This window comes from Phyllobates terribilis, unplaced genomic scaffold (assembly GCF_046119375.1).
Source record: "Phyllobates terribilis strain yellow unplaced genomic scaffold, ASM4611937v1 Scaffold_1__5_contigs__length_1240528914, whole genome shotgun sequence".
NCBI classification, from domain to species: Eukaryota; Metazoa; Chordata; class Amphibia; order Anura; family Dendrobatidae; genus Phyllobates; species Phyllobates terribilis.
Window position 1 is genome coordinate 820,656,907 of NW_027362761.1, and position 144,179 is coordinate 820,801,085.

At 45.8% G+C, this 144,179-nt stretch overlaps 1 protein-coding gene across 1 annotated transcript; it reads right to left on the minus strand.

Moving 5' to 3' along the window:
- Positions 1–8,896: 8,896 nt before the first annotated feature.
- BTC (betacellulin) lies at positions 8,897–85,052 on the minus strand. The gene is made up of 6 exons (XM_073637725.1): positions 84,744–85,052; positions 33,356–33,454; positions 27,168–27,285; positions 26,145–26,291; positions 17,313–17,413; positions 8,897–15,493 (listed from the first exon to the last, which is right to left on the minus strand). The coding sequence occupies exons 1-5, from the start codon at positions 85,000–85,002 to the stop codon at positions 17,314–17,316; spliced, it is 723 nt and encodes a 240-aa protein (XP_073493826.1). The 5' UTR covers positions 85,003–85,052; the 3' UTR covers positions 8,897–15,493; position 17,313.
- Positions 85,053–144,179: the final 59,127 nt, after the last annotated feature.

Genomic DNA, 144,179 nt, shown 5'->3' on the forward strand with positions numbered 1-144,179 from the left:
CGATGCAAACAATTCAGTCTGAAAACAAAAATGTAATTTGGAACTTACAGCCTTCTGCCCAGGCAGGAAAATTGTCCTCTGCTAACATCAGATAATTCTCTAATAGTTATTAGAGAAATTAGACATAAATGGGTAGAGATTCTTCCAAAACAATACAATACTGGTGAAAATGCCACTGTGGATGAACAACTTGTTTCATTCTGAGGTAGGAGCCTGTTCACACAATATATACCGAGTAAGCCAGCAAAGTACAGCATCAAGATATGAACACTGTGACAGCAGCAGTTCATACGCTCTAAATGCTTCGGTATATACAGGAAATGTGAGTCAGATTTCACATATGGACTAAGAGGACAAAATGTTACCTGTGACAACTTTTTTACATAGAACCAACTGGGGCAGATGTTTCTAAAACAAAAACTCACAATGGTGGGCACTGTAAGAAAAAGCAAGCCTGCACTGCCGCAAGGTACCGTTGTTAAAAGAGATGTTCAGGCTATGTGCCCACGATGCAGAAATGAAGCCGAAAATTTCTGCAGCATTTCTGCATCTCCCTGGCAGAAAAAACGCATGCAGATTGACCATGCAGATTGTGCATGCGTTTTTCCTGCAGAATACATGCGGACTGACAAGCACTTTCCAGGTGATTTTAGCATCACTTGGAAAGTGCTTGACAACTAGGTCACACTATATAAATCCATGCAAACGGCATGGATTTATACAGTGTGACCATAAAAATAAAAAAATAAAGCTATACTCACCCCCGATCCCCCGTCGCGTGAGCTGTCGCGCTCCTTCCTGGTTCCTTCCTGGCTTGCCGGCATCTCGCGAGACAGCCTGCGGTCACATGACCGCGACGTCATCTCAGGTCCTGGAAGATAAGCGCTGCAGGGGCCGCCGGACAGGTGAATATAAACTTTATTTTTTATTTTATTCTTTTTTTCACAGGTACAATGGTACCCAGGTCTGGATGAGAGTCGTCTCTCCTCCAGAACTGGGTACCATCCGCACATTGAAACGCATATTATCCGTTTGTACAAATGTACAGACACGGATTCTATGCGTCTCAATGCAAGTCAATGGCGGCGCTTCCGCAAAATTAATGAACATGCTGCGGATTTATGAGCGCTGCGGAAAAATCCGCAGCATGTGCATTGACATTGCAGAATGCCATTGGGGACCATGGGGTGCGGATTACCATGCGTTTTTGATGCGTTTCCGCTGTGGAAATTCCGCAGCGGAAACGCATGAAAAACGCATCGTGTGCACGCAGCCTCATGGTTCAACGTTTTACTTTACTGGAGATACAACGATGGTTTCTTACATTCCCCAAAAAAACAAGCAAGTCATTCTGATGAACACGATGCCCCAAGACAATGAGGAAAGTAGTCGAGATGACAAAAAGCCGCAGATGATATTAGATCATAATTCCCCCCAAGGGGCAGTTGATGCATGATATCAACTAATAGCTATGTACACAAGCAAACGTAAAACCAATCGCTGGCCAGTGGTTTTATTTTACAACATTCTTGATGTATCTGCCTACAATGCATGTTTTATGTCATGAAATAAACCCTGATTGGAACGCCAATAAACTGCATAAACAATGACTCTTTCTGGAAGAATTAGGAAAGTCACTTGTTATGCCATCTATTATTAAAAAGAAAAGTAAAACCCCGAAGTGAAGGAGCAGCAGCCATAGTAAAGCGTATCCAGCAGCATACTCAACAACACGAACCCACGGCCTCCACTAACACTGGAAAAAGCCAAGAAAAGGAAGATGCAACATGTAAAGCACATGTGAGTTATTTCTGTGCAGAGTGTAAGAATGCCTGAATATAGCAATAAGTGAACCTGTACAACCCTTTGCTTTACTTTCTTTAGAAAACTGAAGTTTTATTTTTTTTTTCATTTGTTTTTGACCAACCATGTTCACATACAGTTAAACAATTCAACTGGTATTCAAATAATCTGCTTAGAGTAGCTAAATGTCAAAATTAACAGACTTTAATAGATCCGGTCATATTGACCAGAACAGTACAAGAGTATAGCAAATACGAACAGAACAGCAGGGTTAAATATTATCTGATTATCATCATGAATATTCATTAAAGGGAATCTGTCACCCCCTGGGACGTAACTGACCTATTAATATGGGCATACAGGTGATAGAAATGTAAATCTATTCATACCTATAGGCCTCATATTAATAGTTTTGATGTTTTGAAATCTTATATTATGACTTTATGGTAATGATGGCTCAAGGCCCCGGGCCCATAAGGAATCCCTACCTCCTCTATTTATTATCATAGTACCCCTTTCCCCTGCATATCAGTGTATTTTTGCAGCGCTGTAATCTCGCGCCTGTGCATTGAAATCTCTCCATGATCCTCCCTCCCTCCCACAACTCTCCATGACTCCCCCACGTATTCCCTGGACTATGCAATTATTAATAATAAAAAAAATCCGACGACATCCAACTTGGTCCCACGTCTTCTACCTATTTTTTCACAGGCGTGAGTGTGTATGCATTTTTTTCTTTTAACTTACTGGATTAGTAATGAGTTTTCCATTAATAACCTATGGGCTTGATGTCAGGTGACATTACAAAGCTGATATCAACCAAAAAACAATTACCCCGATTGCCATTGCACCAGGGCAATCGGGTAGAGCTGAGGTTAAGCACCAGAATTGCCACATCTAATGGATGTGCCATTTCTGGGGCGGCTGAGGGCTGGTGTTATTAGTCTGGGAGGGGGACAATATCCATGGCCCCTTTCCAAACTATTAAGATCAACCCGCAGCTGTCTGTTTAGCCTTTGCTGGTTATTAAAAATAGGGTGGACCCCACGTCATATTTTGGGGGGTCCCCCTTTTTTATAACCAGCAAAGGCTACGCAGACAGCTGTGAGCTGATATTAATAGACAGGGAACCTTTATGGATATTGGCCCCTTCCCAGAATAATAACACCAGCCCCCAGTTGTCTGCTTTCTCTCGGCTGGGTATTAAAAATAGGGGCGACCCCATGTATTTTTTTTCATTTATTTATTTATTTAGTAACAAGTACCGTAAAATACACACGCAATGTAACCTTAGTTTACAGCCACATGGCAGCTCGAGTGCTGGACTGATGAGTGTCAGAGTGCTAAGTGCCAGACTCGCAGTCGCTCATTAGTCTGGCTGCCCTTGTGTGAACTGAGGTGGCATCAGTAAGGTCACCTCAGTTCATAGCGGCTGGTTCTCAAGCTGCATAGTACGAGTGCCATATTCATGGAGCTTCCCAGGCTAATAATATCAGCTCACAGATGACTGTTGTTAGAGAGGGAGGACCAGACTACACAGTAAGACAGCTGTCAAAGGGGAACGTATAGACTTCACAGTCTGCTATTATACTTGGGGGTGGGTGCAGAATACACAGCCGAATGGCTGTTATTAGGCAAAATCCAGAATACACAGCCAGACTGCTATTAAAGGGGGAGGTCGACACGTCACAGACAAGCAGATGATAAAGGGGCAGGTCCAGACTATAAAATCAGCCTGTGATACAATACTGGTGGAGCATGGCTTGAATCCAAAGGTTGGAGGAGCACAAATGGGGCACTGCAAGTGGTACTTGAAGTTCTTGGAAGTAGCAAAAGGAATAGTAGGAACAATCCTACTAGAGGAGTGGGAACAGTCTGGATAAGACAATTCTCAGTAACTGGAGACTAGAACTAGACTAAAGGTTAGACAAAATACTCAAACTATAAGTGAGAGTTCCTTGTGGCTTTAATTAGGCCCAAACAGAAAGCAAGATAGCTTCCACATGTTCTTTCTAAAGGGAGATTGCAGAAACACAATAGCAGTCTCCAGTGGTAAGGAGTGGAAATGCATCTCAATTTATCAAAGTGAATAATAGCAGCCGCTAGTGTTCAATTCGCAGAAGAGCAACAAGAATCCTGACAGCCTGGTGAGGCGAGGTCCAGACTACACAGTCAACTACCTTTGTAAGGGATTTGGCTATTTATTGACTTATTATAGCATTATTTCATTTTACTAATGCTAATGATTTTTAAGGTAATTCTTCATATATATTGAGCTATACAACTGCTATATAGACATCTAATTAGCATCAATATTATGTCAAGTGAAGAAGACCTGCAATATGAGTAGGTTTCAGGCAAGAATTTTTGCCAGTTCCTCTATGACTTTCATGTGACACCTACTAAATGATTACCGTATTTTTCGGACTATAAGACGCACAGGACCATAAGACGCACCTAGGTTTTAGAGGAGGAAAATAAAAAAAAAAATGTAAAGCATAAAATGTGGTCATGATGCACTTTTAAGGGGGAGGGGGTCTTCTGCTGACACTGGTATAGGGATAATATCCCCCAATTCTGACAATATCCCCTATCCTGGTATATATCCCCCCCCCTTACTTTTATACGTGGTCCCCATCCCCATCCTGGTATGCCAGGCATCCCTCCATCCTAGTATGCATGGAACCCCTCCTTCCTGGTATGCATGGCACCCCTCATCCCTATCCTGGTATGCATGGCACCCCTAATCCCTATCCTGGTATGCATGGCACCCCTAATCCCTATCCTGGTATGCATGGCACCCCTAATCCCTATCCTGGTATGCATGGCACCCCTAATCCCTATCCTGGTATGCATGGCACCCCTAATCCCTATCCTGATATGCATGGCACCCCTAATCCCCATCCTGGTATGCATGGCACCCCTCATCCCCATCCTGGTATGCAAGGCACCCCTCATCCCTGTCCTGGTATGCATGACACCCCTCATACCCGTCCTGGTATGCATGGCGCCCCTAATCCCCATCCTGGTATGTATGGCACCCCTAATCCCCATCCTGATATGCATGGCACCCCTCATCCCTATCATGGTATGCATGGCACCCCTCATCCCTGTCCTGGTATGTATGGCAGGTTTTAGAGGAGGAAAATAAAAAAAAATTTAAAGCATAAAATGTGTTCATGATGCACTTTTAAGGGGGAGGGGGTCTTCTGCTGACACTGGTATAGGGATAATATCGCCCAATTCTGACAATATCCCCTATCCTGGTATATATCCCCCCCCCCTTCCTTTTATACGTGGTCCCCATCCCCATCCTGGTATGCCTGGCATCCCTCCATCCTAGTATGCATGGAACCCCTCCATCCTGGTATGCATGGCACCCCTCATCCCTATCCTGGTATGCATGGCACCCCTAATCCCTATCCTGGTATGCATGGCACCCCTAATCCCTATCCTGGTATGCATGGCACCCCTAATCCCTATCCTGGTATGCATGGCACCCCTAATCCCCATCCTGGTATGCATGGCACGCCTCATCCCCAACCTGGTATGCATGGCACCCCTCATCCCTGTCCTGGTATGCATGGCACCCCTCATCCCTGTCCTGGTATGCATGGCACCCCTCATACCCGTCCTGGTATGCATGGCGCCCCTAATCCCCATCCTGGTATGTATGGCACCCCTCATCCCTGTCCTGGTATGTATGGCACCCCTAATCCCTATCCTGGTATGCATGGCACCCCTCATCCCTATCATGGTATGCATGGCACCCCTAATCCCTATCCTGGTATGCATGGCACCCCTCATCCTTATCCTGGTATGTATGGCCCCCTCATCTTTATCTTGTTATGCATGGCCCCCTCATCTTTATCCTGTTATGTATGGCCCCATCAGCGTTACCCTGGTATGTATGGCCCCCTCATCCTTATCCTAGTATGCATGGTCCCCCTAATCCCCATCAGGCTGCACATAAAAAAAAATAAACACTCATACTCACCTTTCTTCTCTCCTCCAGCGCTGTGTCCTGTCTGCCTGCACTGACGTCACTGCCATGCGCGGCTCACAAGGAGAGATCAGCTGCCGGAAGTCACTGCTCCCCACGCCGGAACTGTGTGCGCGGGGAGCAGTGACTTCACTCTCCTTCATAGCCGGCACACAGTGTAGCTGCGCTGCGGCTCCTGCTGCTGCCGGGCTATTGCGTGTGCCCGCTTATTAAAGGGCATGAATATTCACCCCCTCCCCACACCCATGGGCGTGGAGAGAGGTTGAATATTCATGCCCTTTAACAGCGGGCACAGGCGATTCCGGCAGCAGCAGCAGCTGCAGCGTGGCTACACTGTGTGCTGCTATTAAGGAGCATGAATATTCAGTGCTCCCCACGCCCCATGGGTGTGGGGAGCAGTGAATATTCATTTTCTTTAGCAGCGGGGACAGTGTAGGCTGCAGTGGGCGGCTGCTGCTTCCTGTGCCCCGCTCCTCCACCGCTACCGCTCCCCCCACACCCCATATATATACACCCCCCCCCCCAACATTCGGACTATAAGACCCACCCCACATTCTCCTCCAAAATTTTGGAGGAAAAAAGTGCGTCTTATAGTCCGAAAAATACAGTAGTCAGGGCAATTTGAAAGCAACATCATAAGTCTAAGAAAATAATTTGAGGAATGTCAAGCATGAAGCAGAGTATAATGTATAATCATACCAATCACTGTTGTACAGAATATAAAAAGACTTACACGTTTTCACTTTTTAATATATAACTAATAACAGAAATGTCCTAAAAGAGGTTATATGAGGTTAGAATTTTTTTTTTTCCAAAAACCGCACCCCTCAGGATATGTTAAAGGAGTGTCCTTTGGTTTGAACAATGCCATTGTGCAAAACCACATAGTGGTGCACCTAGGGGGAGGGTCCTACGAATCAGATCATCACCCTAAACAACCTTCTGGTTTTCACTCCTTTATTTTTTTATTACGTGATGTACTGCTGACATATTAAATTGTATCTGCATCCTTAAAAATATGGATACAATTCAATGTAGTAGCAGTGTTATAGGATGCTGCTAATGGCATTGCATCCTCTCTATGATGACGCCAACATAATTCTGTGGTCAACTGGTGGGAGAATACCTAGAAGATAGCACAGCAAAAGAACATCAGATGCCAGGGGGTTCTTTTTTCACTTCTTTAATTCAAGGGGGCATAGTGGCTTATTTTATAGAGGTGGGGGACATAGTGGCTTATTTTATACAGGTGGGGGCATAGTGGCTTATTTTATACAGGTGGGGGCATAGTGGCTTATTTTATAGAGGTGGGGACATAGTGGCTTATTTTTATACAGGTGGGGGATATAGAGGCTTATTTTTACACAGGTGGGGGCATAGTGGCTTATTTTATTAAGGTGGGGGATATAGAGGCTTATGTTTATACAGGTGGGGGCATAGTGGCTTATTTTATACAGGTGGGGGCATAGTGGCTTATTTTTATACAGGTGGGGGCACAGTGGCTTATTTTATTAAGGTGGGGGATATAGAGGCTTGTTTATACAGGTGGGGGCATAGTGGCTTATTTTATACAGGTGGGGGCATAGTGGCTTATTTTATACAGGTGGGGGCATAGTGGCTTATTTTATACAGGTGGGGGCATAGTGGCTTATTTTATACAGGTGGGGGCATAGTGGCTTATTTTATACAGGTGGGGGCATAGTGGCTTATTTTATACAGGTGGGGGCATAGTGGCTTATTTTATTAAAGTGGGGGATATAGAGGCTTATGTTTATACAGGTGGGGGGCATATTGGTTTATTTTTAAATAGGTGAGGGGATAGTGGCTTATTTTTATACAAGTGGGGGGCACAGTGGCTTATTTTATACAGGGGGGGCATAGTTGCTTACATACAACATGAGCCCCCCCCCCTCATACCGTATGAGCTTCACACAATCCCCTCCAATCCCTTATTCCATACACATGAACCCAAAAAACAAAACAACACATATTCACCTTGCTCCTGTTCCTTCGGTGCTCTGTCTCTGCTCTCTCAGATGGACTGACTCTCCGCAGTCACAGCTGACGTGATGAAATGACGTCATCGTGACTGCTGGCTTACACGCTGATTGATGGAAGATGGAGCCAGCAGCGCCATCCTCCACCAATGTATTCACCACTGTCGGCATCCAGAGGATGTGGAGAGTATTGACAGCGAGCGGAGTCGGAAGATGGACGGGGGGCAGGCACATTGAGGTCCATGGGCCACTGTTTCAGCCCTTTATCTGCCTCGGTCCACGGACTGGAACAGCCAGCGGGTTGGATGTGGCCTGTACTTTGCCCAGGTCTGACTTACAATCATAATAATTTATTATGGTTTTCCAATGTGTCCGTAAAAAAATATTGTCTGTCTGTGGTTTATTGATAAGCTGTCCAGAAAAAATAAAAATTCAAGTTGGCAATGCTGCTGGGACCCCACCGATCCTGAGGATAAGCGTTTCAGAGCTGTCATAGTGCTCATCCCCTTAGCTGTTATCAAGTATATGAATCCTGCTGTAGTTCCTTCCACAGGAGTCCAGAAAAATTACCAAGGGAATGTAGCACTGAAGCAGTACAGTGGCCTCTTCATTCTCAGGATTTTTGTTAGATGCCTATAGAATATAAAGTCATAGATTCTCATCCTTTAACATTCCATATAAGATTGGAATAACCCATTACCCATACTTTGCAATGTTATCATTAAAGGCCCACATTTGACATAAAAAAACACTGCTTGTAAAGGGGTTATCCCATAAAGATAACCCCTTCCCATATGTCCCTCTATGAGCCAGTGTAGAACTGATAAATACTATTGATTCCAACTCTAATGTACCTGGCCCACTTATGTAATGCATGACCACAACTCCAAAATGAAATAACACCTGAATCATGGCATGAAATTAATAAGGCAATACATTTTTTTGCATTATTCTTCAGTACAATCGTTTTGTTTTTTAATTGGAATTCTTCAATGTATATCATCATGTTTACCACCAGGTGGCACTATGTTACCAAGTTTTTTAGTATGACGACGCATGCAGCAAATGAAAAACACAGTGAGTCCAATATTACTTTTATTAATAAAACATTTATTAAAATACTTTAGTTTTCATCTACAAAAATAGTTCATGATGATACAACAATAACTACAGGAGTGATCGCATCAAGAGTATACACCTCCATATATGTTGTTAATAATTATTCTGATATAATCGGAGACTTCTTGAAAATGTGACGAAAAGGTAGAAAACTAAAGATATGTGTAAAGGTGATGCGTGATCAATAGTTAAGGAAGCAATCTGTGACCTCTTCTAAAATATTTCTCAAGTACATGGTCCTGTCAGATCCCGGTCACTTTTGGCCAGAAACATGGAAGTCTCTTTTGTGCATACAAAGTAATACAAAGAGGGTAGTGGATTTTTGGATTTGTCTGTTTTAGAAAACCCCTTGTTAGAGCCCTGATGAGGCTCTAAGTAAAAAGATGCATTGAATTGTACTTATTCCATAGTACATTGGGGGCTACCAGCAGCTCAACCACCTGAAATCACCATAAGAAGGGGACACATCTTTTTGGGCAGGAATTAAGCAGATGCAATGTCGCCCTACACTAATTGATGATACAAAATATTCATTGAATCTAATTGCCAGCAGGCACTTTGGCTGTTATTATGGCACGGATGAGGGCCACTAGACGGTCATGTTGTAAAAGTATTTAATAAATATGGTGCTGATGTCAACAGGTATTTCAATTTCCCCACATAGTGTGTGCTGAAGAATGTTTCAGTTTAGTTGCAATGTCTGTAGTGATCAGGGGCAAATACCCCAAAACACGTCTTTGCAAATTCAGTTTCTGCTTCAGCTTCTTTAATGGGTCCATATTGACTTTTAGGATTGCTACCTCCACTAGGTGGCACTAGAGTTCCTGTCCTTTTCCTCTCTGAAGTAGCTTTGTTCAAACAAATACAGATGGCAATGGCACCATCTACAGGTCATTTCAGGTAAAGCACAATAATGAAATACTGTAGGAACTTGGGACATTTGAACGTTCACTCTAACATATTCTGGACAAACACATTAACATACAATAAGATCCATTTTTCTAATCTTCATTATATAACTACTTGCATTTTACAGAGTTAATCTCATTTTTAGGGTCTACAAATGGGCAGACAGATAACAGCCATATGTTTATATTATACACAGATGGCGATGTCTGGAGCAACTGTGGGTCTTCTGACTTTAATTCAACAGCTTCATATATGCCTATGAGGTAGAGATAGGCAGAAGGATTTGCAGGACTCCGGTCTATTAGACTCTGGCCGCTGGACGGAAGGCTCTGGTATCTCTTACCTTCTAGACTAGCCAGGCTGGCGTGACATCATCATTGCGGTAAGACGCACACATGACATCAAAAGCTGCACCAGAGATCCGGGAAGATAAGAGAATACAGAAGCCACCCATTCAGCGGGCAGAGACTACTGACCGGGCCGATGGATTAGAATCCCAGGAATCCCATCTCTACTATCAGGCTAACTTCGGAGATAAGAAGACCCATAGTCAGTCCACAAATCATGGTCTGAAGCATGAATGAAGAAATCAGGATTACAGAAATAAGGAGGCACAGGTATGTTGTTACTCCATTCTCTATGACATATAAAAAAGGGACAGTATACTTCCATGTGCAGCCACTTCTTCCAATCTGAGATTAGTGCAATTCCCAATAGATAAGTCACAACATTTCTAAGGTAGGAAAACCTATTTCATTTTCTGGCAGATATATCATTTCCATGTTATACAGTCAGACTACTTGAGAAGATTTCTGCCAGTGTTTCTGGCATAAGGCTGAACTGAAATATCATACTAATGGAAAACTGCCTGGTGCATGGGAAATTCTTTAATTTTTATATTTTAACAAATGAGCTGAATTGGGTCTAAACTAGGCTACATCTGTTTTCGTCAAAAGGGCCAGAGGTACAAGTCAGTACTTTTCCTGGAAGCATACCTGTAACGTGTCCATAGATGCTCTTGCTCCAGCATATGACTGTTATATGTTGGGCGCTATGCATCGGCATACTTTTTTCCCCACTGTATAGAGGAAGGTGTATTATCTTCTTATGTGTAGGGATGCCTTAAAATATTAGAGTTATACAATGGAAGCCTATGGCTGCCGAATGCATATATAGTGGGATACAACAGAGAAAATGAAGTTTGCTGGTATCCAATGTTGATGATGTTTTTTTTGGCATAGACATTTAATAACACTACAAATCCATTCACACAGTGGTCTCTTAAGATTTACTAGGTGCTACAATATCAGATATTCACCGATATAATATATAAAGCTTTCTTGGAAAGGTAGAGACCAAAACTAGGGGAGAACATTCCATAACTAGTGATGACAATGGATAGATATCGCATTCAAGCCTATGCCAGGCATTGTGTACTGACAATACACACTGTATGGCGAAGTGTAAGGCTTCTATCACTCCAACGAATGTGCTGAATCAATGAAAAATGGCACAGTATACCGTGCCTGCCACGTGAATACATGGCTAATATATACTGTTCATCCTAATATTTTATATACCGACCCCAAAAATGTACAGAATATTAATACGTGACTACTATACATAGATATGAAAACAATAAAATAGCATCTATGAATTATCATATCATTTCACATCAACGTGTGATACATTTTTATACAGTTGTAAAATGACCTTCCCTTTATTGCATTTTGGTAACAAGAAAGCAAGTGACAGCTAAGGCTAAGTACAGTTGTAATCAGAATTATTCAACCCCATCACAACAAGCATCTTTAATACTTAGTAGGGAACTTTTGGCTGTTATGACCTGTTGCAAACATGATTAATCATTAGACAACACCTTCGGATATCATTCCTGAGGGACAATAGCTCATCCCTCATGGGAAATGGACTCCAGTTCACTAATATTCTTGCATTATAACGAGAGTGGTCCAAAAAGGTATGAGAAGAGATCATTGTCTTGCATACAGAAGAAAGCGATGGCAGACAAATTGAATGTTCCTAGAGACACAGATGGAAGCAGAATTCACATGGTCGAAGTTAAAAGTACACTGGCTACGCTACCTGGTCGTGGCAGAAAGACAAACCTATCATCAGCTGTCACCAGAATTCTGAGAAGGCAGGTAGTCCAAAACCATTGTGTGACTGCAGAAGACCTACAGCTAGATTAAGTGGCAGCAGACACTGGGATTTCAGTTTGCACAGTAAGTAGCATACTAATTCAAACTCAAAGACGTACACTTCTACTGATCCAAAAGCAAAACAAAAGGTTGGCTCCAATGTGCTCCTAACTCTATAAATAAGCCACATATGTTTTGGGATTCTGTTCTGTAGAGAGATTAAACAAAACTGGAACTTTTCAGGCCCACAGATCTGCAGTACGATTGGAAGAGTAAGAATGAAGGAAGTGCTGAAAAGAACACCCTGCCTACAGTGAAGCATGGTGGTGTCTCGATGATGATTTGGGACTGCTTTGCTTATTCTAGCATCAGAAACCTGTAGCAAGTGGAGATAGAGAGAAACATGGATTCATTCAAGTATCAGGAAATCCTAGGCAAAAACATCATGCCTTGTGTAGGAAGCTGTAGCTTGAGCGTCATTGGACCTTACAACAAAACAATGAACCCAAGTATACCTCGATGTCCACCAAGGCTTAGTTTCTGAAAAATTCCTGGAAGATTCTGGAGTGGCCATCACAGCTTCCTTACTAGAACCCATAAAAAAAATTGCCCATTTGAAAGGCTGTTTGAAGCTGGTTGGCTATGCAACATGTTTGCAGCAGGTCAACGCAGCAAGAGGGGCTCTATTAAGTCCTTGACACTTGTCATGAAGGGTTTGTATAACTCTGTAAGTAGTGCTGAATTTGGAGAAACCACTTCTTATATCAGCTGTGTTGAGCAACTTAAAGAATAGGTTTTTATTTGCTTCTTGCAAACAGAAAGTTTGTAAATATTGCTAATAAACCTCATTTGCAATGGGGGTTGAATCATTTTGATTGTAACTAATTATGGAGATAGCACTATTATACAGTAACTGAGGACTAGGTATGTGGTACTTCACTATGGATGTCTATTTACAACTGAGTCTCGGCTAACTCCATGTTCACTAAATAGTAAAAAACTGCATTTTTAGTTAACCTCTAACATGTGTCTATTAGCAGCTATAGTTCGTTGATTGACTGTAAAAAGGTTCTGAACAAAATGAGAATTATTAATGCCAACCACAAGACGCTGGGTCATTGTCCACAAAATAGCAGGACCTCAACAGTTATATTCAGCACTGACATATTAATAAATTGCAAGATGCCCCAGACGGGGGATGGTAGATGACACGATTATAAGAGCATTTCAAGATGACTGTGCTTCCTATGAACCATAGGCAGCACCACTAGTCTAACGCTAAACCACCCCAATAGATCACACTGACCCCTATTGCTATCACATTAGCAGACATTAATCTTGAATGAAGTGCCGGATAGAGGAATGTGGCCTCAGCCACGTAAGCCGACAGATCCTTTCTATCTTTTGGCATCGTCTGTTCTGCTTTTGGAATTATTGATGTACTTATGGCACATTTGTAACAGTGAGATCATATGCTTGATACCAAGGCCAAATCCTCTCATTCATGGACAGCAATATTTTATCATCTGTCTTAGTCTTTGTCACAACTTTAATATGCAAATTGCCTCTTCAGAGAAAAAGAGGACTTGAACTCTATAGCGCCACCTATTGGAAGCAGCAATCCTACAAGTCACAATCAACCCTTTAACAAGTCGTGCAATATGACTTAGGATAAAAGCCAAATCAGAATCTCAATTTGCAGACACGGTGATTCGGGCTGTTGGCCCTCATCAGTGCAAAGTATGAGAACTGATTTGGCTAGATGAGAGGCTCTGGACTGAGGTCTAAGGGGTAACGTTTCTCCTTGTGGAGAGTGACACACCAGCTCTGGCACGTCAACTTTAACACTTTCATTATCCCTTTCGCAATAGCTACAATAGCAACATATACATAACTTGTGCAGTACCTTCTAAATATTACTAGCCAAATATAAAAATAAGGTATTGGTCAAAATATAATTGAATGTTATTAAAATATGTTTTCTATGTACACATTCCCATCGTTATTCTTCATTAGTCTTCTATCCCATGAGAAGAATTTAAAGGGTTATTCCCCGAATCGCCTTATTTTACACAAGTAAATGCATACGACTAAGCCTAACATGAAGATGCTTTCTTGTACCTTTTTATCTCCATCTGCCCCTCCTTGCATCCAGCTCCACTTAGCTGAATGGGTGGTACTACTCTTATCTGATAAAACTACATTTCCCAGCAGCACTTGCTTCTCCCCAATGCTGCAGATCCCTTCCCCCTCTCATATTTGCTCCTTACTAGCCCCACCTCTCTGAGTTATCATCAAGCTAATCTAAGTGTAGAATTCACCTTATGCGTCTGTGCACTCTCTTCTCCTGTATAGTATCCTGCTCTACCTGATCAATTTTATCCTCGGCCATCTACATCAGTATAGCTGCCGATGTGGTTTTACATCATTAGCTGGTTCTAGCAGAGCTCAACTGTCCTGCACTCCTCCACAACGGCAGTGCAGAGTTGAGATGTGATGTGAAACTGAAAATGCTGAATATTGATGCAGATGACAGAAGATAATCCACTGCCATATAGATCAACAATGCAGCAATTGGGGTTTCACATCACTCGTCTCTCAGCAGGCAACAATCAGATCTTAACTCATTTCAGTCCTTGTATATATCCCCATCCTGCAGTATATTTCTCCTTTCAACCCCTTGATACAGAGCACCATCCTGAAGTGTATCTCTCCATTCAATCCTTTTATAGAGTCCAATCCTGTAGTATATCTCTCCTTTCAGTTCCATTCTGCAATACATCACACTTTTCAGCCCCTGTATACAGAGCCCCATCCTGCAATACATTTCTTATCTCAGCCCTTCTGTATACAGCTCTATCCTGCAGTACATCGCTTCTTAGATACCGGCACACATGCACACCACGGCTTCCTGATTTGAGCGCTCTGCACTGTATTGAAGCTCCATTTTAGATACATCCCACAGCTCAGCTATGCTGGCAGGAAGCCAGCGGAGACAGGCTGCACTGTGCATGATCGACCAGGGCCACTTGAACTACAGGATTGTTCCAATGGCAACTGGCGGGTAAATAGATCCTAGAAGGGCATCCTTTTGGGGGGTGGGAATTTGCAAATAGGGACAAATCTAAAAATTAGCTACATTGGCACAACTGAATAAATATATATGTACATTATTATAAGATTACAATGTGATTTTGGGAATAACCCTTTAACTAATTCGATATATCCTAAGCCATTTTGTAATCTTAAAACTTGCTGTGGCATTTTCAGTACACGACAATCTATCTGATCGATGAGTAGGCTTGGTAATACTGCATCAGAAGACTGCAGAAAATACTGAAAACAGATTGCATGGTGTCAAATGGTACACAACAGTGGTGCTACAGTTCCAATGTTTTCAACGTGCTGTCTGATTTTCTTCATCGTTACCCAGTGGGTCAGCTTATTCTTTTCGGTAACAGCAGCATGAAACCTGCCTGCAGGTAGTGTAGCTTCATTGTAACCTATGTAAACACATAAAATCAGTTATTAACTAGTAAGGAAAAATGGAAATTCATTTTATCTGACTCATGATGTGAATATTGCCATCTGCTCCATGCTTATACTATGTATCGGTATGTAAATATGTTTTTTAACCTCTTAACAACCCAGGATTTTTTTGTTTTTACACTTTTACTTTTTCCTCCCCTTCTTCCAAGATCCATAACTATTTTATTTTTCCATCAACATAGCTGTATGAGGACTTATTGATTGTGGGATACCTTTTAGTTTTGAACGACATTATTCATTTTATCATTTAATGAAAACCCGGAATTTTATTCCTAATGCGAGAAAAATTTGTGTCAACATTTTCTGGACGTCTTTTTTATTTTCCGTCGAAGGAGATGAGTGAAGGCTTGCTTTTTACGTGCTGAGCTTTTGACATTTTTATTAATACCATTTTGGGGCACATACATCTTTTTGATCATTTTTTATTGTATTTTTGTGGATAAGTGCAGCCACCACATAAGGCTATGTGCCCACGATGCAGAAATGCTCAGGATTTTTTCCTGAGCGTTTCTGCATCTCCCTGGCAGAAAAAACGCATGCGGATTGTACATGTGGATTGTACATGTGGATTGTACATGCGGATTGTACATGTGGATTGTACATGCGTTTTTCCTGCCAGGGACAAGCGGATGTGAAGCATTTTTCACATACATTTCCGCATGCGGGTTGTCAAGCGATTTTAGCATCACTTGGAAAGTGCTTGACAACTTGGTCACACTATATACTGTAAATCCATGCAAACGGCATGGATTTATATAGTGTGACCCGAGAGAATGGTAAAAAATAAAAAATATATCTATACTTACCTTCCGATGTCCTTTTGATGTCCAAATGTATGGTTTAGATTTTAATAGATTGGACACAAAGATTCCAAATATGTTTCATTTTTGTAATTTCCTTATTTTTAATGGGGAAAAGGGTGATTATTTTAATTTTTAGATTTTTTTTTAATTTTTAAACCATTTTTTTTATTTTTACTGTATTTTTTAGTCCCTGTAGGAAAACTGAAAATGCAATAATTCCCTCATTTATACCACAATACCCCTATAATGCTGTATATGGGAAAATCATAGCTTTCCTGTAGAGCCCAGAGTGTAGTGCGTAATTTATTTCATTTGTATGTTAAACACTCCAAAAATAAAATTGAAACAGCAAAATTGCCATTTTTCATTCGCCACAATTCCCCCCAAAAATGCAAGAAAAGTGATCAAAACATCTTACAAACCCCAAAATAGTATAAATAAAAACTACAGTTCACTGGGCAAAAAACAAGCCCTCAAGTACCTCCATCGACAGAAAAAGAAGAACGGGTCTCAAAAAGTTCTGACATTTTTTTATCCACTAAAATATATAAATATAAAAAAAGTTTTCCATCACTGTAACCATACTTACTTGGCGAAACATATTGCCAGGTCATTTTTACAACACAATAAATGCCAATCAAGACCTAAAATACAATGGAGCAATTGCATATTTTTTATCTTTTCACCCGACATTCTTTTTCAGTAAATTATATGGTAAACTTAAAGGGGTCATTCAAAACTACAACTCAAACTGCAAAAAAAGAAGCCTTCATATCATGTTGATTGGAAAATAAAAAAAATATGTCTCCTGAAAGAAGAGGAGGAAAAATTAAAGCGCAAAAACGAAAAATTGGCCTGTTATGAAAGGAATAAATAAGGGAAAGAACATTAAGCTAAATCTGTTCTATGTAGAACAATCCACAACCCTACATTTATCTGATGGAAGGAAAAATAAAGATCCTTTACTTACCTTAGACAAAGTGTGTTTCTTCCATTTTTCCCGTGGCCTCATTACTGAGGCTTTCCATTTCCTTTCCCTTCATTTTTCTTCTGTGTGCTTTTCTGCAGTGACTGTAAAAAGGATGGATTAGATGAAAAGAGAGCTTCAGCCACAATGCTTTATTCTTATCGATATATACAGTACAGACCAAAAGTTTGGACACACCTTCTCATTTAAAGATTTTTCTGTATTTTCATGACTATGAAAATTGTACATTCACACTGAAGGCATCAAAACTATGAATTAACACATGTGGAATTATATACTTAATAAAAAAGTGTGAAACAACTGAAAATATGTCTTATATTCTAGGTTCTTCAAAGTAGCCACCTTTTGCTTGATTGTTTTTGCAACTGCACTTGGGGACACATTCAAAGTTTGCCCATTTTTTCGACTGACTGACCTTCATTTCTTAAAGTAATGATGGACACTTGTTTTTCTTTACTTAGCTGCTTTTTTCTTGCCATAATACAAATTCTAACTGTCTATTTAGTAGGACTATCAGCTGTGTATCCACCAGACTTCTGCACAACAGAACTGATGGTCCCAACCCCATTTATAAGGCAAGGAAACCCACTTATTAAACCTGACAGGGCACACCTGTGAAGTGAAAACCATTTCCGGTGACTATGTAGCACCCTGAGGATTCGGCTGCTACAGGGGTATTGCACCTCAACCCAGAGGTGTGATATTCCACTCCCGGGTAAGGATGGAGTGTGGATCTGAGCTCGGTAGGCTGCATGCACTACATACATCCCATTTCCGGGGAACAGACCGACGGTACTCCCACTTAGAAATGTGCAGGTACGACCGAGTCTGTTCCTGGCTGGAGTGGGAGGGGGGTGGTACATCCCATGTAGTGTAGGGGCAGATAGGGGGAGCAGCCTGGGTAAAGTTAGGAGCTCATTGGGTGCTGGTCACCTGAGCTCACACATAGAGGGTGTATATAAGGTGGGCACCAACAAAGATCAGGGTCAGACGCAGAGAGTCAGATGCAGAGGATCAGATACAGAGAGTCAGCTGCAGAAAACAAGTCAGGAGCAGAGGAGAGAAGAAAGACAAAGACCCAGAGTGAGAGAGGAGAAAAGAGAGAGACCCAGAGCACAGAAGAGAAGGACTCTGAGATCCTAACTAAAAGCACCGGGTGAAGAGTCGGCATCAGGGTACCGGAACCCAAGCTGGTGGGGGTAAAAACATTCCCCAGCCAGAGACCGGAGACCGTGGGCAGCGTTTGCCACGGTCACCCATCACATCCACCCCGAAGGCACACCACATGAAGGGTCAGGGAACCCAGGGCCAAGGGTGTCCCAACAGAAGGCCCGAGGGAGCTGGACCTAGGTGGATTACTGGTGGGGACGGCCAGAGAACGGGACAGAAAGAGAGCTCAGGGCCACGCTCCGGACTTGTTTGGGGGTTGGCTGGATCCAGGACCTGGTGGACGCAGCACGGCTCGGGTGGTCACTAGCAGCTGGAGTGACCAGTACAACATCTGCAGTGAGTAAACACCCTTAACTGCACAACCCGACTCTGTCTTCACTGCCGTCTGCACTACACCACCACAACCCCCATCCTCTGCGCCTGTCCCCTCTGAGGCTATACCCCTCCCGTTGGGGGTTATCTCACCAAGCTGCGCACCCACCATCAGCCTCAGCGGACCCTGCTGCAGCGGCGGCCACAGTGACCGCATCACAACGGGTGGCGTAGTCGACACAAAAGAACTCTTAATAACATCTGTAGGACTGCCACATAACACTGAGCTTGACGCCCTGGGCACGGACCGGGTCACAGCCACTCGGAAGACTACAACCCCCCATCTGATCCGGTGCCGGGTATTCCCCTCAAAAAGGAATATGTCCCAGGGGGCGCGTCAACTTTGGCGTAGTCGGCAGGATTACGTGCCCGCAACACCCGGGTACTGCGTGCCTGAAGAAAAGTGCAAGTTTACCTCAGAAAGGAGTCTCCCGCCGGTTCCGGAGGGTCCACGCCATCGGACTCCATCACCAGTCGTTTCCCGCCGATTGTCCGCCATTTCCAGCTTGTTCCCGCCATCTGCAGAGTTTCCCGCCACTGGGCGACGCTTCCCGCCAAAACCGCAGATTTCCCGCCTTGGAAGAGCAGCGGACGCCATTATGGGCGTGCCAAAGGAGGGCAGGAGGCCACCTCCCATCGTGGGCCGGGACAGAAAATGGCGCCAAAGGTGGAAGCCGCCCCCACCAACAGAGACTGTGATGCTAGAGGTGTCTGTCAGCGTGAAAGAACTACCCCTGGAGCTGACAGTCACCGAGTTGCCCCGGGACCGCCCTCGAAGTGGGAGGAGACGAAAGAAAAGAACGAAGATGGGTGCCGCCTGGAGCAGTCTGGAGAGAGCGCACCCGGAGGCAAGAAGCCTAGAGCTGAGTCCAGAAGAAGCTCACCCGGAGATGGCGAGAGAGCAGAGCAGCACCGGCCCGCTGGCCAGGAGCCTGCTGGAAGAAGAGCAGAGCAGCACCGACCCGTTGGTCAGGAGCCTGCTGGACACCACGACCCCACTAGGCCTAGTGGAGGTCCTTGCACAGCTCCCCCGAGACCGGGAGTGTGCACAGACTGCCCTGGAGGGCCTCGCACGGAGGATGGCCCGGGTACAGCGCGAGACATTGGCGGAGTGGAGCCGGGAGATAGCTCAGCAAACTAAGACCCGGAGCACGCCAGCCGAGACGAGGAAGCAGACCGCCTCTGAGGATGGCGCGGGAGGACCCAAGGCCGGAGACGGCGCCGAGGAGGGAGCCGAACGCATGGAGGCAGGTAAAGGGGACGCCTCTACCCCAAGCCGTGACACCGCTTACCTGCCCCAGCTCCCCGTCGCAGAGCCCGAAAGTCCCCCTGCTATGCCCGAAAACGCCATGTCACCGATGCAGACTAGGCCCCAACCGGAAGCCGCCGCCGCGACCCCTGTGACGTCACACGCCTCGACCCCGAGCGTGACCAAGCAGGAAGTACCACCAGCCTGGTCGCAGGGCCTAGAATTCCCGGGCGTCGCATCACCAACAGCGCCCCCTACCTCCGCGGAGCCTCCGGCCTGGTCGCAAGGCCAGGTAGCCCAGGGCGCCGCCGTATTAACGGTGCCCTTCACCTTCCAGGTGCCCCAGGCCTGGCCGCAAGGCCTGGGCAACCCGGGCGCCACCACCACCGCGCCCGCACCCGTAAAACCAAGGGTGCCGCGTCTGGGAGAGGACTTGTTTGCCCAGCACACGTGGCCGGACGGGCAGCCTTTCATCTGGCCCCAGAAGTATTACGAACTGGAGCACCAGAGGAGGGTTGGGGCCATGTGTGCACCCCTGATTCCGGCTCCGAAGCCCGTAATAAGGATCTCGCCCCCGCTAGCGGAAGCACAGTTTGAGTGGGACCCCACCGGAGAAGATCTTATGGGGTTCACTCAAGAGAGTCGGGCAGCTGCAGCGGAGCGTGCTGAGTGCTGCCGCCAACAGCTCGAGGAGTTTGCGAAGGAGCGGAGAGAGAGGCAGGTCCGGGAACAGCAAGCTCAAGTGAGGAGCGCGGAGCAAAAGAGCCGGACCAGGAGGGACCCCCGTGCAGCGCATTGTCCCCGCACCATCGGGACAGTGATAAAGTTTAACCAGCAGCATGGGTGGGGCTTCATTAGAGATAACAACACCCACGGCGACGTCTTTGTCACGCGCAGAGACGTGGAGTCCCATCTGCCGGAGGGGCACAGAGGTCGTGACCTCTACATCGGAGACGAGGTCACCTTTACCCGGCACAAGTGTGCCAAAGGACCTTACGCCCTCCACGTACACCGCCTGACGGAGGAGGAGTTGCAGTGCGGGGAGGAGGAGCAAGAGGACCCGGACGGGTCTGAAGTAACAACCAGCTGTAAGCAAAGAGCAGGAGGAAGACGCCGTTGAGTGCGGCAGAGAAGTGATGTAAATAGTTACCCGACCGGGTACCAAAGAAACTGTTGATACATATATATATAGTCCCCGTTGGGACCAGCTGAGTGAACTGTTTACCCGTTAACCCCTTCATCCTACAGGCTGAGGACTGTGAGCAGCCATTCCCTTCCCTCTACCTGGCCGAGGACTGAGAGCGGCCAATTTCCCCTGTATATAGTTGCGCTTCCTAAAGAGCCCCCTACCGGTTTTATAGGAAAACCAGTTTTTCTAAGAGACTGTCGCACTTTTCCCGGACACACGGTGCACAGTGTCCGGAGGAGGAACCTGAAACAAGAGACGACGAGAATGTTTATATGAAAAGTTTTATATATATAATGTTTTATATGTTGTTTAATATGTTTATGAAAAAAAAAAATGTATGTTTTTGGTGATATTTATGTCTTACAGCCCGAGGACGTGCTGTGATTTACCAGGGGGGAATGTAGCACCCTGAGGATTCGGCTGCTACAGGGGTATTGCACCTCAACCCAGAGGTGTGATATTCCACTCCCGGGTAAGGATGGAGTGTGGATCTGAGCTCGGTAGGCTGCATGCACTACATACATCCCATTTCCGGGGAACAGACCGACGGTACTCCCACTTAGAAATGTGCAGGTACGACCGAGTCTGTTCCTGGCTGGAGTGGGAGGGGGGTGGTACATCCCATGTAGTGTAGGGGCAGATAGGGGGAGCAGCCTGGGTAAAGTTAGGAGCTCATTGGGTGCTGGTCACCTGAGCTCACACATAGAGGGTGTATATAAGGTGGGCACCAACAAAGATCAGGGTCAGACGCAGAGAGTCAGATGCAGAGGATCAGATACAGAGAGTCAGCTGCAGAAAACAAGTCAGGAGCAGAGGAGAGAAGAAAGACAAAGACCCAGAGTGAGAGAGGAGAAAAGAGAGAGACCCAGAGCACAGAAGAGAAGGACTCTGAGATCCTAACTAAAAGCACCGGGTGAAGAGTCAGCATCAGGGTACCGGAACCCAAGCTGGTGGGGGTAAAAACATTCCCCAGCCAGAGACCGGAGACCGTGGGCAGCGTTTGCCACGGTCACCCATCACATCCACCCCGAAGGCACACCACATGAAGGGTCAGGGAACCCAGGGCCAAGGGTGTCCCAACAGAAGGCCCGAGGGAGCTGGACCTAGGTGGATTACTGGTGGGGACGGCCAGAGAACGGGACAGAAAGAGAGCTCAGGGCCACGCTCCGGACTTGTTTGGGGGTTGGCTGGATCCAGGACCTGGTGGACGCAGCACGGCTCGGGTGGTCACTAGCAGCTGGAGTGACCAGTACAACATCTGCAGTGAGTAAACACCCTTAACTGCACAACCCGACTCTGTCTTCACTGCCGTCTGCACTACACCACCACAACCCCCATCCTCTGCGCCTGTCCCCTCTGAGGCTATACCCCTCCCGTTGGGGGTTATCTCACCAAGCTGCGCACCCACCATCAGCCTCAGCGGACCCTGCTGCAGCGGCGGCCACAGTGACCGCATCACAACGGGTGGCGTAGTCGACACAAAAGAACTCTTAATAACATCTGTAGGACTGCCACATAACACTGAGCTTGACGCCCTGGGCACGGACCGGGTCACAGCCACTCGGAAGACTACAACCCCCCATCTGATCCGGTGCCGGGTATTCCCCTCAAAAAGGAATATGTCCCAGGGGGCGCGTCAACTACCTCTTGAAGCTCATCAAGAGAATGCCAAGAGTGTGCAAAGCAGTCATCAAAGCAAAAGGTGGCTACTTTGAAGAACCTAGAATATAAGACATATTTTCAGTTGTTTCACACTTTTTTGTTAAGTATATAATTCCACATGTGTTAATTCATAGTTTTGATGCCTTCAGTGTGAATGTACAATTTTCAAAGTTATGAAAATACAGAAAAATCTTTAAATGAGGTGTGTCCAAACTTTTGGTCTGTACTGTATGACATCACACTGAATCTTAAGTTGCCCATACACGCTCAATACTTGTCAGCACATTACTGGCATGGCCGACAGCTATGGCTCTTGAATTCCCTATATATACACTGCTCAAAAAAATAAAGGGAACACTCAAATACCACATCCTAGATCTGAAAGAATGAAATATTCTCATTGAATACTTTGTTCTGTAGAAAGTTGAATGTGCTGACAACAAAATCACACAAAAATCATCAATGGAAATCTAATTTATTAACCAATGGAGGCCTGGATTTGGAGTCACCCCCAAAATTAAAGTGGAAAAAACACACTACAGGCTGAGCCAACTTTGATGTAATGTCCTTAAAACATGTCAAAATGAGGCTCAGTATTGTGTGTGGCCTCCACGTGCCTGTATGACCTCCCTACAATGCCTGGGCATGCTCCTGATGAGGTTGCGGATGGTCTCCTGTAGGATCTCCTCCCAGACCTCGACTAAACCATCCGCCAACTCCTGGACAGTCTGTGGTGCAACGTGACGTTGGTGGATGGAGCGAGACATGATGTCCCAGATGTGCTCAATCGGATTTAGGTCTGGTGAACAGGCGGGACAGTTCATAGCTTCAATGCCTTCATCTTGCAGGAACTGCTGACACACTCCAGCCACATGAGGTCTAGCATTGTCCTGCATTATGAGGAACCCAGGGCCAACCGCACCAGCATATAATCTCACAAGGGGTCTGAGGATCTCATCTCAGTCCCTAATGGCAGTCAGGCTAGCTCTGGCGAGCACATGGAGGGCTGTGCGGCCCTCCAAAGAAATGCCACCCCACACCATTACTGACCCACTGCCAAACCGGTCATGCTGAAGGATGTCGCAGGCAGTAGATCGCTCTCCACTGCGTCTCCAGACTCTGTCACGTCTGTCACATGTGCTCAGTGTGAACCTGCTTTCATCTGTGAAGAGCACTGGGCGCCAGTGGTGACTTTGCCAATCCTGGTGTTCTGTGGCAAATGCCAAGTGTCCTGCACGGTGTTGGGCTGTGAGCAAAACCCCCATCTGTGGACGTCGGGCCCTCATACCACCCTCATGGAGTGGGTTTCTAACCGTTTGTGCAGACACATGCACATATGTGGCCGGCTGGAGGTCATTTTGCAGGGTTCTGGCAGTGCTCCTCCTGTTCCTCCTTGCACAAAGGAGGAGGTAACGGTCCTGCTGCTGGGTTGTTGCCCTCCTATGGCTCCCTCCACATCTCCTGGTATCTGCTCCATGCTCTGGACACTGTGCTGACAGACACAGCTACCTTTCTTGCCACAGCTCGCACTGATGTGCCATCCTGGATGAACTGCACCACCTGAGCAACTTCTGTGGGCTGTACTGTAGACACCGCCTCATGCTACTGTACCTCCTAGAGGTGAGAGCAATGGCAAAATGAAAAAGTGACCAAAACAACAGCCAAAAAGGATGAGAACAGAGAAATGGTCTGTGGTCACCACCTGCAGAACCACTCCTTTATAGGGGGTATCTTGCTAATTGCCTATCATTTCTACCAGTTGTCTGTTCCATTTGCACAACAGCAGGAGAAATTGATTCACAATCAGTGTTGCTTCATAACTGGACAGGTAGATTTCACAGAAGTGTGATTGACTTGGAGTTACATTGTGTTAAGTGTTCCCTTTATTTTTTTGAGCAGTGTATATACAGTATATATATATGATCGCTTTGTTCAGCTGAGCATGCATGTGTTCTCAATGGCGACAGTGAAGTAAGTTGCAGCCAGTGTGTGGCATTAATGTACCCTAACAAAATAAAGCAGAACATTACGGTACACTTCTTTTAAAGGGGTTGTCCACTATTAGGACAACCCCTTCTTAAACTAAATGTTCAGTCCCGATAAAATAATAAAACCTATACTCACCTCCCATGCCGGCTCCGTTCCAGTGGTGTCAGCACTCGCGGAACCGGGGCTGTGATGCGGTGGAATGACACGTGATGCCCGGCGCACAATCAGCGCTGGCGTCACTATCCCCACCTTCGTACGAACTGAACATAAAGAGGAAGCAGGGGCAGCAGCTGATCCCGGACGTACTCTTCATGTCCCGTTTGTCCGAAGGTGGGGACAGTGACGCCAACACTGATTGGGCGCTGGGCATCACGTGTCATTCCACAGCATCACAGCCCTGGGACCACGATGGCCGATACCGCTGGAACGGAGTCGGCATGGGAGGAGAGTATAGGCTTTATTATTTTATCGGGGCCGAACATTTAGTTTAAGAAGGGGTTGTCCTAGTAGTGAACAACCCCTTTAAGAAAAATGCACCGCAATGTTCTGCTTTATTTAAAGTGGATCTGTCACAGTATTTAACAACACAAACTTCATAGATTATTAAACGCATTTCTTTGGTCAGATGAGGCTGATGTACTTATTTTGAAAATCTTTGTCAGAATGGCTGTATAAGCCTCAAATTAAAATGAGCAAGAGATGGCACTCATGAAATGCTTATTAAAATATCAGGCATGAAAACTTTCACAAAGGATTATACAGGCATTCTGACCTGGATTTTCAAAGTAAGTACATCAGTTTTAACAGGGTTAAGAGATCTATTTATTAATATATGAAGTTTGAAATGTGAAAATCTGGTGACAAATCCCCTTCAGCATCTGGCACCCTCTGAAGAATTTCCCTTGTCCCGTATGAGGGGTCTTTTCCCTGCAGCCCAGTGAAGAAACATTTCCTGGTCTTTGTACATTTTCCTTTTCATTGAGTGTTCTGACACATTGATGGATTTTTTGAAACGTATAAAAGTTCATATGCAACAGATCATTATATGAAACGTTGTGTGCGAGTATGCCTCCATTGTATCAGAATAATCAGCTGGGTGCACTGTCAATGAATGGAGAATACATGAACAATTCCCTGCTTCCCCTCACACCATACATGATAAAACAGAGTACAAATATCTTACTGTGAGAAAATGCAGATAGAAACAATGACGATAATGAGAGCCACCATAGCAAGAATCAAGCCGATCACAACAAGTTGCCCCCTGTCTTCTTTCAAGTAAAATAGGTCCAGCCTTTCACATCTTGACCCAGTATAGCCCTCTTCACATCTAGAGAAGAGAAAATAGATGACTGCTGGTATTGATAATAACACAGACCTGGTTTTCTGTGCTGTGCTCCTCACTAAAAGCTCCCTCCAACCTGCAAATAGAGACACCACTCAATCCAGACATTTCTTCTTCCTATGTGCAGGATGGAAAGCTGGTGTCCTGAACTCTTTACTTACAGAAGCAACAGACACCATTATCTCAGATACCATGCACTATTATCCAGAATAGCCATATGATAATTAGCAAGGAACATGAGCTGTCACTTGCTCATTATCATAATTCACAATACAATAATGCGGTAATATCAGTGCAATATCAGTTTATGATAACAAACACCAACTATGGGTTGTCCTGCTTCATTTTTTTCTAGTTCATAGGCTGGTAGACTAATAAAATACCAAATTGATCTCTTAATCACCCTGCCCAGGTCCAGTGATGCCTCTCGACCGCTGTTCCAGTCTTAGTTGATCAGCTGCAAAACTGGCCTCGTAACCGCTGCTGCTAATCATTAGGCTCAGTAGCTAATAGTGTCTATACCGACACAGCAGCTGAGCCCAGTAATTGGCTGCAGCGGTTATGTTATGTCACCGATGCAGATGATGAACAAAGACCGGAGCAGATGTGGAGAAACCTCACTGGACCTGGGGAAAACATCAGGTTACCTTATAGGTCTTCCAGCCTATGGCCTACAGAATATGGAAAAAAGACAACCTCATGGAGGTGAAATATAACCCTGTTCATAGGGCCTATAGCTGTACATGCTGTTACAATATTAAGACTATATATGCTTTTACAATGCTGTGTAATAGATATTGAAAAGTCATATTTAAGACATACATTCAAGGTCAAATCTTCATAAAGAAGAACACTACTTACATACAGGCTGGCTCTTTCAAAACCATTACAAAACGGCACTTCCCTTTTACACAGTAATGTCTATACGACTTTGGACATCGGGAAAAATGGCTTCTCGATCTTGCTGGCTCAGAAATTCCTGCAAGTAACAGTGAAAACCCCATCAGCCTCCAGGTAGAAACAATAATCGGTCACATACTGGATCTTTTTTTTTTTTTTCCGGAAAAACTCCACCTCTTTTGCTGACTGCTAACTTGTCATTCACAAGGGGGGAGAGAGCGAAGTCAAAAAGGAAAAATTAAAAGAGACATTGGGGGGTTGACACTGTTGGGTGAAGATGGCTGATACCAATGACACTGTTTGGAGGCACTGCAGCTGGCTCTGTTTATGCCTCTGGATGTGTGCATCTGCATGGGCACATCTTTGCAAGGGGAAAATTGAGGTTGGCAATGAAGGTGAGAATTTATAAGTAACTGTGTCTGTCATTATTAATGGGGGACACAATACAATACTATATATCGGATGACAAAGCCCACACACCCATTACTTCCTTTTCACAAAGAGCTATTGAGGCAGCTATGTACATTTTAAGAAATAACATACCCGTACCATGAATATTTTAAGGAAAATTATACCTCCCCGTCCTATGCACTTAACTCACCCATACACAGATCACAGGAATAATTAAGCCTACAACACAGAGTAGCCGCACCTACATCCTACTGGTCCCTGTACAGACTAGACAATCCCTAACCGCACCACTAAGAAAAACACCCCCTCGGACCTGGCTCCCTATAAAGCTGGGGTTTCGCGTACCTCCTGAGGAAACAGGAGGGAGGTCGTCACACACAGCTAACCAGGAGATGGAAAGTGCGCAGAGGAATACGAGGACCCAGGATGAAGAAACTTAAAACACATGCACAAAGGGGAAAAAAGGAGAATAATAAATTAAACAATTATAACCTCCCACCAAAGAAAAAAAAGCACTGGGGAGGAAAACAATCAAACACTCAGCAGAAATACAAGCGCTGTTTGCTTAGCAAGGAAAATCCCTTAGCTGAAGAGCTGGAACTCCTTCGCACTAAACCACTTAGAAGTATAGCCAGCAAGGAAGTGTAGTGAAGGAAAAATATATATAGCCCAACCCAGACTACGATAGTGCAAACCAAAATGGAACAATGGGTTTTCTGAAGAGGAGCAAACACAGAAAGGAAAAATAAATGCAATAGGAACCATCAGCATTATGACCGGGAAGAAAAAGGCAATAGCTCAGCCGACAGGAGAACTGATCACGAAGCAAGGGGTCACCAGGTCGAATTCCAAAATCGAGCCATGACATAAGTGCCGTTATAAGGTAAGAGAACTCCTTAGAGATTCCCTCTAAATTACAGAAGAACACATATTATAACATATATAAAGATGACATGAAAAACTTCATGTAGTCAAAAAATCATCTCTCCGTGACTCAAAAGCCCGATCTCCCACTGCTCAGTGTCTCGGCCCGGACAAAACAATGTCTGGCCATTTCAATGACGGCTATGGTAATGACATCAATTCTGTAAGGAGTTGTTCTTTCCTATAATGTGCAGTTATGTGAGTCATGGAAGAACACACTTTATTATAATATTAGTCTCTTCTCCCAGCACAGATGCTCTGTAGATGCTCCTCACGTAAAATAGTTTATGGTACCAGCAGTCGTTTAGTTACATAAAACACAATTTACTGTATGTGAAGGTTTATTTTTACATGTAAATTATGTAATATACAGCACATTATAAAGCCAATGCAACATACTGAAGCAGTACTGCACGGTAGATCAGTGGTTAGCACAGCCGCTTTGCAAATCCCACCAAGGACAACATCAGCAAGGAGTTTGTACGTTCTCCCCGTGTTTGCGTGGTTTTCCTCCGGGATCTCCGTTTCCTCCCACACTCCAAAGACATGATAGGGAAAGATTGTGAGCCCCAATGGGGACAGTGATGATGAGGTCTATAAAGCGCTATGGAATATGATCGTGCTATACAAGTAAAATTAAAAATGCTTTTTTGGATGCAGATGTGTGACATGAGAATAATGAAAATGTAGATTTCCAACAATGAAGTAATAATAATAATTACTGAGTCACAAAATAAACAATTTAAAGCAGCATTAATATTTGTATGTCACTATGCTGTTACCGATATGATAACTTCCTGAGTTTCTTTCTTAAGCCAATATTGACAATATAAAATACTTTTTCTTTGAGACGTTTTTCTTCACTTTTGGTGTCACATCGTATAAGTGACATTTCCTAAGACGGTCAGATTGCAGTGGAGGGAGAAATGCTGCATAGTGAACGAGTGGAATTCCACTTGGGCACCAATCCGGAAAACATCTCTTCGCATATGGGCAAAGTCTACAAAACGTCTCTTTGGGCTGGCTGCTTCATAAACCTTTTGGTTGGCGTTACATCAAATGATGAGTCAGTGGGAAATCCCTGCATAAAACTGTGACTCTATCCTCACAGGCTTGTTTGGGCTTCACCAAATCCTTAGCATACTCCAAGAGTTAGTATTTCCATCAACTCACTTTCTTCTGTCACCACTATAAGGACAGTTTTTATTATATCTGATATTATTATATTCTTTTCTATTTTTTTTTCTTGCATAAATAATTCTTAATGCACCACTGCAGCATTTTTTTTTTAATTTCAGCGCTGGAGTGGTGCTACTAATCTTAGATCCCTGACCCTAGTATTAGAATTACCAGCTGCCGTCTTCAGCTCTTCCCTGCGCCGCTCCGCTCCCACGCCGCCATCTTGTGACCACAACTTGTGACTGACCGGAAGTCAGAGGTGACTGTCACAACCTCTCAGTTTAAGTCTATGAGGGCCTCGTTCTGGCCTCATTCTGGCTCTCGTAGACTTACATTGAGTTGTGACCTCTGTCTCGGCTAGCAACCACTGGAGCGATCCGGCAGGTCACAAACTGCAGGAGGCCGACCGGAGAGGTGCCAATAACAGATGAAGACGGCTGCTGGTAAATATGAGACTAGGGGCAGGGACCTTACATTAGTAGCACCACTCCAACACTGAAATAAAAAAAACAGCTGGAGTGGTGCTTTAATGCTTTTTTTTAAGACAGGAGCTGCAATTCTTTTATTGATACATTAGAAAGAAAGCTGGAAATAACATTCTTTACTGAAGTTTCTTATCATACCAATAAGAGACATGACAGTAAGGCTATATCCATAAACTTCTCCAGCGGTTCCCGTTATCTGCATGGGGTTGGTAGAAGTCCACGCATTTGCTGCAGAAATAGCGCAAATTGTCTTTTCAGAGAGGAAGAGGACTAAAACTCTAGTGCCACCAATAGGAAGTAGCAATTCTAAAAGTCAATATTGACTCTCTAACGAGTCTTGCCAGATGATTTAGGATTAAAGCCACAACCAAAATCTTAATTTGCAGACACTGTGTTTCGGGGTACTGCCCCTCGTCAGTGCAATGTGTGAGATCTGATTTGGCTGGGTGAGAGAATTTGGCTTTAATCCTGAGTCATGTGACAAGGCTAGTTAGAGAGTCGATATTGATTTTTAGGATTGCTACTTCCTCTAGGTGGCTGCAGAAATAACCAAATTCACATGTACAGAATGGATCTAATAGCAATACCTAGCTGATCAATGTATTAGCGACATCAGCACTATCATTATGGCAGGTCAAGTAACTGCACAATGTGAGTAAATAGCTGTACAAAACCCTATTCATGTACAGCAGAAAAAAAATGTGCACACTGCAGATTTTATTATAAGAAATCCTACAACAGGCAAACAGTGCAGTTGTAGCATTTTCTTTGCTGCCTTACAAGTGGCTTATGGCAGTGCTTTTCTGTTGTCATATTGGTATTACTAGCATAGACTTCAACTACGGCCTATTAGAGAGCAGTAAGTAATCTCCGAAATAGCAGAACTCAGGTAAGCAACATGGAGAGACATTTAAAGGGAACCTGTTATGTGCAAAAGCGCTATGTACCTGAAGATTTGCAGGTAAACAGTGTTAAAATGAAAGCATGACTACAGTGAGAATATAAACATATATAGGGGTGTGTACAGAGAGATTACAGTCATAGGTCACAATACAGTGACAGGCGGCTGTAATCACTCTCCAGTAGATTCATTGACAGCTCGCCCTGTAGTGTGAATGCAAAGCGAGCTGTCAATCAATGTGCAGGTTGGTGATTCCAGCCGCCCCTCACCGTCTAGTGACGATGACTGTAATCGCTCTGCGCATCACCCCTATGACTAAAAGCAAGCAGCTTCCAGGAAGATATATGTTCATTTTCTCCCAGTAGCCGTACTTTCAGTAAGGTGGCGAGGCAGCATTTTAATGCTATTTACCTGAAGATTAACCCTATATCTCCATGTGAATAGCATTTTCCCCTATGATGGACTCCCTGTAATAAATAATAAGCCTTAAAGTGATTTTTCAACTTAAGAAAAATGGTCTCCAAATGTTTTTATACGTGTATAAAAACAAAGGATGAGGCACTCACCCTCCCCAGGTTCAGTGATGTAAACCTCAGTGATTGGCTGCAGCGATTATACGCACTGTAAACATGACGTCACTGCTGCCAAAAGAGTGAAACGGGACAACCAAAACCCAGAGATTGGAGCAGCGTCGAAGAGACAGCACTGGACACAGCGATGGTGAGTACCTTCTCTGTTTGTTATTGTATAAGTATAAAAGCTTTTGGGGATCACTCTTAACGTGGAAACCTATTTAAAGGCAATGGACACACTTGTACTACTTTTTCAATTGTTCATTTGCCTCCAATAAGCAAAATTAGGCAACTTTTAAATTGGTCTACGTTAAAAATTTCGACCTATTTTGAGGTGTTGTAACTCCTTCATCTAGCTGGCTATTCTGCTGAAACTGACATCAATCCCACAACACGCTGATCATGACTCTGTCAGCAACCTCTGCTTCCCCCTTCCCTCACTGTTCGGGTAGGATCACAAGACCAATTTCTCCATACACAAGAAAAAACGGATTATTCTGATCAGAGTGGAATCAGTTTTTCTCATACGGAGAAAAAAAAAATAAACAGTTTCTCCAACTTGTCCTTGCTGTCAGTCTGTGAAAATCGGACAGCAGTCGGATGTGATCCGAGTGGGGTCCGATTTTTTTCATGGAACCACAGACTTGCCAGATATACAGCAAGAGAGTATAAAACCTAACTTTTAATAGATATAGTTAAAACTCAAAAATACACACAAAACCATAACATATATATAACACCATAAAAAAAACACAAAAAGCCCTCCCAACACATTTCTGCCTCAATAGCGAGGCCTCATCAAGGGAGTGTACTTGTAAACGGAGGGACTCCGAGAAGTCCAAAGAGTATACAGTGTATCCAGAAATAAATAAATTAGAAGAGGTCCTGCAGTGGCACCTTCAAATAGTGGGACCGATGAGGCCTCAGTATTGAGGCACAACGCATTGGGAGGGCTTTTTGTCGTGTTATGTAAATAGGTTATATTTGGGCACTGCCCTTGTAAGGGTGGGAGACATACAGGGCATGACAGGGAAAATAGGAACATTATTATTAATCTGTCTCCTAACTATTATCTCCAAGCCAAGGACCTCACCGGAACTAAACGACTACAATTGAATTGGGAGAGATTGTAACTTTTTTATACTAACACTGGCACTATGAACACTTTAGTAATAGGGTTATGTATATACCTTTGTTTTGTGTATATTTTTGAGTTTTAACTATATCTATTAAAAGTTAGGTTTTATACTCTTTTGCTGTATATTTCTATATTATTTGATGAGCATTATTTGACCATCCTGACTGGATGTTCATTTTGCCGGCTACCCATAGACTTGCATTGCCGATTTTGATCCATCCCCTTAGTCCAAAATCCACGGATAACACTTGTTCAAGAAAATCACTTGTGTGCACGAGGAGTAGAGAGGTAGGAGATTGTGTGCAAAAGCTCAGTGTGTAAAAAGGAGAAAGCATCCATATTATTATGGAGGGCAGATCACAAAGGCTGCAGAGAAAAGATGAAACAAAGGGAAGGACAATCACATGGCATAAAACAGCAGTATTTTTTATGCATATTCAACATTTTACAAATGTTACCCTCCTTAGGAATAGATTGTTCAAAAAAACATTGACTTTAAAACACCAAGAAATTTCTAGTACATTGTTCTGATAAATTACCTGAGCAATTGTCTATGTACTCGGGGCATGGAAAACTTCTTGTTGCCGGTTGTGTAGTTGAGTTTCCATCAGAACTCACCCATGGGAAAACGATAAAGCCTTGAAAGAAGAAGAAAAACAAAAAGAACGTATGGTGTTTTACTCCAAGTCTCAGCTTCATGCTTCTTCATTTTGTACATAGGTTTACAATTTATTTATTCTATTATACAAAGTAACAGAATAAGGCCAAACCACACAGAACGAAATTCTCGGACTCCCCAGAAATGGCGACGTACAGCTACCAGGGACACATTTCTGTCTATACAAGTTTTTCCTCCACTGTTGCATTATAGCGTATTTCCATTATTGTAGTGTATAGTATGACCCTTCTCATCACACGTTACCGGATGAAGGGTGTACACTGAATTACTTACACAGAAAGCAAAACTAACTGATGTCCACTCATGTGACACGGCGTTCTATTTTTGTGGCTGTGCTAGGTAGTGAGTTTGGCAGCTGTTTCATGCATCAGTTTCTAAAAGTAACTCAGTAATTACGCTGGATCTCTCCCACAGACTGACAGAAGGATGGCAGCATTATTTACTGTATGTCAGCTCCCATTTGGCCTAAGGACTGTAATTTCTTAATTTGATTTTATTCTACAGATTAAAAAAATATGGACTATATAAGAACAATCATATAAATAGGAAAAATATATATTTTTGTACTGTGTTAGCCAGTAGATAGAAAACTATTTAGATTTGAGAGTCCTCAGTGGTTGATACCTTTTAACTGAAAAGATGGTAACAAGTTGCAAGCTTTCGAGACTCCGCAGGTCTCTTCATCAGGCATAAAATAACACAAAATCTGAAGAGTCACATATTTATACACAATAGGCCACAGAAATAATGCAATAGATGAGACAGGTGACGTAAAGCAGAGCTATTACTATTAAAGAGAGATAAACAGTTCTGGCTGTAAATATTTTAGTAGTTCATAGATAAGGAGTGTGAAAGTTTTATTGTCCTGTGACTGAGGTCTGGTCCAGGGTTGTGATGACCCCGCAGTTCTGAAGACCACATTCCTTAGTTGATGTAGAATGACATAAATCCATGCGACACATTCATTCCTGCTCTGAAGGAAATAAATCACAGAAACTAAGGACAGACAAATTGGTTATCTAAAATCAGTCTGCGGTGCCAAAAAATCTTAAAGAAGCCCTAAATCTTTGTTGTGCATGTAGTGTAGTGTGAGTGTAATAATATACTCACTAACTGCCGTTCTGCTCCACTTCTCAGTGATGTCACCTCTCCGCAGACCCTCTGAATGACCCAGTAGTGGCTTCTCTAATGTAATCCTATAGATCATTAGAATAAAACTCCATAGACTTACATTGCTAAAGAGACATCTGGCTCACGCATAGAGTACAGAGTGATCCGGAGAGTCTGAGGAGCGGTGACGTCACTGAGAAGAGGAGAAGAGGAGCACTGGATCCCGGAGAAAGCAGCAATGGGTGAGTACATTAATACACTCACACTACATTACATGCACATATGCTCAAGATTTAATGGAAAAAAAAAGATTCATGGGAGGGCTTCTCTAATTTTGACAGGTTGGTTAACCCAAATCATACATTTAAATGTTACAAGCTAAAAGCCTTGAAAATTAAAGAGGTTGTCTAATAAACAACTATCCTCAGGAAAGGTGACAAATGTTTTGTCACTGGTGGTCTGACCACTGAAATCCTCACTGATCACAAGTACAGGGGTGCCAGAGTAGCCATGTGAATAAAAAGGTATTGCGCATGTGCAACAGCTGCTCCTTTCATTGTCTAAGAGTAGTTTTTGCACATGCCCACCAGGGCTGTAGAGTTGTAAAGCCAAATAACCGCCTCGGACTCCTCAATTTCCCTGACTCCCGACTCCACAGCACGGCCTCACTACTGAGCATGTACATAAATTGCAGCACTGATTCATGTCAACTAAAAGCCGAGATCCTTACATCAGGAACAGAACAGACATTTATAGGACACTTCATAACTTTCCTAAATTCTTCTGAAAAACTTTACAGCACATCCTGCATTGTACTACTGAACCCAATTTATTATATATTTTAGGAGTCAGTCCATTATATACCTACTCCAACTCCGACTCCAACGCCACCAAAATGGGCACCGACTCCATGACTCCGCAGCCTTGATCACTGGAACTTTATTTATTAATTTGTACCCTGTATGTCATCAATTTTATAAAGAGGTGTAAGTAGATTTTGTTTTTGTATAAAACACTTATTTGCTCAAACCACAATAAATCTTTATAAGGATTGTACAGCATTAGAAAAATAAGGCTGCTTTCTTACAAAAAACAGTGCCATGCCTATGTACAGGTTGTGTGTGGTATTGCAGCTTATCCCCATTGAGCTGAACTGCAATACCACACACAACCAGTAGACCAGTGTGGCGCTGTTTTTTAGAAAAAATAAGCCATGTTTTTCGAATCATGGTCATCCTCTTCTAGTTGATTTCTGAATGCTACAACAATAACTGAAAATGTTCACATTTTATAATAGGGCGAGACTTCCCATAATGAATAGATAATTGTAATGTACATTTATCTTGGCAGCTGCAATTGCCTCAAGCATTTCTGCATGAGAAAAAGGTCAACACACCATGGTTTCGGCTTTGCTGTCCATTACACAACTAAATGCATTTTATATGAAAAGCTACTTCTCTATAATATGATAACTGGCTTTATATATAAAAGAAGGCCTCAATGGTTTTAACTGGAGAATGGCAGTCATGGATAATTGGTTTTCTTTGGACACATTTGGTATGTAAGAAAAGGTTCCTAAAAACTATGACCAAAATAAAAATAGTATCTACATGTGCCAATATCATTCTGCCCCCCTCTGCTGACGCTAAAACAACCCCACCCCACTGATTGTACTCTCATAACAAGTTTGGGGAATATTAACAAAGTAGTAAGAATTAACCCTTTCCTTTTTTTGGACAGCTCTGGAGATATGATGGGTAGACAGAGTTGGATAATTTCTATTTTTGTTTTCTACTCAATTAGCAGTTCACCATGCACTATGTTAGCTTTCTTGAAAGATGCCAAAAAAAGTGTTTTACACTTTTTTTTACTACTTTTGCACAATATGAGACATAGGGGTTTGTGTCTTAATTTAAGCATTAGTTGTACTTTCAATAAACTTAATGTAAAGTTTTATTTTCCAGGAAGGGACAAAAGCGATTCTATGATACCCTCTATACATTAGCCACATATGTACTACAGAGGCCAAGCACACCACTGCAATAGAGATATATGATCAGTACAAAATTAACCTAAAACATAATGGTTCTTATAAAATGCAGGCCTATGGAGTCGGTAAGCCAAACCTCTAACTCCTCAATTTCCCTGACTCCGACTCCACACCTCCGACTCCACAGCCCTGCCTCACTATTGAGCAAGTACATAAAGTGCAGCACAGATTCATCTCAACTAAAAGTCTAGTCCCTTAGATCAGGAACAGAAGAGACATTTATAGGACATTTCATAACTTTCCAAAATTCTTATGAAAAACTTTACAGCATATACTGCATTGAGCTACTGTACCCAACTACGACTCCACCAAAATGGACACTGACTCCGACTCCATGACTCCGACTCAACAGCCTTGATAAAATGTAGTGCATTTTATGGACCTGGGAATGCCACAAGTCCTCTGCAGTTGTCCTGTGGTATCTGGTACCAAGAAATAATTAGAGCATCTAGGTCCAGTAAGATGCTAGGTGGGATCTCCATGGATCGGACTTGTTACTCCAGAGCATTTCACGGATGTTCAATCAGATTGAGATCTGAAGAATCTGGAGGCTAAGTCAACACCCTTAACTTTTGTCTTGTTCCTCAAAATATTCCCGAAAAATGATTTGCAGTGTGACAGATACATTATCCTAGTAAGAGACCACTGCCATTATGAAATACAAGCTATAAGTCACATAACAATCAGAAATGGTTAGTCCTCATGTACACACACAGGACAAAGTTATTGAAAGCACAGTTACCCTTTAAATCATGTCGAAAAACATATCTGCTTCCAAGATCTAAATTGTGTTATATATGTAGCACCCTGAGGATTCGGCTGCTACAGGGGTATTGCACCTCAACCCAGAGGTGTGATATTCCACTCCCGGGTAAGGAAGGAGTGTGGAACTGAGCTCAGATAGACTGCATGCACTACATACATCCCATTCCAGAGGAGCAGGCCGACGGTACTCCCACTTAGAAATGTGCAGGTACAACCGAGCCTGTTCCTGGCTGGAGTGGGAGGGGGGTGGTACATCCCATGTAGTGTAGGGGCAGATAGGGGGAGCAGTCTGGGTAGTGATAGGAGCTCATTGGGTGCTGGTCACCTGAGCTCACACATAGAGGGATATATAAGGAGGGCACCAACTTAGATCAGGGTCAGACGCTGAGAACAAGTCAGTTGGAGAGAGAGAAGGAAACAGCAGCCCTGGAGAGAGAGAGAGGAGAAAGAAAGAGAAAGACCCAGAGGGGGAAGACTGAAGGGACCCAAGAACCCAAATTAGAGCACCGGGTGAGGAGTCAGCAAGAGGGTACCGGAACCCAAGCTGGTGGGGGTAAAGACATTCCCCAGCCAGAGACCGGAGACCGTGGGCAGTGTCTGTCACGGTCACCCACTACATTCACCCTGAAGGCAAACCACATGAAGGGTCAGGGAACCCAGGGCCAAGGGTGTCCCAAAAGAAGGCCCGAGGGAGCTGGACCTAGGTGAATCACTGGTGGGGACGGCTGAAGAAAGGACAGAGGGAGAGCTCAGGGCCACGCTCTGGACTTGTTTGGGGGTTGGCTGGATCCAGGACCTGGTGGACGCAGCACGGCTCGGGTGGTCACTAGCAGCTGGAGTGACCGGAACATCAGCAGTAAGTAAACACCCTTAACTGCACAACCCGAGTCTGTCTTCATTGCCGGCTGCACCGCACCACCACAACCCCCATCCTCTGCGCCTGTCCCCTCTGAGGCTATACCCCTCCCGTTGGGGGTTATCCCACCAAGCTGCACATCCACCATCAGCCTCAGCGGACCCTGCTGCAGCGGCGGCCACAGTGACCGCATCACAACGGGTGGCGTAGTTGACACAAAAGAACTTTAATAACATCTGTAGGACTGCCACCTAACACTTAGCTTGACGCCCTGGGCACGGGACCGGGTCACAGCCGCTCGGAGACTACAACCCCCCATCTGATCCGGTGCCGGGTATTCCCCTCAAAAAGGAATATGTCCCAGGGGGCGCGTCAACTTTGGCGTAGTCGGCAGGATTACGTGCCCGCAACACCCGGGTACTGCGTGCCTGAAGAAAAGTGCAAGTTTACCTCAGAAAGAAGTCTCCCGCCGGTTCCGGAGGGTCCACGCCATCGGACTCCATCACCAGTCGTTTCCCGTCGATTGTCCGCCATTTCCAGCTTGTTCCCGCCATCTGCAGAGTTTCCCGCCACTGGGAAGCGATTTCCGCCAAAACCGCAGATTTCCCGCCTTGGAAGAGCAGCGGACGCCATTATGGGCGTGCCAAAGGAGGGCAAGAGGCCACCTCCCATCGTGGGCCGGGACAGAAAATGGCGCCAAAAGTGGAAACCGCCCCCACCAACAGAGACTGTGATGCTGGAGGTGTCTGTCAGCGTGAAAGAACTCCCCCTGGAGCTGACAGTCACCGAGTTGCCCCGGGACCGCCCTCGAAGTGGGAGGAGACGGAAGAGAAGAGAAAAGATGGGTGTCGCTTGGAGCAGTCTGGAGCGAGCGCACCCGGAGGCAGGAAGCCTAGAAAGGAGCAGCAGAAAAGCTCACCCGGAGATGGAAAGAGAGCAGAACAGCACCGGCCCGCTGGCCAGGAGTCTGCTAGAGACCGAGGAAGGAGGGCAGAGCAGCACCGGCCCGCTGGCCAGGAGCCTGCCGGAAGCAGAGCAGAGCAGCACCGACCCGATGGTCAGGAGCCTGCTGGAGTCCACAACCCCGCTAGGTCTAGCGGAGATCCTAGCGCAGCTCCCCCGAGACCGGGAGTGTGCACAAACTGCCCTGGAGGGCCTCGCAAGGAGGATGGCCCGGGTACAGCGGGAGATACTGGCGGAGTGGAGCCGGGAGATGGCTCAGCACGCAGAGACCAGTCAACGGAGCACGCTACCCTGGAAGAGGAAGCAGACCGCCTCTGAGGATGGCGCGGGAGGACCCAAGGCCGGAGACGGCGCCGAGGAGGGAGCCGAGCGCATGGAGGCAGGTAAAGGGGACGCCTATACCCCAAGCCGTGACACCGCTTATCTGCCCCAGCTCCCCGTCGCAGAGCCCGAAAGTCCCCCTGCTGTGCCCGTAGCCGCCAGGTCACCGCCATGGACTAGGCCCCGACCGGAAGCCGCCGCAGCGACCCCTGTGACGTCACGCGCCCCGACCCGGAGCGTGACAAAGCAGGAAGTACCACCAGCCTGGTCGCAAGGCCTAGTACCTCCGGGCGCCGCACCACCAACAGCGCCCCCTACCTCCGCGGAGCCTCCGGCCTGGCCGCAAGGCCAGGTAGCCCAGGGCGCCGCCGTCCTAACGGTGCCCTTCACCTTCCAGGTGCCCCAGGCCTGGCCGCAAGGCCTGGGCAACCCGGGCGCCACCACCACCGCGCCCGCGCCCGCAATACCTAGGGTGCCACACCTGGGGGAGGACCTCTTCGGCCAGCTCACATGGCCGGACGGGCGGCCCTTCATCTGGCCCGAAGGGTACCCTGAGCTGGAGCGGCAGCAAAGACTAGGGCCCTTGTGTGAGCCCCTAATCCCGGCTCCGAAGCCCGTGGCTCGGGTCTCGCCTCCTCTAGCAGAAGCCCAATTCGTGTGGGACCCCACGGGAGAAGATTTGATGGGGTTCACCGGAGAAACTCGGGCAGCCGCAGCTGAACGTACAGAGTGTTGCCGTCAACAGCTGGCAGAGTTTAAGAGAGAACGGGAGGAGAGGCGGGTCAGAGAACAACAGGCCCAAATCCAGAGCGCGGAGCAGAAGAGCCGGACTAGGAGGAACCCCCGTGCAGCGCATTGTCCCCGCACCATCGGGACAGTGATAAAGTTCAACCCGCAGCATGGGTGGGGCTTTATTCGGGACCGTAACAACCGCGGTGACGTTTTTGTGACGCGCAGAGACGTCGAGTCCCACCTGCCGGAAGGTCACAAAGGCCGTGACCTCTACGTCGGAGACGAGGTCACTTTCACCCGGCACAAGTGTGCCAAAGGACCTTACGCCCTCCACGTACACCGCCTGACGGAGGAGGAGTTGCGGTGCGAGGAGGAGGAGCAAGAGGACCCGGACGGGTCTGAAGTAACAACCAGCTATAAGCAAAGAGCAGGAGGAAGACGCCGTTGAGTGCGGCAGAGCAGGTGTTGTAAATAGTTACCCAATCAGGGTATAAAGGAACTGGAACTGTTGTTGCTGCTAAAATAGTCCCCGTTGGGACCAGTGAACTGTTTTACCCGTTAACCCCTTCATCCTACAGGCTGAGGACTGTGAGCAGCCATTCCCTTCCCTCTACCTGGCCGAGGACTGAGAGCGGCCAACTTCCAACTTCCCCTGTATATAGTTGCGCGTCCTAAAGCGCCCCCTACCGGTTTTATAGGAAAACCAGTTTTTCTGAGAGACTGTCGTACTTTTCCCGGACACACGTTGCACAGTGTCCGGAGGAGGAACCTGAAACCAGAGACCAGAGAAGTCTACGAGAATGTTTTATATGAAAAGTTTTATATGATGTTTTATATGTTTATGTTTATAAAAATATGTATGTTTTTGGTGTTTTATGTCTTACAGCCCGAGGACGTGCTGTGATTTACCAGGGGGGAATGTAGCACCCTGAGGATTCGGCTGCTACAGGGGTATTGCACCTCAACCCAGAGGTGTGATATTCCACTCCCGGGTAAGGAAGGAGTGTGGAACTGAGCTCAGATAGACTGCATGCACTACATACATCCCATTCCAGAGGAGCAGGCCGACGGTACTCCCACTTAGAAATGTGCAGGTACAACCGAGCCTGTTCCTGGCTGGAGTGGGAGGGGGGTGGTACATCCCATGTAGTGTAGGGGCAGATAGGGGGAGCAGTCTGGGTAGTGATAGGAGCTCATTGGGTGCTGGTCACCTGAGCTCACACATAGAGGGATATATAAGGAGGGCACCAACTTAGATCAGGGTCAGACGCTGAGAACAAGTCAGTTGGAGAGAGAGAAGGAAACAGCAGCCCTGGAGAGAGAGGAGAAAGAAAGAGAAAGACCCAGAGGGGGAAGACTGAAGGGACCCAAGAACCCAAATTAGAGCACCGGGTGAGGAGTCAGCAAGAGGGTACCGGAACCCAAGCTGGTGGGGGTAAAGACATTCCCCAGCCAGAGACCGGAGACCGTGGGCAGTGTCTGTCACGGTCACCCACTACATTCACCCTGAAGGCAAACCACATGAAGGGTCAGGGAACCCAGGGCCAAGGGTGTCCCAAAAGAAGGCCCGAGGGAGCTGGACCTAGGTGAATCACTGGTGGGGACGGCTGAAGAAAGGACAGAGGGAGAGCTCAGGGCCACGCTCTGGACTTGTTTGGGGGTTGGCTGGATCCAGGACCTGGTGGACGCAGCACGGCTCGGGTGGTCACTAGCAGCTGGAGTGACCGGAACATCAGCAGTAAGTAAACACCCTTAACTGCACAACCCGAGTCTGTCTTCATTGCCGGCTGCACCGCACCACCACAACCCCCATCCTCTGCGCCTGTCCCCTCTGAGGCTATACCCCTCCCGTTGGGGGTTATCCCACCAAGCTGCACATCCACCATCAGCCTCAGCGGACCCTGCTGCAGCGGCGGCCACAGTGACCGCATCACAACGGGTGGCGTAGTTGACACAAAAGAACTTTAATAACATCTGTAGGACTGCCACCTAACACTTAGCTTGACGCCCTGGGCACGGGACCGGGTCACAGCCGCTCGGAGACTACAACCCCCCATCTGATCCGGTGCCGGGTATTCCCCTCAAAAAGGAATATGTCCCAGGGGGCGCGTCATATACTATGTAAAAGATCATTATCTCCCTATCCATTCTTTAACTATATGATAGAATGCAGGTGTACATAAGAACTATAACAGCGCACAAGGAAATAAATCAAAAATGTTGACCCTTTATGCAGTAAAGCTACTCTCTATATATTGAATTTCTTAGCCATAATCTGATTAGTATATACTGTAGTTATCACACATTTAGTTTTTTTCATTGGATTCCCTCCAACCTTCCTTTTTGGCTCAAGAGTGAAAAGTCACAGTCATTAGTAATGACAAGTGCTGCATTTGATGTATCACAGGGCGCATTTTGGCATCATCGTCCCACCTCACCCTAGCTTTACCAGCTGGCTCACATTCTTATTGTCACAGCCTCCCATTACGATCAGAATAAAAAATCTGCATTTTGCAGTTACAACTTTAATTCAACAGGTCCTGAAATGCTCATAATTCTCCAGCAATTACAGTATGACGGTATAGACCTCACAGCTGAGTCTTTTCAGCAGAGACAGATGTATCATAATCATATCAGATTATCTCACCCATGCAGTCATACTATCCAGACTGGAGCTGCAATAACACCCAGAGCACAAGACGAATATACGTACAGTGATTTCTACACACCCTTGTATTTTCCAATGACATATTAGATAAAATGCCCACAGGATTTGAAGGCTAACCCTCCAGACTGAGGAAAGTAGATGTTATGTCGTCTGTACTTCAGGATTTTATGCCGTCCTTTAGAAAAACATTATACCAAAATGCTTAAATTAATGATGCTTTTAATTATAGAGATTTTTTCTTATTTCTTAATCTGGCACAATTTTGGTTTTGTAGATTATAGCAGGAAAATCCCTAGTGAGCACCAACAGCCTGGACTGCTCTATCACCCAATAAAAAGCTTCATCTATGGTGGGCAAAATAATACACTCCTGATTCTACAAGTTTTCCCACCTACAAATAATGGAGGGGTCTGTAATTTTTTTCGTACGCACACTTCCACTTTGAGAGACAGAATCTAATAATAATAACCAGAAAATCACATTGTATGATTTTTACATAATTAAATTGCATTTTATTGCATGAAATGAGTATTTTATCATCAACATTAACAGAAATAAACACTTGAAATAGATCACTCTGTTTGTAATGACTCTATATAATATATGAGTTTCACTTTCTGTACTGAAGAACTGAAATATATTAACTTTTTGATGATATTCTAATTTTGTGAGATGCACCTATAGTGTATGTAAACTTCTGTTTCAATTGTGTATATGTATATATATACAGTACAGACCAAAACTTTGGACACACCTTCTCATTTAAAGATTTTTCTGTATGTTCATGAGTATGAAAATTGTACATTCACACTGAAGGCATCAAAACTATGAATTAACACATGTGGAATTATATACTTAACAAAAAAGTGTGAAACAACTGAAAATGTGTCTTATATTCTAGGTTCTTCAGAGTAGCCACCTTTTGCTTTGATGACTGCTTTGCACACTCTTGGCATTCTCTTGATGAGCTTCAAGAGGTAGTCACCGGAAATGGTTTTCACTTCACAGGTGTGCCCTGTCAGGTTTAATAAGTGGGATTTCTTGCCTTATAAATGGGGTTGGGACCATCAGTTCTGTTGTGCAGAAGTCTGGTGGATACACAGCTGATAGTCCTACTGAATAGACTGTTAGAATTTGTATTATAGCAAGAAAAAAGCAGCTAAGTAAAGAAAAATGAGTGGCCATCATTACTTTAAGAAATGAAGGTCAGTCAGTGCGAAAAATTGGGAAAACTTTGAAAGTGTCCCCAAGTGCAGTTGCAAAAACCATCTAGCGCTACAAAGAAACTGGCTCACATTAGGACCGCCCCAGGAAAGGAAGACCAAGAGTCACCTCTGCTTCTGAGGATAAGTTTATCCGAGTCGCCAGCCTCAGAAATCGCAGGTTAACAGCAGCTCAGATTAGAGACCAGGTCAATGCCACACAGAGTTCTAGCAGCAGACACATCTCTTCAACAACTGTTAAGAGGAGACTTTGTGCAGCAGGCCTTCATGGTAAAATAGCTGCTAGGAAACCACTGCTAAGGGCAGGCAACAAGCAGAAGAGACTTGTTTGGGCTAAAGAACACAATGGACATTAGACCAGTGGAAATCTGTGCTTTGGTCTGATGAGTCCAAATTTGAGATCTTTGGTTCCAACCACCGTGTCTTTGTGCGACGCAGAAAAGGTGAACGGATGGACTCTACATGCCTGGTTCGCACCGTGAAGCATGGAGGAGGAGGTGTGATGGTGTGGGGGTGCTTTGCTGGTGACACTGTTGGGGATTTATTCAAAATTGAAGGCATACTGAACCAGCATGGCTACCACAGCATCTTGCAGGGGCATGCTATTCCATCCGGTTTGCGTTTAGTTGGACCATCATTTATTTTTCAACAGGACAATGACCCCAAACACACCTCCAGGCTGTGTAAGGGCTATTTGACCAAGAAGGAGAGTGATGGGGTGCTACGCCAGATGACCTGACATCCACAGTCACCAGACCTGAACCCAATCGAGATGGTTTGGGGTGAGCTGGACTGTAGAGTGAAGGCAAAAGGGCCAGCAAGTCCTAAGCATCTCTGGGAACTCCTTCAAGATTGTTGGAAGACCATTTCCGGTGACTACCTCTTGAAGCTCATCAAGAGAATGCCAAGAGTGTGCAAAGCAGTCATCAAAGCAAAAGGCGGCTACTTTGAAGAACCTAGAATATAAGACATATTTTCAGTTGTTTCACACTTTTTTGTTAAGTATATAATTCCACATGTGTTAATTCATAGTTTTGATGCCTTCAGTGTGAATGTACAATTTTCATAGTCATGAAAATACAGAAAAATCTTTAAATGAGAAGGTGTGTCCAAACTTTTGGTCTGTACTGTATATTGCAGGGATTGTACTCACTTAGGTGCGGTGGAAGGCAAACAGGAGGCATGTTCCTTTTAGCAACGTCTCTGGTTAGCCAGAGCAGTGGTTACACAGGCTGGTAGGCATCCAGTACACGGCCGAGTCTGGAGACCACTACACGCAGGAGGCCTTTCTCCCTCCAGACATACAGACCATGTGCCAAACAACACCCTTCATTAAATAGGCTGTTAATCACACCCAGAGGTGAGGTATGTGGGTAGCTGGACCGGCCCATTCTCTCCTAGCAACCCGCAACCCGGCTCCCAGGTGCACCAAACGATCCTCTTAGTGCTTATGTGCACTAGAGAAAACACTCCGGGTTACATCACAGAGACCAGCCATCTCTGTGACACATACCTCCCATCGACTACGCGACCATTAGCCACCTTACAATATATATATACCTCCCATCGATTACGCGACCATTAGCCACCTTACTATATATATATATATATATATATATATATATATATATATATATATATATATATGCAGTGGTTGCCAAAAGTATTGGCACCCCTGCAATTCAGTCAGATAATACTCAGTTTCTTCCTGAAAATGATTGCAATCACAAATTATTTGGTATTATTATCTTTATTTAATTTGTCTTCAATGAAAAAACACAAAAAGAATTGTCCTAAAGCCAAACTGGATACAATTCCACACCAAACCTAAAAAAGGGGGTGGACAAAAGTATTGGCACTGTTTGAAAAATCATGTGATGTTTCTCTAATTCGTGTAATTAACAGCACCTGTAACTTACCTGTGGCACCTAACAGGTGTTGGCAATAACTAAATCACACTTGCAGCCAGTTAACATGGATTAAAGTTGACTCAACCTCTGTCCTGCATCCTTGTGTGTATCACATTGAGCATGGAGAAAAGAAAGAAGACCAAAGAACCGTCTGAGGACTTGAGAAACCAAATTGTGAGGAAGCATGAGCAATCTCAAGGCTACAAGTCCATCTGCAAAGACCTGAATGTTCCTGTGTCTTCCGTGCGCAGTGTCATCAAGAAGTTTAAAGCCCATGGCACTGTGGCTAACCTCCCTAGATGTGGACGGAAAAGAAAAATTGACGAGAGATTTCAACGCAAGATTGTGCGGATGGTGGATAAAGAACCTCGACTAACTTCCAAACAAGTTCAAGCTGCCCTGCAGTTCGAGGGTACAACAGTGTCAACCCGTACTATCCGTCGGCGTCTGAATGAAAAGGGACTGTATGGTAGGATACCCAGGAAGACCCCACTTCTTACCCCGAGACATAAAAAAGCCAGGCTGGAGTTTGCCAAAACTTACCTGAGAAAGCCTAAAACATTTTGGAAGAATGTTCTCTGGTCAGATGAGACAAAAGTAGAGCTTTTTGGCAAAAAGCATCAACATAGAGTGTACAGGAAAAAAAAAAGAGGCATTCAAAAAATGAAAGAAAAGAACACGGTCCCTACAGTCAAACATGGCGGAGGTTCCCTGATGTTTTGGGGTTGCTTTACTGCCTCTGGCACTGGACTGCTTGACCGTGTGAATGGCATTATGAAGTCTGAAGACTACCAACAAATTTTGCAGCATAAAGTAGGGCCCAGTGTGAGAAAGCTGGGTCTCCCTCAGAGGTCATGGGTCTTCCAGCAGGACAATGACCCAAAACACACTTCCAAAAGCACTATAAAATGGTTTGAGAGAAAGCACTGGAGACTTCTAAGGTGGCCAGCAATGAGTCCAGACCTGAATCCCATAGAACACCTGTGGAGAGATCTCAAAATGGCAGTTTGGAGAAGGCACCCTTCAAATATCAGGGACCTGGAGCAGTTTGCCAAAGAAGAATGGTCTACAATTCCAGCAGAGCATTGTAAGAAACTCATTGATGGTTACCGGAAGCGGTTGTTCGCAGTTATTTTGGCTAAAGGTTGTGCAACCAAGTATTAGGCTGAGGGTGCCAATACTTTTGTCTGGCCCATTTTTGGAGTTTTGTGTGAAATGATCAATGATTTGATTTTTGCTTCATTCTCTTTTGTGTTTTTTCCTTGCAAGCAAATTAAATGAAGATAATAATAGTAAAGAATTTGTGATTGCAATCATTTTCAGGAAGAAACTGAGTATTATCTGACAGAATTGCAGGGGTGCAAATACTTTTGGCCACCACTGTATATACATATATATTTGTCTGCTGCACTCTATGAACTGCTTGACAGCCGAAACGTTGCTTTTTTGCACACATAGCAAATTAAGAGTTTGTTTACCTTTTTGATATTTCTACAGTGTGCTGTCTGCTTTTTTACACATATATATATATATATATATATATATGTATATATATATACTGTATATAGTGCAAAAAAGTAAATAAAAAGTAATGCAAAGTAAAAAATCCCCAATGCATTACATTTTATTACATGCATGCAACAAAAAATCTTCAAATAACCTGGAAAATTCATTCAACAGGGTGTTTGGAATGAAACTATGCAAATTGCCTCTTCAGAGAAGTAGAGGACTAGTACTAGGTAGAGGTACTAGGTAGAGGACTAGTGCCACCTATTGGAAGCAGCAATCGTAAATTCAATATCGACGCTTTAACGAGCCTCGCCATATGACTTAGGATAAAAACCAAACCAGAATCTCAATTTGCAGACACGGTGTTTTGGGGTATTGCCCCTCGTCAGTGCAAAGTATAAGATCAAATCTGGCTAGGTGAGAGGCTTACGACTGGGATCTAATTGGTAACATTTCTCCTTGTGGAGAGTGACAAGCCAGGACTGGCATGTCAGAGTGAGGAGACTTATATGCACTGCATGCTCCTCTGGGAAATTAAATATACAAATTGTCTCTTCAGGCAGAGTTCTAGTTTTCTTCCTCTCTGAAGAGGCAATTTGAATATTTAATTTCCCACAGGAACATGAATGGCATCTCCTCATTCTGACATGCCAGGCCCGGTTTGTCACTCTCCACAAAGAGAAACGTTACCCATTGGAATGAAACTATAACACCCATTTACAAGTGGTTACAGTATCATATACCTGATATTAGTGTTTGACGACCTTAAATTATTCTCCCTTTACGTAATATTACATTGAGTTTACAGAACAGAATCCGCTCATTGTGGTAAATATGGAAAAAACATTCAACAAGCTGGTATACAACAAGAACATGCAGCCAAATGTACACCGGCCTCTCACCATGGAGTCATAACATCAGCTTGCTTTGTTTCTGCTTTTTGGCACTTCTGCGCTGTCAGGACATTCTGATCAATGGGTAATGAGCTTATTGTTAGGAAGCTTACTTGATTTGTGTCTCCATGTTCTGAGAACCATAAATGTATTTTTTTCTATCCATGTAAATGTGTGAGGGCTTGGATTTGGGAGGAACAAGCTGACATTTTACAGATGACTTTTCGTACCTCTTTTTATACCAAAATTTTTGGAAGGTCTGAACCAAGAACAGCAACTTTGGCATTTCTTTTAAGCTGATGATTGTGTGAGATAAATAACATAATATTTTAAGATTTCAGATTGTTATGACTGCAGCAATGCCAAATATTTCACTTTTTTGTTTTGCATTTTTTATTTAACAAATGATTTAAAATATCTTTTGTGGATATTTTTAAATATTTTATTATCTTTAGCTGTTATTTTTAATTTTCACTTCCGTACTTCTGCGTTGCAGTGTACTGCCCTGTCACTATTCTCCTAACATGACAACCCATCAGCACACTACAATTACATTGCGTGGGGTCTATGGGGGACCTCCCCTGTCTAACCGCTTAGATGCCGTGGTCAGTGTTGACCAGTGTATCCACAGGGTGTATGAAGCAAGCTCTCTTACTAAGTCTGCTCCTCACAACTCCTTCTGACTTCCATGGTAAATATACTGCAGATATTGGGAAGGAGCTAAGAAGGCCAAATTGACTCAGGGTATGTGCCCACGATGCGCAATTGAAGCGGAAATTTCCGCTTCATTTCCACATGTCCTTTTTCCTGGAAAACGCATGCGGAATTTGACATGCGTTTTTCACGCGTAATTCGCGCGTTTTGCACATGCGGAATTGCCTTGCGTTTTCTACTGCATTGTAGATGTCAATTCCGCATGCGTAAACGCACAAATAATTGACATGCTGCGGAATTTTCCACACATCAAAAACGCTGCGGCATTAGAATTGCGGAATGCCATAGGGGACCATGGGAGAAGGCTAACATGAGTATAACATGCGTTTAAGCTGCGCAAATTTCCGCACAAAATACGCATGAAATAAGCAACGTGGGCACATACCCTTAAGATTAATTGCACAGCGACATGACATTTGTTTTAATAAAATCAAAATAAATACAGATAATGAGAGTACACATATGTTTTCTGTCCCTTTTTGGACTTTTAGTAAGCCTACAACATAGAGAATGTAAGAAAAAAACTCTGATTACTTAGTGCGCCATCTGCACCTATAAAAGCCATCTCTATAAAGTGTGATTAAAAAAAGACTAAAATTATTTAGGAAAATATTAAAAAGTGATTAGATTACGCGCTGAGAGTGAGGCAACGTGTTATGAGAAGCAATTTGTGAGGTGCCGGCAACTAATTCAACGGTGATGTATTTGTCACATATGCAAACCTCCAGTTTGAGATTTGGTTGCAATAAATATATCACTTTACCGTGATTTACCATCTCTCTCTGAACTTAGTCGAAAATGAGACCCTGTCGTGTACCCACTGGAAATTCTCTCTCCAACAGTATGAATGTGAGAAAGGCATCATGTTACAGTGCTGTATAGATGATGCCAGTATATACACTCTTTGTGTTTTCATTGTAGTTTTAGGCAAATTTTCACTGACCAATGTAGACTTTTGTGACTCTTTGGAAGTGTTACAGGACTATACGCCAATACCTAGCGTCTAGGGCTTAGCAATTTAGCATAATATCCCCACATATGTCTGTGGTGGAGCAACTTTAAAGCCTTTATGGGCTTTGTATATTAGATGTAAGGGTGGCTCTCTAGAGTTAATGTGAATGGATTCCAAGGACCCGGTTCATCGGCCACATCAGTAACCTGTGGCCACTGAATGAAAGCCCTGAAAACTGCCTCTATCCACAGCTCCTCTTTTGATGTCATTGTTGCAGCGTGCACACAGGTGACGTTGCAACAAGCTGCCCAATCAAAAAAAAAAGAGTCGAGAATGTCATCAGATAAGAGTAGTTTTTCAGTGATCCCACCCAGCGTCCACAGATTACAGATAGGGCCAGCGTCGGACTGGAGTGCCTTGAGCCCACCAGAGAAAATAATTCCTGGGGCCCACTATGTAGCTACATAGAAATAATACAAGTCCACCGATTGTGTGGTAAAACATGCTAATATTGTGGTGTAACATAAAAACACAATGGTTCACACTTTTCAAAAATGGCGAAATTTGAGTCAAATCTTGTGTACTCACTTAAACTCCATAATTCCATATTTATCAAAATTCGTCCCTATTGATAAATTTGGAGCAAATTATTTAAGCACAACATTGTAAACAAGGTAGCTAGCACACTTCTCAATGTTAAAAAAGAGCTGGTGTCCAGTGTGTCGAATGTTGCATAGTTACAGTTAGGTCCATATATATTTGGACAGAGACAACATTTTTCTAATTTTGGTTCTAGACATTACCACAATGAATTTTAAACAAAACAATTCAGATGCAGTTGAAGTTCAGACTTTCAGCTTTCATTTGAGGGTATCCACATTAAAATTGGATGAAGGGTTTAGGAGTTTCAGCTTCTTAACATGTGCCACCCTGTTTTTAAAGGGACCAAAAGTAATTGGACAATTGACTCCAAGGCTATTTCATGGACAGGTGTGGGCAATCCCTTGGTTACGTCATTCTCAATTAAGCAGATAAAAGGCCTGGAGTTGATTTGAGGTGTGGTGCTTGCATTTGGAAGGTTTTGCTGTGAAGTAAACTTGCGGTCAAAGGAGCTCTCCATGCAGGTGAAACAAGCCATCCTTAAGCTGCAAAAACAGAAAAAACCCATCCGAGAAATTGCTACAATATTAGGAGTGGCAAAATCTACAGTTTGATACATCCTGAGAAAGAAAGAAAGCACTGGTGAACTCATCAATGCAAAAAGACCTGGGCGCCCACGGAAGACAACAGTGGTGGATGATCGCAGAATAATCTCCATGGTGAAGAGAAACCTCTTCACAACAGCCAACCAAGTGAACAACACTCTCCAGGAGGTAGGCGTATCAATATCCAAATCTACCATAAAGAGAAGACTGCATGAAAGTAAATACAGAGGGTTCACTACACGGTGCAAGCCACTCATAAGCATCAAGAATGAAAAGGCTAGACTGAACTTTGCTAAAAAAACATCTAAAAAAGCCAGCACAGTTCAGGAAGAACATTCTTTGGACAGAAGAAACCAAGATCAACCTCTACCAGAATGATGGAAAGAGAAGAGTATGCCGAAGGCATGGTACAGCTCATGATCCAAAGCATACCACATCATCTGTAAAACACGGCAGAGGCAGTGTGATGGCTTGGGCATGCATGGCTGCCAGTGGCACTGGGTCACTAGTGTTTATTGATGATGTGACACAGGACAGAAGCATCCGAATGAATTCTGATGTATTCAGAGCGATACTGTGTGCTCAGATCCAGCCGAATGCAGCCAAACTGATTGGTCGTCGTTTCATACTACAGATGGACAATGACCCAAAACATAAAGCCAAAGCAACCCAGGAGTTTATTAAAGCAAAGAAGTGGAATATTCTTGAATGGCCAAGTCAGTCACCTGATCTCAACCCAATTGAGCATACATTTCACTTGTTAAAGACTAAACTTCAGACAGAAAGGCCCACAAACAGACAGCAACTGAAAACCACCACAGTGAAGGCCTGGCAGAGCATCAAAAAGGAGGAAACACAGCGTCTGGTGATGTCCATGAGTTCAAGACTTCAGGCAGTCATTGCCAACAAAGAGTTTTCAACCAAGTACTAGAAATGAACATTTTATTTACAATTATTTAATATGTCCAATTACTTTTGGTCCCTTTAAAAACAGGGTGGCACATGTTAAGGAGCTGAAACTCCTAAACCCTTCATATAATTTTAATGTGGATACCCTCAAATGAAAGCTGAAAGTCTGAACTTCAACTGCATCTGAATTGTTTTGTTTAAAATTCATTGTGGCAATGTCTAGAACCAAAATTAGAAAAATGTTGTCTCTGTCCAAATATATATGGACCTAACTGTATATAATTTTGCACAAATTGCAACTTTTTATGCATGTAAAAAAGGTTCTAATATAAATGCATTTGTTCTGAGCCTTTTTCAAGACAGCCAGTGTCGGGATAAGGGCGCTCCTCTCTCCCCACACAAATACATAAAATCAATTCAAAACATTAATCCCTTGGCCCAGATGAAAGTACAGTGCCCGTACGTCCACAGCAGGGTCCGCATGTGTGGAGTTGGCTCAGGAGTGGAGCCCACTTCACACGCAACATATGGCAACTGCGTTATATAGCAGGCATGTGCCTGTATGCAGGGCTGCCACTAGGAATGTTGGGGCCCCATACTGGTAAAATTTTGGGGCCCCCTTGACACTCCACCCAGGCTCCACCCCAATTACACAGCAAGACATAGCCCCCTCACAGCGCCAGAAACCCCCCCAGCAGGCTCCCCCAGTCCTCATACACCGCCCGCTGCTGCCGTATGTGATTAATATCAAGTATAAGATATAGGAATTCATTATAAATCTACTTAATTCCAATGGAAATCCCCACACTAATTTATTTTTACAACATGATCCCATTTAACTCTAATAGAGGGTAATTATATGTCAATGCTCACATTTTTAAGTATAAATTAATCTTTTACTGCACACACAAAAAGCAGAAATACAAACAATTAAAAACGTAAACCCAATAAAAAAATCAGTCAGTGTGGTCCAAGATAAGTATATTCAGGTTCTTATTGAAACTTGATAATAATGTCTATACCCAATGCATAGTCAGTACATCATTAATACAATTGGGTGTTTATACACTGCTCAAAAAAATAAAGGGAACACTCAAATAACACATCCTAGATCTGAATGAATGAAATATTCTCATTGAATACTTTGTTCTGTACAAAGTTGAATGTGCTGACAACAAAATCACACAAAAATCATCAATGGAAATCAAATTTATTAACAAATGGAGGCCTGGATTTGGAGTCACCCCCAAAATGAAAGTGGAAAAACACACTACAGGCTGATCCAACTTTGATGTAATGTCCTTAAAACAAGTCAAAATGAGGCTCAGTATTGTGTGTGGCCTCCACGTGCCTGTATGACCTCCCTACAACGCCTGGGCATGCTCCTGGTGAGGTTTCGGACGGTCTCCTGTGGGATCTCCTCCCGGACCTGGACTAAAGCATCCGCCAACTCCTGGACAGTCTTTGGTGCAACGTGACGTTGGTGGATGGAGCGAGACATGATGTCCCAGATGTGCTCAATCGGATTCAGGTCTGGGGAACAGACGGGCCAGTCCATAGCTTCAATACCTTCATCTTGCATGAACTGCTGACACACTCCAGCCACATGAGGTCTGGCATTGTCCTGCATTAGTAGGAACCCAGGGCCAACCGCACCAGCATATGGTCTCACAAGGGGTCTGAGGATCTCATCTCGGTACCTAATGGCAGTCAGGCTACCTCTGGCGAGCACATGGAGGGCTGTGCAGCCCTCCAAAGAAATGCCACCTCACACTATTACTGACCCACTGCCAAACCGGTCATGCTGAAGGATGTTGCAGGCAGCAGATCGCTCTCCACTGCGTCTCCAGACTCTGTCACGTCTGTCAAATGTGCTCAGTGTGAACCTGCTTTCATCTGTGAAGAGCACAGGGCGCCAGTGGCGACTTTGCCAATCTTGGTGATCTGTGGCAAATGCCAAGCGTCTTGCACGGTGTTGGGCTATGAGAACAACCCCCATCTGTGGACGTCGGGACCTCATACCACCCTCATGGAGTCGGTTTCTAACCGTTTGTGCAGACACATGCACATTTGTGGCCGAATGGAAGTCATTTTGCAGGGCTCTGGAAGTGCTCCTCCTGTTCATCCTTGCACAAAGGCAAAGGTAGCGGTCCTGCTTCTGGGTTGTTGCCCTCCTACGGCCCCCTCTGCGTCTCCTTGTGTACTGGCCTGTCTCCTGGTAGCACCTCCAGCCTCTGGACACTACGCTGACAGACACAGCATACCTTCTTGCCACAGCTCGCATTGATGTGCCATCCTGGATGAGCTGCACTACCTGAGCAACTTCTGTGGAGTCCGTTACATGCTACCATGAGTTATATTCTTTTGTTTAAGTGTTCCCTTTATTTTTTTGAGCAGTATATATATATATATATATATATATATATATATATACACATATACAGCTCAAGCTAAAATTAAGAGAACACTGCAAAATTTTAAGTTTCTCTGTTTTTTTCTCTTTATAGGTATATTTTTGAGTAAAATGTACATTGTTGTTTTATTCTATAAACTACTGACATGTCTCCGAAATTCAAAACTAAAAATTTTGTATTTATTTACAGCAAATGATAAAGCGCCAAAATACTAAAAAAGAAACAGTGCTTTCAGACCTCAAATTACTCATGTTTTAACTCAGGAACAGTTCAGAAATCAATATTTGGTGGACTAACCATGATTTTTAATCACAGTTTTCATGCGTATTGGCATGCTTTCCAATAGAAAACTGTTCAGTGGTCTCTTAATTTTTGCCAGAGCTGTATATATATATATATATATATATATATATGTATGTGTGTGTGTGCGTGTGTCCCTATAGTTAGATTTCCTTTGGGTGTTAGAAAAATACATAGTTTTGGATGATTACTATTTTCCCTTCATTGTCCGCGCCGTTGCATCCAAATAACCTGTTCACAAAATCAAAATATGTCATTGGGTTGGAAGGGGTTATACAGACAGTTTTGATGACATCACAAAGCACTAAATGTCATAGACATCATATGACATCACAATTGGTATAGAATATACAAAGTGTAACACCTGAGCCATCTTGTTTCATTAGGACAGCTTGAAAGAAACAAGTCCAGGTAGGGAAGTCTTCACTTACGTCCTCACTCATACATTGTATAGATGGGAAGTTTGTAGTGGGATTCAGAACTGCATCATTAACCTAAAAATCTCAGCAAATGGCGCTAGATCATGTGTCCTGTGCTGTGATTCTTATGATTCTATGATTTAAAAAAATGTTATTGATCAGATTCCCAGGAAAATCTGCACATTTCAGTTTTTAAGGCAGTGTGAGCCCGGCCTAACAGGGGTTACCAATCTGGACAACCCCTTCCCTAAATGAGAACTTGCTGGTCGATCAACTGATCATCTGTCAGAGGTATTGAAGACCCTCAGCAATTGGCTGGTTTTGCCCTCTGACACCCATGTGCTTTAATAAAAGAATATAGAAAGGAGTGGGCCAGTTGAGACAACTCCATTTGGTTGCATTTTTGAGTAGCTTTGCCATTAATGCTGTCAAAACATAGCGTTTTCACAACATACATTTAATTGCAGACTGGTACAGTTCTCCATTGTCAGCTGTCTTGGTCGTGTTGGATCAGGGTGACCAGGAACTGACGGTTTATCATGATCAGGAATTGCAGTATGGCATCCTGAGTTTTCCTTTAGTTCATAGAGCAGTAGGGGACGCGGATTAGAATAAAAGGGTGGAAATGTTTAGGTTATAACGTGCGTCATGACTCAACTAAAAATGAGGCTGGTGGTTATTTGCAGCCTGTGATTTTGTTTTATTAATTCAACTCTTCCTTGATGTTGGAAACGAGATACATAACACAGCAGTGCAGTAATTATGACATCACAGGGCACATGACATCACAGGGGACATGACATCACAGGGCACATGACATCATAGATATGACATGACATCACAATTGGTACAAAATGTGTAACGTTCTAATCCTGAACCATCTTGTGTCCCAGAGGCAGCAGCTTGATGAAGACAAGTCTATGTAGGTAGCTGTTCACTGAACACTAAGGCCCCATTCACACATTGTGTAGCTGTGGGGAGTTTGTGGTGTAGTTTAGAACTGCACCATTTACCCGTAAAAAATCTCAGCAAACATCTGAGTTAATCAGTTAATCCTCTTTTTTGTAATGATAGGTGTTATGTCTCCATCTAGTTCAGATGAGCAGTTGTAATGAAGCACAGACAGATGACAGTGGCACAGTAGGATGGCCGAGCAGAAACAACGGAGAACATAGTAGCTTGACCAGAACTGGAACCACAGGAAATCATGAGCAGAATTGAAGCAACGGCAGCTGATGTAATAGAGTTATAGACTTTGATCAGATTTTGATCAGAGTGGCATTAGTTTTTCTCGGACATGGTGATGGGAAGAAAAAGTTTCTCACCTTCTCCCTTCTGTCTGTTGGTGAAAATGAGATGTCATCAAAGTGCGGTCAAATTTTTTCACGGACCCTTAGACTTGCATTGCCATTAGCATATTTTGCGGACTATTAGATGCACCGGATCATAAGACGCGCAAATTTTGGCGTGGAAAATATTTTTTTTTAAATAAAATGGTGGCGCCTCTAATAGTCCAAATAACGGTAGGTTACTGGGAGGGGTGGCGGCGGCGGTGGAGCAGGGTCACAGGAGGCAGGGTCGCTGCTTCAGTGGGCCGGCGGCGGCAGGAGTGGGGCGAAGCTGCAGGCCCTGGGCTCTCATAAGATGTCGGTGCCGGTAAGCAGAGTCCCCTTTCCTATCGATTGACCTGCAGGGGACTTTGGGAAAATGGACGCTGGAGGCGACGCATGCGCAGATTGAGATCTCGTGAAATGCATGTGTCTCCTCCAGCGTCCATTTTCCAAAAGCCCACTGCAGGGCAATCAAACGGAAAAGGGACTCAGCTCACCGGCGCCGACATCTTATGAGAGCCCAGGGCCCGCAGCATCGCCCCACTCCTGCCGCCGCAGGCCCCCTAAAGCAGCGACACTGCCTCCAGTGACCCGGCTTCACCGCACCCACCACTCGGTAAGCTACCTTCAGATATTGTATATTAGATTGTAAGCTCCAAGGACAGGGTGTACATTATTATGCTTGCCCTCAGGAGTAGCCTGTATATTATATATTAGATTGTAAGCTCCTAGGACAGGGTGTACATTATTCTGTATGCCCTCAGGAGCAGCCTGTATATTATGTAATAAATTGTAAGCTCCTAGGACAGGGTGTACATTATTCAGCATGTCCTCAGGAGCAGTCTGTATATTATATATTAGATTGTAAGCTCCTAGGACAGGGTGTACATTATTCTGTATGCCCTCAGGAGCATCCTGTATATTATATATTATATTGTAAGCTCCTAGGACAGGGTGTACATTATTCTGTATGCTCTCATTAGCAGTCTGTATTTTGTATATTAGATTGTAAGCTCCTAAGACAGGGTGTATACATTATTCTGTATGCCCACAGGAGCATCCTGTATATTATATATTAGATTGTAAGCTCCTAGGACAGGGTGTACATTATTCTGTATGCTCTTAGGGGCAGCCTGTATATTATATATTAGATTGTAAGCTCCTAGGACAGGGTGTGCATAATTCTGCATGCCCTCATGAGCAGTCTGTATATTGTATAGTAGATTGTAAGCTCCTAGGACAGTGTGTACATTATTCTGTATGCCCTCAGGAGCAGCCTGTATATTATATATTAGATTGTAAACTCCTAGGACAGGGTGTACATTATTCTGTATGCCCTCAGGGGCAGCCTGTATATTATACATTATATTGTAAGCTCCTAGGACAGGGTGTACATTTTTCTACATGCCCTCAGGGGCAGCCTGTATATTATATATTAGATTGTAAGCTCCTAGGACAGGGTGTATATTATTCTGTATGCTCTCAGGGGCAGCCTGTATATTGTATATTAGATTGTAAGCTCCTAGGACAGGGTGTGCATTATTCTGCATGCTCTCAGGAGCAGTCTGTATATTGTATATTAGATTGTAAACTCCTAGGACAGGGTGTATATTATTCTGTATGCTCTCAGGGGCAGCCTGTATATTGTATATTAGATTGTAAGCTCCTAGGACAGGGTGTACATTATTCTGTATGCCCCCAGGAGCAGTCTGTATATTATATATTAGATTGTAAGCTCCTAGGACAGGGTGTACATTATTCTGTATGCCCTCAGGGGCAGTCTGTATATTATATATTAGATTGTAAGGTCCTAGGTGTTACGGATCCGGGTGGTGGAACCTCTGTGCCGCGGTGCAAGGAGGGACCCAGAGGGGCGTGACTAAGTATCAACCCAGACCGACCCTGGTCGTACGGCGGCTAACGACTCCGTGACCAGGGAGGGACCGAGCAGAGGGACCAGGTGCTACTCTGGGGACGACCTTGTAAGAGAGCAGGTGGCTCCCACGGGTCAGCAGACTAGGACTGACCGGAATAGCGGATGGACACAACAGGCAGGCAGAAGTCTCTGGTTAGTTGACGGGTGGTCACGGCAAGTGACGGCAGGAGTCTCTAGGTGGTCACGGCAAGTGCACCCAGGCGACCGGGCTGGCAGGCACGGCAGATAACAGGCAGGTAACAGGCAAGTGCTCCCGGGTGGGTGGGCTGGCAGGCACAGCAGGTAACAGGCAGGTAACAGGCAAGTGCTCCCAGGTGAGCGGGCTGGCAGGCACGGCAGGAAACAGGCAGGTAACAGGCAAGTGCTCCCAGGTGAGCGGGCTGGCAGGCACGGCAGGTAACAGGCAAGTGCTCCCAGGTGAGCGGGCTGGCAGGCACGGCAGGTAACAGGCAGGAAACAGGCTGGCAGGCAAGACTGGTAGTCAGGCTAGCAGCGGGACCTGAGGGCTGGAGCAGAGGTCAGAAACACTGTGCAACAACGTTTGCTGGGGCACCTCCATTTTGGAGGAGGTGCCTTATATATGGGAGGACCCTCGGCTATTGGCCGGGGACTCCTTAGGACGGCGCGCGCGGCCCCTTTAAGAGAGAGGGAGCGCGCGCGCCCTAAGCACAGTGCCCGGGAAGCTGCGCGCGCCGGCAGCAGCAGGAAGAGGAGCGCAGGAGGACGCCACGCGGGGAGGTGAGAAGGACGGCGTCTCTTCCTGGCAGGGGGCAGAGACGCCGATGCTACAGTACCCACCCCCCCCTTTACGTCCCCTCTTTTTTAGGCCAGAAAGAAATTTTTCAAGGAGAAGCGGGGCATGGATGTTCTCCCTGGGTTCCCAAGTTCTCTCCTCTGGGCCAAACCCCTTCCAATCCACCAGAAAAAAGGTTTTTCCTCTCACCCTCTTGGTGGCCAGAATATTCTCTACCTCAAACACGTCCTCAGCAGAAACCGGAGCAGGGGAAGAACCTGGATTATTGGAAAAAGAGTTAAAGACAACTGGTTTGAGGAGAGATACGTGGAAGGAGTTGGGAATCCGTAAGGTGGCTGGGAGTTTTAACTTGTAGGCCACTGGATTGATTTGCTTAAGGACTTCAAATGGACCGATGAACCGGGGGCCCAACTTGTAGGAGGGTATTTTGAGCCGAACATGTTTGGAGGAGAGCCAAACCTTGTCTCCCGGACGAAATTGAGGCGGATCCAGACGTCTCTTGTCAGCATGTCTCTTCATCCGCTCAGCAGACCGAAGAAGTGCGGACCTAGTACTCTCCCAAATGGTGGAAAATTCGCCGACCAGAGACTCCGCGGCAGGGTTGTCCACAGAAGCGGAGACAGGAAACGGAATCCGGGGATGTTGACCATAAACTATAAAGAACGGAGACTTGGAAGATGATTCGCTCTCATGATTGTTGTAGGAGAATTCGGCCCATGGCAGGAGATCCACCCAATCAGTATGGTGAGCATTAACAAAGTGCCGGAGGTAGCTGGTAAGGATCTGGTTGATCCGCTCCACTTGACCATTGGACTGTGGATGATAAGCGGAGGAGAAATCCAGGGTGACATCCAGCAGCTTACACGTAGCTCGCCAGAAACGAGAGGTGAACTGAACCCCTCGATCCGACACGATGTGGAGGGGTAGGCCATGGAGACGGAAGATGTGGAGGAAGAAGTCCTTGGCTAGCACTGATGCAGACGGGAGACCAGGCAGAGGGATGAAGTGAGCCATTTTAGAAAAGCGGTCGGCGACCACCCAAATGACTGTACAACCGGCAGAGACAGGGAGATCTGTGATAAAGTCCATAGCAATGTGTTGCCACGGAGCATCAGGTACGGGAAGAGGCAGGAGACGACCGGCTGGTAGATGTCTGGGAACTTAGTTGCGGGCACAGGACGAACAGGCTGAAACGAAGTCTACCACATCCTTGCACAGGGTAGGCCACCAGTAATGCCGGGCGAAGAGCAAGAAGGTCTTCTTTTGGCCAGCATGGCCGGCTAGTTTAGATGAATGACCCCAGCAAAGAACCTTCACACGATCCGGTACTGTTACAAACGTCTTACCGGGTGGAAGACGAGTCAGATCCAAGGGGGCCACATTCATCACTTTGGAGGGGTCAATGATGTGCATAGGCTCCTCCTCTTGATCGGAGGACAAGAAGGAACAGGACAAGGCGTCGGCTTTGACATTCTTGTCCGCCGGGCGGAAGTGTATGACGAAGTCGAAGCGGGCGAAGAACAAAGACCACCGGGCCTGGCGCGGGTTGAGTCTTTGGGCATTCTGGAGATATGCCAGGTTTTTGTGATCCGTATAGATGATCACCGGGTATAGAGCCCCTTCAAGCAGGTAACGCCACTCCTCCAGCTCCAATTTAACGGATAACAGTTCTCAGTCTCCTATAGAGTAGTTGCGCTCCGAGGAGGAGAAGAGTTTGGAGAAGAAGCCGCAGGTTACCATTCTCCCGGAAGAAGACTTTTGGGTGAGCACCGCTCCGGCTCTGGAGGAGGAAGCATCAACCTCCAGGTAGAACTGTTTGTTGCAATCCGGATGGTGCAGCACTGGGGCAGAGGAGAAGGCTTGCTTTAAGGAAAGGAAGGCCTCCTCAGCATCGGGTGACCATTCCTTGGGATTTGCTCCCTTACGGGTGTGCGCAGATATGGGAGCAGTCCGAGAAGAGAAGTGCGGGATGAAGAGACGATAGTAGTTGGCGAAGCCCAGGAATCGCTGAATCGCCTTCAACCCCACCGGACGGGGCCACTTTAGGACAGCAGAGAGCTTCTCAGGATCCATTCGTAGGCCTGTCTGGGAGATAACGTAGCCCAGGAATGGAAGAGAGGTCTGCTCGAAGAGGCACTTCTCGTATTTTGCATAGAGGTGGTTCTGCCTGAGCCTAAGCAGGACCTGATGAACATCCCTCTGGTGTGTGGGAAGATCCGGAGAGAAGACCAAGATATCGTCCAGGTATACCACCACGCAGGAGTAAAGAAGATCACGGAAGATGTCGCTGACCAATTCTTGGAAGACAGCGGGAGCATTGCAGAGACCGAAGGGCATCACACGGTATTCATAGTGACCGTCCCGGGTATTGAATGCCGTCTTCCACTCATCTCCTTGACGGATTCAGACCAGGTTATACGCTCCATGTAGATCCAGCTTGGAAAAGATCCTGGCGCCCTTAAGGCGATCAAACAACTCGGAGATGAGCGGCAGGGGATATTTGTTTTTTACCGTGATCTGATTGAGTCCTCTATAATCAATACAGGGGCGTAGCGAACCATCCTTCTTTTTAACAAAGAAGAATGCGGCTCCAGCCGGGGAGGTAGATTTCCGGATGAATCCCCTAGCCAGATTCTCCTCAATGTACTAAGACATGGCCCGGGTTTCGGCCGCTGACAACGGGTAAATACGCCCACGGGGTGGAGTGGCGCCAGGTACCAGGTCGATCGGGCAATCATATGGCCTATGAGGTGGCAGTGTCTCTGCTTCCTTTTTATTGAAGACATCCGCGTAGGACCAGTAAGGAGCCGGTAGACCGGGTAAATTAGCTGGGGTAGGTGGAGGACGAGTCGGGCGAACCGGAATCAGGCAGGTCCTATGGCAGTCCTGCCCCCAGCGGAGTACTTCACCGGATTGCCAGTTCAGCACGGGTTCATGTGTCTGGAGCCAGGGTAGACCTGGCAATAGGGAGTGAGAGAGTCCGGACAGCACATGGAAGGAGATTTTCTCCGAGTGCAGCATTCCCACCTGCAGGGTTAGGGGCTCAGTGACGAGCAGGATGGTCACCGAAAGAAGTCTTCCATCCACGGAGGCGATGGACAATGGTTCAGCCAGAGGTTTGGTGGGAATTCGGTATCTCTCTACCAGGGACTGGGAAATGAGGTTTCCAGCAGCTCCAGAATCCAGATGAGCAATTTCAAAGAGACGGTTCTCTCCCCAAGAGATAGAGACAGACAAAGTCAGGGATGGAGAGGGCTTACATTTGCCTAGGACGACCTCTCCGAGCGGTCCTAGACACTGAAGTTTCCCGGAATCTCCGGGCAGGAAAGGATCAGGTGCTCTTTACTGCCACAATAGAAACAGCTCCCCTCGGCTCGACGTGACTCTTGGCGAGATTTGACCATCTTGGTCGGGTCGATCTGCATGGGTTCGGGAGTAACTGGTTGAGAGGCGGGTCTCTGGAAAGTACTGGAAAGTAGGAGCAAGGCAGAGGAATTTTCCCTCCCGGGTGGTCTCTTTGGTGCGTTCTTGGAACCGGATCTCAATCCGGGTAGCGAGTGACACCAGGTCATCCAAGGTGATAGGAATGTCCCGACCGGCTAGCTCATCCTTAATCCGGCCGGAAAGGCCCTCCCAGAAGACGGACACCAGAGCCTCGTTATCCCAGACAAGCTCAGAAGCGAGGGTACGGAACCGTATGGTATATTGGCCCACGGTGAGACTCTCTTGGCGGAGACGTAGCAGAGAGGAGGCTGAAGAGGATTTTCATCCTGGTTCATCGAAGACTTTCCAGAAAGCAGCGAGGAAAGACGATAGGTCGGACACCAACGAATCCTGTCTCTCCCACAAGGGATTTAGCCATGCCAGAGCTTCCCCAGTGAGATGGGACATGATGAATGCCACCTTGGCCCGGTTGGAGATGAACTGATGTGCAAAGAGTTCAAAGTGCAGGGTGCACTGGTTTATGAAATCCGGAGCTAAGGCGGGGTTGCCAGAAAAACGTGGAGGTGCCGAGAGCCGGGGTCCATAGCCGGATGCCATAATAGGAGTAGTTGGTGGTGCCGCGGAAGTAGGCGCTGCCTGACCAGAGAAGGACACAGACGGATCGGATAATGCACCTAGGCGAGAGTTAACAGACCGCAGGTAGGACAGGACCGACTCCTGCTGAGCCCTCTGACGTAAGACCTCCTGGTGCAGGATGGATATTGCGGGGGTCTGGGGGCCACCGGGTTCCATGGCCCGAGCAAACTGTTACGGATCCGGGTGATGGAACCTCTGTGCCGCGATGCAAGGAGGGACCCAGAGGGGCGTGACTAAGTATCAACCCAGACCGACCCTGGTCGTACGGCGGCTAACGACTCGGTGACCAGGGAGATACCGAGCAGAGGGACCAGGTGCTACTCTGGGGACGACCTTGTAAGAGAGCAGGTGGCTCCCACGGGTCAGCAGACTAGGACTGACCGGAATAGCGGATGGACACAACAGGCAGGCAGAAGTATCTGGATAGTTGACGGGTGGTCACGGCAAGTGACGGCAGGAGTCTCTAGGTGGTCACGGCAAGTGCTCCCAGGTGAGCGGGCTGGCAGGCACGGCAGGTAACAGGCAAGTGCTCCCGGTTGAGCGGGCTGGCAGGCACGGCAGGAAACAGGCAGGTAACAGGCAAGTGCTCCCAGGTGAGCGGGCTGGCAGGCACGGCAGGAAACAGGCAAGTGCTCCCAGGTGAGCGGGCTGGCAGGCACGGCAGGTAACAGGCAGGTAACAGGCAAGTGCTCCCAGGTGAGCGGGCTGGCAGGCACGGCAGGTAACAGGCAGGTAACAGGCAGGAAACAGGCTGGCGGGCAAGACTGGTAGTCAAGCTAGCAGCGGGACCTGAGGGCTGAAGCAGAGGTCAGAAACACTGTGCAACAACTTTTGCTCGGGCACCTCCATTTTGGAGGAGGTGCCTTATATATGGAAGGACCCTCGGCTATTGGCTGGGGATTCCTTAGGACGGCGCGCCCGGCCCCTTTAAGAGAAAGGGAGCGCGCGCCCTAAGCACAGTGCCCGGGAAGCTGCGCGCGCCGGCAGCAGCAGGGAGAGGAGCGCGGGAGGACGCCGCACGGGGAGCGGGGAGGTGAGAAGGACGGCGTTTCTGCCAGGCAGGGGGCAGAGACGCCGATGCTACACTAGGACAGTGTGTACATTATTCTGCATGCCTTCAGGAGCAGCCTGTATATTATATATTAGATTGTAAACTCCTAATACAGGGTGTACATTATTCTGTATGCTCTCAGAGGCAGCCTGTATATTGTATATTAGATTGTAAGCTCCTAGGACAGGGTGCACATTATACTGTATGCCCTCAGGATCAGTCTGTATATTGTATAGTAGATTGTAAGCTCCTAGGACAGGGTGTAGATTATTCTGCATGCCCTCAGGAGCAGCCTGTATATTATATATTAGATTGTAAACTCCTAGGACAGGGTGTATTTTATTCTGTATGCTCTCAGGGGCAGCATGTATATTGTATATTAGATTGCAAGCTCCTAGGACAGGGTGTGCATTATTCTGTATGCCCTCAGGAGCAGTCTGTATATTATATATTAGATTGTAAGCTCCTAGGACAGGTTTACATTATTCTGTATGCCCTCAGGGGCAGCTTGTATATTATATATTAGATTGTAAGCTCCTAGGACAGTGTGTACATTATTCTGCATGCCCTCAGGAGCAGCCTGTATATTATATATTAGATTGTAAACTCCTAGGACAGGGTGCACATTATTCTGTATGCTCTCAGGGGCAGCCTGTATATTGTATATTAGATTGTAAGCTCCTAGGACAGGGTGTACATTATTCTGTATGCCCTCGGGATCAGTCTGTATATTGTATATTAGATTGTAAGCTCCTAGGACAGGGTGTGCATTATTCTGTATGCCCTCAGAAGCAGCCTGTATTTTGTATATTAGATTGTAAGCTCCAAGGACAGGGTGTACATTATTCTGTATTCCCTCAGGAGCAGTCTGCATATTATATATTAGATTGTAAGCTCCTAGGAAAGTGTGTACATTATTCTGTATGCATTCAGGAGCAGCCTGTATTTTGTATATTAGATTGTAAGCTCTTAGGACAGGCTGTACATTATTCTGTATGCCCTCAGGAGCAGCCTGTATTTTGTATATTAGATTGTAAGCTCCTAGGACAGGGTGTACATTATTCTGTATGCCCTCAGGAGCAGCCTGTATTTTGTATATTAGATTGTAAGCTCCTAGGACAGGGTGTACATTATTCTGTATGCCCTCAGGAGCAGTCTGTATATTATATATTAGATTGTAAGCTCCTAGGAAAGTGTGTACATTATTCTGTATGCCCTCAGGAGCAGCCTTTATATTGTATATTAGATTGTAAGCTCCTAGGACAGGGTGTGCATTATTCTCCATGCCCTCAGGAGCAGTCTGTATATTATACATTAGATTGTAATCTCCTAGGACAGGGTGTACATTATTCTGCATGCCCTCAGGAGCAGTCTCTATTCTGTATATTAGATTGTAAGCTCCTAGGACAGGGTGTACATTATTCTGCATGCCCTCAGGAGCAGCCTTTGTATTGTATATTAGATTGTAAGCTCCTAGGACAGGGTGTACATTATTCTGTATGCCCTCAGGAGCAGTCTGTATACTGTATATTAGATTGTAAGCTCCTAGGACAGGGTGTACATTATTCTGTATGCTCTCAGGAGCAGCCTGTATTTTGTACATTAGATTGTAAGCTCTAGGACAGGGTGTACATTATTTTTTATGCCCTCAGGAGCAGCCTGTATTTTTTATATTAGATTGTAAGCTCCTAGGACAGGGTGTACATTATTCTGTATGCCCTCAGGAGCAGTCTGTATATTATATATTAGATTGTAAGCTCCTAGGAAAGTGTGTACATTATTCTGTATGCCCTCAGGAGCAGCCTGTATATTGTATATTAGATTGTAAGCTCCTAGGACAGGGTGTACATTATTCTGCATGCCCTCAGGAGCAGCCTTTGTATTGTATATTAGATTGTAAGCTCCTAGGACAGGGTGTGCATTATTCTCCATGCCCTCAGGAGCAGTCTGTATATTATACATTAGATTGTAATCTCCTAGGACAGGGTGTACATTATTCTGTATGCCCTCAGGAGCAGTCTCTATTCTGTATATTAGATTGTAAGCTCCTAGGACAGGGTGTACATTATTCTGTATGCCCTCAGGAGCAGTCTGTATATTATATATTAGATTGTAAGCTCCTAGGAAAGTGTGTACATTATTATGTATGCCCTCAGGAGCAGCCTGTATATTGTATATTAGATTGTAAGCTCCTAGGACAGGGTGTACATTATTCTGCATGCCCTCAGGACCAGCCTTTGTATTGTATATTAGATTGTAAGCTCCTAGGACAGGGTGTACATTATTCTGTATGCCCTCAGGAGCAGCCTGTATTTTGTACATTAGATTGTAAGCTCTAGGACAGGGTGTACATTATTCTTTATGCCCTCAGGAGCAGCCTGTATTTTGTATATTAGATTGTAAGCTCCTAGGACAGGGTGTACATTATTCTGTATGCCCTCAGGAGCAGTCTGTATATTATATATTAGATTGTAAGCTCCTAGGAAAGTGTGTACATTATTCTGTATGCCCTCAGGAGCAGCCTGTATATTGTATATTAGATTGTAAGCTCCTAGGACAGGGTGTACATTATTCTGCATGCCCTCAGGAGCAGCCTTTGTATTGTATATTAGATTGTAAGCTCCTAGAACAGGGTGTACATTATTCTGTATGCCCTCAGGAGCAGCCTGTATTTTGTACATTAGATTGTAAGCTCTAGGACAGGGTGTAGATTATTCTGTATGCCCTCAGGAGCAGTCTGTATATTGTATATTAGATTGTAAGCTCCTAGGACAGGGTGTACATTATTCTGTATGCCCTCAGGAGCAGCCCGTATATTATATATTAGATTGTATGCTCCTAGGACAGAGTGTGCATTATTCTGCATGCCCTCAGGAGCAGCCTGTATATTATATATTAGATTGTAAGCTCCTAGGACAGGGTGTGCATTATTCTGTATGCCCTCAGGAGCAGTCTGTATATTATGTATTAGATTGTAAGCTCCTAGGACAGGGTGTACATTATTCTGTATGCCCTCAGGAGCAGCCTGTATATTATATATTAGATTGTAAGCTCCTAGGACAGGGTGTGCATTATTCTGTATGCCCTCAGGAGCAGTCTGTATATTATTTATTAGATTGTAAGCTCCTAGGACAGGGTGTACATTATTCTGTATGCTCTCAGGAGCAGCCTGTATTTTGTATATTAGATTGTAAGCTTCTAGGACAGGGTGTATTTGCCTTTTCCTTTCCAAGTTGGCTCTCCTGAGCTTATAATACATGCAGATATACAGCAATATGCAGCAGGACAGACCTGATCCAGGGAAATATCCGATCGCCACAACTGGGGTCAGGAAGGAATTTTTTCCCCCCCTGAGGCAGAACTCTCCGGGGGGTTTCTTCGCCTTCCTCTGGATCTTTGGGTCCAGTGGCTCTCAGTCGGTCCTCAATGACCACAGCTAGTTCTGTGGTCTTTATGGGGCCTGACCTTAGAGTCATTGTGACCATGGTTTAATTTCTTAAAGGGCCAGTAATATTTTTATTACAATGTTGCTTATTGCTATTCCAATAAAAAGAATAAAAAGAAAATAAAAGTGTCATGTGAGTTTTTTTGTCTTGACTTTTTTATCATTGCTACCCTCAATATTCCACAAGTAGAACCAGGAATTATGTAGGGGTGCCATTTGCAGAAGGCAGACCACATACATCTCCACCCATTGTGGTATCATGTCAGCTCCTGTCCCAAGTTATATTACAAGGGTTATTGGGGCCGATTTCTGTGATGGAGGAAGAGCACTAAAATAGTATATGTCCTACACAACAAATTACCTGATAGAAGACTGAAGACCGGGACACAGAGCCGCCGAATACAAGAGACACAGGCAGTGTCAGACTGGGGTGCCAAGGGCCCACCAGTAACCAACTCCAGGAGCCCACTTTTCAGCTACATGCAAATGTGACATTATCCTCAATCACAAATTTATATATCAATTAACTGGGCAGATTGTAAAATGAATATGATGCTGCCTTTGTCTGTACATAGTGATTCAAGTATATAGTGCCAAGTTCTGCTCATATAAGAAGGTGGTGGCCCACCCTAGCACAGAGGCCCACCGGAGGATTCTCTTGTTCTCCTGAGGGGCCAGTCCAAGCCTGGATAGGGCCAATGGACCAGGTCATGTGAGTTTATTCATACCAAATGTATTGCTTTTTTTTTGTTTTATGTCTTAGATAAATCATTTTCACGCCTATGTCTTTTTAAGCTCTTAAGGCAGTTATTTGTTGTTCTAAAGTACTTTGCAGTGTTTCTAGAATAGAAATTACATTTTCATACTGTTTTGCTTCCATGTATCCACTATCCATCTTCTTCTGCACATGATTGATCAAGTCGGCAAAGTATGTATGTCTTCTGATGGGATTAGCAGCTACTAGACATCAAAGAGAATAATCTGACAGGCCAAGTTCCTGTTTTAGTCTATGTCCACACATTGGCGTTTTTGCTGCATTTTTTTTGCAGTAAATCCTGCTTTCTTGGCAGAAAAGAAGCATTGTCAAAAACGCAGGTTTTTTGCTACGTTTTTCAGGTCTTCCAAGTTTAGCTTTGCTTCCACCACAGAAGCATGAACACAGGTCACCAATGGCAGTACATTGAGTTTGGAGGACACTGTTTACTTTCACACCTTGGCTGGCCACAGGTATTGTTCAATCTCACACCTTTGGCAGCCAATGTTTACTGTGCATGCATCACTAATTTAATTAAACTGTACTAATCCTAACTACCATCTCAGGTGATCATGACAAGATGGTAAACTTGGCAAAATCACAAAAAATGTGTTTCACCTACTGCTGTACTTGCTTTTTTTTCACTAAAAAAGCAGAAAAACCTGATAACTGCGTTTTTGGCAGTGTTTTTTGCACCACCCATTGCTTTTAATGGGTGAAAAACGCTGAAAGAAGTGACATGCTGCATTCTTCAAAACCCAAGGTTTTGCACAAAATACTGAGGAAAAAAAAACAAGTGCCAAGCAGTGTGCATGAGATTTCTGAAATCTCATAGACTTTGCTGGACTGTAAAAGGCAGGTGAAAATTTTGCATAAAAAAGCATAAAAAAAAAGCTGAAAAAAACACAAAGTGTGAACACAGCCTTACACTTAGCTTCTACCTATATATCAGATTGGACAGTACAAAATGTTAGTAGCTGTCATTTTCCATATATTTCACTAAAAATACATTAGAACCTCAAAGCATGCCATTGGGCATTTTTTAGACTCTATTTAATACCTGAAATTCAGACATTATATTTTTGAAAGGCTTGTTTGGAATAGTTTTTTTTTATTTATAAAGTTGCAGATGATAAAAATAACAAACTCATCTATACTCACCTTTCCCCTCCCAGCGCTGCCTCTCTGCCGCTGTCCTGGTCTTTGTTGACAGGCAGTAGCGGTAACGTCACTGTTTCACCACCTCCCTTTACCCATTTAGTATATACTTCTTAGTTCCTCTCTCCAATGTAGAGAGTAAGTGCTATTGCCATCAGTGGAGAAGGGGAATAGTGCCAACTTGAATTGGCACCTAGATTACGCAGTTGTGCTACAAAAAGACAGCAGGTCAGGCATTCTCAGCTGCAAAGTCCTAGATCGTAGGTGCACAATCTTTTTCGAGTTGAAGTGATTTATTATTACTACACACTACTTTCAGGATTACTTACCATAGGAGAAAAGTGAGACAGTGTTATGTTTAGTGTAGCTCTCGAGGAGCCGATGTATAAAACAGGTATTCAAAGAGCAGCAAGGAGAGAAACAGCATATCTGTATGTCATGGATCTGTGTATCAGAAGCTCTGGAGAGGGACAGAAGCGCACACAAAATAGGGCAATACCGTCTGGCAAAGGATAGGTATAAGTGATGGTAGCACTCACCTAAAGGTGTTGTGTGCAGGCACAAGACCTGTGAAGGCATGGAAAACCGATGCTGCTGCCCCGTGGCTGGAGGAAATGGTTCTTCCAGATGTATAATGGCAAAAAATAGATGCTGGCACATTTAGGCGGGTTTTCATAACTTGAGAAAGGCGCCGTTCCAGCGCAGAAATGCGTTAGTATTAATAAGAACCGTTTTGGAATCTCAAGGCTCTTCATTCCCGCAGCGCAGCCCATCTAAACCAGCCAGCATCCATTTTTTTGCCATGGGTTTGTGTATGGCTCTGCTGTGAACATGCCTCAGCTGTGCCCACATGAGTATTAGCCCCTGTGGCTCATCAATGTGGGGTGAGTTCACCAGCCAGCATGTCAACATAAACGCGAGCCTTCGTAACAATAAGCCAATGCAATTATACACTCAAATCATATCTGAAAAACCTTCATAATAACAATATTCTAATGAAAACTGTACCAACACAGTAAGTCAACATTCGCCGCCTAGAGAAATCTAGTGTTAGAACCCTCCTGTTTGTTTTTTCCATCTTGTGTTGTCACGTGACCATCTGCCTTTATATTCCAGCTCCGCCCTTTTGGCTGTGTTGGACTTCAGTGTTGTTTGACTGTTTCTCTAGCCAGGTGCTTCTGTGCCTTTCTCTGTCAGTTCGCTTGGTCCTTCTGGGACCTCTAGTACCTTTTTGTCAGTTTGTCTTTTTGTTCTGCAACAACTTCTCTGTTTAGGAGGTGTCCCATTTTTGTTCCAGTTCTTAGTTCTTTTAGGGATCCCTCCCCTTTATGCTTTACGTCTTCGTTCAGACTAGCCGAGGACTAAGGCAGGTCTGTTCGCAAGGAACAGGCAGCCCGTTACATCGTAGGGATTGAGCTTAGTCTTACTGTAGGGATAGCTTTCCTCTTTCTTTCCTTAGTACTTGTTGCAGATCATAACATCTAGGCCTGGATTTAATTAGTAGTAATTAATGTAAGCCTGGACCGAACACACTTCATTGGATTAACATTTGGCTAAAAATAATTTCAGACGGGCAAACTGAATGTGAGACCTAAATGCAGGGTGTTCCCTAACCACAGGTGCATTCCTCAGCATAAATCTGCCCTACCTTAGTTCTCACACTGCCTAATAATAGACTCCAGTGATTTTTAAGTGGCTAAAGATAAAGAAGAATACCGTATTTAGGAACTGAGCTTGCAAAAGTGAGTCTAAACGGATCCTCCTTACACTGTTTTCTTTAAATGCTAAATTGTCCTTTGGCGGAAGTATACTATGCACTGAATTAAGGTAGCGTTCACACTGGTCGATCTGGTATGAGATCTCCTAGGAACACTTGTTTTCAATAATCATGTATTCTTAACAGTCTATCAATCAACTAATGAACAAAAAAAAAGGTTGGTCGTTGGGTGAAATGATTTAAGCTTGCTTAAAAATCATAGTTCTCGGCAGCACATTATTCTGTGCAAACAGGACATGTGCTGCCAAGAACAATGGTATCCTATAAGTATAAAATGATCATGTTACGATCATTCCTGGTGCATGTAAGTGTGGGCAGCCTGCCTAAACAGGCTATTAAATTACCACCGATAGGCTTGCATGTAACCAATTGTACCACAATCAGACTGTTTACATGCAGCCTAACAGAAAATGACTTGATAGAATTGGACTACTGGACCTGTATAGGATATATTACACAGTACAGACCAAAAGTTTGGACACACCTTCTCATTTAAAGATTTTTCTGTATTTTCATGACTATGAAAATTGTACATTCACACTGAAGGCATCAAAACTATGAATTAACACATGTGGAATTATATACTTAACAAAAAAGTGTGAATCAACTGAAAACATGTCTTATATTCTAGGTTCTTCAAAGTAGCCACCATTTGCTTTTGTTATGCACACGCCCGGGCTGACTGGCGTGTGCGTGATTTAGTGATTCCACTGTGCCATGAACCGGAGAGTGCCTGGAGGGGCGTGACTAAGTATCAACCCGATCCGACCAAGGTCGCACGACAGCTAACGACGCCATGCACCAGGGAGGAACCGAGCAGAGGGACCAGGTGATACTCCAGGCCAGACCCCAGACACGGCTGTTGACCCACACCGGGGAATACAGGAACAGGCAGGTTAGGCTGGCACACAGACAGGTGGGTATCGGCAGGCACGGCTGGCATGCAGATAGGTGGGCACTGGCAGGCACGGCTGGAGTGCAGACAGGAGGATACAGGCAGGCACGGCTGGTATGCAGACAGGAGGGTACTGACAAGTACGGCTGGCGTGCAGACGGGGAGGTACGAGCAGGTTGGAGCACAGGCTGGATAGGGTCCAGTACAGCCTGGGAATCAGGAACAGAACCGCAGATGGGGTAGACAAGCAGAGCAGAGAGGAACCGCTGGAGCGGTGGGCAAGGTGGAGCAGAGAGGTACCGCCGGAGCGGTGAGCAAGCAGAGCAGGGAGAAACCGCCGGAGCGGTGAGCAAGGCAGAGCAGGCAGGAACCGCCGGAGCGGTGAGCAAGGCAGAGCAGGCAGGAACCGCCGGAGCAGTGAGCAAGGCAGAGCAGGCAGGAACCGCCGGAGCGGTGAGCAAGGCAGAGCAGGAAGGAACCGCCGGAGCAGTGAGCAAGGCAGAGCAGGCAGGAACCGCCGGAGCGGTGAGCAAGGCAGAGCAGGCAGGAACCGCCGGAGCGGTGAGCAAGGCAGAGCAGGCAGGAACCGCCGGAGCGGTGAGCAAGGCAGAGCAGGCAGGAACCGCCGGAGCGGTGAGCAAGGCAGAGCAGGCAGGAACCGCCGGAGCGGTAAGCAAGGCAGAGCAGGCAGGAGCCGCCGGAGCGGTGAGCAAGGCAGAGCAGGCAGGAACCGCCGGAGCGGTGAGCAAGGCAGAGCAGGCAGGAACCGCCGGAGCGGTGAGCAAGGCAGAGCAGGCAGGAACCGCCGGAGCGGTAAGCAAGGCAGAGCAGGCAGGAGCCGCCGGAGCGGTGAGCAAGGCAGAGCAGGAAGGAACCGCCGGAGCGGTGAGCAAGGCAGAGCAGGCAGGAATCGCCGGAGCGGTGAGCAAGGCAGAGCAGGCAGGAACCACCAGAGTGATGAGCAAGGCAGAGCAGGCAGGAACCGCCGGAGAGGTGAGCAAGGCAGAGCAGGCAGGAACCGCCGGAGTGGTGAGCAAGGCAGAGCAGGCAGGAACCGCCGGAGCGGTGAGCAAGGCAGAGCAGGCAGGAACCGCCGGAGCGGTGAGCAAGGCAGAGCAGGCAGGGCTCTGTTCACACTGAACAGACTGGAAGGGAAAAGCAGAACCACACAAGGTACTTGCAATGAAGTAGCGAGTGGACTCTAAACTCACAACAGAAGTAAAGAGACATCCAGTAGGAGTTAGGTGCAGGTTCAGAGACTGCAGGAAAAGGGAAGGTATGGACACAGAGACAAACAGGCTAGGAGAGTGTTCAGACAGGAACTGACACTGAAACAAGATACAGGAGCGAGTCTGGGTATACAGCCCCCAGAGAGGCGGACAAACAGGCTAGGAGAGTGTTCAGACAGGAACTGACACTGCAACAAGATACAGGAGCGTGTCTGGGTATACGGCCCCCAGAGAGGCGGACAAACAGGCTAAGAGATAGTTCAGACAGGCCTGGGAATACAGCCCCCAGGTTGGCGGACAGGCAAGAACAGAACGGGACCTGGCACATCAGAGGCAAGGAGCCCTCTAAAGGCAAGAGTTGCTCAGGCACCAGCTTCAGGGTGGAGCTGGTTTAAATATCCAGTGACAGACAGCAATAGGCTGGAGATGCATTAGGGGTGTGCCCACAGCAGCTACAAGAAACAGGAAGTAACCGGGCCGCCGCCCTAAGCAGTCAGGACAGGGACAAGCAGACAGCAAGAACAGAAGCCAGGCTGGCAGACTGGACTGAAGATTAAGTTTGCGATCTTGCATAGTGGGAGATGGTGCACTATGCAAGTACGCCACCAGGTATGTTACAGCTTTGATGACTGCTTTGCACACTCTTGGCATTCTCTTGATGAGCTTCAAGAGGTAGTCACCGGAAATGGTTTACGCTTCACAGGTGTGCCCTGTCAGGTTTAATAAGTGGGATTTCTTGCCTTATAAATGGGGTTGGGACCATCAGTTCTGTTGTGCAGAAGTCTGGTGGATACACAGCTGATAGTCCTACTGAATAGACTGTTAGAATTTGTATTATAGCAAGAAAAAAGCAGCTAAGTAAAGAAAAATGAGTTTCCATCATTACTTTAAGAAATGAAGGTCAGTCAGTGTGAAAAATTGGGAAAACTTTGAAAGTGTCCACAAGTGCAGTTGCAAAAACCATCAAGAGCTACAAAGAAACTGGCTCACATGAGGACCTCCCCAGGAAAGGAAGACCAAGAGTCACCTCTGCTTCTGAGGATAAGTTTATCCGAGTCACCAGCCTCAGAAATTGCAGGTTAACAGCAGCTCAGATTAGAGACCAGGTCAATGCCACACAGAGTTCTAGCAGCAGACACATCTCTTCAACAACTGTTAAGAGGAGACTTTGTGCAGCAGGCCTTCATGGTAAAATAGCTGTTAGGAAACCACTGCTAAGGACAGGCAACAAGCAGAAGAGACTTGTTTGGGCTAAAGAACACAAGGAATGGACATTAGACCAGTGGAAATTTGTGCTTTGGTCTGATGAGTCCAAATTTGAGATCATTGGTTCCAACCACCGTGTCTTTGTGCGACGCAGAAAAGGTGAACGGATGGACTCTACATGCCTGGTTCCCACCGTGAAGCATGGAGGAGGAGGTGTGATGGTGTGGGGGTGCTTTGCTGGTGACACTGTTGGGGATTTATTCAAAATTGAAGGCATACTGAACCAGCATGGCTACCACAGCATCTTACAGCGGCATGCTATTCCATCCGATTTGCGTTTAGTTGGACCATCATTTATTTTTCAACAGGACAATGACCCCAAACACACCTCCAGGCTATGTAAGGGCTATTTAACCAAGAAGGAGAGTGATGGGGTGCTACGCCAGATGACCTGGCCTCCACAGTCACCAGACCTGAACCCAATCAAGATGGTTTGCGGTGAGCTGGACCGCAGAGTGAAGGCAAAAGGGCCAACAAGTGCTAAGCATCTCTGGGAACTCCTTCAAGATTGTTGGAAGACCATTTCCGGTGACTACCTCTTGAAGCTCATCAAGAGAATGCCAAGAGTGTGCAAAGCAGTCATCAAAGCAAAAGGTGGCTACTTTGAAGAACCTAGAATATAAGACATATTTTCAGCTGTTTCACACTTTTTTGTTAAGTATATAATTCCACATGTGTTAATTCATAGTTTTGATGCCTTCAGTGTGAATGTACAATTTTCATAGTCATGAAAATACAGAAAAATCTTTAAATGAGAAGGTGTGTCCAAACTTTTGGTCTGTACTGTATGTAAATTCTATGCAGCTTCTTCTATGGGCTTAGCTATGACCCATAAAGGGAACCTGTCGTGTCGTACATGCTATCTGATCTGCAGGCAGGATGCTATAGGAAAGGAAGAGCTGATCAGAATGGTGTACATTTTTGTGGGAAAAGTTTCAGTAAAACTTGTCTGTTAATTATTGAAATCTCTGGAGTTTCTATGTATATGAGTCAAGTGGGCGTTCCTAAATCAGTGAATGTAGAGATAGCTGTCATTTACTGAGTAGGACCGCCTACTGGACTCGTATGCTCACAAACACAATGAATCTTTTCCAACAAACCTATATACACTCCCTGACAGAAGTTACGTCGCTTATCCATGTTATGTAAATAAAAGCTTATAACCGGACGTTAAATTCATCCATTGGTTTTATAAATTACTCTTTTGAAAGCTGAAACCCTCCCAAATTTGGTTTCGGTTTAGAAAATAAATTGGCATCAATGCTGAAATATTGATCATTTAATGAACACAGAATGCTCAGATTTTGGCAAGACAAAAGTTTTGTCACCCACAGAAAGTAATGTGATATTCAAACAAATAATTATCTTAAAATACAAATATATTTTACATAACATTGGTGAATGAAGTTGTGGTGCCAATAGAGTCATATTTAATATTTTGTGTGACTTCCATGAGCTTGAAGGACTGCATCCATGCAGTTCAACAATGTTGCATACAATTTATTAATGAAGTCATCAGGAATAACAAATAATTCAGTCTTACATGCCTCCCAGAGTTCATCTAGATTCTGTGGTTTTGTCTTCCAAGCTTCCTCTTTCATCCTACCCCAAACATGCTCAATGATGTTCATGTCTGGTGACTGGGCTGGCCAGTCCTTGAGCACCTTGATCTTTTTTGCCTGGAGGAACTTTGTTGTAGAGATGGATGTATGAGATGGTGCACCATCCTGCTGCAGAATTTGACCCCTTTTATGATTTGGAATGTAAGAGGTAGCTAATACTACTTGATATTTTAGGCTATTGATATTGCCTTCCACCTTGCAAATGTTTCGCACACCCCCATAGTGAATGTAACCCCAGACCATGATCTTTCCACCACCAAATTTAACTGTTTTCTGGGTGTATTTTGGATCCATATGGGCTCCAGTAGGTCTCCTGCAGTATTTGCGGCAGATGTGGTGTAATTCTACTGAAGATTCATCAGAGAAATCCACCTTCTGCCACTTTTCCAGCGTCCATCTGTTTAGCAGGCTGTGGGACTTTGCAAATGCCACACGGTTTTTTATTTGCCTTTTGTTTAGTGCTGGCTTCTGGGCACTGATTCGACCATGGAGGCCATTTCGAGACAGAATCCTACAAACTGTTCTAGTTGACACAGGGACTTGAGGTGACCAGGCTGTTGGAGCTCTGCTGCAGTGGAAGAGGGGCTTGCTTTGGATTTTCTAACCATCAAAAGTGCCTCCTGAGCAGTTGTCTTGCGGGGTCTGCCGAACCTGGGCTTGTCAAACACATCTCCAGTCTCTTCAAATCTTTTTTTAATTCTTTGTATTTGACGCTGAGACACATTAATGGTGCCAGCCACCTCTGCAGTGGATCTGGTCTTCAGCCTCTTGATGATCAAGGCTTTGGTCGCAGGGTTGATTTTTGGCATGTTGTCAGAGCTCAAGTTGCAGTTCAAGTGAAAGTCTGGGGTGCTGGGTTTCTTTAGATACACACCCACTAATTAACCGATCATTTACTGAGCACTGGTGAGGATGTAAACTAGGATTGGGTGCATTATATGACCAGGCGACAAAACTTTTGTCTTGCCAAAATCTGACCATTCTGTGTTCATTAAATGATCAATATTTCAGCATTGATGCCGATTTATTTTCTTAACCTAAACCAAATTTGGGAGGGTTTCAGCTTTCAAAAGAGTAATTTATAAAACCAATAGATGAATTTAACATCAGGTTATAAGCTTTTATTTACATAACATGGATAAGCGACATAACTTCTGTCAGGGAGTGTATAATTCTGCCAAGCTTTTCCTTCTCTACACAATGCAGTCCACAGATTGGACTACAGGTATAATGTGACAGGTTCCCTTTAACATGACATTAATTTATTTTATTCTATGTATTACCGGTATATCTACTCACCCTCCTGAATGAGCAGCACAATTGCCCTAAGTCTCAGCAGATACAATACCATCATCACGTGGATGTGACGCCACATTCCACCTGTCTTATTTTGTGAGTTATTTTCTTTTTATGAAAAAGGTCTTTTTGGAAAAAAATCACATTGTTGAACAACTCACTAATTTGATTGTTGAAGAAACAGACAATAAAAGAAACAAAGAAAAAAGCCAAACATAAACAGGCGCTCGACTGTTAAATGCGCTGTCAAGTTCTAACGCAGCATTAAAAGCATGTCGGCATGGGCGTGCATCATTGTATGCGCCCATCGGTTACTATGACAGCCGGGGGTCTGTTGAAGATCCCTGTGCCTGTCATCACGTCGGTCCCTTTAAACCCTGACTGTGGGAGACCATGATTTTTACTATATGCAGCAATACTGTGCTATTGCTCTGTATATGGCACAAGCGATCAGCTTCAAGTCCCCTAAGGGGACTAATAAATACAGTAAAAATATAAGTTTTAAAAAATAAAAAACATTTTCCGCCATGAAAGATAAAGATAATTGAAAAAATACACATATGTGGTATCACCGCGTCCAAAAAAGACCAATCTATTAAAATGTAAACTGAACGATAAACACCTTAAACAAAAGCAAAAAATCAAAACGCCAAAATTGCACTTTTTTGGTTACCGCAATACAGCAAAATATGTTGTAGGAAGTGATGAAAATGTCATATATATCCCAAAATGGTATCAAGAAAAAAGTAGTTTGGCCCCGCAAAAAATAAGCCCTCACACAGCTCTATAAACCAAAAAATGTTTTTTTTCAAATTTCTACTTGTTTTTCACCACTAAACTAATAAAAAAACTGGACAAGTTTGGTATCGTGTAATTGTACCGATGAGGAGAATCATATTGCAAGGTCATTTTTACCATACAATGTACACCATAAAAACTATTCATAAGTAAACAATATCAGAATTGGGTTTTTTTAGCAATTTTTTTTCCGTTTTCCAGTACATTATGTGGTAAAATGAATGGCGTCACTCAAAAGTACAACTCATCCGACATAAAACAAACCCTCATACGTCAATGTGCCAGAAAAATAAAAAAGTTATGGCTCTTGGAAAAAGGGAAGGAAAAGACAGAAATGGCCAGGTTGTTAATGGGTTAATCAAGTAATTATATCTTTGTGAATTATCACGCCCTATGAATGAGGTATTACACACATGACAAAAAACAGTTATGGTCACCATCAAAGCCCCAGTAATGTTTTCCACAAATCCTAATTAGGCTATGTTTACATCATGTTTTTGCACACGTAAGTGGTTCCATTGGGGCTTCCATCTGAAGCTCTGAAAAACGGGACTTAGGCAAATCTGCCAATGGGGCCATTCATTTTAATGAAGCAGATGTTGTCACTTTGTGCTTCGTCTGACTTTCTTTTCAGCACAAAAACATAATTGATTGTCCCTTATCAGCAAATTCGCGTGAATCACTTTTTTCAGGGCTTCAGACAGAATCAGACTGTGAACCTGGCCTTAGTCTGAAACAAAACTGTTTATGAGCATGGCTTCTAAAAAACAGGGATAAGTGCTCCTTAAAAGGAACTTGCCATGTTCCAAAACGTTAACCTGCAGATATAAGTTTAATCTGTATGTTAACAGCATTCTAAAGCCATGTGGCCGCCGCACTGAAAGCCCTGTTATCGGGAGAAAATGAACTTCCCGGCAGCTTCCAGCTTTCAGTCATAGAGGTGCATCCGAAACGGCTTCAGTCACCACTCAGCTGAGGCTGTACCCACACTGACTGACAGCCACCTCTGCATTTAGGCACTTCTGAGCCAGCTGTCAGTCAGTGCCAGGGCGTGCTTACAGCAAAGCCGAAGGATGACGGGAGGAATAAAGTTAATTTTCTCCTTGTAGCCGGGCTTTCAGTGTGATGGCTGCATGGCTTCAGATTGTGTTGATTTATGGCATCTCCCTTGCATGATCAAACTTTACCTTATATTTGTGGATTGCACGGCAAGCTGTGTTCACAGACAATGATTTCTAGAATAATTCCTGAGCCCATGCAGTGATTTACACGACCGAATCATGCCTATTCTTAATGCAGTGCTGCCTGAGATCACAAGCATCCAATAATTGACAGTCGGCCTTGTCCCTTGTGCACATGGATTTCTCCAGAATCTCTGAATCTTTTGATGATATTATGTACTGTACATGGTGCGATACTCAAAGTCTTTGCTATTTTACATTGAGGAACATTTTTCTGAAACTGTTCCACTATTCTTAGGCACAGTCGTTAACAGATGGTGAACATCTGACCATCTTTGCTTCTGAGAGACTCTGCCTCTCTAAACTGCTCTTTTCATACAGTCATGTTAGTTAGTTGAAACTTGACCCTCCAGCTGTTTTTCATTACCACCACTTACTTTTCCAGCCATTTGTTAAACCTGCCCCATCTTTTTTTGAGATGTGTTTCTGCCTTCAATTTCTAAACAAGTAAATTTTTACAAATGAAATGGAAAAATGTCTAACGCTCACCTTCTGATATGTGCTCTCTGGTCTGTTGTGAATAAAATACGGCTATAAGAGATTTCCAAATCATTACATTCTTGTTTTTTTTACATTTTACACAGCGTCCCAACTTTTGGGTGAATGGGGGTTGTAATAGTCATTTTACAGAAATACAACATGCCATATATGCTCTATATATGACTGTATCAATCTCCCCCACAGACAGGAAAGTTCATTAAAAAACTCAATCAACCACTGCAGGGAATCAGGAAAAACTGATTACTAGGGTTTAAAGTGTTTGTAGAAAGTTTGGAAGTTACTTCTAAAGGTAAATTCCTGGAGGTCCAACAACAGGGACCCCTATCGATCTCGAGAATGGGGTCCTGAACAGCCTCATTTGAATGCAGCAGGTGTTAAACATGCATCCATTCTCAATGGGCCCACCTAAAGGCCGCTAGTCCCACTGACAATGAATGGAGCGTGTTCCCCACTGGCATTCAAATTGGGCTCTTCAGATCACAATTCTCGGGACTGCTGAGGGTCCCAATAGTTAGACTCCCAGCAATCAGGAAATAATCCTCTAATCTAATAGGGGATAACTTCCAACCTTAGTGCAAAAATGTTAATGCACACGTTATTACTATATGTGCAAACCTACAAAGGATTGACTGAGAAAACAGGGTAAAAGAACTCCAGAAAACATTTAGGAGAAGTGAGAGAAGTTAGAAAGGACGATGCGCGCGAAGAAATGAAGAAAGGTAAAAGGGGCAAGACAGCTTAGAGTGAAACTGCTGCGGAAGGAACAAAAGGTCAAGATTAGGAAACGTTTACATGGGTCTCTCTGTGGTATTATCTGAATTCCTTAGTTATGCATCTCCCCTTCAAGCCCTGTACAAGTAGGGACAAAGTACAGCAGCTTTTAAGGACCGTTCCTGTAAGTACTTTTTAGTATGTGATTTTCTTCTCTTGTCCCAAAAACACAAACTACATAAAACAAGTAGTGGGGATGTGTCAGGCAGTGACTGAAGTCCATAGTAGCACAAGGCAGGTGACCACCTAGAAGCGAGACAGATAGCAGTATAGTATATTCACACATGGCAGATTTAATTACAGAAATTTCAGCGACTGCCCCATTCATCTGAATGGTGGTGTGTACAAGTGTCTCCTGCTGAAATATCCACCTTCAGATGAATGCAACTGATATCCAGAGGCAAAAACTCCCTAAGGGTGACATGGCAAGATCCCTCCATCTCACACACTTCTTTATATCCACAGGCGGCCACTGGTGTAAGACAAAGAGGTGGCCACGTGTGTGCACTGCTCTCTCCACCAGCATCTACGGAGTTACAGTACCAGCAAACAGCACTGTCAAACAGTAACTATACTAAATGAGCAGTACAAAGGAAGAGAGATAAGCCTCTGTTACCAGTCATTTCTTCTCTCCTTCACTAATCATTTACTCTTAAAAACTCAAAGCTGTCTTCAGATCTGTCTTCACTTAGGGATCAGATTACAGCTGTTACCTATAAAAGTCTATGGAGACGTGAGGAGGAACGAGCTGAAGGGAAATTGGACAGAAGCTGCTCAGGCTTCTAGTGACCACAGCGTACAGTGGGGAAAGTGGCTAAAAATATGGAGGGTGCAAGTCATTAATGGTCAGAAACAATGTTACGGTATGAACACTTGCCACTGAAAACATTCGCACATGTTCTGTTGCAGATTTTATAATGCGGATCCACAGTACAATCTACAAATATTACATGAGGTATCAGTTGCAAATTTTGTCATCAACTTGGCGGGCAGAATGGTGGCTCAGTGGTTAGCAGGGTCCAGGGTTCAAATCCCACCAAGGACAACAAATCTCTGCAAGAGTTTGTATGTTCTCCCCGTGTTTGTGTGGGTTTCCTCCCATGCTCCAAAGACATACTGATAGGGGGAATTAAATTGCGAGCCCCAATGGGGACAGTGATTATATCTGTAAAGCGCTATGGAATGAATGGCGCTATATAACTGAGTAAATAAATGAGTAAGTTGGGTGCAGATATCATGCTACCCATTGTAAAGGGTGAAATACAAAGAATTGACATTCTGCAGATTTAAAGACTGGTGAATTTTGTAGAGAATCTAGAGATGGAACTACCATAGGGGAGAATGCTACAGTGATGGCCAGTCTACATTCAGTCTCTACCTGGACGGGCCAGGACGGGGTCTCCTGTTATGGAGATAGGTTTGGGTCCAAAAGATGGTATCCACATTTATCACAAATTGACAACATATTCTTTGAAGATGGCATAAATGACTAAGATGAGGAGGATAGCACCTTAACAGCTATCCCGTGTAACCCTCTATTATGTCCTTATATCCTTGGAACATTCTTTAAAAATTCTTTTAATGGTTATCTGAAAGCATGTTCTCGTGTATACAGTATATATACATGATAATGCCTAGCATGGCAGTCATGTGCTATAAAAACAGCAAAGTGCGTAGTTTTGTATCACTTGTATAAGCAAACACTGCGTAGTATGTACTCATTTCTGGAATCCATATGTATGTATTGTTCACATGTGCCTCTGTATAACAACACTCCCTCGCTCACGCACTACTATTCTGTTATTATACCTCTTCTTACACGCACTAATGACCTATAAAAAGTATTTATAGACAAGGAGAAATGTAATAAAGACATAAGAGACACAATACATGTAATATAGATCTCATTACCAGCCTGCTCCCCGAGCATCTGCCAATGACAGTGATGAGAATACCCGTATATACGTCTCTAATTATAATATACCCGGCTGTATACTGAGTATGGGAAGCACTAAGCTAGAGGGAGAATAAGGCCGGGAGCCAGGCTCCCCATAGATCACTGCTGGACTGTATGGTGCCTGAGTGCAGAATACAGGCTGCCACAATCACACAATGCAGGCTATGTATGAAGGCTGAGAAAGATAGATAGATAGATAGATAGATAGATAGATAGATAGATAGATAGATAGATAGATAGTAGATCGATCGATCGATAATAGATATGTATATATATATATATATATATATATATATATGATAGATAGATAATAATAGATAGACAGATAATAGATAGATATATGGATAGATAGATAGATAGATAGATAGTAGATAGGTAATAGATAGATAGGTAATAGATAGATAGATATAGATAGATAGATAGATAGATAGATAGTAGATAGGTAATAGATAGATAGGTAATAGATAGATAGATATAGATAGATAGATAGATAGATAGATAGATAGATAATAGATATGTATATATATATATATATGATAGAGAGATAATAATAGAGAGATAATAGATAGATATATGGATAGATAGATAGTAGATAGGTAATAGATAGATCGGTAGATAATAATAGATAATAGATAGATAGATAGATAATAGATAATATTTAGATAGATAATAGATAGATAGATAATAATAGATAATAGATAGATAGATAATAGATAGATAGATAATAATAGATAGGTATAGATAGATAGATAATAGATAGATGGGTAGATAAGATAGATAATAAATAGATAATAGATAGATAGATAGATAGATAGATAGATAGATAGATAATGGATGGATAGATAATAATCGATAATAGATATATATATGTATATAATTACTATAGATAGATAGATGGATAGATAATAGCTATTAGTATAACAGATAGATAATAGATATATAATAATAGATAATAGATAGATAATAATCGATAATACATATATATATATATAATTACTATAGATAGATAGATGGATAGATAATAGATATTAGTATAATAGATAGATAATCGATAATATATAAATAATTACTATAGATAGATGGATAGATATTAGTATACTAGATAGATAATAATCGATAATATATATATATAATTACTATAGATAGATAGATGGATAGATAATAGCTATTAGTATAATAGATAGATAATAGATAGATAATAATCGATAATACATATATATAGATATATAGATATATAATTACTATAGATAGATGGATGGATAATAGATATTAGTATAATAGATAGATGGATATACTGATAGATGTGAGATACATAATGTCATGAGGTGACAGCCCCTCCAGCAGTGCCCACAGTCAGTAGTGACATATATAGCAGCACTATACAGAGTACAGTCAGGACAGGGCTGCAGACCCCCACACACAGCTGCCGGGGGCACGTCCCTCACCTCAGCCAGACCTCAGCTCCCTTCTTACCGAGGACGAGGGTCAGCAGCACCGGGGCGTCCATCAATGTAGCCTGCCTGGCACATGGGGGGTCGGCGCCCGGCCGGCAGAGGCTTCCAGAGTCCAGCAGCGTCTCCCCTTGTGGCATACAGGCTGCAGGCAGATAGGAGCAGATAGGGAGGTGACCTGCAGCGCTCCTTCTATCCGGGCGACATGCCCCTCCCCTGTCACTTGTAACAGCCCTGCCCAACACTGCCCAAAACAGACACACCGTGCTCTGCCTGTGCATGGCGGGCTGCCAGCTCCCTGCCGCCAGCGCTGCTCTGCCTCCACTTCTGCCGTGAGGAGTCATGCTTCCAGGAGTCTGCACTTATGGTCCTGAGGCATTAATCTCATAACTATACAATAGAAGGGACTGCCCACAAACTGCCATGATGGAGGGCAGAGCATTTCTACTGCTACTGAGGTGGTACCTGAATGTGACTGCCACCTCCACACTCCCTATATGCTGCCCCTGGGTGTGACTGCCACCTTCACAGTCTATATATGCTGCCCCTGGGTGTGACTGCCACCTTCACAGTCTGTATATGCTGCCCCTAGGTGTGACTGCCACCTTCACAGTCTATATATGCTGCCCATAGGTGTGACTGCCACCTTCACAGTCTATATATGCTGCCCCTGAGTGTGACTGCCACCTTCACAGTCTATATATGCTGCCCCTGAGTGTGACTGCCACCTTCACAGTCTATATATGCTGCCCATAGGTGTGACTGCCACCTTCACAGTCTATATATGCTGCCCCTGAGTGTGACTGCCACCTTCACAGTCTATATATGCTGTCCCTAGGTGTGACTGCCACCTTCACAGTCTATATATGCTGCCCCTGGGTGTGACTGCCACCTTCACAGTCTGTATATGCTGCCCCTAGGTGTGACTGCCACCTTCACAGTCTATATATGCTGCCCATAGGTGTGACTGCCACCTTCACAGTCTATATATGCTGCCCCTGAGTGTGACTGCCACCTTCACAGTCTATATATGCTGCCCCTGAGTGTGACTGCCACCTTCACAGTCTATATATGCTGCCCCTGAGTGTGACTGCCACCTTCACAGTCTATATATGCTGCCCCTAGGTGTGACTGCCACCTTCACAGTCTATATATGCTGCCCCTAGGTGTGACTGCCACCTTCACAGTCTATATATGCTGCCCCTGGGTGTGACTGCCACCTTCACAGTCTATATATGCTGCCCCTAGGTGTGACTGCCACCTTCACAGTCTATATATGCTGCCCTTGAGTGTGACTGCCACCTTCACAGTCTATATATGCTGCCCCTGAGTGTGACTGCCACCTTCACAGTCTATATATGCTGCCCCTAGGTGTGACTGCCACCTTCACAGTCTATATATGCTGCCCCTGAGTGTGACTGCCACCTCCACAGTCTATTTATGCTGCCCCTGAGTGTGACTGCCACCTTCACAGTCTATATATGCTGCCCCTAGGTGTGACTGCCACCTTCACAGTCTATATATGCTGCCCCTGAGTGTGACTGCCACCTTCACAGTCTATATATGCTGCCCCTGAGTGTGACTGCCACCTCCACAGTCTATATATGCTGCCCCTAGGTGTGACTGCCACCTTCACAGTCTATATATGCTGTCCCTAGGTGTGACTGCCACCTCCACAGTCTATATATGCTGCCCCTAGGTGTGACTGCCACCTTCACAGTCTATATATGCTGTCCCTAGGTGTGACTGCCACCTTCACAGTCTATATATGCTGCCCCTGGGTGTGACTGCCACCTTCACAGTCTATATATGCTGCCCCTAGGTGTGACTGCCACCTTCACAGTCTATATATGCTGCCCCTGAGTGTGACTGCCACCTTCACAGTCTATATATGCTGCCCCTGGGTGTGACTGCCACCTTCACAGTCTATATATGCTGCCCCTGAGTGTGACTGCCACCTCCACAGTCTATATATGCTGCCCCTAGGTGTGACTGCCACCTTCACAGTCTATATATGCTGCCCCTGAGTGTGACTGCCACCTTCACAGTCTATATATGCTGCCCCTAGGTGTGACTGCCACCTTCACAGTCTATATATGCTGCCCCTAGGTGTGACTGCCACCTTCACAGTCTATATATGCTGTCCCTAGGTGTGACTGCCACCTCCACAGTCTATATATGCTGCCCCTAGGTGTGACTGCCACCTTCACAGTCTATATATGCTGCCCCTGAGTGTGACTGCCACCTCCACACTCCCTATATGCTGCCCCTGAGTGTGACTGCCACCTTCACAGTCTATATATGCTGCCCCAAGGTGTGACTGCCACCTTCACAGTCTATATATGTTGCCCCTGGGTGTGACTGCCACCTTCACAGTCTATATATGCTGCCCCTAGGTGTGACTTCCACCTTCACAGTCTATATATGCTGCCCCTAGGTGTGACTTCCACCTTCACAGTCTATATATGCTGCCCCTGAGTGTGACTGCCACCTTCACAGTCTATATATGCTGCCCCTAGGTGTGACTGCCACCTTCACAGTCTATATATGCTGCCCCTGAGTGTGACTGCCACCTTCACAGTCTATATATGCTGCCCCTGGGTGTGACTGCCACCTTCACAGTCTGTATATGCTGCCCCTAGGTGTGACTGCCACCTTCACAGTCTATATATGCTGCCCCTAGGTGTGACTGCCACCTTCACAGTCTATATATGCTGCCCCTGAGTGTGACTGCCACCTTCACAGTCTATATATGCTGCCCCTGAGTGTGACTGCCACCTTCACAGTCTATATATGCTGCCCCTAGGTGTGACTGCCACCTTCACAGTCTATATATGCTGCCCCTGGGTGTGACTGCCACCTTCACAGTCTATATATGCTGCCCCTAGGTGTGACTGCCACCTTCACAGTCTATATATGCTGCCCCTGAGTGTGACTGCCACCTTCACAGTCTATATATGCTGCCCCTGAGTGTGACTGCCACCTTCACAGTCTATATATGCTGCCCCTAGGTGTGACTGCCACCTTCACAGTCTATATATGCTGCCCCTGAGTGTGACTGCCACCTTCACAGTCTATATATGCTGCCTCTGAGTGTGACTGCCACCTTCACAGTCTATATATGCTGCCCCTGGGTGTGACTGCCACCTTCACAGTCTATATATGCTGCCCCTGAGTGTGACTGCCACCTTCACAGTCTATATATGCTGCCCCTGAGTGTGACTGCCACCTTCACAGTCTATATATGCTGCCCCTGAGTGTGACTGCCACCTCCACAGTCTATATATGCTGCCCCTGAGTGTGACTGCCACCTCCCCAGTCTATATATGCTGCCCCTAGGTGTGACTGCCACCTTCACAGTCTATATATGCTGCCCCTGGGTGTGACTGCCACCTTCACAGTCTATATATGCTGCCCCTGAGTGTGACTGCCACCTTCACAGTCTATATATGCTGCCCCTGAGTGTGACTGCCACCTTCACAGTCTATATATGCTGCCCCTGAGTGTGACTGCCACCTCCACAGTCTATATATGCTGCCCCTGGGTGTGACTGCCACCTTCACAGTCTATATATGCTGCCCCTGAGTGTGACTGCCACCTCCACAGTCTATATATGCTGCCCCTGAGTGTGACTGCCACCTTCACAGTCTATATATGCTGCCCCTAGGTGTGACTGCCACCTTCACAGTCTATATATGCTGCCCCTGAGTGTGACTGCCACCTTCACAGTCTATATATGCTGCCCCTGAGTGTGACTGCCACCTCCACAGTCTATATATGCTGCCCCTAGGTGTGACTGCCACCTTCACAGTCTATATATGCTGTCCCTAGGTGTGACTGCCACCTCCACAGTCTATATATGCTGCCCCTAGGTGTGACTGCCACCTTCACAGTCTATATATGCGGTCCCTAGGTGTGACTGCCACCTTCACAGTCTATATATGCTGTCCCTGGGTGTGACTGCCACCTTCACAGTCTATATATGCTGCCCCTAGGTGTGACTGCCACCTTCACAGTCTATATATGCTGCCCCTGAGTGTGACTGCCACCTTCACAGTCTATATATGCTGCCCCTGGGTGTGACTGCCACCTTCACAGTCTGTATATGCTGCCCCTAGGTGTGACTGCCACCTTCACAGTCTATATATGCTGCCCCTAGGTGTGACTGCCACCTTCACAGTCTATATATGCTGCCCCTGAGTGTGACTGCCACCTTCACAGTCTATATATGCTGCCCCTAGGTGTGACTGCCACCTTCACAGTCTATATATGCTGCCCCTGAGTGTGACTGCCACCTTCACAGTCTATATATGCTGCCCCTGAGTGTGACTGCCACCTTCACAGTCTATATATGCTGCCCCTAGGTGTGACTGCCACCTTCACAGTCTATATATGCTGCCCCTGGGTGTGACTGCCACCTTCACAGTCTATATATGCTGCCCCTAGGTGTGACTGCCACCTTCACAGTCTATATATGCTGCCCCTGAGTGTGACTGCCACCTTCACAGTCTATATATGCTGCCCCTGAGTGTGACTGCCACCTTCACAGTCTATATATGCTGCCCCTAGGTGTGACTGCCACCTTCACAGTCTATATATGCTGCCCCTGAGTGTGACTGCCACCTTCACAGTCTATATATGCTGCCCCTGAGTGTGACTGCCACCTTCACAGTCTATATATGCTGCCCCTGGATGTGACTGCCACCTTCACAGTCTATATATGCTGCCCCTGAGTGTGACTGCCACCTTCACAGTCTATATATGCTGCCCCTGAGTGTGACTGCCACCTTCACAGTCTATATATGCTGCCCCTGAGTGTGACTGCCACCTCCACAGTCTATATATGCTGCCCCTGAGTGTGACTGCCACCTCCCCAGTCTATATATGCTGCCCCTAGGTGTGACTGCCACCTTCACAGTCTATATATGCTGCCCCTGGGTGTGACTGCCACCTTCACAGTCTATATATGCTGCCCCTGAGTGTGACTGCCACCTTCACAGTCTATATATGCTGCCCCTGAGTGTGACTGCCACCTTCACAGTCTATATATGCTGCCCCTGAGTGTGACTGCCACCTTCACAGTCTATATATGCTGCCCCTGGGTGTGACTGCCACCTTCACAGTCTATATATGCTGCCCCTGAGTGTGACTGCCACCTCCACAGTCTATATATGCTGCCCCTGAGTGTGACTGCCACCTTCACAGTCTATATATGCTGCCCCTAGGTGTGACTGCCACCTTCACAGTCTATATATGCTGCCCCTGAGTGTGACTGCCACCTTCACAGTCTATATATGCTGCCCCTGAGTGTGACTGCCACCTCCACAGTCTATATATGCTGCCCCTAGGTGTGACTGCCACCTTCACAGTCTATATATGCTGTCCCTAGGTGTGACTGCCACCTCCACAGTCTATATATGCTGCCCCTAGGTGTGACTGCCACCTTCACAGTCTATATATGCTGTCCCTAGGTGTGACTGCCACCTTCACAGTCTATATATGCTGCCCCTGGGTGTGACTGCCACCTTCACAGTCTATATATGCTGCCCCTAGGTGTGACTGCCACCTTCACAGTCTATATATGCTGCCCCTGAGTGTGACTGCCACCTTCACAGTCTATATATGCTGCCCCTGGGTGTGACTGCCACCTTCACAGTCTATATATGCTGCCCCTGAGTGTGACTGCCACCTCCACAGTCTATATATGCTGCCCCTAGGTGTGACTGCCACCTTCACAGTCTATATATGCTGCCCCTGAGTGTGACTGCCACCTTCACAGTCTATATATGCTGCCCCTAGGTGTGACTGCCACCTTCACAGTCTATATATGCTGCCCCTAGGTGTGACTGCCACCTTCACAGTCTATATATGCTGTCCCTAGGTGTGACTGCCACCTCCACAGTCTATATATGCTGCCCCTAGGTGTGACTGCCACCTTCACAGTCTATATATGCTGCCCCTGAGTGTGACTGCCACCTCCACACTCCCTATATGCTGCCCCTGAGTGTGACTGCCACCTTCACAGTCTATATATGCTGCCCCTAGGTGTGACTGCCACCTTCACAGTCTATATATGTTGCCCCTGGGTGTGACTGCCACCTTCACAGTCTATATATGCTGCCCCTAGGTGTGACTTCCACCTTCACAGTCTATATATGCTGCCCCTGAGTGTGACTGCCACCTCCACAGTCTATATATGCTGCCCCTGGGTGTGACTGCCACCTTCACAGTCTATATATGCTGCCCCTAGGTGTGACTGCCACCTTCACAGTCTATATATGCTGCCCCTGAGTGTGACTGCCACCTTCACAGTCTATATATGCTGCCCCTGGGTGTGACTGCCTCCTTCACAGTCTATATATGCTGCCCCTAGGTGTGACTGCCACCTTCACAGTCTATATATGCTGCCCCTGAGTGTGACTGCCACCTTCACAGTCTATATATGCTGCCCCTAGGTGTGACTGCCACCTTCACAGTCTATATATGCTGCCCCTGAGAGTGACTGCCACCTTCACAGTCTATATATGCTGCCCCTGGTTGTGACTGCCACCTTCACAGTCTATATATGCTGCCCCTGGGTGTGACTGCCACCTCCACAGTCTATATATGCTGCCCCTGAGTGTGACTGCCACCTTCACAGTCTATATATGCTGCCCCTGAGTGTGACTGCCACCTCCACAGTCTATATATGCTGCCCTTGAGTGTGACTGCCACCTTCACAGTCTATATATGCTGCCCCTGAGTGTGACTGCCACCTTCACAGTCTATATATGCTGCCCCTGAGTGTGACTGCCACCTTCACAGTCTATATATGCAGCCCCTAGGTGTGACTGCCACCTCCACAGTCTATATATGCTGCCCCTAGGTGTGACTGCCACCTTCACAGTCTATATATGCTGTCCCTAGGTGTGACTGCCACCTTCACAGTCTATATATGCTGCCCCTGGGTGTGACTGCCACCTTCACAGTCTATATATGCTGCCCCTAGGTGTGACTGCCACCTTCACAGTCTATATATGCTGCCCCTGAGTGTGACTGCCACCTTCACAGTCTATATATGCTGCCCCTGGGTGTGACTGCCACCTTCACAGTCTATATATGCTGCCCCTGAGTGTGACTGCCACCTCCACAGTCTATATATGCTGCCCCTAGGTGTGACTGCCACCTTCACAGTCTATATATGCTGCCCCTGAGTGTGACTGCCACCTTCACAGTCTATATATGCTGCCCCTAGGTGTGACTGCCACCTTCACAGTCTATATATGCTGCCCCTAGGTGTGACTGCCACCTTCACAGTCTATATATGCTGCCCCTAGGTGTGACTGCCACCTCCACAGTCTATATATGCAGTCCCTAGGTGTGACTGCCACCTTCATAGTCTATATATGCTGCCCCTGAGTGTGACTGCCAAATCCACAGTCTGTATATGCTGCCCCTAGGTGTGACTGCCACCTCCACAGTCTATATATGCTGTCCCTGAGTGTGACTGCCACCTTCACAGTCTATATATGCTGCCCCTAGGTGTGACTGCCACCTTCACAGTCTATATATGCTGCCCCTAGGTGTGACTGCCACCTTCACAGTCTATATATGCTACCCCTGAGTGTGACTGCCACCTTCACAGTCTATATATGCTGCCCCTAGGTGTGACTGCCACCTCCACACTCCCTATACGCTGCCCCTGAGTGTGTCTGCCACTAGTGATGAGCAAGCACTAAAATGCTCGGGTCGAGCACATTGGAATACTCGGGTGCTTGACCTGAGCAACGAGCCCAATGTAAGTCTATGGGAAATTGCCCAAATCGATGGGAACAGTGCTCAAATTACATGGGAAGAGCATGGGGAAGACCCCTGGAAGCATCTTTGACTCCCATATCACTGCTGTCAACAATGCTGTCAGAGCTATTACACCACTTTTACGGACTCACAATAAAACATACCAAAAAGAAACCAAAATGGAATTTCCTGGGAAATATGTTAAGGAACATCCTTTCCAGGATAATGACTTGTATATAAAGCAAAATAAATAACCAAAAACAAAAATACTCCTCCACACCTTGGCCTATGATCACATGTAGCGTTTTTGATGCGTTTTTGCACTTTTGCATTGCTTTCAACCATGACAAATGCATTCACCAGGAAATGTCATTTTATCATTTTACAACCTTATCTGGCCATGTGGTGTGTGAGATATCATCAGACACATCGTATTTCATTTATGAAGGAGGGACTCTGAAAGTCACAAAGCCTATTTTTATAGGGCCATCAGGCGGCATTTACTATTCTTAAAGGGCCAGCAGTCGGCCCTCACTATTCTTAGAGAGCCATTAGCCGGCTATGTTTTATTGTTCCCATTACTAAAGAGTGGGTCTCCTATACTGTAATTGCGTATGCAGTGAGAGCCAGGGCTGCCCAAAATTTGGACGCACCCCAATACCCCTTTGAAGAGACTTAGAGGGGGGCCTCCTGAAACCAATATTCCCATTATTAGGAAGTAGGTCTCCCATTGTGTTTGCCTATGCAGTGAATGCAAGGGTTGCCAAAAATTTGGAGGCACTCCAATGCCCCGTGGAAGAGACATGGAGGTCAGAGGGCCTCCTGAAAACAATGTTCCCATTATTAGGAAGTGGGTCTCCCATTTTGTTTGCCTATGCATTGAATGCTAGGGTTGCCAAAAATTTGGAGGCACTCCAATGCCCCTTGGAGGAGACGTGGAGGTCAGAGGACCTCCTGAAAACAATGTTCCCATTATTAGGAAGTGGGTCTCCCATTGTGTTTGCCTATGCAGTGAATGCAAGGATTGCCAAAAATTTGGAGGCACTCCAATGCCCCTTGGAAGAGACGTGGAGGTCAGAGGGCCTCCTGAAAACAATGTTCCCATTATTAGGAAGTGGGTCTCCCATTGTGTTTGCCTATGCAGTGAATGCAAGGATTGCCAAAAATTTGGAGGCACTCCAATGCCCCTTGGAAGAGACATAGAGGGCCTCATAAAAAAATATTCCCATTATTAGGAAGTATGTCTCCCATTGTGTTGGCCTATGCAGTGAATGCAAGGGCTGCCAAAAATTGGGAGGCACTCCAATGCCCCTTGGAAGAGACGCGGAGGAGGGCCTCATAAAAAAATGTTCCCATTAGAAAGGAGCAGGCCTCCTATACTTGTAATGCCCATGCACTAAGTGTATGGGCTGACAAACATTTACCCCTGGGGGGTATACATGAACATACTGTATAAAAAAAAAATTTACGGTCATCATAAACACCCTTTAAAAAAATTATGTGGGTGTTGCATTACGGACCACGGTCACCCTGGTGATATGGTGATGGAGGATGAGGAGAAGGAGGAGGACAAGAGCAAATAGCCAAAATCAGGAAGCGTATACACATGTCTGGGTGTGAAAGGGTGCATTGGAATACACCTCCCAAGAAAAGACACTGGATTTGAGTTTATGTTGCGCTGCAATCATTCGGTGGTGTTTAGAAGTCTGGCCCAATCCAGCTGCTAGAACCCTCCTGTTTGTTTTTTCCATCTTGTGTTTTGCGGTCACTTGACCATCTGCCTTTATATTCCAGCTCCGCCCTTCTGGCTGTGCTGGACTTCAGTGTTTGACTGTTTCTCTAGCCTGGTGCTTCGGTGCCTTTCTCTTTCAGTTCGCTTGGGACCTCTAGTACCTTTTGTCAGTTTGTCTTTTTGTTCTGCAACAACTTCTCTGTTTAGGAGGTGTCCCATTTTTGTCCCAGTCCTTAGTTCTTTTAGGGACCCCTCCCTTAATGCTATAGGTCTTCGTTCAGACTAGCCGAGGACTAAGGCGGGTCTGTTCGCTAGGAACAGGCAGCCCGCTACATCATAGGGATTCAGCTTAGTCTTACTGTAGGGACAGCTTTCCCCTATCTTTCCTTAGTTCATGTTGCAGATCATAACACCAGCCCTTGTTCATTTTTATAAGAGTCAGCCTGTCAGCATTTTCAGTTGACAGGCGGATGCGCTTATCAGTTATAATTCCACCAGCGGCACTAAAAATCCGCTCTGATAAAACGCTGGCGGCAGGGCAGGCCAGGACCTCCAAGGCATAGAGAGCCAGTTCATTCCACGTATCCAGCTTGGATACCCAATAATTATAAGGCACAGAGGAATCACGGAGGATGTTGGTACAGTCGGCAAGGTACTCCCTCAGCATCTTCCCAAACTTTGCACTCCTTGTGATAGTACCCTGCGCCTCAGAGCCTGTTCGATGGGAGGGGCTGAGAAAACTCTCCCAGAACTTTGACAGTTTTCTCCTGCCTCTGCTGGATTGAAGTTGCGTCTCTTTCGCCTGTACTCCTTGGTTGTCCAACGAAGTGTGCCCTCTGCCGCCAGCGTTTTCAGATGGGAATTTTTTTAATAGTTCCGCAACAAGGGCCTTCTGGTACAGCCCCATTTTTGTAGACCTGTCCGCCTCAGGAATAAGAGATATAAAGTTCTCCTTATAGCATGAGTCTAGAAGTGTCACCAACCAGTAATGACTGTCACCCAAAATTTTGAGAACGCGAGGCTCATGGGAAAGGCAGCGTAACATAAACTCAGCCATTCGTGCCAGACTACTAACAGGCAATACTTCCGTGTCCTCACCAAGAGGATGACTGACAATGCTCTCCTCCTCCTCCTCCTTGTCGCTCTCCTCTGGCCATCCATGCTGAACAGACAGTATGACAGCTGTGCAGGTAGTACCATCTATAGCGCATGAAACTATCTCCTGTCCTTCCTCCTCCTCCTCTTCTTCCTCATTGTCACCCAATCCACATTGGGATGAGATGAGGCTGGGCTGTGTGTAATCACGCTGTATGATTCCTTGCTCCATCTCATCGTGCTCTGCCTGCAATGCATCCTCTTTGATTGTGAGCAGAGAGCGTTTCAGAAGACAGAGAAGCGGGATGGTGACGCTAATTATGGCGCCATCGCCGCTCACCATCTTGGTGGAGTACTCAAAGTTTTGGAGGATGGTACGTATGTCTGACATCCATGTCCACTCCTGAGGTCTTATGTGAGGATTCTGAACTGAATACCGACGGCCTTGTTGATGCTGGTACTCAACAACTGCCCCCTTCTGCTCACAAATCCTTCCCAACATCTGCAGTGTAGAGTTCCAACGCGTGGGGACATCACACACCAGTCTGTGAGCCGGAAGCTGCAAACGCTGCTGAAACACTGCAAGGGCGGCGGAAGCTGTTGGTGACTTTCTAAAATGGGCACACAGGCGGCGTACTTTAACAAGCAGATCTGGCAGCTCCGGGTAGGATTTGAGAAACCGCTGAACCACGAGGTAAATCACATGGGCCAGGCATGATACGTGTGTGAGCTCGCCTCAGAGCCGCCACCAGGTTCCGGCCATTGTCACACACGGCCATGCCTGGCTGTAGGTTCAGCAGTGTGAGCCACAGATCTGCCTGCTCTTTCAGAGCTGTACACAACTCTTCAGCATTGCGCGGTTTGTCACATAAGCATATTAGCTTCAGCACAGCCTGTTGCCGCTTGGCCGAGGCAGTGTTGCAGTGCTTCCAGCTTGTGACTGATGTGGTCATTTCAGAAATGGAGGCTGAAGAGGAGGAGGAGGCTGAGGAGGATGAGGTGCAGGAGCTGTAGACTGTGGAGGCAACCCTGATTGACCTAGGGCCCGCAAACCTTGGCGTCGGGAGGACGTGTTCCGTCCCAAGGTCCGACTGGGTCCCGGCTTCCACCATGTTAACCCAGTGTGCCGTCAGCGAGATGTACCATTCCTGCCCACAAGCACTTGTCCACGTGTCCGTGATTAGGTGGACTTTACCGGTAACTGCGTTGTTGAGAGCACGGCTAATGTTTTGGGACACGTGCTTGTGTAATGTGGGGACAGCACACCGGGAGAAATAGTGGCGGCTGGGGACCAAGTACCAAGGGACGGCCGCTGCCATCAGGTTGCGGAATGCTTCCGTCTCCACGAGCCAAAAAGGCAACATTTCGAGCGCAAGCAGTCGTGAAATGTGAGAATTTAGTAGTATGGCCTGTGGGGCGTTGGCTGCATATTTGCGCTTGCGTTCCAAGGACTGGGGTATGAACAACTGAACGCTGTGCTGAGAAAAGGACGTGGACGTGCTTCCTGGTGCTGCTACTTGAGAGTGTGCAGCGACAGGTGAAGGGCAGGAGGCATCTTCGCATGCACCATGAACAGGGGATTGGCTTGCATGCTCGACAGTGGAAGAAGCATTGGTGCCACCCGCAGACACTGTTCCTGGACCCTGGGGTTTAGCCCACAAAGTCGGGTGCTTTGCTGCCATGTGCCTGATCATGCTGGTGGTAGTCAGGCTGGTCGTTTTGCCACCCCTGCTGATGCTGGCCTGGCAGGTGGTGCAAATGGCCTTTTTGGGGTTATCGGCAGAGTCTTTAAAAAACAACCAGACTCGGGAAGACCTAATAGTTGTACTGGCAACTTCCTTTGTGTTGGTGCTACGGGGAACGGTTGCCTTCCTTTTGTGTGCGACCACCACACTGCTTCTTCCGGCCTGTTGGGGTGCTCTGCCTCCCTCCCCCTGTGTGCTGCTCTCCTTGCTCTGCATGTCCTCCTGCCAGGTTGGGTCAGTCACTATATCATCCACCACCTCGTCTTCCACTTCCGCACCCAGGTCCTCCTCCTGACTTTCCGGCAATTGTTTCTCATCATCGTCCACCTTTTGTGAAACTTTCCCACCGTCTTCGTGTGACCGTGGCTGTTCAAATATTTGGGCATCGCTACATGCGATCTCCTCTTGCCCCGCTTCAAGTGGACCGGGCAAGAGGCCCGAATCTATAAATGGAAAAGTGAACAGCTCTTCAGAGTGTCCAAGTGTGGGATCACTTGTCTCCGGGGACTCAGCATGGTGGGAGGAAGGAGGATCAGGGTGAGGAATATGCGGTCCAGACTCACGGCTACTGAGACTTGACCGTGTGGAACACTGGGTGGTGGTGGTGGCTAAGTGACTGGAAACATTATCTGCTATCCAACCAACAACCTTTTGACACGGCTCTGGGTTCAATAGTGGTTTGTTGCGGTCCCCTAGGAATTGGGACAGGAAGGTGGGGCGAGAAGATGTGGGTGTTTGCTGTGGCACAATTTCAGCTTGCCCATGGCCTTGTCCTCGGCCTCTGCATGCACCATCACCATCACGTCCAGTTCCCCGTCCCTTGCCACGTGCCTTGCCCATTTTCAATGGAGGACAGTATCTTCCACGCTTACTACAAATGACTGAGTTTGGAGCGAACTTATATGTGATCCGTGTGACGGAGAAAACAGAGTTTTAAATACCTGGCCTGTAGGTAGCTAGTTTGAACAGCAAACTGGTGTCAAAAACTTCGCTGACACAGTGAAAAAAAATTGGAATAGAGGCCAAAAATGGCAGTATTTTCTGAAAACGTATATGTGATCCGTGTGACGGAGAAAACACAGTTTTAAATAGCTGGATTTCTAGCGCTGTAATATGGAAAGGACCTGGCTGTATTCTGCAGTGCCAACATGCAAATGGCGCTGAAAAACGGTGTTCTCTGGATTGCTTTTTAAGCAAATAATGAGTATTAAGATCCAAAAAAAAGTATTCCTGGCCCCTGAGACCTGGGCCTATTTCTATAAATATCTAACAGCAGCAGAAGGCAGAATTGGAATGGAGCCTCTTGTGCTATATGCACTGCAGTCTGCTATATACACTGCCTGCCTATACACCCTGCCTGCCTGATATCTCTGCAGATGGATTAGTCCTCAGAAGGACTGTTTGTTAAGATGGATGTGTGTAATGTACGGTTTTTCTCCCTACACTACCTAATACACAAGCAAATCTCTCCCTGACGCAGCAGCACCTCTCCCTACTCTGCCTGATTCCGGAGTGACTGTGACGAGCACAGTGGCGCCAGGTCTGATATAGACCTGATGACACTTTGCGGCCAGCCAATCACTGTAATGCCACAACCACCATGGCTGCGGCATTACAATGAGTGGCAGGCAATCCCTGCATGTTTGGCGCTCTTTAGAGGGGACCTGAGCATCCGCCCGAACATCTCGCAAGTACTCGGCAAGCTCAGAGCATCTCGAGTACTGAGATGCTCAGGCGAGTACCGAGTACTTGCAAGTATGCTCGCTCATCACTATCAGCCACCTCCACTGTCCCTATCTGCTGCCCCTGAGTGTGACTGCCACCTCCACAGTCCCTACATGCTGCCCCTGAGTGTGACTGCCACCTCCACAGTCCCTACATGCTGCCCCTGAGTGTGACTGCCACCTCCAGGTGCTCTGGACTGATGAGTCAAAACGTGAAATATTTGGCTTTAACAGAAGGCAGTTTGTTCCCTGAAGGGCTGGAGAGCGGTACAATAATGAGTGTCTGCAGGCAACAGTGAAGCATGGTGAAGGGTCCGTGCAACATTTAGACTGTACTTCAGTAAATAGAGTTGGGGATTTAGTCAGGATTAATTGTGTCCTTAATGCTGAGAAATACAGGCTGATATCTATCATGCAATATCAACAGGGAGGCGTCTTATTGGCTTCAAATATATTGTGCAGCAGGATAGCGGCTCCAAACATACAGCCAAAATCATTAAGAACTATCCTAATGGTAAAAAAGAACAAAAAGTCCTGGAAGTAATGGTATGACCCCACAGAACCCTGACCTCAACATCAACGAGTCTGTCAGGAATTGCATAAAGAGACATAAGGATTTTCTCAAGCCTACTTCCACAGAAGATCTGTGTTTAATTCTCCAAGATGTTTGGAACAACCTCCCTGCCAGGTTCCTTCAAAATTTGTCTGCAGATGGAGCTAGAAGAACTGAAGGCAAAGTGTGATTACATATTGATATAATTTAGATTTCTCTTTTGCCCATTCACTTGATTTGTTTATTGACAAAAAATAAATAAACTATTAACACTTCTATTTTTAAAATCATTCTTACTTTGTAGCAATTTTTCCGCACCTGCCTAAAACTTTTGCACATAACTGTATATCCATAAATATGGATATACAGAACTGTTTTTTTGTGTATACGTACATTATATATGTATTTGCATAAACGACGGTTTACACATATATAAGTACGTACATAGATACAGTACAGACCAAAAGTTTGGACACACCTTCTCATTTAAAGATTTTTCTGTATTTTCATCACTACGAAAATTGTACATTCACACTGAAGGCATCAAAACTATGAATTAACACATGTGGAATTATATACTTAACAAAAAAGTGTGAAACAACTGAAAATATGTCTTATATTCTAGGTTCTTCAAAGTAGCCACCTTTTGATTTGATGACTGCTTTGCACACTCTTGGCATTCTCTTGATGAGCTTCAAGAGGTAGTCACCGGAAATGGTCTTCCAACAATCTTGAAGGAGTTCCCAGAGAGGCTTAGCACTTGTTGGCCCTTTTGCCTTCACTCTGCGGTCCAGCTCACCCCAAACCATCTCGATTGGGTTCAGGTCGGGTGACTGTGAAGGTAAGGTCATCTGGCGTAGCACCCCATCACTCTCCTTCTTGGTCAAATAGCCCTTACACAGCCTGGAGGTGTGTTTGGGGTCATTGTCCTGTTGAAAAATAAATGATGGTCCAACTAAACGCAAACCGGATGGAATAGCATGCCACTGCAAGACGCTGTGGTAGCCATGCTGGTTCAGTATGCCTTCAATTTTGAATAAATCCAAAACAGTGTGACCAGCAAAGCACCCCCACACCATCACACCTCCTCCTCCATGCTTCACAGTGGGAACCAGGCATGTAGAGTCCATCCGTTCACCTTTTCTGCGTCGCACAAAGACACGGTGGTTGGAACCAAAGATCTCAAATTTGGACTCATCAGACCAAAGCACAGATTTCCACTGGTCTAACGTCCATTCCTTTTGTTCTTTAGCCCAAACAAGTCTCTTCTGCTTATTGCCTGTCCTTAGCAGTGGTTTCCTAGCAGTTATTTTACCATGAAGGCCTGCTGCACAAAGTCTCCTCTTAACAGTTGTTGAAGAGATATGTCTGCTTGCTAGAACTCTGTGTGGTATTGACCTGGTCTCTAATCTGAGCTGTTGTTAACCTGCGATTTCTGAGGCTGGTGACTCGGATAAACTTATCCTCAGAAGCAGAGGTGACTCTTGGTCTTCCTTTCCTGGGGCAGTCCTCAAGTGAGCCAGTTTCTTTGTAGCGTTTGATGGTTTTTGCAACTGCACTTGGGGACACTTTCAAAGTTTTCCCAATTTTTCGCACTGACTGACCTTCATTTCTTAAAGTAATGATGGCACTCGTTTTTCTTTACTTAGCTGTTTTTTTCTTGCCATAATACAAATTCTAACAATCTATTCAGTAGGACTATCAGCTGTGTATCCACCAGACTTCTGCACAACACAACTGATGGTCCCAACTCCATTTATAAGGCAAGAAATCACACTTATTAAATCTGACAGGGCACACCTGTGAAGTGAAGTGAAAACCATTTCCGGTGACTACCTCTTGAAGCTCATCAAGAGAATGCCAAGAGTGTGCAAAGCAGTCATCAAAGCAAAAGGTGGCTACTTTGATGAACCTAGAATATAAGACATATTTTCAGTTGTTTCACACTTTTTTTGTTAAGTATATAATTCCACATGTGTTAATTCATAGTTTTGATGCCTTCAGTGTGAATGTACAATTTTCATAGTCAGGAAAATACAGAAAAATCTTTAAATGAGAAGGTGTGTCCAAACTTTTGGTCTGTACTGTATATTTACTATCATTCTTGTGTCTAGACAATCACTTTTCACCAAATATAAATATTCATTATTTTCTGAATTTACAGTATGGCATATGGACGTCATTTCCCAACCAGCTGCAACATTTTATGAGCCTTCTAACTACATCTATGATGCTTTCACATTTTCGTCATTTATTACGGGTATGGCTTGTTTATCGCAGCTGTGCAACATATCTAGAAAGTTATAATCATAACATTTTGGCTTACGAAGAATAGAAGATGTAGGATGAGTTACAGAGTGTGTTTCAATATCACAGGGTTGTCTGGTAAGCCAGGAATGGTTGTATAGAAAATAGGACTATGGTCACCAAGCAAACAAAGCTCTCACAGCTTGCCATTTTTAGACAATTGTTCATGTATCAATCCAGATGGAAGCACTGGTAGAGCAGAACAGCACGTCACCAATGCAGAGCATACTGCCAGTAAAAACTACACCTTGACCAGGAAAAAACAAGCTTTCACACAGCCCTAAGGAAAATTAGAAGATGTATGGGTCAGAATATTGCAACCAAAAAAATGATTCTTTTTAAAAAGTAATTTTTGAGGAGTCCAAAATCAGCAAAACATAAACTATATAAATTTGATATCAATGTAATCGTATCAACCCATAGAATAAATATGATGTATCAATAATAAAAAAATGATTAAAAAGTTGTACATAACACAAATTGATACCAAGAAAAAATCCTCACACAACTTTGGTAACAAAAAATTAAGACTTATGGCTCTCAGAATATGGCGACACGAACATAAATAATTTTTTTCAGTGTATTTACTGTAGAAAAGTTATAAATCATAAATAAAACAACATACATTTTTGAATTGCCAGAATTGTACTAATCTGCAGAATAAGATTAACACTTTATTTGTGCAGCACGTAGAATAACATAAAAGTTAAATCTAAAAAATTTTGCTTTTTTGTCAATGAAACTCCTATGAAGAGTTAATTAAACGTATTTAATAACGCGTATGCATCTAAAAATGATGTCATTGATAAAAACAACACATCCCGAAAAAAAAAAGCCCTCATACGGCTACGTAAATGAATGAATAAAAAAGTTATGACTCTTGGATTGGAATGCAGCAATTAAAAAATGGGGAAAAAAAGGTAAATGGTTCTAAAACTGGCTGTGGTGGCAGGGGAAAAGAGGATATCAGCTGCTGGGAAATTATAGTATCATGAAGCTAATGAAAAAAGAAACACACTAGCTATGTCTAGGGATCACCACTACAGATGTCTTGGTGTCCCAGTGAAGCCAAAAAGAGCCACTCTTGTTACACATATCCCAAAACCTCAAAATACTGTGCATATGTCAGCAATCTTATGAAGCCATATGTGAGCAAAAGAATGCTTGCCCCAAATATCCTAGAAACTCAGGTTACCAAGTTCCAGCCCATACTAACGGCTCTTTGGTTACTCTGAGAACATAACTGAATGACCGCCTATTGGCGTTATTACTGGGTGGTGGCATCTTCCATTGACATAAAAGCGTGCCCTAACAAATATACAGTATATAACAATAGTGTATTCTCATCAACAGTACCATATGCTTGGTAGTTTTCATATTTCCTTATGTACAGTAATGGAACAGTGTGGAAAAAAATGCTGCAAAATAAGAATGCTTTGAAAAATAGAAGTGTTAATAGCTATTTTTTATCAATTAACAAAATGTAAGGTGAGTGATTGAACTATTTAAATCTAATGAATATTTGGTGTGATCATCCTTTTACCTTCAAAGTAGCATCAAAGCATCAATCCTCCTATGTACACTTGTACACAGTTTTGAGGGAACTCGGCATCTTGTAGAACTAACCACAGGTCAATGTAGGCTTGTACAACTCCTTCTATCTTTTCATATAATCCCAGTCAGACACGATGATGTTGAGATCAGGGGCTCTGTGTGGGCCATATCTTAACTTTCAGCACTCCTTTTTCTTCTTTACTCTGAAGATAATTCTTTAACCCCTTTACCCCCGAGAGTGGTTTGCATGTTAATGACCGGGTCATTTTTTACAATTCTGACCGCTGTCACTTTATGAGGTAATTACTCTGGAACGGTTCAACGGATCCCATCCCCCTGATTCTGAGATTGTTTTTTCATGACATATTGTACTTCATATTGGACTTCCTTAAATCAGAGAGATATGTCACACAAAATAGTTAATAAATAACATTTTCCACATGTCTACTTTACATCAGCACAATTTTGGAACCAACATTTTTTAGGAAGTTATAGGGGTTAAAAGTTGACCAGCGATTTCTCATTTTTACAACAACATTTACAAAACCATTTTTTTAGGGTCCACATCACATTTGAAGTCACTTTGAGGGACCTTTATGACAGAAAAATACCCAAAAATGACACGATTCTAAAAACTGCACCCCTCAAGGTGCTCAAAACCATATTCAAGAAGTTTATTAACCCTTCATGTGCTTCACGGCAATTAATTGAATGTGAAAGGAAAAAATTAACATTTAATTTTTTTCACTAAAATTTTACTTTACACCCCATTTTTTTTATTTTCATGAGGGTAACAGGAGAAATTGGACACCAAAAGTTGTTGTGCAATTTCTCCTGAGTACGCTGATACCCCATATGTGGGGGAAAGTCATTGTTTGGGCACGTGGTAGGGCTCGGAAGGGAAGGAGCACCCTTTGACGTTTTCAAAACTCGCTGGAATTGACAGCGGACGCCATGTTGCGTTTGGAGAGCCCCTGATGTGCCTAAACAGTGGAAGCCCCCTACTAGTGACCCCGTTTTGGAAACTAGACCCCTTAAGGAACTTATTTAGATGTGTGGTGAGCACTTTGAACCCCCAAGTGTTTTGCAAAAGTTTATAACGTAGATCCGTAAAAAAAATAAAAATAAATTTTTCCACAAAAAGGATCTTTTAGCTGCAATTTTTTTATTTTCACGAGGGTAACAGGAGAAATTGGACCCCAAAAGTTGTTGTGCAATTTCTCCTGAGTACGCTGATACCCCATGTGTTGGAGAAAACTATTGTTTGGGTGCATGTCAGGGTTCGGAAGGGAAAGAGTGACGCTTTGGAACCCAGACTTTGATGGAATGGTCTGTGGGCGTCATGTCACGTTTTCAGAGCCCCTGATGTGCCTAAACAGTGGAAGTGCCCAACAAGTGCCCCCTTTTTGGAATTAATACCTGATTTGTGAATTATATAATGCAGTGTCATACGTCAGTTTTGTTGGACAACCTGACGAACACTACACAACTGATGTAGGACAACCTGACGAACACTACGTCAGTTGTGTAGTGTTCGTCAGGTTGTCATACGTCAGAAATTAATTTAGTAGTGCATGGAAGTATGGTACCTTCTGAAGCATTCTTTTATGCACAGGCCAGGTTTGTCGGGGCAGGTGTCGCATTGATAAGTGGTGTCCTTGCCTATTCCCCTTTTGGAACACACTCGGCACCTCTTGTGATTTACCTTTTTTTCCTGTTTGAAGGACCTCTCCCGGGAAATGCTGGCCTGGTACAATTCTAGGTCCTTCAGTTCCGGAAGTATTGAGGCCCGCTCCAGCACCACTGCCAAATATCAGGGCCTTGATCACTACCTCCTGGAACTGAAGGTACGACGTAGAAGTCTGGCCTGAACATTGTGACAGAAGGAAAGCATTGTGCATTGCCATCAGTATGATGTGCACGGCCATCTTCTTGTACCACAATTTGCCTTTCTCAAAGCCCTATATGGCTGGAGAACTTTATCAGAGAGATCAACTCCCCGCATGTACTTGTTGTACCCCACTACACAGTCTGGTTTGACGACCTGTGTAGAACCTCGTACAGTGCTGAGGGTGCTGCCATCACCATGTTTTGTGGTCAAGAAAAGAAAACCCCTCTTGTCCTTGATCTTGATCACCAGCAGGTGGTCACTACATTGGGCTCTGCTCTCACCCCTTCTGAGCATCTGCCCAATTAGCGTCTTCGGGAGGCCTCTCTAATTTTTGCGGACAGTAGCGCAGGCTGCGGTACATCGCGCAGAGAGGGATTTGAAGAGAGGAACACTGGTATAAAAGTTATCCATGTAGAGGTGGCAACCTTTATCCAGCAGTGGGTGCACCAAATCCCACACAATTTTCCCACTCACTCCCAGAACGGGGGGGGGCATTCAGGGGGTTCAGTCCGGGAGTCCTTCCCTTCGTAAACTCGAAACTTGTGAGTGTACCCTGAGGTACTCTCACAAAGTTTATACAGCTTGATTCTGTACCTGGCCCTCTTACTGGGCAGGTACTGCCGGAATCCAAGCCGCCCCTTAAAGTGGTTTAAGGACTCATCCACGCAGATGTCACTTTGGGGCACATACACTTCAGCAAACTTGTTGTTGAAGTGCTCGATGACAGGCCGAACTTTGAAAAGACGATCAAAGGTTGGGTCATCGCGTGCAGGACACCTTGCATTATCGTTGTAATGCAAGAACTTGTGGATTGGCTCAAAACGTGTCTAGGTCATGACCATTCGTAACACTGGAGTGTTATGCAAAACGTCAACACTCCAGTATTACCGAATTTCTGGTTTCTTCAGAATCCCCACATGAAGGACCAGGCCTCAAAACTTCATCATTTCTACTGCGTCTACAGGAGACCAGTTAAAATATTATGAAGAATGATTTTGTTCCAAAATTGATGAGCACACAAATTAGTTTGGCCCACCATGAGGTTTACAAAATCATCAGAGAAAAATACTTTGAAAAAGTCTAGTTCTGTGAGGCCGGTGGTGTCAAACTTTATTCCTGATTACGCCACGAAATCAGGAATCAGTGGCTCAGAATTTTCAGAGGGTGAGGTCCATACAGGGTCAGTAGTGGGGGGCGATGGTTCATCTTCTCTCCTGGAACGACTGCATGGTGGTTCAGAGGCACCTGAGGAGGAAGAAGAGGAGGAGGACAACGACAAGGAGTCAGAAAAATAAAGAAAGGTGGGATCCTTGCCCTCGCTGTCAGTGTTGAAGGCGAGGAAAGCATACGCCTCCTCCACTGAATAGCCAGTTTAGGATGAGAGGGACATTTTTTTGTTATGTATGTGGTGCGTGTGTATCAGTACTTTATTTAGAGTGTGTTTGTGTGTGTGTGTGTTAGTGTGCTGGGTGTAAACTTTTTTTTCTGAAAAAAAAAGGAAAAACCATAGGTGGTGCAAACAGCGAGCACAAGTGCGGATCTGTGAACTATGCCACCGATCAGTGCTCGGCGGCTGCTGGATGTGCAAAGGAGGGGGAGAGTGTAAAACAGTGAGCATGAGTGCGGATCAGTGATCTGCGGTCACTGATCAGCGCTCGGCAGCTGCAGGAAGCACGAAAAAAACCTGACAAAAGTCGAGCGATCAAGTACTGATCAAGTAATGATCAGCAGTTGGTAGTGTGGCGCCCCTGAAGGTTCGACCGCCACAGGGATGCTGCACTTCTTTAATGGAGTGTAGTGTTCCTCCTCTGAGGTAAGAAAAGTGCGATGGTCAGGACCCTTCCTTCACATCCAACACCACACTTCTCCCACCAGAGGGGGCTAGTATGCACTAGTTGCTGCCCTCCTGGTTACAGGGAGACTGGGGAACCAAGAGCTAGGGGAACCATTTAGTGGGTGAGGATGGAGGACTCACATTTTAGTGACACTTTAAATTTCATATTTAATAAAAAGCCATCTTGGGCTCAAGGGTCTTTTGACTGTCTTGGTATTGTGATCTCCCTCCCTGAGCGTGGATCCTGTGTGGGCCTGCAGAGGACGGAGACACGGCCATCGTACCTTAGCCTTGGGTCGGGGGGCAGGTTGTAGACAATGAATGTCTCAACCCGGTCAAGGACCATGACCAAGAAGGCCCGGAGCTTAAGAGTGTAGCTCCACAGCAAATGGATCCCAGGGAGGATGCAGACGGAGCGGTATACGCCACCTGTCCTCGCCAACCTGATATATTCAGAGGGAGTCTGGCTGCAAGATGGGTACCGGCCCCTGACACCCGACCTTGCTACTCCATGTCCTGGTCGGGGAAGCCCGGTAGGCCTTGAGGATCCCACCGGGTAACGGAAGGAGCGGAGCTGCCACCCGTGCCCTTTTTCTGAGAGGAGTTCAGAGGGAGACCCGGCCTTTCTACACACACACAGACAGGAAAGTACCCGGTCTGAAGTCTAGGAACACTCTGGTGCGGGGTCCTGATTGAACTCTGGACTTACTCGGAGGTTGTCGGACCCCCTTCGTCTCTGGTGACCGCAGAACTCCGTGAGGAGCAGGTAGTCGCCTTCCTTCTGCCATCTCTTATGTGAGTAAAGCCTTGGAAGTTCACCCCTATGGCCTCCGGACTCTTTATTCTGCGCTACACCACACTACGCAGACTTTCTAGACTACTACCCCCGTCATCCTGTCCCTCTGCCCTGAGGCCTTGCTCCGCCTGTGGGGAGTAGTAACAACGCTGGCTGCCCTAACACCAGGCCTCAGCGGACTGCAGCAGCGCTGGTGGCCTTCACCAGGTGCCGCTGGTGGCCTTCACCAGGTGCCACAGGTGGCGTAGTCGAGATCAGGCACTCAACCCAGATAAGCCCATACCATCCTTCTTTTAATGTGACGGCCCTGGGCACGGAGCGGGTCCGGGCCACGGCTGCACCACATCTCTCCATCACAGGACCCGACTCCGAGTCCCCCATCTCCCAGGGTAAAAAGGGGCTTTCGAGTAGAGGCGTCACAACTTGGCATAGTCGGCAAGATTCCGTGCCCGCAGCAAAGGAAGGAATTACCCATTGCTACCGGGTAGTGTGCCTTACACCTTGGACTTTCGTTTTGACTTAGAATGGCGCCCGCCCAAGAAGAACAGGCGCCATAATGCTGTGGAAAGATGGCCTTCTGATACCTCCCATCATGGGCTGGGCTCCCGCATGGCGCCAAACGTGCAGACCGCCCCTTCCATCAGAGACTGTCCGCGGGGTAATGCCTGTCAAACCGGATGGGCTGAACGAAGGCGGGCCTGTCAGCATGCCGCCCAGGTACCGCCCCGAAAGAGTAGGAAGAAGAAAAGCGACAAGGTGCGGCCTTTGCAGTCGGAGGTTGGCAAGCTTCGGGAGCAGACATGGACGCTTCTGGAGCGCAACCTACGGAGCCTTCCGAACCCGGTTCGGGTCCTTTATCCGGCAGGGAGCGAGGCGGCAAGATCCTAACAGCGGGAGAATTGGAGTTTCTCTACCAGGAAGCCCCGGGTCTCATGCGGAGACAGAAAGAGGCCCAGGAGGCGGCAACGGCTACATGGCGGGAAGAAATGCTGCTGCGCATCCGGGCCCGCCGCCAAGGAGCTGAAGCCCAGGGAGACGCGGTGACAGAGGTCGCGAGCGGCCCAGAGGCGCGTGAGTGTGCTACCCCTGCCCCAGCTGCTGAACCTACCGTTCCCATACTGGACCTCATGGCTGAATATCTCCTGCCCGGCGTGGTCACCTGGGAGCAGGTCTTTGCTCCGGAACTGCAAGCTTCAGCTATAGGCGGGGACCTGCATTGCCGCCCAACTCCCGAATCTGAATTACCTGAAGCTGCAGAGGTGTCCACCGGCCCCAACCCGGACTGGTCCACGCTTGTAGAGGACACGCAGCAACCCCTAATGACACCGCTACCCGCACCGACAGTCACCTGGCCGGAGGCTGAGGAGTGGGCCTGGGACAACCGGGGGGGGGGACCTGATGGGCTTCCCCCGGGAGACCCGGGCTGAAGCGCAGAGGAGTGAGCGGTGCCGTGAGCAGATCCTCCAGCTCACACGGGAGCAACGCCAGAGGGAGGTCCGCTGCGAGAGCCTCGAGGTACGGGCCAAAGCTGCTAAGTCCCGGGCCCGACAGGAAGAGGCAACCCGTCCCAGTCCCCGTGTGGAAGGGCAAGTCGTCCGCTTCCACCATGAGGCGGGGTGGGGGTTCATCAGGAGTCCCCATTACCAGGACGACGTCTTTGTCAGCAGGCGGGACGTCGAGCCGCGTTTGAAGAAGGGACACCCTGGCCGGAACCTCTTCCCGGGCGATGTAGTTATGCACTCTCGCCACCATGGGGTGCGGGGGTGGTACGCCCTGGATGTCCACATGTCTAGACTACTACCCCCATCATCCTGTCCCTCTGCCCTGAGGCCTTGCACCGCCTGTGGGGAGTAGTAACAATGCCGGCTGCCCTAACACCAGGCCTCAGCGGACTGCAGCAGCGCTGGTGGCCTTCACCAGGTGCCACAGGTGGCGTAGTCGAGATCAGCCACTCAACCCGGATAAGCCCATACCATCCTTCTTTTAATGTGACGGCCCAGGGCACGGAGCGGGTCCAGGCCACGGCTGCACCCCATCTCTCCATCACAGAACCCGACTCCGAGTCCCCCATCTCCCAGGGTAAAAAGGGGCTTTCGAGTAGAGGCGTCACAGGTAGCAGGAATGGGGGAAAGAGGAGAGGGGGATTGTTTTGGATGTGGAGGGATCAAAAAATCCTACTTACAGTTGTCGTCTGTCAGATGTCTACTGTAAGATGTCTTCTGTAGCAGCAGCAGGAGTGGCGATTGTCGTGTCACAGGCTTCTGTGGCACTGCAAGGACCGCGTGACCGCTCTCTGCAAAAGAAAAAAGGTTAGTGGGAAAAAAAGTGTAAAGTACCGCTGGTACCTGGTCTCACCGATCAACGCTCAGCGGCTGGTGAATGCACGCACGGAGGTGGTGCAAAGTGGGGGCGGGGAGAAAAAATGGACAGGGACGAAAAAAAGTCCTAGAAAGCAGCGAGCACGGACTTTGATCAGTGACATAGTCACTGGTTAGCCCTCGGCGGCTGCAGGACGCAAGGAAAAAAAAAACGGGGGGAGGGAGATTGGGGTGGGAAGCGGGGTAAAAAGAGGGGGGGATTGGGGTGGATGAGGGGAGATCAGAGATGGACTTACCAAAGTCTTCTCTGTTCTTCTTTCAGCAACAGCAGGATCAGCAGCAGGCTCTGGAGAAGGATCCACAGCTTACCGCAGCAGCAGGAGACCGGAGCAGGAGACCGAGGACACAGGAGCAGGAGCAGCGACCAGTGCTGGTAAGAGAACGGTCTTTTGGTGTCACAGGTGCTTCTGTGGTACCATAAGGCCCAGCACAGAGAAGATCAGCAGTGTGACCACTCTGAAGAAATCCTCACCAAGTGTGAGGAGCTGCAAGGCGGTCACAGGGGGTTGATAGGGTGGTGACAGGCAGGTCACAGGCCAGTCACCACCCGGTCAGGCACTCTGATTGGAGCGATTGATGTCATCATCGATTGCTCCAATCAAGCGGGTGGGGCTAGGGCTGGGGTTACTAGGCAACAGCCTAGGAGTGCTCTGATTGCCTGAAACAGTGAGAAATGCTGTGATTGGCTGTTCAGAATTGAACAGTCAATCACAGCGATCGGGGGGGGGGGGTGGCGACACCAACCGGGATGATGATGCCATCTTCCCTAAGGTAAGATGGTGCCGGAAATTTAATGTGATCACCACGACTTCAGTTGCTGGACCGCATTAATGATTGCGCGTAATAGTATGTAGCTGGTCCATAAGGCCCAGGGCGCAGCTACGTACTATTACTGACCTCACCGGAAAGAAGTTAAGGGGTTCTCCAAAATTAGGCAAAATGGAGTCCCTAATATACAGTATAGACCAAAAAAGACAAAAAAGTGTGAAACTTTTCAAAGCAAAAGGTGGCTACTTTGAAGAACCTAGAATATAAGACATATTTTCAGTTGTTTCACACTTTTTTGTTAAGTATATAATTCCACATGTGTTAATTCATAGTTTTGATGCCTTCAGTGTGAATGTACAATTTTCATAATCATGAAAATACAGAAAAATCTTTAAATGAGTCCAAACTTTTGGTCTGTACTGTAGTTCAAGTAAAATGAAGAAATCCCGGCACTCATGTGTATTCGATCAGTTCATTTATTCCACATGTAGGAAAACTACAACAAGACGTTTCAGCCCCTCTCAGGCTTTTTTCAATTGAAAAAAGCCTGAGAGGGGCTGAAACGTCTTGTTGTAGTTTTCCTACATGTGGAATAAATGAACTGATCGAATACACGTGAGTGCCGGGATTTCTTCATTGTACTTGTAATCTCTCCACGTGCACCACTATTACTAACGAGGACTACGGAGTGCCGACTATTTCTTTGTATTTGTACTGTAGTTCAAACTGCAGCCTGTCCTATTCATGTGTTAGTATTGGCTGTAGACATACAGCATCCGAAACACTATATTTATTGAATGCATCTATTAAATGAGTGTGCTGCATGCTTCTAATATGAGAGCGATGTGTGTACTGTATATATCCAATATATGATCAGCCTATATACTGAGCGCTGTATGTGTCTAATAAATGAGCGTGGGTGTACTGTATGCATCTAATGTTTACTGTATGCATGTAATATGTGAGTTGCATATGTCTAATGTGTAAATGCTCCTTGTGTTGTATGCGTAAAATATGTGAACAGCGTGTGTAATGTATGCACTTAATATGTGTCATGTGTGTGCCGGATGCGTCTAATATGTGCGCAGTGTGTGCTGTATGCTTTTAATAAGTGTGCCGTATATATCTAACGTGTGGTGTGTGTCGAATATGTGAGTGGTGTGTGTGCTGTAGTTTTGCAAATGTATTCACCCCCCTTGGCTTTTTACCTATTTTGTTACATTATAACCTGTGTTTAAATATTTTTGTAATCCGATTTGTGTGTGATGCATGAGCACTAAATAGTCTAAGTTGATGAAGTAAAGTGAGAAAAAGGTATAAATTAAATTTAGGGGATCAAATAACTAAAAATTGGCATGTGTATATGTGTTCACCCCTGTTGCAATGAAGCCCCTAAACATTTCTGGTGCAGGCTATTACCTTCAGAAGTCACATGATTAGTGAAAGAAAGTCCACCTGTGTGCAATCCAAGTGTCACATTGTCTGTCAGTATATACACTTTATCTTTTCTGAAAGGCCACAGAGGCTGCAACACCATTAAGCAAGAGGCACCACTAACCAAACAACATCATGAAGACCAAGGAGATCTCCAAGCAAGTCATGGACAAAGTTGTTGAGGAGAACAAGTCAGGGTTGGGTTCTAAAAAATATTCCAATCTCAGATGATACCCCGGAGCACCAACAAATCTATTATCATCAAATGGAAAGAACATGTTACCACAACAAACCTGCCAAGAGAGGGTCGCCCACCAGACCTCTAAGCCCGGGCAAGGAGGGCATTAATCAGAGAGGCAGCACAGAGACCAAAGGTAACCCTGAAAGAGCTGCAGGGTTCCCAGTCAGAGACTGGAATATCTATCCATACGACCACAATAAGCCGTACACTTCATAGAGGTGGCCTTTATGGAAAAAACTTTACTTACACAAAAATGATAATGCTCATTTTGAGTTTGCCAAAAGACATGTGGGAGATTCCCTAAATATATGGAGGAAAGTGATGTGGTCATATGAGACCAAAATTGAACTTTTTGGCCACCAAAGTAAACGCTATGTCTGACACCAAACCAACACAGCTTATTACCCCAAGAACACCATCCCCACAGTAAAACATGGTGATGGCAGCATCATGCTTTGGGGATGTTTTCCAGCAGCAGGGAATGGGAAAATTGTCCAAGTTGAGGGGAAGATGATTGGTGCAAAATTCAGGGATATTCTTGAGCAAAACCTGTTTCAATCTGTCAGTGATTTGAGACTGGGACGCAATACTCGGGTGGTTTAAGTGGAAATATGTAAATGTTTAGGAGTGACCTAGTCAAAGCCCAGACCTTAATCCACTTGAGAATCTGAGGTCAGACTTGAAAATTGCAGTTCACCAGAGGAAATCATCTAACTTGAAAGAGCTTTAGCAGTTTTGCCTTGAGCAATGGGCAAAAATTCCAGTGGCAAGATGTGGAAAGCTCATAGAGACTTATCCAAAGTGACTTGCAGCTTTAACTGCCGCAAAAGGAGGATCTACAAGGAATAGTTATGCACACTGAAGTTTTCAGTTATTTTGTCCTATTTGTTGTTTGCTTCACAAGACAAAGAAAACCAAATGTTCACAGTTGTAGGCATGTTTTTTACATGATCTGATGCAAACCTCCAAAAAAACTGTGAAATTCCATGTTGTGAGGTAGCAAAACAGCCAAGGGAGTGAATACTTTCGCAAGCCACAGTATGTGAACAGTGTGTACTGTATGCCTCATGGCTGCCATGAGTACAGAGAAAGATAGCTTCAAGTGAACGTATATAGAGTAAATTTCTTCTTGATTCAGAGTTATAAGAGAATACAAAAGTTGTATGCTGACAGGGAAAACTATTCACTGGTGACTTGCTCTGGGTGCACTATGACTGGCACTGGAGACACGGTTGGTCACTGATTGCAGTCTGGCTGGAACTTGGCACTATGGCTTACAAGGAGCACACTGTTGCAGGTTCTAAGCGTGGTGTGGCTGGTACTTGACTCACTATGGCTTCTTCAGAGCTCCATGGGGTGGTTCTAGTGTTCGCTGTAGACCACAGACCTGATAATGGATTAGACCCCGTGCAATTATACCACGTTAAATTTTGGATAAAATAATGCCTTGTGTGAATACACCAACAGGAAACAATCCTTTAGTTTGATCTGACAGGTCCCAATCTTGTTTTTGGCACAAAATACACATCTAAATGTGGTTAAAAAAAATCATTTATTATAGGAAGGCTTATATTTTATTTTTTGCCATCGGTCATGGTGTTAGATAATAGAAAAATTTGCTGTATCACTCCCGTCCTTTATTACTGATCCTAGCAAATATGTGCATAATGGATTTGTCTTAGGTAATGGCAGGGATCTTTACTACGTGGGTAAGAACAAAAAATGTCCTTACCAAGTATTTAACAGGTTGGACTTTTTTTCATTATGTTGAATTTTTTTTATATAGAAATTTCTGTTTTAATGCAGCTAACTTAATATTTTCGAGATCTTGGTATACTATTCTCAATATTATTATAGACGGAGCCGGGATCCATGTATAAATCAAAAACCTTTCTATGTGTATGACCCAACACCTGTAGCTATGGGAATATTCTATCCCTAAGCAACCTCAATTACAATCTTGGATAGTTTATCCACTCTAACTACCCCAAACTATAAAATTCATGGTTAAACCCTTCCACCTTCATTTCAGTGATTAATGGCAGAGCTATGAATTTCTCATTAGAGGTTAATGTTAATTATAAACTTACGCCCAGTTACAGAAGGGCAGTCATGCTGAAAATGCCAATCTGTAAAAACAACGTTCACAAAATCGACATCTGCACCAAGGATCCAAATGTGACACTTCTCTCACTTATAGGAGGGGTTTCTGTTTCACCTTCTATAACTATCCTCCTCCAGGTAACAGCTGCTCTTTTTTTATGGGTCATGCAGTCGGGAAGAGGTTAACGTTGTAGTCATTTCCTGGTTTTCATTATTGCTGGCAATATTCCCAGGCTGAAAGCTGATAGTATCTTTCCCTGTAGCTGGTATGGGCAGTCCTAGCAGCAGCAATAAAGGTGGATGAGCTCCTACAGCACACATAAGACATACCATGCTGCTCACCATTATTGGCACCTCTTCATTTTTTTCATAGTCTGTACAATATCTTCAGAAATAAATGGAAATGTACCAAAGTTATATCCGCAGGATTTTTTAATTAGTTGTCCAAAGTAATACAGCAATAAAACAATGTTTTTCAACTTCCATGTTGCAATTTTAACCCCTTAACCCCCGAGGGTGGTTTGCATGTTAATGACCAGGCCAATTTTTACAATTCTGACCACTGTCACTTTATGAGGTAATTACTCTGGAACGCTTCAACGGATCCCCCTGATTCTGAGACTGTTTTTTCATGACATATTGTACTTCATGATTGTGGTAAAATTTCTTCGATATCACTTGCATTTATTTGTGGAAAAAAATGGAAATTTGGTGAGAATTTTGAAAATTTTGCAATTTTCAAAATTTGAATTTTTATGCCCTTAAATCAGAGAACTATGTCACACAAAAGAGTTAATAAATAACATTTCCCACATGTCTACTTTACATCAGCACAATTTTGGAACCAAAATTTTTTTTGTTAGGGAGCTATAAGGGTTAAAAGTTGACCAGCGATTTCTCATTTTTCCAACAAAATTTACAAAACCATTTTTTTAGGGACCACATCACATTTGAAGTCACTTTGAGAGGTCTTTATGACAGAAAATACCCAAAAGTGACACCATTCTAAAAACTGCACCCCTCAAGGTGCTCAAAACCACATTCAAGAACTTTATTAACCCTTCAGGTGCATCACAGGAATTTTTGGAATGTGGAAGAAAAAAACAAACATTTAACTTTTTTCACAAAAATGTTACTTTAGACCCAATTTTTTTTATTTTCACAGGGGTAACAAGAAAAAATGGACCCCAAAATTTGTTGTGCAATTTCCCCTGGGCACGCAGATACCCCATATGTGGGGAAAAAAACACTGTTTGGGCGCACGGCAGGGCTCGGAAGGGAAGGAGCGCCATTTGACTTTTTGATTGTAAAATTTGCTTGAATAATTAGCGGACACCATGTTGCGTTTGGAGAGCCCCTGTGTGCCCAAACATTGGAGCTCCCCCACAAGTGACCCCATTTTGGAAACTATACCCCCCAAGGCACCTATCTAGATGCATAGTGAGCACTTGGAACCCCCAGGTGCTTCACAAATTGATTCGTAAAAATGAAAAAGTGTTGTTTTTTTTCGCTTTTTCATTTTTACGAATCAATTTGTGAAGCACCTAGGGGTTCCAAGTGCTCACTATGCATCTAGATAGGTGCCTTGGGGGGTCTAGTTTCCAAAATGGGGTCACTTGTGGGGGATCTCCAATGTTTGGGCACACAGGGACTCTCCAAATGCAACATAGTGTCCGCTAACAAATTGAATGGAAAATCGGCTCAAATTGTTAGCGGACACCATGTTACATTTGGAGAGCCCCTGTGTGCCCAAACATTGGAGCTCCCCCACAAGTGACCCCATTTTGGAAACTAGACCCCCCAAGGCGTGTGGTAAAATTGATAAGGCAGCTTTATTCTTCGGGTCAGTACGTTTACAGCGGTACCACATTTATATCGTATTTCTATGTTTTGCACTTTTACATAATAAAAGCAATTTTCTAGAAAAAATTATTTTTTAACATAGCTTTATTCTGAGAGCTATAATTTTTTACTTTTCGGCTGATGGAGCTGTATGGTGGCTTGTTTTTTGCGGGACGAGATGACATTTTCAGCGGTACCATTTTTATTTATATTTGTCTTTTTGATCGTGTGTTATTCCATTTTCTGTTTGGCGGTATGGTGATAAAGCATTGTTTTTTGCTTCGTTTTTTTTTTTTTTTTTTTACCGTGTTCACTGAAGGGGTTAACTAGTGGGACAGTTTTATAGGTCAGGTTGTTCCGGACGTGGCGATACCAAATATGTGTACTTTTATTGTTTTTTTTTATAATAATATTTATTGATGGGTACATTATATTTTTATTTTTGGTGGATTATTTTTTTTTAAATATTTTTACAATTTTTTTTAAATTTTTTTTTCACTTTCTGATAGTTTTTATACTTTATTACTTTGTCCCACTATGGGACTTTCACTTTTTTTTCTCTGATCGCCTGCATGGCACAGGAATGCAGCACCATCCCTGTGTCATGCAGGCTGTCAGCGCTGGACAGGGAAAAGATTGTTTGGAGATGCACTGCGCATGTCCAAAAAATCTTCCTGCTGTCTGGTGACCCGGATGTTGTCATGACGACATCGGGTCGTCATGGCAACATCCTAGAAGCCACGGCAGACAGCGCTGGAAGCCGGAAGAGGAGGTGAGTATCTGCGATCACCTTCCCTTGCCTCCGCAATGCTGCGATTGACTTCGATCGCAGCATCGCGGGGGTTAATGTGCTGGGAGCGGTGCGTGACAATCAGCTGACACCCGGCGGCCATCGCGCCCGCACAGCCTGTGTGCGCGCACGATCGCCATGACGTACTAATACGGGTCTGGCTCTTAAGTCCCAGGGCACAGACGCGTATTAGTATGTCAAATGTTGTTAAGGGGTTAAAGAAGAAACAGAATAAACAGCATGTGCAGCAATACAGGCACCCCTAATTAATACTTGGTTGTACACCCTTTGGCATTGCTGACAGCCTCCAAACATTTCTTGTAGCCATCTATAAGCTTCTTGCACTTCAGCTGGAATTTTCTCTCACGCTTCCTTTGCAGTCTGTTCAAGCATTTGAATGTTTGCAGGGTTCTTTTCCCCAATGGCAGATTTCAGCTCACCCCAAAGATTTTTAATGGGATTGAGGACAGGACTCATTGCTGGCCATTTTAAAACAGTCCATTATTTATTTTTCAACCATTACTGTGTACTTTTGGATGTGTGCTTTGGGTCATTGTCTTGCTGGAGGACCCATGATCTTCGACTCAGACCAAGTTTTCTTACACTCGGTAGAACATTTTGCTCTAAAATCTCTTGATAATTCTCAGATTTCATGATTCCTGTGACATGATCAAAACCTCATGTACCAGACGGAGCAAAGCAACCCCACAGCATTATGGATCCTCCACCATGCTTAACTGTTGGTAAGGTGTTTTTTTCCTTATAAGCTTCATTGCACCGTCTGTAAACACACTGATGCTTTACATTGCCAGAAAACCTTATTTTTGTTTCTTCTGTCAGCAGAACATTTCTCCAGAAGGATTGTGATTTATCAAGGTACTCTTTGGCAAAGATCAGTCATTCCTTTTTATGCCTTTTCTTCAGCAATGGTTTCTTTCCTAGCCTTCGCCCATAAAGCTCTGCTTGGTTTAGTGTGCGGCGTATGGTACTTGTTGAAACCATGACCCCAGAATGTTCCAAGTTGGCCTTCAGGTCTTTGGATGTTTGACGTTGTATTTTTTTCTACCATTCGCACCAACCTTCGAAGACATCTCTTGTCAATTTTCCTCTTTCCCCCATGTCCAGGGAGGTTCTTGATGGCTCCATGCTTGGCAAACTTCTTAATAACATTGGACACTGTTGAAACTGGGATACCAAGGTATTTGGAGATGGCCTTATACCCTTTGGAAGTATTGTGTTTGCTAATAATAGCAGTTCTGATGTCCTCAGACAGCTCTTTTGTCTTCACCATTGTGACAAAGGAACAGGGCCTACCATGTAGCTTTTTAAAACACTGAAGTCATCATTCATTGGCTAATTCGTGTCACATGGGCACCAACAATTAATCACAGGTGAATCTCTTTTGTGATTTACCACAGACGAATCAAAATGTGTTTCCATACAAAATTAATGTAACAGGTGCCAATATCTGTTTTACAGCAAGCTTTAGGTTTTTCTATTTTCCCTCCCATTGTTTTTTGTTTTAAATTATTGTTTATCATTATTTAACACGAGTGCTCTATTCAAAAAAACTGTTTCACTTGATTCATTTTTTTCAGGAGATATTCCACATTATGGACTTAAACTTCATGGGTGCCAATAACGATGAGCAGGACTGTAGACAGTATATTCACACATACAGATCAAGTCCATGGGCCCTATTCACCATTGCATTTTTTACAGTTTTTTGGCTTGATTGCTAGAGATGGGAGAATCAATTCCCAGGACTCCGGTCCATGGGCCAGGTTAGTAATCTGTGACCTCTGGACGGAAGGCCTGCAAATCTCCTCACCGTCCAGCATTCCCAACTCTTCTTTTGACTAACGGGGATGGCATGATGTCATGTGTGCATCAACCCACAATGATGATATCACGCCATCCTGGCTAATCAAGAGAAGATCTGGGAGGTAAGGAGATTTGCAGGTCTCTCATTCAGCGGTCACAGATTACTAACCTGGCCGATGAACTGGAGTCCTGACAAGTGATTGTCCCATTTTCTAGTGAATGCCTCTTAATTAGTACATTTTTGATTTGCCACAAATTAATGGAATGATTTGCACCTTTTTTAAAGTTGTCTTTTCTTGTTTAGCTAGTTTTCAGATTTTTTACGTCAATGTTGCTTTTTTGTATGTTTTAGAATGATTCATAAAACGCGACTTTTTAAAAAGTTCCAAAATTTGGCTCAAATGTACTCTGATTCCCGCAGGATTGATTTTATTTTGACGCAATATTTGTGCCATTTTGGGAAATGGACGATTTTTTGCACTAAAACGTCGCTTAATGGGTCAAAGACAGAAAAAAAAGTATTTTTTATTTTGCTCAAAATTCATGATGCACGTGCACTATTTTGAAGAATTAGCCTCAAAAATAAGGAATGAAAATTAGTGTTGAGCCACCCCCGTAGTGTTCGAGTTCGGTTCGGTTCGTCGAACACCCGTGTGTTCGCCGAACTGTTCGTCGAACTGTTCGTCGAACACCTTCGAACACCGTTAAAACCAATGGCAGGCAAACAAAAACACATAGAAACACATAGAAAACACCTTCAAAGGTGTCCAAAAGCTGACAAACTGCTCAGAAGACACAACTAACACATGGAAAAGTGACAAGTACATATAGTCATGCGAAAAGAAAAGAGGTGGAGGAGTAAAAGGAGGGGGAGACACAGATATAGGCATGTCATGCCCTTCTAAAATCCAAAAAGTGAGAAGCCGAGACGGCCAGTCCGCTCCTGCCCGTGCCACCTCCGTGTCGCCGGGTTTGTGCCAGAGCCGCGGTGAACCCTGACGGCCAGCCCCTCTCTCCCAATACTGGTGCCTGTCCGCTGGTGGGTCGAGAGAGCCCCCCTGTGGTGGAGGCAGCTCTAAGCTTTTTAATTTAAATTGTCCCTCTAATTTGAATGAATACACTTTAAATCCATTTACAAGGATCTATTGGAGGGCAAGTCTCATGCCAGCAGCCGCGTAATTCCAGCTCCAGTAGCGTCCACTAAAGCTGCTGCAGTTAAAAAGCTTTTATAAGGATCGAGCTCGGCTGTCCACCGCAAGGCATCCTAGTGCCAGTCCCAGCCCCTATGCCTTGGGGTGCCTCCTGATGCTCTTCACTAAGTATCCCGTGGTCCCGAAGCATTTCCTTTGAAAAAATTAAGTGTCCAAACTACAGGTGGTGTAGCTTGCTTAACAGCCGGGATAATCTGCTGACTAGCAGACACTGCTACTAGGCACAAAGTATTTCCTGGGCTAGATGCAGTTAAAAATTTGTAAGTAGATACTCTCGTTGGATGCTGAGAAAGCATTCCATAGAGTCTCCTGGCACGCCATATATGATTCTCTTAAAAAGCTTGGGGTAGGGGTCTAGGGGACCCTTTTATAGCCAAAATCACGGCCCTGTATCACAATACGTCACCTAGGCTGAAGATAAATGGAACTGTAGCACCGAGGGCTCGGTTGCTACAGACGTATTGCACCTCACCCAGAGGTGTGATATCTCACTCTCAGATAAGGATGGAGTGTGGATCAGGACCCGACACCTGCATGCATTACACCACATTGCCGTGGGGCAGGGCGACCAATATGCCCCTGAGATGGGCACGACAGTCCCTGTCCCTGGCTGGAGTGGGGGGAGGGAACACTGAGGAAGGGGAACCCTGCAGTGCAGGAGCAGGGAGGAAGCAGTTCCTGGGTGCATTGAGAAGGGAGTATAAAAGGTGGGCACCATCTTAGTTCAGTGCAGAGAAGTCTGAGCAGAAGTGGCAGGGAGCAGGGGCTCTGCATGAGCTCTGCTCCGGAGGCGGGCCTAGTAACAGAGGCCCAGGCCTGCAAGAGGGAGAAGGAAGGAAGAGGAGCGGAGAAGGCTCCAGGAACGAGGAATGAAGGGATCCCAGGGGTGCGGACGGGCGAGTCGCCACCGCACGCCCGAATCCACCTGCGTGGAGGGGTCAGGCCAAAGGGGGAGACCGGTCCCCGAACTAGTGGAGGCAGGAAACGACCCTCAGCTAGAAACCGGAGGCTCTGACATTTTATGTGGCGCAGCCCCTTGCTCCACCCGCTAGGAAGGCACCACATAGGGTCAGGGAAACTGGCGCCAAGTTTACCAAGAGGAGGCCCGAGGCAGCCGGACAGAAGTGTTGGTAAGAAAGGCCAGACAAAGGACACACAAAGGGGGTCCTGTGAAGCGCTCCAAAGTTATCTGGGAGTTGTCTGAGCCCCTCACCTGGTGAGCACAGTACGACGTGGGCAGCCGTTACCTGCAGACGTGGTCTGGATAATAAGAACTGTGAGTAAAGGCCCTGAACTGCATCACTGACTCCGTGTCGTTACTGCTGCTGCCCTGCACCATCACCCCCATCCTCCGCATACACTGCCCTGAGGCTATACTCCTCCCGTGGGGAGTTATGCTACGCTCTGCTGCACCCACAACACCAGCCTTAGCGGTCTGCCCTGTAGCGGCGGTTCACTCTGACCGCAATCCACGGGTGGCGTAGTCGGACATTTAAACATCAAAACCACATAAATAGTTCCGCCACTGGTTTGACCGCCCTGAGCCACGGAACCGGATCGCCGCCACGAAGACTACAATCACCAGCATCCACCAAAAAGAGTCCGGCTCCGGGTGTCCCAAGGCCCAGGGGGTGCGTCAGAACATTTTCATCACCTTTCACAATCACCAATGGGACAAGGCAGGGATGTCCTCTGTCCCCTCTCTTATACATCCTAGTGACGGAGCACCTGCTCTCATCAATTCGCCATAACCCCAATATTAGGTGGATTGAGGTGGGAGGCACCGAGTACAAGTGCTCTCTATTTGCTGATGATGTCCTAGTATATATCACTCAATCACATATATCCATCCCTGCTGTTATGGCTGAAATAGATCACTTTGTTACATGGTAAAATTTTAAAATCAATGCAGCGAAGTCTGAGGCCCTCGATGTCTCCCTCCCTAAATCCATATAGGATTCCATCCAGTCCAACTTTCCCTTTGCCTGGCCCTCACAGGGTATCAAATACTTAGGAATTCCTATTCATAGAGACCTCTCCCATCTATGTTATCTTAATTTTGGGCCCTTTATTGAACAATTCCATACAGACCACGGTTGGCAAGTTAGAACTGTAAGATTCACTACGTGAACCACTGGTGTTTTGTGGAAAAGCACATGTACACCGCGTTCCAAATTATTATGCAAAAAGTGTTTAGGAGTGATAAGGGAAGAATTTGTTTGTTTGTCAGTTAAACTCATTGATGGTGATGTGTGTCAGGGCTCTTTATATCACTGTAAGCAATTGCAGACACCTGTGCTAATTAGTTTGGCAGGTGTGTCCAATGAAAGGCAAGACTACTTAAGAAGGCTCTCTCACATTATTAAGCAGCCTACATTTTCTGCCAAAATGGGAAAGAAAAAGGATGTGTCGGCTGCTGAGAAGCAACAAATTGTGGAGTGTTTAGGTCAAGGCATGACTACAATCAACATTGTGCGATGATCAGGATGAAGTGTCTTGGCAATCAAGAAGTATGTAGCTGATTCACAGTACACACGTGTGCGTGCTGATAAGGGCAAATTGAGGACTCTTTCCTACAGGCAATTACGTCAGGTTGAAACAGCAGCGGCAAAAAAGCCTTGTCATAGCAGCAGACAAGTTTTTGAAGCTGCTTGTGCCTCCAACGTCCCCCGAACAACAAGATGCAGGGTCCTTCAGAGGTTTGCAGCTGTGCATATGCCATCCTGTCGACCTCCTCTATCCACTTCACACAAGCAGAAACGGCTCCAGTGGGCCAAACATTACATGAAGACTGATTTCAAAACTGTTTTGTTCACGGATGAGTGCCGTGCAGCGCTCGATGGTCCAGATGAATGGAGTGGAGGATGGCTGGTTGATGGACACCCCACGCAAACACGGCTACAGCGCCAACAAGGAGGAGGTGGAGTAATGTTTTGGGCTGGAATCATGGGGAGAGAGATTGTCGGCCCCTTTAGGATCCCTGAAGGCGCTAAAGATGAACTCCATAATGTATGTGGATTTTCTCAAACAGCACTTCCTGCCATGGTTCAAGAAGAAGAACCATGTATTTCACAGCAAGATCATTTTTCTGCATGATAATGCACCATCTCATGCTGCACATAAAACATCTGCATCTCTGGCTGATATGGGCATAAAAGGGGACAAACTTATGGTGTGACCCCCATGCTCCCCTGACCTCTACCCCATTCAGAACCTTTGGAGCATCATTAAAAGGAGTGTCTATGATGGCGGGAGGCAGTTCACATCTAAGCAACAGCTCTGGGAGGGTATTCTGTCCTCATGCAAAACAATTGAAGCAGAAACCATCCAAAACCTGACAAATTCAATGGACGAGAGAGTTCAGAAGCTCCTTTCGAACAAGGGGTCCTATGTGAAAATGTAACATCACCTAGAATAAAGTTTTGAGTTGAAAACTGTTTGATTTCAGTTTCTAACAACCTGCTAATGCTTATAATTTCAAAAATGACCATTTTTTTGGTCTTTATTAAAATGAAAAGGTTGATCGAAAAGTTTGGGGGATCTAAGAGTGTGGCAACCCAGTAGTCATGATTACTTCGAATTCTGACAATATGAGGGTCATGCTGCAGGTAGTGCAGCAAGAAGGCACTTATGTGTCTTGCGCATCTCGGAGCCCCAAAATTATTTTCCGGGCTAGATGCAGCTAAAAATTATTTTTAATTTTAAATCTGGTGAAGCTTATTATAGATGGCCTAATAGGATCAGTGCTGCACACTGCTGCAAAGCCCAAATTATTTTCCAGTCAAGATACAGATAAACATGATTAGTAATTTGAAAGCTTAAAACGGTTGGTAGGGTGATTTTAACCAATCATCAAGCTTTTACTCTCCCCAGGATGACACAGGGGTAGAAAAGTCGTTTCGGATCCATGATTTGTTCATCATTATGAACGTGAGTCTGTCTACATTATCAGTGGAGAGCCGCGTGCGCTTATCTGTCAGCACACCACCAGCAGCGCTGAACACACGTTCAGACAGAACGCTGGCTGCGGGGCATGACAAGATCTCCAAGGTGTAAGTGGCTAGCTCCAGCCATTTATCCAGATTGGAAGCCCAAAAAGAGCAAGGGTCCAGTGACACAGTCGTGGCTTCAATGTTTACTTGGAGATACTCCTGTACCATCGTCTCTAGGCGTTGACTATGTGTCAGACTTCTTGTCTCCTGTGGCCTTGCAAAGGATGGGCTAAAAAAGTGGTGAAATGATTCCGCAAAATTGATGTTACCAGCAGATACTGTGGTTCTGTTACGGTTTGAGTGCTGAACACTTGACGGTCCCACGGTTGGCAAGTTGGAACTGTGAGATTCACTACGTGCACCACTGGTATTTTGTGGAAAAGCACATGTAAGATTCTGCAACAGTCTCTGCTGATACTCCTGCATGCGTGCATCCCTTTCTATGGCAGGAATAATTTCTGCAAATTTACTTTTGTACCGGGGATCTAACAGTGTGGCAACCCAGTAGTCAGGATTATTTCTAATTCTCACAATTCGAGGGTCATGTTGCAGGTAGTGCAGCAAGAAGGCACTCATGTGTGTTGCGCATCCAGGAGCACCAAGTCCCTGTTGTGTTGGTGGCGAGGTAACAATCATGCTTCCTTCCTCTGTCCTCTCCCCCCAACCTCGCACAACAGAAATGTGATCAAGGTCTCCCTCATCTGATGAGTCTTCCATCAGTTCGTCCTCCACTTCTTCCTGGGCTCCTGCACCTTCCTCACTAGTTTGGCTGCTACCATGCGCCCTGGTAAAACCATCTCCCCCACCCTCACATGCCTGCCGCCTTGGTGCTGCCGACCGTCTGGACCTTGCAGATGTTAGCCCTTCCGCATACAACTCCTCCTCCTCTACTTCCTCCACCTCCTCTTGTGCCACCACCTGACTCCGAATTCTGTTTAACATGTGCTCCAGCATGTAAATCACCGGAATAGTCATGCTGATAATGGCATCGTCAGCACTAAACATCTTCGTCGCCATTTCAAAACTGTGCAGAAGGGTGCATAGGTTCCTGATCTGAGACCACTCCTCCAGCGTGATTTGCCCCACCTCTGAATCTCGTTGGCCCAGGCTATACGTCAGAACGTATTGCACCAGGGCTTGTCGGTGCTGCCACAGTCGCTGCAACATGTGCAGAGTTGAATTCCACCGGGTAGGCACATCGCATTTTAGCCGGTGAAGTGGCAGGCCCAACGACTTCTGTAGAGATGTAAGTCGCTGAGCTGCGGGATGCGAACGGCGGAAGTGAGCACACAGCGACCGTGCCCTCTGCAGAAGGCCATCTAGTCTGGGATAGTGGGCTAAAAATTGCTGGACAACCAGGTTCAACACGTGAGCCATACAAGGCACGTGTGTGACATTGCCCCGGCGAAGGGCCGCACCCAGGTTTGCAGCATTGTCGCACACGGCCTTCCCTGGTTTCAGGTCCAGTGGAGACAACCATTCATGAAATTGGTTCTCCAGAGCTGACCACAACTCCTCAGCTGTGTGACTCACATTTCCCAGACATTTCAATGTAAAAACCGCCTGATGACGTTGAGCCCTACTGCCAGCATAGTAAGGAGGTGTGCAGGATCCCTTCTGCGCAGTTAGAAAGCTTGTGGCATGACCAGACAGGCTTTGGGTGCAGGTGGAAGACCGAGAGGAGGTTGAGGAGGCAGAAGCAGTGGAGGAACTTTGACATAAAGAGGATTGACGCACAACTCGTGGGGACGGCAAGACTTGGACAGCAGCCCCTTGTCCTGCTGTCACCATAGTTACCCAGTGCCCAGTCAGCGACATGTAACGCCCCTGTCCATGCCTACTCGTCCAAGTGTCTGTGGTGAAATGCACCCTGTCACACACAGAGTTTCTCAAAGAAGCGGTGATGTTGTGTGCGACATGCTGGTGGAGCGCAGGCACACCTTTCTTTGAGAAGTAGTGCCGACTGGGCATCTGGTACTGGGGCACTGCGACGGACATAAGGTCTCGAAAATCCTCTGTGTCCACCAGGCGGAAAGGCAGCATTTCTGTAGCCAAGAGCTTGCAGATGGTGAAATTCAACCTCTTAGCTTTCTCATGGCTAGGAGGAAATGGTCTTTTACTTGTCCACATCTGAGGGACCGAGGGCTGGCTATTGTGCTTAGACGGGGTTGATAAGGGTGTCCCCGGCAAACTGCCGGTCTGTGAGGAAGATGCAGGCGGACATGTTAGGTTGCCTTGATCCAAAGGTGGTGCTATCGATGTCGGACAGCGCTCAACACCAGCTGGTGTTACCACCTCCAAAGAAAATGATGACCTGCCAATCACGCTGGCTGTTGCGGGTAAAGAGGTGGCAGGTCTGCGCCCCAAAACAGGTGTGACTGCTGTCCCCCCAGTCACAGAGGATGAAGAGGCCGCGGATGCACAAGATATGGCAGACGGTGATTGGCCCGGCACACTGAGCTTCCCACTGCAACTTATGCTTCATGTCCATGTGCCGGTTCATGCATGAAGTACTCAAACTATGTATTTTTTGGCCTCTACTTAGCTTTTGCTGACAAATGTTACAGATAACACGAGTTGGGTCATCTTTATCGATCTGAAAAAATGCCCAGGCTATGCAAGGCTTAGCACCCATGCGACCTGAAGAGCCACCACGACTTGTGGTGAGAGGCAGAGTTGTGTTTGAGGATGCAGTTGTTGACGTGCTTCCAGTACTACGTCTCTGTCCAGGAAGGCGCAACCTGACCTCGTCGTCACTAGCATCTTCCTCCACCTCCTCTGCTGACCTCATCTCTTGGCTGACTGTGGGTTGACAGTAAGTGGGATCTCCGACCTCATCATCATCACCCTGTGCGTTATCACACCCGTCGTCCTCAGAGCCAACCTGTTCCTGCCCTGACAAAAAACTAAAGTTGTCGCTCCAATCAGGTATTTGAGTCTTATCATCGTCTTCCTCATTGTCTCCACCAACAGGAGTTACAGTTTGGGAATGAGGGTCTACATTATGGTCAGAACCTTCTGCGTCTGGTCCTGGATCCGACTCATAAAGATTCTGGGCATCAGTGCAGATCATTTCCTCGTCTGGATTCACAGAAGCGCTGGAGTCGACCTCTGATTCCCAGGCTATAGTATGAGTAAACAGCTCTGCAGACTCAACCATCTGTTCTACCTCATACTCAGATGGGCAGCTGGAGATTTGGGAGCTGTGAGGAAGCAAGTGCGATTTGGGTGACACCTTTGAGGACTGGAGTATTTGTGATGTTGAAGTTGATGTGGAGGAGAGCCCACTTAAAGGAGCACTTGATATCCGTTGAAGCACCTGCTGTTTTTGTGCCTCATCTGGAATTTGTAGCGATTGGCGTGGCCGTAAGAAAGGGATCTTATCACATTGTCCGCTAAAAGAAGTAGACATTTTAGTTTGGCTGGAAGATGGTCTTTCTTCTGCACCTACCCCACGGACACAACCTTTTTTCCCCTTCCCAACACGCCTATTCCCCTTTCCACCAGCAGCAGGCCTTTTTCCACTCATTTTGGTGGTTAACTAATTCACAACTCTGGAGTTGTTTGCACAAAAAAACAATGGATGGTAACCGAGCAGAGCTGAGTGGCCAAACTGTGGTATTAGGCCAAAACTATTGGCTGGGCTAGATGCAGAAAAAAATTATTTTTAATTTGCAACCTGATGGAGGTCAGTATAGATGGACTAATAGAACAAGTCCCACACGCTGCTAGAAGCCCAAATATTTTTTCAGAGATAAATGAAGAAAAAAATTATTTTTAATTTGCAACCTGATGGAGGTCAGTATAGATGGACTAATAGACCAAGTCCCACACACTGCTAGAAGCCCAAATATTTTTTCAGAGCTAGATGCAGAAAAAAATTATTTTTAATTTGCAACCTGATGGAGGTCAGTATAGATGGACTAATAGACCAAGTCCCACACACCGCTAGAAGCCCAAATATTTTTTCAGAGCTAGATGCAGAAATTTTTTTTATTCAATTTGCAACCTGATGGAGGTCAGTATAGATGGTCAGTATTTGATTTCCTTAAATGTTTTGACTGCTTGACATGGTAATAATATGTCAGAATTAGTGATGAGCGAGCATGCTCGTTACTCGAGATTTACAAGCAAGCTCGGGTGTTTTCCGCGTATCTTCAGCGTGCTCGGGTGTTATGTTTGAGTCACTCCGTGCGCATGATTTGCGACTGTTTGACAGCTTTAACACATGTGAGGAATGCCTAAGAAACAGGCATTCCTCACATGTATGAAAGCTGTCAAACAGTCAAATCATGCGCACGAAGTGACTCAAACATAACACCCGAGCATGCTGAAGATACGCGGAAAACACCCGAGCATGCTTGTAAATCTCGAGTAACGAGCATGCTCGCTCATCACTAATTCTGACATATTATTACCATGTCAAGCAGTCAAAACATTTAAGGAAATCAAATTCCAAAACTTACAGTAATGCTACTATCACCCATACCATCAATAGTACTGTTTTTACAGAAGGATCTTAGAATTTTACTACAAAGGAGTGGGGATAATGCAAATGTATACCAATAGATGCATCCAAAGGGGATGGCATAAAATGTCAGAAGACTCAGGAAGTATGCTACTGCTAAATGGCTAGTATTGCAAATTACAAAAATATCAATTGTTGACTAATATGTAAGGAGGTAGCAAGTGAAAAGATGCACACAGTTAATGCCTGCAAGAGTGGCTGCAAGCGAACACCTCCATCTGCTGGTCAAAGACAATAGAGAACGTGAAAGCAGAAAGAATTGCATTAGTAGGAACTCAAGAGAGAAGTGCATGTTCCCTTGGGGAAGAGCATGGAGAAGACACCAGGTTAGGTGATAGCTGTGGCCAGGAGGGCAGTGAAGAGGAGGAGTTGGTGTCCGAACCTGTAGCAGAACGGACGTGCGGTACAGCGAGCTAGCTTATAGCCGCCATTATGAGAGACCAGATCCGAGGAAAGCAATCGAGAAACCATATCTGAGAACAGGAGTCGTGAGACCAGATCCGAGTGAAGACCTGAGAGAGACGAGACTTGAGTGAAGATCCAAGAGAGAGCAGAGCCGAGTGAAAATTGAGAGAGAGAGACCACAACCGAGAGAGCTAAGCCAAGTGAGCAGAATCAGAACTGAGAGAGGGAAGACTAGGCCACAGCGGAGGGATGTTCGTGTGAGCTGTCGCTTCCAGTGTAGACGTATGGGACAAAGTGGGGACCAGGGCTGCGCTTCAGGGAACGAAGACTGCCAGCTTGATGAGTGTAACTCACTAACCTGGGACTTGCAGCCTAGTGGTTAGCATAGTCAATCCCCCCGTTATAGCCTGTGTGACTTGTGTTGCCTAGAGGATGACAACAATGACAGGTCCAGTAGTGATAGCGATGCCCTTTAGGTTGGGGTAGTAGGACGAAGACATCACTGACAATAACAATCATTTAATGGTAATAATAGAATGATAGAGTGTAAGTAGCCTTGTGTTAATATCCTGTTCATCTGAATTACTTTATTCTTTTTGTAAGATAACTTGTTTCATTTTCACTGATTGTGCTATCGCCTGACCCCTTTGATTGTGTTAATCAAATAAATAGTTGTTGGTTAAAGTACCACTGTCTCCTCATTATCTGTGCTGTTGCAACCACGTACCTGTTAACAAATACATGCTGCCTACAGTCATTTCTTGTTAATTACTCATTACAACAAATAAAAAATTTATGAAATGTTCCTTTAGCTTCCACTTTTAGATTCAGCAATAGAAAGCACAGGGGAAAAAAAGAAGAAATATGGTTTGAGACAGTCAGCTCAAAAAGGAAACTTCAGATAGACTTGATATCTATTCCGTCTAGCACGTCCCAGAAGAAACCTGGCTTTTACCCTTGAAAACCTTTACAATAATTTGGACTTACAATGGGGCTCCTAGGTTGCATCCATAAAGCAGCTGCTGGCCAGAGGAGCCTGAGGCAAGGATGAACAAGCCAACTGAGTCAATAATTGGAGGAACAGAACCGGGGACAGAATCAGGGAACAGAACCATAGTCAGAGGAAAAGCTGGGGTCAGGTCAGTCAAAAACAAAATCAGTGTCAAAAGAAGAAAAGGTAAATAAGACAGTTCATCCCATAGTACAAAATCTCTGGTTAAGGCCTCACTCAGACTCTAGTTCTTTTTCACATTCACAAAAAAAAATTAGTCAGAGTTTCATCGTTGTTTTTGATGGCCATCAGAGTTTGGTCAGTGTTTACCATCAAAGTTTCATCAGTTTTTCTCAGTTGAAAAAAAAAACTTATGGAGGTGTCTTTAGCTTCTCAAGCCCCCTCTATGGATTGGTAGGCTGAGACTGGTTGCTTCATCAATATTTTGCATTTGTGTTACCTCCTTTAGTAAGAGAATCTGCTGCATTTTGTTTCTGCATTTTCCTTTGTGACCTTTGCTGGTAAATACCATTGCCTTTTTGCTATTGAATAATTTTTGGAATTTTTAAAGTTCCTTTTATTTATTTGTCTGTGCTTTTTATTTCTCAAGCTTCTCCTATCAGTCTATGAAAAATGGACAGCACATGGATGCATCTGAGTGTTGTCCGATTTTTTCACCCATAGACAAACATTGACGATTTTCATATAAGAATTGATTCAAGATTAGGCATGTCTCCATGGTTTTGTGCAGTCCACAATACACGGACATGTGAACTGACCCATAGACTATCAAAGGTATGAGTTCTATTTGTGAAAGAAACAGAAAAAAACTTGTATGCAAAAAACTGACATCTGAATGAGCCCTTAGGCTTAGCAATCAAGCAAACACAGATTCATAAAGTAGTATGTTCACCTTGAGAAGATGTGATACTACCAGTCAACTCTGTTTTAAGGCTTTGTCCTAATAATTCCCATACATATACAGGGTGGGCCATTTATATGGATACACCTAATTAAATGGAAAACAATGGATATTGGAAGCCTGTGCTAGCATTTCTTCTGCAGTGTTGCTATCAGTGTGTCAAGAGTGGGAGAAGAGGGTTGCATTGACAATCCAACACAATGGGCAGCACTTTGAACACATTTTATAAGTAGTCATAAACTTGTAAAAAACCTCATGAAAGAATAAAGTTACATTAAAACCAAGCACACCATTGTTTTTCTTATGAAATTCTCAATAAGTTTAATGTGTCACATGACCCTCTTCCCATTGAAAAAAATAAAGTTGGATCCAAAATTGCCGACTTCAAAATGGCGGCCATGGTCACCACCCATCTGGAAAAGTTTTCCCCCTCCCATATACTAATGTGCCACAAACAGGAAATTGATATCACCAACCATTCCCATTTAATTTAGGTGTATCGATATAAATGTCCCACCCTGTAGATTAGGCAGGGCACTACCCATAGGAATGTAATTAAAAAAAGGTAAAAATTAAAAAAAATAGGAAAAAAGTGCTGCTGAAATAGAGAATCAGTCTAGGGAATAGTTCACCACTTGAATAACTTAAAACTATGTGAAGTTGGGCAGATGAGCCAATGAGTAGCAAAGGTTTTAATATATTAACAGGACTCTGAACCCATGAGCAAGCACTGGCAGTAACAGGGATTTTAGCGGATTGACAGGGCTGTGAATCTGTGGTCAATACACCGCCACAGATAATGAATACTGTACAAAACAATGATGGCAGGTATTCCAATATTTGATGAACATTATAATCATGAACAGTTATCAAAATCACAAAAAATGCGGAAAGGAATCATAAAAAAAATAAAACCATATATTATGAATTCCATACGTATCTCCACCTATGGTGATCACCCATAACAGGTAAATCAATATTAAATGCAAAAAAAAATGTAGGGGGAAGGTTATTTTATCACACCAAATGTAATAGTGTGACCCTTGAGGGGAGGGGAGAGAGATCTTGGAGAGAAAGGATGGAAAATTATCACACACTACCAATATCCTATTAGAATGCTTTTTCAACCACATCATTAAAGGGGTTCTCCACTACTTGGACTACCCCTTCTTGACCCAATCAGCGCTGACATCACTGTCCCCACTTTCAGACAAATCGAACATGAAGAGGAAGTCTCACTTCCTCTTCATGTTCAATTCGAAAGGAGGCGGGGACAGTGACGCCAGCGCTGATTGGGCGCCGGTGTCACGTGTCACAACAACAACACAGGAGCCCTGGGGAGAGTGACTACCGACACCGCGGGAACGGCGCCAGCAAGGGAAGTGAGCATAAAGTTCTTTATTTTATCGGGGCCAAGCAAGGGGTATGACAAGGTGTTGTCCAAGTGGACAACTTCTTTAAGGCTCTTTGGATAAAGACAGGACAATCGGAATATCTAACATGGCATGGTATTTGTTTGACTGGTAGAATTAAGTTGAATTCAGGGTAATGCTCTTATGCAAAGTGTCTCCAGACACTGTTTTCCAGGAAACGTTTTTTGACATTAAACTCGTGTTTATTAATTCTCAGTCATAGGTATTGGACAGTGCGGCCCACATACTGTAGTAAACAGGGGCATTGAAGGAGGTAGAAAACAAAATTAGAAATAGCTACAGTTCAAAAAAGTTTTGGTGGTACTGGACTATGCTACGCAGTATCCGGAGGCCGTGCCACTACGTAACTTCTATGCCAAATGTATGGCCCGGGAGTTGGTCCATATCTTCTCTAGAAAGGGGTTGCCTAAGGAGATCCTAACGGACCAAGGGACCCCTTTTATGTCACGGGTGATCAGAGAGTTGTGCAAAACCCTGCAAATCACACAATTCAGGACCTCAGTCTACCACCCCCAGACAGATGGCTTAGTGGAGAGGTTTAATAAAACCTTGAAGGCCATGTTAAAGAAGGTCGTGAAGAAAGACGGCCGTGACTGGGACTGTCTACTGCCATACCTTCTGTTCTCCATTAGAGAAGTACCACATGTAGCGCCGGCGTCCCTGCCCTCTGCTAGGCAGGGACGCTGTTCCCCTCACCCCTCTGCTCCGAGCCCGGCGTCCTCCTCCCGCTCTGCTGGCAGTGCGCGCTCCTTCCCGGCCACTGTGCTTAGGGCGCGCGCGCGCGCACTCCCTCCCTCTTAAAGGGTCCGCGCGCGCCGTCCTAAGGAGTCCCCGGCCAATGGCCGGAGGACTTCACCATATATAAGGCACCTCCTCCAAAATGGAGGTGCCCGAGCAATGTTGTTGCACTGTTCACTACTCTGCTTCAGCCCTCAGGTCCCGTTGCCAGTTACCTGCCAGATTCCTGCCAGTTGCTGTCTGATTCCTGCCTGATATTCCACTTACCTGCCTGCTAGCCTGAGGTCCGATGGTCTGCCTACCGACTCCTGTCAGTCTGTCTAAGGACCAGCTTGCCTGCTCACCTGGGAGCGCTCTTCTGCTACCTGCCTGCTAGCCTGAGGTCCGACGGTCTGCCCTCCAACTCCTGTCAGTCTGTCTATGGACCAGCTTGCCCGCTCACCTGGGAGCGCACATCTGCTACCTGCCTGCTAGCCTACCTGGAGGCTCCGCCGTCACGTGCTGTGACCACCTGCCATTCCAGAGACTCCTGCCCGCTCACCTGGGAGCGCACACCTGCTACCTGCCTGCTAGCCTACCTGGAGGCTCCGCCGTCACGTGCTGTGACCACCTGCCATTCCAGAGACTCCTGCCCGCTCACCTGGGAGCGCACACCTGTTACCTGCCTGCTAGCCTACCTGGAGGCTCCGCCGTCACGTGCTGTGACCACCTGCCATTCCAGAGACTCTCGCTTGCTCACCTGGGAGCACACATCTACCATCTGCCTGCTAGCCTACCTGGAGGTTCTGCCATCACAGGTCGTACCTACCCTTTACCCAGAGACTGCCCCGGTCACTTGCCGTGACCTTCTGCCTGTTCATCCAGAGACTGCCCCGGTCACTTGCCGTGACCTCCTGCCCGTTCATCCAGAGACTGCCCCGGTCACTTGCCGTGACCTCCTGCCCGTTCATCCAGAGACTGCCCCGGTCACTTGCCGTGACCTCCAGCCCGTTCACTCAGAGACTGTCCCGGTCACCTGCTGTGACTGCCTGCTCGTCTTCCCTGGTTGCCACCCGCTCCCTTACAAGGACCGCCCCCTTGTATAGTAGCTCAGAGGTTCCGCCTCCCAGACCCGTTACAGTTTGCTCGGGCCATGGAACCCAGTGGCACCCAAGCTCCCTCACTCTCGGACCTGTGTCATGAACTGTCCCGTCAGAGGTCCCAACAGGAGTCCATCCTGGGTCACCTGCGGAATGTCAATTCTCGCCTGGACACTCTGACTGCTCCACCAGCAACCACCGCCAGTGCCATGACTCGCAATCCGGCAGCTCCGCTGCCCACCAATACTATGGTATCCTACCCCGGCTTTCTGCACCTCCTCGCTTTGGAGGCGACTCCGCTCAGGCTCGGGGCTTTATAAATCAGTGCACCCTGCACTTTGAACTCCTGTCCCACCAGTTTAACTCCGACCGGGCCAAAATTGCCTTCATCATGTCCCATCTCACCGGGGAGGCCCTGGCCTGGCTAAATCCTCTATGGGAGATAGGAGACCCCCTGGTGTCAGACTTGCCTGCCTTTCTCATGGCTTTCCGGAAAGTCTTAGACGAACCTGGACGGAAGACCTCATCCGCATCATCTCTGCTACGCCTCCGTCAGGGAAGTCTCACCGTGGGCCAATATGCCATACGGTTCCGTACCCTTGCCTCGGAGCTGGCCTGGGATAACGACGCTCTGGTATCTGTCTTCTGGGAGGGTCTGTCCGGCCGTATTAAAGATGAACTTGCCGGTCGAGACATTCCTACCACTCTCGATGACCTAATAACTCTTGCCACCTGGATTGACCTACGGTTCCAGGAGCGTGCCAAAGAAGTCACCCGTGAGAGGAGGTTTCCACGTCTAGCTCCTACTTTTCAGAAATCCGTCACTCCCTCCGTTTCTCCCCAGGTACACTCTCCTGAGCCTATGCAGGTCGACCAGACCAAGATGGTCAAAACCCGTCAGGACTTACGCCGTGCCGAGGGGAGCTGCTTCTACTGTGGCAGTAAGGAGCACCGGATCCGTACCTGCCCGGAGAGGTCGGGAAACGCCTGTGTCTAGGTTCGCTCAGAGAGGTCGACCTAGACAAGAATAAATCCTCTCCATCTCTGCTGCTGTCAGTCTCAATTATCTGCGGGGAGAATCGTTTTTTCAAACTAGCCCAACTTGACTCTGGAGCGGCCGGGAATCTTATTTCACAGGCCCTGGTAGAAAAATACCGCATTCCCACCAAACCTCTGGCTATACCATTATCTGTCGCTGCTGTGGATGGGGGCCTCTTACCACGTCCCATCCAACTCATCACCGAATCCGTAACTCTGCAGGTGGGAATGCTGCATTCTGAGAGCATCTCTTTTCATGTTCTGCCTGGACTCTCTCACGCCCTCTTACTAGGTCTACCTTGGCTCCAGAGACATGCACCCGTGCTTGACTGGCAGACCGGAAAAGTCCTTCGCTGGGGACAGGACTGTCATAAGACTTGTTTGGTTCCTGTTCATCCCGCCCGTCCTTCTCCTACCCCAACTAATCTACCTGGACTTCCGATTCCCTATTGGTCATTTGCTGATGTCTTTAATAAAAAGGAGGCAGAGACATTACCCCCTCATAGACCATACGACTGTCCTATCGACCTGTTACCCGGTGCTACGCCTCCCCGTGGGCGTATTTACCCATTGTCCGCTGCTGAGACCCGGTCGATGTCCGAATATATTGAGGAGAATTTGGCCAGGGGATTCATCCGGAAATCTACCTCCCCGGCGGGAGCAGGCTTCTTTTTCGTAAAAAAGAAGGACGGCTCTCTCCGTCCCTGTATAGACTATAGAGGCCTTAACCAGATCACGGTGAAGAATAAATACCCCCTTCCGCTCATTCCAGAATTATTTGATCGTCTGAGGGGGGCTAGAATCTTCACCAAACTGGATCTCCGTGGGGCGTACAACCTGGTCCGTATCCGTCAAGGGGATGAATGGAAGACTGCATTCAACACCCGGGACGGCCACTATGAATATCTGGTAATCCCCTTTGGTCTCTGTAACGCTCCTGCCGTCTTTCAAGAGTTGGTCAATGACATCTTCCGGGACCTTCTCTACTCCTGCGTAGTGGTGTACCTGGACGACATCTTGGTCTTCTCTCCGGATCTCCAGACTCACCGGAGAGACGTTCGTCAGGTCCTGCTCAGGCTCAGGCAGAATCACCTCTTCACTAAATATGAGAAGTGCCTCTTTGAGCAGACCTCGCTTCCGTTTTTGGGCTACATTATTTCTCAGACCGGCCTACGAATGGATCCAGAGAAACTGTCTGCCATCGAGAAATGGCCCCGACCGGAGGGGTTGAAGGCCATTCAGCGGTTCCTGGGCTTCGCCAACTACTACCGCCTCTTCATACCGCACTTCTCTTCCCGGACTGCCCCAATTTCCGCGCTCACCCGTAAGGGCACTAATCCCAGAAAGTGGCCGCCCGAAGCAGAGTAGGCCTTTCTTTCCTTAAAACAGGCCTTCTCTTCCGCCCCGGTGCTGCATCGCCCGGACGGCAACAAGCAGTTCTTCCTGGAGGTTGACGCCTCCTCCTCTGGAGCCGGAGCGGTACTTACCCAAAAATCATCTTCCGGGAGAATGGTAACTTGTGGCTTCTTCTCCAAACTCTTCTCCTCTTCTGAGCGCAACTATTCCATTGGAGATCGAGAGTTATTGGCCATCAAGCTGGCATTGGAGGAGTGGCGTTACCTGCTCGAAGGGGCTCTTCACCCGGTAATAATTTACACTGACCACAAGAACTTGGCTTACCTCCAGCATGCCCAGAGACTTAACCCGCGCCAAGCTCGGTGGTCCTTGTTTTTTGCTCGCTTTGATTTTATTCTTCATTTTCGCCCGGCTGACAAAAACATCAAGGCGGACGCCTTATCCCGATCCTTTCTGGTGTCTGATCTCGAGGAAGAACCGAAACACATCATCGATCCCGCCAGAGTAATGCAGGTGGCTCCCATGAGTCTAAATCGTCTCCCTCCCGGTAAGACGTTCGTATCAGTACCTGATCGGGAGAAGATCCTACACTGGGGTCACTCGTCTAAACTAGCTGGCCACGCCGGTCAGAAAAAGACCCTCCAGCTTATTACCCGGCACTACTGGTGGCCTACCCTGCACAAGGACGTAATAGACTTTGTTTCAGCCTGTGTGTCCTGCGCCCGCAACAAGGTTCCGAGACATCTGCCAGCCGGTCGCCTCCTTCCGCTCCCAGTACCTGCTGCCCCCTGGCAGCATATAGCAATGGACTTTATAACTGATCTCCCCGTCTCTGCCGGTTGTACGGTCATTTGGGTGGTCGCTGACCGCTTTTCCAAGATGGCTCATTTCGTTCCCCTGCCAGGCCTCCCGTCTGCACCCGAGCTGGCTAAAGACTTTATCCGCCACATCTTCCGTCTTCATGGCCTGCCCCTCCACATCGTGTCGGATCGTGGGGTACAGTTCACCTCACGCTTCTGGAGAGCCACTTGTAAACTGCTAGACGTCACCCTGGACTTCTCCTCCGCTTACCACCCACAGTCTAATGGTCAAGTGGAGCGGATCAATCAGAACCTGACCAGTTACCTCCGGCACTTCGTTAATGCCCACCATTCAGACTGGGTGGATCTCCTGCCATGGGCCGAATTTTCTTACAACAATCACGAGAGCGAATCTTCCTCCAAATCCCCGTTTTTTGTAGTCTTCGGTCAGCATCCTCGGATCCCATTTCCCGTCTCCACCTCGGTGGACAATCCGGCTGCGGAATCTCTTGTTAACAAATTTTCCTCCATATGGGAGAGTACCCGATCCGCACTCCTTCTGTCATCCGAGCGTATGAAAAGACATGCTGACAAAAAACGTCTGGATCCTCCTCAATTCCGTCCAGGGGATAAGGTCTGGCTCTCGTCCAAGTATCTCCGGCTCAAGATTCCTTCCTATAAGTTAGGGCCTCGGTTCATCGGTCCTCTGGAGGTCATCAGTCAGATCAACCCGGTGGCCTATAAATTGAAACTCCCGGCCAACTTGCGGATCCCTAACTCCTTCCATGTATCTCTCCTCAAACCTGTGGTACTTAACTCTTTTTCCAAGTCTACAGGTACGCCTCCAGCTCCGGTTTCCGCTGAAAACGAATTTTAGGTAGAGAACATTCTGGCCACCAAAAGGGTAAGAGGGAAGACCTTTTTTCTAGTAGATTGGAAGGGGTTTGGTCCTGAGAAGAGAACGTGGGAGCCCCGGGAGAACATCCATGCCCATCTCATCCTAGCTAAATTTCTCTCTGGCCTAAAAAAGGGGGGCCTAAAGGGGGGGGTACTGTAGCGCCAGCATCCCTGCCCTCTGCTAGGCAGGGACGCTGTTCCCCTCACCCCTCTGCTCCGAGCCCGGCGTCCTCCTCCTGCTCTGCTGGCAGCGCGCGCTCCTTCCCGGCCACTGTGCTTAGGGCGCGCGCGCGCTCCCTCCCTCTTAAAGGGGCCGCGCGCACCGTCCTAAGGAGTCCCCGGCCAATGGCCGGAGGACTTCACCATATATAAGGCACCTCCTCCAAATTGGAGGTGCCCGAGCAATGTTGTTGCACTGTTCACTACTCTGCTTCAGCCCTCAGGTCCCATTGCCAGTTATCTTCCAGATTCCTGCCAGTTGCTGTCTGATTCCTGCCTGATATTCCGCTTACCTGCCTGCTAGCCTGAGGTCCGACGGTCTGCCTACCGACTCCTGTCAGTCTGTCTAAGGACCAGCTTGCCTGCTCACCTGGGAGCGCTCTTCTGCTACCTGCCTGCTAGCCTGAGGTCCGACGGTCTGCCCTCCAACTCCTGTCAGTCTGTCTATGGACCAGCTTGCCCGCTCACCTGGGAGCGCACATCTGCTACCTGCCTGCTAGCCTACCTGGAGGCTCCGCCGTCACGTGCTGTGACCACCTGCCATTCCAGAGACTCCTGCCCGCTCACCTGGGAGCGCACACCTGCTACCTGCCTGCTAGCCTACCTGGAGGCTCCGCCGTCACGTGCTGTGACCACCTGCCATTCCAGAGACTCCTGCCCGCTCACCTGGGAGCGCACACCTGTTACCTGCCTGCTAGCCTACCTGGAGGCTCCGCCGTCACGTGCTGTGACCACCTGCCATTCCAGAGACTCTCGCTTGCTCACCTGGGAGCACACATCTACCATCTGCCTGCTAGCCTACCTGGAGGTTCTGCCATCACAGGTCGTACCTACCCTTTACCCAGAGACTGCCCCGGTCACTTGACGTGACCTTCTGCCCGTTCATCCAGAGACTGCCCCGGTCACTTGCCGTGACCTCCTGCCCGTTCATCCAGAGACTGCCCCGGTCACTTGCCGTGACCTCCTGCCCGTTCATCCAGAGGCTGCCCCGGTCACTTGCCGTGACCTCCAGCCCGTTCACTCAGAGACTGTCCCGGTCACCTGCTGTGACTGCCTGCCCGTCTTCCCTGGTTGCCACCCGCTCCCTTACAAGGACCGCCCCCTTGTATAGTAGCTCAGAGGTTCAGCCTCCCAGACCCGTTACACCACAGGCCTCTACTGGGTTCTCCCCAGCTGAGTTGTCATATGGCCGACACCCCCGTGGACTCTTGGACGTAGCAAAGGAGACCTGGGAGTGTAATCGAACATTTGGCCCAGATGCAAGAGAGGATTGCAGAGGTGATGCCCATTGTGAAAGAACATCTCCTCAAAGCACAAGAGGCACAGTCGAGGGTCGGGTACTAGTGCTGGTACCTACGGTGGAGAGCAAGTTCCTGGCCAAGTGGTAGGGCCCCTATGAAGTGGTTGAAAAGCTTGGTGATGTCAACTATAGGGTTCACCAACCTTGGAGAAGGAAGCCCTACCAGGTGTACCACGTCAACCTCATTAAGCCGTGGCGAGACAGGGAGCCTGTGGAAGCTCCATGTTTGATGGCGAAGACTGAAACTGACGTGGAGGAAGTCAAGGTGGCAGAGTCGCTGTCACGTGCAACAATGCCGAGAGTTGCTGCAGTGGGACAGGAACCTGTTCTTGGATCAACCGGGCTGTACTCAGGTCATAGAGCATGAGGTACTTACGGAGCCTCATGTTTGAGTGAATATGAAGCCATATCAGATTCCTGAAGCCCGCCGAGAAGTAATCTCGAAGGAGGTGAAGCGCATGCAGAATCTGGGAGTCATCGAAGAGTCCAAAAGTGGCTGGTCCAGTCCCACAGTCTTAGTGCTGAAACAAGATGGAGAATGGCGGTTCTGCAATGACTGTAGGAAACTGAATGAGGTCTCTAAGTTTGATTCGTACCCAATGCCCAGGGTAGATGAACTAATTGAGAGACTAGGGCCGGCCAGGTACATTACCACCCTGGACATCACAAAAGGGTATTGGCAAATAACTATGTCCCAAGAGGCCAAGGAGAGGACAGCCTTTTCAACACCAGATGGGTGTTTCCAATACACCAGAATGCCGTTTGGGTTGCAAGGAGCTCCAGTTACTTTCCAGAGAGCCATGGACCGGATCCTAGCTCCCCACAAGAAGTGTGCAGCAGCCTACCTGGATGATATCATGATCTACAGCCAGGATTGAGGTAGCCATCTGAGCAAAGTCCAGGCGATATTCGATGCTCTACGGAGAGCGGGGTTTTCCATCAACCCGAAGAAATGTGCCATGGGCATGGAGGAAGCCAGAAATTTGGGCTATGTCGTAGGTAGAGGCATGATAAAACCCCAAATAAATAAAATTGACGTGATCCGGGGTTGGCCACAACCTCTCACAAAAAAGCAGGTCAGAGCGTTCCTGGGCATCATGGGCTACTACAACCGGTTCATCCCTAACTTCGCCATGACAGCCGCCCCTTTGACAGACCTTCTTAAGGGGACAAAATTGGCTATGGCTAAGTGGTCTCCAGAACCAGAGACGGCCTTCCAGGAACTCAAGCAAGCCCTGTGTAAACAGCTGGTGTTGGTGGCACCAGATTTCTCAAAGGAATTTGTGGTCCAGACAGACGCGTCAGATGTCGGACTGGATGCGGTCCTTTCACAAGAGATGAATGGCGAAGAGCATCCCATAATGTATTTAATCCGGAAGCTGACGTCTTGTGAAAGAAATTACTCCATAGTGGAGAAGGAATGTTTGGCCATCAAGTGGGCGCTAGACACCCTAAGTTACTACCTCTTAGGCCGGAAGTTCAGGCTGGTGTCAGACCATGCCCCATTAAGGTGGATGAGCGAGAAGAAAGGGAACTATGCTTGAGTGACCAGCTGGTTCCTAGCTCTTCAGGAGTTCAGCTTCCAGGTTGAGCATAGGCCTGGGAAACTGCATGGCAATGCTGATGCATTGTTAAGGGTCCACTGTATGTTAGCGGAAGGTGCCAAGCCCCCCCCGGCTTTGGGCAGAGGGGGGGTATGTAAGATGGCCACCGGACATGTCCTTGAGGGGAGATATGTATTGCTGAGGTTGGTAGCTTCAGTGATGTAAAACCGGGAAAGCATGCTCCAGCACACATAGTGCTGAGAGGGTTATTAGGGCGTATTAGCACCGTTTTTTATGAGCAGTCATAAGAGACGGATGGGATTGGCTGCTCACATATCCCCAACCCAAGCTGTGTGTATAAAATGGATACCGAGTGTCTCATTCTGTGTCTGTGGCTGAAGGTGTGGAGACCTCCAGTGTGTCTGTGCTACAGGACACTGTCTGTAAGCGGGCGAACTCGCAGTATTGTATGAAGTAGTTATTTTCCTGTTTTGGTACTTTGTGCCGGACAAGGCTGTCTTTTGTTTACCTTGCAAGTGCAGTTTATGAGGCCTGAATACACTTGCCTTGGACATTTTTAAAAAAACTGACTCCTGTGCCTACTTCAAAAGCAGCTGAGTGAGTACCAAACCCTACAATGCATACATACACACATATACATATACATTCACATGTACATATACACACAGATACACACATATACATACACACATATACTGTACATACATACACATATACCGTACATACACATATAATCATACACATATAGCATACATACACACACATATACTGTACATACACACAGATACGCACACATATACCGTACATACATGCACACACACACATAAACATATAGCGTACATACATACTCACACACACACACATATATAAATATACTGTACATACACACACATATGCCGTAAATAAACATAGATACCTTACATACATATACCATACATACATGCACACACAGATAGACACACATACACCATATACTGTACATACATGAACATACATATACATACATATACAGGGGCTGGCTGGCAAATTTTGGCCTGGGGGGCAAGCACAAAGCAGTGGCCCATGATTAGTAGCCTATACTTATTGCCTCTGATTCATTAAATGGGTGGCCCGAAACTAAATTGTATTTTACTTCTAAATCTCTGTCTAGCTAATGTCATAATCTGATCTTTTTTCCCAATATACCTTAATTAAAAATCCCCTATCCTTCCCACACTACTCTAACTGCTTTATTTTTTTTACTTCCTCTTTAATGACACATCATTTGAGAATCCCCAGTGCATGCTGGGTTACTCAAATGAGTTATTATCAGGGGACAGAGACTGCGGTCACCGCCACAGTCTTTGCCCCTTCCCTGAAATGAAATGTCCGTGACCTCCATTTCGGGGCTGGGCTAGTCCTTGCTCTGCTGAGCATGCATCGGTTGTCAATTCTGACGGATAATCAGTAGGTTCCTGTCACTGTGCACTGTTCTTCTCAGTGCACGATGACAATGCGCTCTCTCGCCGGCTCTGATCAGAAGTGACGAGCCGGGAACAGAGCGCACTGTCATTGCACATCGTAAGTAAAGAACGAGCGGGTGATGTCAGGCAAGAAATTTGCAGGCCTCCCATCTAGCCACCAGGTGCCAATGACCTGAACGCTGGATGGGAGTCACACAAATCGATCCGCTCATCTCTACACTGTGTTCCAAATTATTATGCAAATAATATTTTCTCAGATTTTCCCAAATTACCTATATGAATTGCAGTCATTGTAATTTTCCAGTCAAATAACTATTAGAGTACAATTGAGAGGTTTTTGTACAAACTGCCTATGATAACAGTATATTTTTAAAAAAATAAAAAACTCAAACTGCACTCAAAATGCATGTTCCAAATTATTATGCACAGCAGAGTTTTCAACCTTTTCATTTTAATAAAGAACAAAAAAATGGTCATTTTTGAAATTATAAGCATTAGCAGGTTATTACAAACTGAAATCAAACAGTTTTCAACTCAAAACTTTATTCTAGGTGATGTTATATTTGCACATAGGACCGCTTGTTCGAAAGGAGCTTCTGAACTCTCTCGTCCATTGAATTTGTCAGGTTTTGGATGGTTTCTGCTTCAATTGTTTTGCATGAGGACATAATACCCTCCCAGACAGGGGCGGACACAGACTGTAGTGGGCCCCTGTGCAAGAAATTTTTGGGGGCCCCCCCCGCCCTTCATAAGGCAACAAAGTTATGTAAACATAACCCCCCCATGTGCATCTCTCACCCCCCCATGTGCAGCTCATCGCCCCCGTTTTTTCTCTCATCCCCCCCCGTGCATCTCTCATCCCCCCCTGTGCATCTCTCATCCCCCCTGTGCATCTCTCATCCCCCCATGTGCAGCTCACCCCCCGTGCATCTCTCATCCCCCGTGCATCTCTCATCCCCCCCGTGCATCTCTCACCCCCCCGTGCATCTCTCACCCCCCCATGCATCTCTCATCTCCCCCATGCATCTCTCATCCCCCCATGTGCATCTCTCATCTCCCCCATGTGCATCTCTCATCCCCCCATGTGCATCTCTCATCCCCCCCATGTGCATCTCTCAACCCCCCCATGTGCAT

Bases quoted from the DNA above. Each gene is read 5' to 3' on its own strand.
- BTC (XM_073637725.1), bottom strand. From the start codon at position 85,002: ATGCACAGGCAGAGCACGGTGTGTCTGTTTTGGGCAGTGTTGGGCAGG. The intron at 26,292-27,167 runs GTAAGTAGTGTT...TCTCTTCTCTAG, and splicing joins TTGAAAGAGCCAGCCTGTAT to ATGTGAAGAGGGCTATACTG. The intron at 17,414-26,144 runs GTAAGATATTTG...TCCTTTTTACAG, and splicing joins TCTATCTGCATTTTCTCACA to TCACTGCAGAAAAGCACACA.